The 144179-nt window shown below is 42.4% G+C and overlaps 4 protein-coding genes across 6 annotated transcripts; 2 read left to right on the plus strand and 2 right to left on the minus strand.

The window, feature by feature from the left end:
• The first annotated feature begins 2415 nt into the window (after positions 1–2415).
• MLF1 (myeloid leukemia factor 1) lies at positions 2416–35405 on the plus strand. 3 transcript variants are annotated; one of them, XM_045851370.1, is made up of 8 exons: positions 2416–2587; positions 19881–20031; positions 26017–26058; positions 27733–27816; positions 28854–28982; positions 31646–31805; positions 33392–33530; positions 35099–35405. In XM_045851370.1, the coding sequence occupies exons 1-8, from the start codon at positions 2541–2543 to the stop codon at positions 35202–35204; spliced, it is 858 nt and encodes a 285-aa protein (XP_045707326.1). In that variant the 5' UTR covers positions 2416–2540; the 3' UTR covers positions 35205–35405. The 3 variants fall into 3 exon arrangements, with proteins under 3 accessions (XP_045707326.1, XP_045707327.1, XP_045707328.1); XM_045851371.1 differs by lacking the exon at positions 26017–26058; XM_045851372.1 differs by lacking the exon at positions 26017–26058 and having other exon boundaries at positions 35103–35187.
• Positions 35406–40704: 5299 nt separating this feature from the next.
• On the plus strand, positions 40705–78971 carry GFM1 (G elongation factor mitochondrial 1). The gene is made up of 18 exons (XM_045851462.1): positions 40705–40894; positions 42142–42294; positions 43563–43695; positions 44152–44356; positions 46120–46236; positions 48167–48317; positions 49383–49540; positions 50808–50892; positions 53322–53459; positions 54964–55065; positions 57152–57208; positions 60121–60258; positions 61126–61208; positions 70683–70845; positions 72454–72598; positions 76625–76785; positions 77545–77598; positions 77753–78971. Exons 1-18 carry the CDS (start codon positions 40805–40807, stop codon positions 77882–77884), a joined length of 2265 nt encoding a protein of 754 aa, XP_045707418.1. The 5' UTR covers positions 40705–40804; the 3' UTR covers positions 77885–78971.
• LXN (latexin) lies at positions 61244–67235 on the minus strand. Its single transcript, XM_045851463.1, has 6 exons — positions 66795–67235; positions 65479–65541; positions 64231–64408; positions 63995–64131; positions 61818–61880; positions 61244–61553 (listed from the first exon to the last, which is right to left on the minus strand). Exons 1-6 carry the CDS (start codon positions 66921–66923, stop codon positions 61455–61457), a joined length of 669 nt encoding a protein of 222 aa, XP_045707419.1. The 5' UTR covers positions 66924–67235; the 3' UTR covers positions 61244–61454.
• A 3530-nt stretch (positions 78972–82501) lies between the features above and the next one.
• On the minus strand, positions 82502–113862 carry RARRES1 (retinoic acid receptor responder 1). Its single transcript, XM_045852088.1, has 6 exons — positions 113356–113862; positions 95041–95103; positions 91726–91912; positions 88917–89053; positions 83013–83072; positions 82502–82933 (listed from the first exon to the last, which is right to left on the minus strand). The coding sequence occupies exons 1-6, from the start codon at positions 113806–113808 to the stop codon at positions 82793–82795; spliced, it is 1041 nt and encodes a 346-aa protein (XP_045708044.1). The 5' UTR covers positions 113809–113862; the 3' UTR covers positions 82502–82792.
• Between the last annotated feature and the right edge of the window lie 30317 nt (positions 113863–144179).

Raw genomic sequence — 144179 nt, forward strand, 5'->3', positions numbered from 1 at the left:
GACAAGTCCAGCGCCCTCCCCTTTGGTCTGGCTCTGCTTCTCCGTTCTCCCCTGCTTTGTACTCCTCCTCTCCCGACTGGCCCGTTCTGTTAGCTCCCTCCTCCTAACCATCACATCTGAAATGGGTGAGGTCTCTTCAGCTTCCACTCCATTTCCTCCACTAACTTTTTTTAAAGCGTTTGCCGTTAGGCCCAAACTGCTTCTAAAAGCTCCAGGTAACTCCCTGATTAACATGTGCCACTAAAGCTTTCATGTTTTAACCATGTGATTCTAAGATAAATCCTTGTGGGAACAACAGGGGAAATTTTCTCACAAGTTGCTTTACTTGACCTCAATCCAGAACTACAGTCAAACCTCGGTTCTCGACTGTCTTGGTTCTCAGACAATTTGGTTCTCAACTAAGTTGCTCATGGGAAAAATGCCTCTGTTGTTCAACAAAACTTCAGGTGTTGATTCTCTACCTGACAGCCCTTTCATGCTGATACCTGTATGATCACTCACACATCTCTCAGGTGCCAAACAAAGGAGATTTGGTTTTTGAACAAGTCACTTCTCAAACAGTTTTCCAGTAAGAATTAAGTTCAAGGACCAAGGTTCCATTGTATTTTTAATGTTGTCACGATCACCAATAACTTATCCCATCTTGTTTATTTTTTTTTCCATGTGTGGCCTCTTTAACATCTTGGGTTGCAGTATTTTAAAGAGAAAATAATTCAGGTCTTCTAAAACAATTTTTTTTCTTGAAACTAATTTAGAAATTTCATAATGTGTGTGTGCTTCCTGAGCTTCCTTCTGAGGTCAGAGAAGAAAATATCCTCTTCCCTGGAAGGGCTATACTATCTTCCCTTGGACTGTGAAGTTTGCCCTACCTCATGCCACCAGTCTCAGGAAAAAGGAGGCTACCAGAGAACTTGGCAAACGGTGGAGAGGTAAAAAGTCCAAAGGATTAAATTTCCAGGTCCCAAAATAACCCCTAAGTACTGCTGCCACCTCCAAATCAGGCCCTGCACGCTTCTTCACGCTGGCTGAGTGCCTCTCTCTGGCTCCATCCCAGGAAGCCCCGTGGAGCTGTGGATGACCCCTGTCTCCACAGAACAGCACCCTACAGAGGTCGGGGAGTACAATGAATCAGAGGTGGACGTGCAAGGTGCATTTTGTCTCTTACAGTGTTACCATTCTTTCTTTAATGTCCTCTCCTCCCTCTTCTCCTCCACCTGCCTCTAGTTTCCTGGAAGCCCGCAGGACTGTGTTTCATAAACCTCAGTGAGCACCATTGTCATGATCTCTCTGCCCCCATGCTCAAATTCCACCTGCACTGTTTCTTTAAGTTAGCTCACTTTTCACTTAAATTTTTAAAGACTACTTATTAATGTGTGCTTTGAATTTAAAACCAGTTTCACTTGCCATAAAAAGAAGACTCACATATAATTAAAACAAAAAGTGTATAGTGGTGGAATTTGAGTTGGATAGGGTAGCTTGCTGCAAGCCTTGTGCCTGAGTCCTGCTCTGCTAGGTTAAAGGATGGTGAAGAAGTGTTGAGGACATGCCAGCATCAGTGAGACCTGCTCCTTAAAATAGACTGGTAGGGGTGTCCAACGTGTGACCCCCTGGGGCCACATGCAGCCCAGGATGGCTGTGAATGCAGCCCAATACTTGAAACATTATGAGGGTTTTTGTGATTATGTGTCGCAATGTATTTGATGTGTGGCCCAAAACAATTCTTCTTCCAGGGTGGCCCAGAGACACCAAAAGGTTGGACACCCCTGAATAATAGAGTCTGGAAAGGGGACCAACAAGAAAGCAGTTTTCTCATCTTATTGTTAAATACCGTGTGTGCATATAACTTAAGCATTTCCCACTTTGGATATGCTGCTCTGAGTTTTAGACTTAATAAGTTTGTGGAACTCCGACAGACGCCATCCAGCCATTTCCTTCAAGTACTCAGTACTCTATTCACTAACTATGCTCAAAGACTTTTTGCACACTTTTCCTCATTATTTGCGCACAGCTTTGACCAACTACCACAGACAATATTCGGGATATAAGACTCTCTCCAGTGGGTTACAAAACTTGGGGAGTGAATGGGTGTTTGGATACCACCAAGCCCAAATGTAGACCCTCTCCACTTTCCTGAAAAGAGACTTGGGGTTCCCAGGCGGAGGGCGATTCGCCCAAGGTCACAAGGTGGGAGGTCTAATTTTCGCGTTCCTGCAGGCGGGAGCACACGTTATCTAACCCCCTAGGAAGCAGAGAAAAGGACGCCTAGCTGACGCCGGACCCAAGTCCCACCTGCTTGTTGATTGCAGTTGTCATGGCAGCGGCTCTTGTCCCCGCCTCGCCGTTGTGACGTAAGGAAACCAGCGTTCAATGGGAAAGCAGATCTGCGTCACGCTCCGCCTTTCCCGGCGGGCAACGCCTTCGGCGTCCTGAGAGCAGCGAGAACGGTGCGGGGCGAGCGGGCAGGAGCTCCAGCCTCGGCTGCGGCGAGTTACACCGTTTCCAATCTGTCCGCGTCCGCCGCCGCCGGAGCCGGAGCCAGGATGTTCAGGATGCTGAGCAGCGGTTTTGAGGATGACCCCTTCTTCTCGTGAGTGTCAGGGGCCCGTAGCCCGCGTTCGCGCGGGAATTTAGGGATTTTCGAGGGGAGCTATTTTAAGGGGAAAGCGAGTTTTAGAGGGGGAGAGTTTTTTTCGGAGGGTTCCAGGAGGCAACTTGAGGAAGAGGAGGGCTTGGGGAATGAGAAGAGGAGAAGACTAGGGGTGTATGAGAAGGGAGAGGAGGAATTGGGGGCGCAGTGAAGCAAGAGGGTTTGGGGCCGTGGGGTGAAATGAGAAGGATTTGGGGGCGCGGGATGGGAAAGAACTTGGGGACATGGCAGAGGGGGCGAGAGGGATCGGGGGCGCGTGAGGAGAGGTCCGAGCAGCCCTCCCCTGCCCATTCCCCCCACCCGAGCAGCTCTTCCCTGTCCCCCCAAGCTGCTCTCAAGTTGGCCAGACCTCACGCACCCCACTTTGCTTTCCACCTTCGGAGTGACGCCTTCGCAGCTGCAAGGACTTTGCAGGTGACGGTAACTGCCACCTCGGTGAAACTTCTGGTGAGAATTTTGCATGCGCGCAGGATCCTTTCCACACCTGTTTTAGTTGCCAATGAGGGGTGAGGAATGTCCTTTAGGATTACAGTTCTTTGTAAAGGGAAAAGTTTTTAAAACAGCATTTTGAGTAATATAAGTCTGTATGCCAGCACAATAGAGTTGGAGAACTGTGCTGTCTCTCGCCTCCAAGGGCTTGGAAGTTGCCATGTGCAATGTTTGTTTTCTTTCTTTGCTCTGTTACAAAGCTAGCCTTGTTTGGGAAGGGACTCTGCTTTCTGTCAGAAGTACAAATAGGTCAGCGAAGCAGAGAGAGGGTGCATTTAAGACCGCAGGTAACAAGTGCCAACCCTGTGAACGGTTCCAAATGAAAGAAATAATGGGATGCCTTAGGAAGATAATACTCAGAAGTTAATTACTTGTTTCGTTATGATCTAGATTTCTGGTTTATTTTTAATTCTTGCTTTGGCGATTATATAAAAATAATGGTATAATGACATCTCTTAGGACAGGAATATTTGTGATACTTTTGCCCAAATGTTTTGCCAGTTTGAATTTTGACTAGGTGTCCTAATTTAATTTGATTGCTTAAATTCTCTCTCTAGGCAACTTAGGGATTTTTTTAAGGTTAAAATGTTAACAACTTACTACATAAATTTTTTTAAAGGAAAATACTGGTTTAAATTGTGTCAGTACTATTTTAAAACTAAATAACATCAAGGTAATAATTGAAAGAATAATTAAAAGTAGAATAGATAAAATTGTTAATAAGAAAATTATTAATATTTTATTCTAAAGGTTATTCATTATAATTAAGGTGTATATGGACTCAGGCCAAGTAGTTATGCTGTTTTAGTTCACTTGATTACAGTCTGTTGGGACATTTACAATCAGTGTGTCATTTTAACAGATTTCAAATTTTGTGTTATGATTTGATCTTTTAAAAGCTTCTGAGAGTAAGGACTAAATATATCCATAGATTAGTTGAGCTGTAGGCGTGGTTCTTATGTAATTGTGACAGCAGTACTATGCGTTAAGAAGATTATGATAGACAACTTTTCTGTTTTATGTCCTTGATTATATCAAAAAGAACAATGGCCTTAACTGAACTGTGAATGTATAATTAGTACCTTCTTTAAAATGTCTAGCAAAAGTGTAATTTAAACTCTTGGGCGACTCTTTTTGAGCTAAGGCAATGAACCCAAGAGTCAGGGTCAGAAATAGTAACAGACCACAAATAGTAGGCACGCATCAAAGAACACTCTTCCCCTGGGCTCAGCTTGGGCAGGACCATCAGTTAATAGGCTGTAGGTCTTTCAGTCGTCACTCTCTTTGGCCTTCTTCAAGTGTAGGGAGCTATCTCATAAAAATTTAGGCTACAATTATGTACTTAACTTTATAAAACTGATTCATGGTGAACTAATTTCATTGTTCCACAATTAATGATATAGAGAGTAAACATATTTTGGGGAGGTTAGAGAGAAAAAGAAGGTGAGTTTATAGTTATTTCAAGTGATATCATTTGATGTACCCCTTGTCCCCCAACCTCAAACAAAATGATTTTACATTACTTAAGTCCAGCATAAGGAATTCACCCCATCTCTTATACAAACATTATCTCTATTGCTGACGTTGTGTGTCTGGTCATTGGGCTCCTTAGTGGGTAGTTTAATGTCTGACATGTAGAAAGTATTCAATAAATATTGTGTAATAACAACCTGGTGTCGTTTACTTTCTGTCATCTAGTTAATCTGCTATTTATTGCTGAAAGTGATTATTTGCATTCAACAGATGCCACTGTGGATGTTGGCACTTTGTAATTTGAACACAACCATTTTCTAAATAACCCATCAGTTGAGAATCAAGGATATCAATATAAGTAATACCATATTACTTTACTAATCATTCAAAAGTGAGATGAAAACTATATATACTTCTTAGATGTAACATTAGAATTATTAAATAATTTGAGACTGGTGAAATACTGTGGTCAAATTGTCAAATGCTTAAAATATCTGAGTGAAAAAACAAACTGTGGTTTTGAATTCAAGTATATCCATTTTAATGTTTACCTTCACATAATAACATGTATTAAATGTTTCATCAGAAAATTAAAGAGAAACTTTAAAAGTGATATTTTAAAGTTCATTTTATTATATATTTGGGGCTTTTTATATTGGCATCTTTTTATGTTTCTGAGCTGAAGTTATTTCAGTGAAAATTGACTCACAGCACACCTTTATATATACCTTGTAAATAAATAATACTTGTAATTTGGTTAAAAAATACACAGGCTAAAAAAAAAAGCCCTGGTACTTCCTGGCATGCAATTTTTACTCAAGAATACTACTTTCCCCTCCCGTTAGAAGTAAAAGTACTTATGTATGGGCAGGAAAATTAATTTGAGGTTAAAGTGATTTTGGTATCTATGGTAAACCCTAAAAAAGTTGATTATTTACTGTAAAAGTTTACATATATCTAGTACAATCTATAAATTTCTACTTTGTACAGGAACATGAGTCTCCTGAGCTGCAGACATAGAATTCTGATTGTACACGTCTACAAAGAATACCTACGTTACCACTCACACGCTATTAGACGTTAAAGGCTCAGAAGCAGGTTTACATATCAATCAGCCTTATTTTTAATCATAAATCATTATGTATCTTGGTCAAAGAACTGCATATATTCATAGGAGGTTGCTTTTTCCATCTCCTTGGTCTCCACAGAAGCTAAAACTTGTTTCTCTAATCTCTATTTAATTTTTTAAAATTTTTACTTACTTTGCACTTTGGAGGTAATTGAGGACACTTCTTTGGTGTAGTCATTGACTGAGTTGAAAGTAACTGTATTCCATGTACAGGGAAGGTATTGACTGATATTTTCTTGATTGAGAATATTGTCATAGCAGGAAATAAGACAAAATTACTCTATTAGATAAGTTTTTGTGAATAATGTTTGAGGTTACTTACATGTTTGTTTTCAGACATACACATAGTTTGAGGTAGAATCTCCATAAAGATGATTTAGTTTGGTGCTAATTAGTATTCTAATTATAATCACTTAATAAAGGTAGCTTGAGAGTACTCAGCTAAGATTTAAAGTTTTGATTTTCAGGATCCCTTTTATGCTAAGACTCCTAACAGCTACTGTGAGTTTTAGCACTTAAAAATTTGTTCTCCGAAATATTTTTATATAGATATTTCTTATAAATGAACTTTGCCTATTTCAGAATGTCACATATGATAGAATGAAGCACTATAAACCTTGAACTGAAAGAATTTCTAAGGTAGATTTGATTTGGGGCAGTTTTTGGGTAATTAAGGAGCCCAATATACTGATGACATAGTTGCTGGGCCAAGGAATGCCATTGGATAGGATCTGATCATATCATAATGCTTGGTTATATCCATAACCGTTGTAAATATCCATACAAAGGTAGGGGATACTTGCAGGATGGGAGGGGGGCCATAGTTGTTGCTGCAGCTCACTTAGTATCAAAGGTTTATGCTGGACCACCATTTCAAACTGCGTTTCTAATCACTGGGAGACTAGAATTGCCTATAGCAATGTAATTCATTCTTCGAGTTTTCCTTAGGTTTCTACCATATGCTCAGCCCTCTGGATTCTAACATATATTTGTAGGAGTTATGGCCCGTGCCCTCAAGTTTTCTTAGGAATCTTATATGTGTTATTTCTAGCTTCAAAACTTGGATCACCAGAGGCATTTCCTTTATGGACCCATACACCTCACTGAAACTAGAGAGCATTTCATTAGGATCCAGAGAACCTTAATCTGCTGCCTAAGCTTTTGCTACACTAGGGATAGTGAGTGGAAGGAAGGGGTTTTCCCTGGTGAATGGGACTGCCATGTCAATCTGAGACCCTTATGTAATAAGTAACATGATGGCTTTTACTTAGGAGCATAAACATCTATATTCTTGTACAGGCCAAGTGAAATTGTAAGCTGCCCCCACCAAATATATCTGTGCATGTGGATACATACATATGTATATATATGTATTTGAGTCTTAAAAATGGGACTTATTCTGAAGTGAAACTATACCAGCCCTTAAAAAATTTTTATGTTGAAATTCGTAAGAGACCCAGAATCAATTTAGGAGCTAAAATTTTTTGTGGGGGGAGGGAACAATAATTAATTTTTCCTAGCTTGTCATGGGTTAATAATATGGAGTAGAAAAACTATTTTTAGTATCAAATGTCATTATGTTTGGCTATGGTTTGTGTCAGTGGTCTTGCAAAAAGTAGTGTGGCCATCATAATAGAATAAGTAAATTTTTCTTGAAAGAATGAAACACTAATTTACAAAAGAGAACAATATGAATAGATAGAAACATAAAATGATTAACTTCTCACCTGATAAACTCTGTATTAGGTTAAATTAAAAACATATTAAAACAACTGTTTACTACCACAAGAGATTTTTGGCTTTGATAAAAAAGAATTCAGGCTAGAATAAGAGGAATTGTCAAGTCTTTTCTCTAAGCCATTGCTGTTCTAGGTAGACAGAAGTTGAAGTTACTTAAGGGTCCATCCAGCCAGATTTCTTCCTGAATGGCTCAGACAGGTGCAAAAGCCAGGCTGTAAGCTCACTTTTATATTAATGCTTTTTCCAACAGGCAGCCTTTTGTTCATGTCACTCAAAAAATAAAGAATTTTTTTTAGCATTTGCCCTACGTTTAAATACACCTACTCCTGTTCAAATAAAGAGAAACCTGGGCAACATTTTAAATTAGCCACGTTTAGTTGTAGGATTTCTGGCCCAACTGTAATGCAATTGGAAAAATAAATCTCACTAAATTTTATGTTTCTATAGGAAAATAATAGCTATCTATACTCATTTATTCATAGTACAAAACCTAGTATTCCCTGAAGTATCTTTCTTCATTGCAGTTGAATCTCATCCATATATCTATAGGGAAAAGTAACTGCATATTAATAAGAATGAACATTTCAATATTTTAATCTCCATCCTTGTATCCATGCTCTAAGCTCTAAATATCCAGTGATTATAGAGCTTTAAGCAAAAGGACTTTCTTTTGAATGGTTCATTTTAAAATATCAGATGGGGCCCTGGCCCCATCGCTGAGCTGGTTAGCATGTCCTGCCAGCACACCAAGGTTGCAGGTTTGCTCCCCAGTCAGGGCACATACAAGAAGCAATGACTGCATCAAGAAATGGAACAACAAATAGATGTTTCTCTCCGCCCCCCCCATCTCTCTCTCTCTTTCTCCCTCCTTCCCTTCCTCTTTTTTTGCTCTAAGATCAGTAAATAAAAACTTAAAATATCTCAGGTGGTTATGATTTCCTTTAATTCTCCATAGTTCTATTTCTTGTTTATTCTTTAAAGATATCTCTATGATAAAAATTTTAAAGATATACTACAAAAGTATAACTATATCAATACTATGTATTAAATATCCAGAATTTCAAAATCTACACCTGCTGATCCATCTCTATAACTGCTATCTCCAAAGTATTTTAAAAGCAAATTCCAGACTTTTTTTCATCTCACCCATATGTCCCTGTGTATTTCCAAATACATCTATCTGTGAAAAATATGGTCATCTTCTTACATAACCACAACACTAAATCACATCAAACAAAATTAACAAGAATCCAATTGCATGGTATCATCTGACATTATCATTGAGATATGAAATACTTTGGAATAATCTAGTTTTAGAGGTAAGAATTAGAAACTGTTTCTTAGACAACTCAGTTAGGGTCTTAGAACTACTTGAAACTTTTTTTTAATGTAAAAGGTAGGGAGATACACCAAATTCTGATTCCTTAATTTTAAAGTAACTTTTGATCTTCAGAACGTGACTTAGAAAAACACAAAACAACTTCCTGTTTTCTAGAAGTGCCCTAAAATGTAAGCTGCTCGTTATGCACCACTGATCCATTTAATTTTTAAAGTGTATCATTTTCCCATAATGCAAGTTACCTGTGATTCAGCTGCAAGAGTGATTCTTACATTTTTTAACAGGTAGAAGATCTAGGAATGGTAGTCTGTTAAATTTTTGGTGCCCGACACTCCTATCAATAATACAAAAATCCAAAACCAAAAATCCCACAAGAATTCATGGAAAATGAACCTATTTATATTTTTATGCATTGCATGTATAATATCTATACTTGTTTCTTCCTTAATATGTTAGAGTATGTTTCTCATTGAAAAGGATATAAAATATAATGTCTAAATAAACCAAATGCTCTTGTGTCTTTATTTCCTAACTGAATTTAATACAACTATGTTTCTCCAGTTAATACCCAACATTCAACTGAAGAGTCCCTTCATTCTGACCCAGTTACTAATTCAGTTAAGAATGATTTAATTTCTGCACTCCTGTTGAAATTTGTCTGTCCCCTTGCACAGAGAGCACCCTTAATCTGCAGTCACTGGCGAACTCTTTCGTTCGATGGCTCTGCCTAAAATCTTCCAGTGAGCAGGAAGGAGGCTGGAGAGTGTCAGAGCAGTGTCCCCACATGGGTCACTATAAAAGAGACAAAAGGGCTGTGGCAGGAGCACAAATGGAGGAGCGAGAGTCCTGACGTGTTAAAAAATTTTAAATGTGGACTATCAACCACATAGTGGTCCTAAGGCAGAGGTGATTGGACATTGTCATCCCGTCAAGCATGCAAAGCTCCTGCTAGTTATTTCAATGTTTCATAACTACGTTTCTTTTTCTACTTAACAGTTTCCTTTAAAACAGCTGGTGTAGCACAAGAATAAAGAGATCTGTAGAACAAGAGAGTCAGGAGACACTCATACAACTTCCTTATTAGAGTTATTTAGAGAATGCTCATCTTTTTATTTATTGTTTTGTCTTAATACTTTGTAATATCTTCAGATGTACCTAGGAAATGACACAGCTTTCAGAGTAAAAGCCTAGATTATGATTGCTGAACTGTTAACTCCTTGTTCTTTATTTTTAGTAAAACTTCGCTGCCGAGATACTACGTTTCTGAACTGCAAAGCAGCAATCTAATTTAGTTGACCTCAGTAGTTTTGAAAAAATCTTTTACATAACTTCACACGATTTATGATAAAATCAACTTAATCATTTAAAGCATTCTACAAAACAAATTTCTCCATTCAATTTTCAGTAATTATGTTAAAGTTTACTTAAGGCAATAAGGCCTCAGAACAACTTAGTGTTTTTAGAGTACAGTATCTACCTTAGCATATTTTAACTAATGCCTAATTAGTAACAGCTGGGAAATACGAAATTTATCAAAACAAAACTTAGTAGCATCTTATCGTGAACACTGAAATTTGACAAGCCAACATATGTTACAGTTTTCACTGAATGAGATAAATAGGCATAATTTTTAATAGCATTTTAGTGAGAGTTGCCACAAAATAATCTTTGTTACTATTATAAAAGAAAAACTTTTTACAGGCTGGACTGAACATATACATTTGATTTGGAATTACAGGAGTTTTTTTCCATTTTAACTTTCCATATTTATACATGCACTATTAAGACTTTAAAAAATGAGATGCAGACTTCTGACCAAGATGGAGGCGTACATAGACATGCTTTGCCTCCTCACACAGCCATAAGAAGGATCACAACCAACTTCAAAACATAAAACAACCAGAACTGCCAGAGAATCAAACTGTATGGAAATCCAACAACCAAGAATTTAAAGAAGAAATATTTATCCAGATGGGTAGGAGGAGCAGAGATGGGGGGCTGGGGAAAGGACCTGGTGTGGTGGTGGCCAGGCAGCAGTGTCCAGTGGAATGGGCAGTCTTAAATTCACGTGTGGCAGATAAAAACCGGGAGGGACACCTGGGGAGTGAGCAATCCCAGCCCCAGGCCAGACTGCACAGCCCAGGATTCCAGCACCAGGAAATGAAGCCTCATAACTTCTGGCTATAAAAAAAAAAAACCAGTAGGTGTTGGGCTAGGGGAAGAAACCTCCAGTCTCTCAGGAGAGTTCATTCAAAGGGCTCCCACCGTCCTGGAACCTATGCAAACCCACCCACTCCGGGAACCACCACCAGGCAAGCAGCAAGTGGGGCACCAACCACATACAGGGAGTGGGTAAAGTGACTGGAAACAGGACAAGTTCCAATAAGAAGCATTGTTCCCTCTCCAGCCCCTGCTGCACATATAGCACCATGAAGTGGCAAAGCCATACCCTGGCTGATACCTAAGGTTCCACTTCTTACAAAGTAATAGGTGTGCCAAGACAAGAAGTCCAAGCAGTTCTACCTAGTACACAGAAACAAACAGGGAGGCTGCCAAATTGAGGAGACAGAAATATGGCCCAATTAAAAGAACAGATCAAAACGCCAGAAAAAGAACTAAGTGAAATGGAGATAGCCAACCTGTCAGATGCAAGAGTTCAAAACATCAGTGATAATGATGCTCAGAGAACTCATTGAGTACAGCAAATGAATAAGGGAAGAAATGAAGGCTACAATATGTGAAATAAGAAAAATCCACAGGGAACCAACAGTGAAGGGAAGGAAGCCAGGGTTCAAACCAATGATTTGTAGCATAAGAAATAAACAGTCAACCAATATAGAATGAAGAAATAAGGATTCAAAAAATGAGAAAAAAGAAGACTTTGGGACATCTCAAAAAGTGTCAACATCCAAATTATAGGGATACCAGAAGGAGAAGAGGAAGAGCAAGAAGTTGAGAACTTATTTGAAAAAAATAATGAAAGAAAACTTCCCTAATTGGGTGAAGGAAATAGACATACAAGTCCAGGAAGCACAGAGAGTCCCAAGCAAGTTGGACCCAAAGAGGACCACACCAAGACACATCATAATTAAAATGCCAGAGGTAAAGGAGAAAGAGAAAATCTTAAAAGCAGCAAGAGAAAAGCAGAGCATTACCTACAAAGGAGTTCCCATTAGACTATCAGCTAATTTCTCAAAAGAAACTTTGCAGGCAAGAAGGGACTGGCATGAAGTATTCAAAGTGATGAAAAGCAAGGACCTACATCCAAGATTACTCTATCCAGCAAAGCTATCATTTAGAATAGAAGGGCAGATAAAGTGCTTCCCAAAGTAAAACTAAAAGAGTTCATCATCACCAAGCCCTTATTATATGAAATGTTACAGACTTATTTAAGAAAAAGAAGATCAAAACTATGAACGGTAAAATGACAACAAATTTACAACTATCAACAACTGAATCTAAAAAAAACAAAAATTAAGCGAACAACTAGAACAGGAACAGAATCATAGATATGGAGATCACATGGATGGTTATCAGCGGGGAGGAGGAAGGGGGAGAATTGGGGGGAAAAGGTACAGGAATTAAGAAGCATAATTGGTGGGTACAAAATAGATGGGGATGCTAAGAATAATGTAGGAAACAGAGAAGCCAGCAAACTTATATGCACGACCCATGAACATGAGTTAAGGGCTGGTGTTGCCAGAAGGAAGTGGAGTACTGGGCAGAAGGGGCAAAGGGGAAAAATATGGGACAACTGTAATAGCATAATCAATAAAATATATTTTAAAAATGAAAAAAGTTATTTAAAATTCAGTACCATCCAAAATCTGGCAATTAATACCTTATTTTATGAAGTACCAAGGTGCTTTACATTTTCAAAAGTGTATCTTTGGAATATGTAATAAAAAAACTCAAAAGGTACAGAAGACTACATGGTTAAGAGACTCCCTCCTCACACTAATGTAAATATATACGTAATACCACCAAACTGTACATTTAAAAATGTTTAAGTTGGGGGAAAAGCTCTTTGAGCTGTACACATTATCTGTGCACTTCTCTGTATGTGCTATACTTGAACAAAATAAGGTTAAAAAAAAGGGACTTCCACCTTTGGCCCTCAACTACCTATAACTCTCCCAGAATACAGCCACTCTGATCAGATTGCTGCATAGCCTCCTGGGATTTTTTTTCTGTACATTTATAAGCATTTATACATTAATTTTTGTTCATTTGTTTGCAACTGTATATTACAAACCTTCTTTAAAAATGTTATTTATTGAATTTATTAGTTAATAAAGTTACATAAATTTCTGGTGTACAATTCCATAACACGTCATTAGTATATTGTATCGTGTGTTTACTACCCCAAGTCAAATGTCCTTCCATTACCATTTATCCCCTGCCTTTCCCTTCCTCTCCCTCCCCCATCCCCCTTTCCCTCTATGAGCTTTTTGTGTCTATGAGTTTTTTTCCCCTTAATCCCTTCACCTTTTCCACCTAGCAGTCCTTGTGATGGAGATGGAGATACAAAGAGGAAAAGCTGTCTAGGGAAAAAGGCAGTGTTAGAAATGTTAGGTTTAAAGACTTATTCGGATAGAAATAGGCAAATGTTCAATAATCAGTCTATTGTTATTTGTATGTATACTCTGAATACTTTAGCAAGTATTACGACTTTCTGGCCAAAAGGAAGCTGAAAATCGGTGGCCCTCCAAAAGTCAGGGCTCCGTTTCCACTGCCTGGCACAGTGTCCTTTACATCGCTATTCAGTGAGTATTTGTTAAATAAATGGATACCGTTGGCATCAGAACAAGCAGAAATTGAAGCAAAGGTTCCAGATAAAATGGTTGAGGAGAGTAGATTAGTGTTTATTCATTAGTGTTTACTCTTGAAACGTCTGCATTAGGTTTACTTAAAATGCTTATTAAAATCCTGACTACGGGTTTATGCTCCAAATAGGCTGAACCAAAAATCCCCGGGTGTCTGCTGCAGGAATCTGCATTTTATTAAGTACCTCTAGTGATTGTTAAGCATGTTCAAATTAAAGGAAATAGTCCACAGAGAAAGTATGTTTTTGGTGGGCAGTGCTTTTCAACATTCTAAGGTCATTCACAATTAAAAAACATTTGTAAAGCACATTGGAGTACCAGAAGGGGTGACTGAGAGAGGCGGGAAATGACCGTGGGCCCCTGCAGGCAGGTCCAGGCTTGCTCGTCCGCCCAAGGCTAAGGGTACCCAGATTTTGATTTTGAAACAGCGGTAATGTGTCTGTGGCACCAGGAAGCGGTGCCGAGGACAAGAAGGAAACTGAACTATCCAAGGAGATTTTAGAGGAGACATGTATAAAACAAGGCTCAGAATAGTATATTGTTCCTCAGATTAGAAATGCTGCAGAGAATTCAAGGATTAGGAATGAAACTTTGGGTTTCAGTAATTGGAAAGTTAGGGTGATTTGGGGAGTTTTAATTCAGAGGTGAGAGGAAGGAAAAAGGACTTGTAAAGAAATAAAGTGAATGAAAGGACACAAGTATAAATGACAGACTATTCTCAGTGATAAAGGAGAGGAGATGGTATCAGGAAAGGGATGTATACTAGAAGCTTCTTTGCTACATTAGGAACAGAAAATTATTTTTTTTTGTTATGGAGTTCATAAATTCTTATTTTTAACTTTGCAATCATTTACTGGCTTCATAATACCTCAAAAGCTCCCTTGAATTGTAACAGGAAATAACAGTTACAAATCAGGCCATTAGTGCAGAGAGTATGCTGCCATTGGGGTGGATACTTCTTCAGGAACTGATGCTTCCAAAATCCCTGTTGGCTTATCCTAACTCAGGTTTATGTTCTTTATCACTGTCTTAATCATCCTCCATAGAAATCTCATTCAGCGTACTAGTGCCAGGTTAATCACAGGCTGTATTGCATAGCATTTCAATCTTCCAAGACTATTTTATGTAGACAGGCAGGAACCGTTGGAATTCTCTTACATAATGTGATTTTAGGAATATATCCATCATAGGCAGACTAATGGACCCTCTAAAGATGTCCATGTCCTAATCCTTAGAACCATTTAATACATTATTTTACGTGGCAAGGGGGAATTAAAGTTACAGATGGAATTGAGGTTGTTAATCAGCTAACCTTAATACAGGATAGTAACCTGGATTATTTAGGTGGGCTCCATTTACAAGGAAGGTCCTTTAAATATTAAAGACTCAGAGATTTGAAGACGCTATGCTGCTGGCTTTGAAAGTGGAGAAAGGGACTGCAAGCCGAGGAACACAGGCATTTTCTAGGAACTGTGAAGGGCAAGGACACAGTCTGTCCCCTGCTACAAGGAACAGGGCCCTGCCAGCACCTTGACTCTAGCCCAGAAATACCCATTCTGGGCTTCTGACCTCCAGAGCTGTAAGAAAATAATTTGTGTTGTTTTAGGTTACTAAATTTGTGGTAATTTTTCACAGAAGCAGTAGTAAACTACAATGTCCAAGTTTTTTAACCTTAATTTTAAAACGTAAGTCTCACTTCTCTGTCAGACTCTAAATTCCTCCAGACCTGTAATCAGCCTCTGTGCTTAACACACAGTATGCATTAAAATGTCTATTTAATTTTCCTGTATATCAGGTCGTCTCTCCATCATTTGGGGGAGAGCCCTTTACCATTCTTAAATAGAGTTTCCACTCAGCTGCATACATGCTACAAGAGAGAAGCACCTCCATCGAGAACAGTGCCTGCACTTCTGAGCTTCTTCCTTAGGGACTCTTGATCAGGAGGGTGGATGTGCTCCTTTACACCAGGGCTGGTTCTTCTCTGGCCCAGGTGTTTTAACACACGAAACCCGTGTGTCCCGGTCCACAGTTCCATGGGCTTCTCGTACCTCACTTCCAGCTGCTCTAGAGTGAGACTCAGTCTGTCTGACAGCCCCACCCTCAAATAAGGTTTGTTTTATGCCTTAGAATCTTATATTTTAATTCATTTGATCCCAAATATAGCCTAAAATTTTGTGAAAAATCTGTAGAACATTTTCTTAAGATGCAGAAACAGACCTACTGGTAAACTACTTATTTTTATAGATTTGTGTTTATTTCTCTTCCAGTCTAAGTGTTCTCAAAATAGAACACTTAGAATGAAGGGAGTTTTAAATGTGCTATGCACTGCTCTTTGGGATATAACATGTGTTAGTGATCTATTGCTGCTTAACCTAGCTTAAAACAAATACTTATGTCATAATTCCTGTCAGTTAGGAATTCAGAAGCAGCTTACCTGGGTGGTTCTGACTTACAGTTACTTAGGAAGCTGCAAACAAAGCGTGAGTCAAGCCTGTGACATCTCAAGGCTTGACTGATGTAGAATGCATGTCCAAGTTCTTTCACATGGCTGCTGGCTGGTCTCAACTCTCTGCTTCTAAGCTCATTTGTGTGGGCCTCTCCACAGGGCTGCCCCACAAGAGACAGCTGCTTCTCCAAGAGTAAGCCATCCCACTAAGAGAACACCCAAGCAGAAGCCACAGTCTTTTTAAAAACCTAACTTTGGAAGCACACCCCATCACTTCTGTTGTATTCTGTTAGAAGGAAGCCAATAAGTCCAGCCCGTGCTTGAGGGAAGGAGACGATGTGAGGGCATGAACACTAGTGAGGGGAGAGCATCAGGGGTCATTTTAGAAGCTGTCTACCACACATATATATGGTAGGTTCATTAGTCTGGCAGACTAAATAATCAAGTTTATAATATTCCTAACTGAAATTAAGTTGAATTATATCAGAACATTTTATAAAAGTAAATACTGCAGTCCCATATTAGAAGATATAAAATAAAAATGGAAACTTTTTAACTTTTCAGATGGGAAATCCAAGAAGGTACAATAGAATAATCAACATAAATTACTCTTTTATCTTACTCCCCTTAGATTGTCTACTTTTACCTTCCTCTTACAATTCTTTCCTTTTTAAGCTCTACTTATTCTTCATATTCTAAAAATAATCAAATACAACTTATAAAGATATGTAAAATGTTATGAGAACTGGAATTAGTTCCCCACCTGGCACTGTACATAGATTTTACAATATTATTGATGATATTCCTAATGCTGTACTTTACATCACTGTCACTGTTTGTAACCACCAATTTGTACTTCTTAATTCCTTCCCATTTTCCACCCAACCTCCAAATCCCCTATTAATGGTCAGTCTGTTCTATCTATGAATCTGTTTCTCTTTTGTTTCAAATCTCAGGGGGAAGTATGTGACTGTGTAACCACTATACTGTACACCTGAAACTAAAACAAAATAATATTGAATGGGAACTTTAATTGAAAAAATATAAAAAAGGATTTGGGATTAGAGAAACAAAGGTGAAAGAAAAGACATATAGAAAACTAAGTTAGGGATAACTACTGCACAAGGTCATAGTCTGGTGAACACAAAAAAAACGAACAAAAATTCATGGCTATATGGCTGAATAAGTTGATGTTAAGAAACCAATCCAGTTAAAAAATGGGCAAAGGACCTGAACAGACACTTCTCCCATGAAGACATACAGAGGGCCCAGAGACACATGAAAGGATGCTCAACACAATGAGATACCACTTCACACCAGTCAGAATGGCCATCATAACCAAATCAACAAAGAACAAGTGCTGGCGAGATGGTGGAGAAAACGGAACCCTAGTGCACTGTTGGTAGGAATGCAGACTGGTGCAGTCACTGTAGAAAACACTATGGAATTTCCTCAGAAAACTAAAAGTGGAACTGCCCTTTGACCGAGCAACTCCACTGCTGCAATTATACCCTAAGAATCCGGGAACACCAATCCAAAAGAACCTATGCACCCTACTGTTCATAGCAGCACAATTTACAATAGCCAAGTGCTGGAAGCAACCTGAGTGCCCATCAGTAAGTGACTGGATCAAAAAACTATGGTACATTTACACAGTGGAATACTATGCAGCAGAAAGAAAGAAGGAGCTCCTACCCTTCATGACAACATGGATGGAACTGGAGAGCGTTATGCTAAGTGAAAGAAGCCAGGTGGTGGAAAACAAATACCTTATGATCTCACTTTTAAGTAGAACCTAATCAACAAAACAAGCAAGCAAGCAAAGTAGAACCAGACACATGGAAATAAAGAACAAACTGACAGGGACCAGAGGGGCACAGGGAGGGGGATAACAGGTGAAAGAAGAGGAAGGTCATCAAAGAACATGTATAAAGGACCCATGGACAAGGCAGAGGGGTCGGGGGAAGGATTAAATGTGGGACGTGGGAGTAGGTAGGGCAGGGGAGAGTAATGGGGAGAAAATGAGGACAACTGTAATTGAACAACAATTTTTAAAAAATTGAAAAGAAAGTTCAAGACTGGGAAAAATACAAATATATATCTGATAAAAGTCTTATCAGATATCAGATATCAGATATCAAAAGTCTAGAATACAAATCCTTAATAAGACAACCTGTTTTTTTAATCAAACAGTCATTTTTATCAAAGAAGATATATGAATGACAAATAATACAAAATAAAGCCCAATAAGATATTATTACAACACCTCTGAAATAGCTAAAATTAAAAAGACTGACCATACCAAGTGTCAGCATGAATGTAGCATACCTGGAACTCTCAGTTCCCTGTTTTATAAAATTAAACACACTTTTACCATACAATCCAGCAATCCTACTCCTAAGTATTTTACTCAAGAGAACTGAAACTGTGTACACACAAAGATCAGTCCATGAATGTTTATAGAAGCTTTATTCATAATAGCATAAACCTAGGCACAGTTTTGTTACTTTATTGTGATATAATCATATACACATTATACAATGGACCTAGCAATAAAAATGAATGAACTCCTGATAAGGTCCCCAGTAGAGAGTATGCAAAAGGCAACCACACATTGATGTTTCTTCCTTCCTCCTTTCCCCTGTCTCTAAAAATAAATTTTAAAAAATCTTTTTAAAAAATTAAGAATTTAGTTACCATATGACCTAGCAACCCCTCTTCTGGTATCTCCCCTAACAATTTGAAAGCTTTAATTCATAAAGGTATGTGTACCTCTATGTTTACTGCAGCATTACTTACAGTGGCCAAGGTGTGGAAATAGCTAAAGTGTCCTTCAGTAGACGGTTGTGTGAAGAAGATGCGGTGCATGTATGCAATGGAATACTGCTGAGCCATAGGGAAACATGAAGTACTTTCATCTGTGACAACATGGATAGATCTCGAGAGCACCATGCCGAGCAAATAAGTCAGACAGAGGCAGGAGAAAGCAACAGGGGGTTGGGGGTGGGGAGGAATTGGGACAACTGTAATCAAACAATAAAAAAAGTAAGTCAGATGGAAAACGTCAAAAACCATATGATTTCACTCATATATTTGGGACATATTGAAAGCAGCAAATGAACAAACAAGACAGACAAAAACTCATAGAGACAACGGTGTGGTGGTTACTGGAGGGAAAGGAGGGTGGGGGGCTATAGTAAAGGGTAAAAGGGAGATCTGACTTTGGGTAATAAACACACAATGCAATATAGAGAGGATTTATTGTAGAATTGTACACTTGAAACCTATGTAACTTTATTATCTAATGTCTCCCCAATACATTTAACTTAAAAAATAAGTAATAAGCCAGCATTCTTTATCAGTGCTGACTAGAATTTATATTGTTGACTGCCCGTGGTGGTCTCTACCTGGTAGCAGAATTTTCCAGTCTTTGTGCCATTGCCCTCAGTGCAGGCGTGTGCTAACAGATGTGTGTTCCTTTGTGTTTATCATTTATATTTTATAAGAGGCATGTAAAGGTGTCTTTTTATTATTATACATAAGTGAATTACAGGGAATAAGAAATAGAACAGTTTTGTGTTTATGAATAGTAGGTTTTTACAAGCTAATTCCATTGTCTATAATTGTATTCGTGACTAGCAAGTTTTTATGAGGTAGTTCTACTCTCCTCAATTGTCCCTTTTGTCTCTTTTAACAAACATATTACTTCAAAATACCTCTTTGTAGTATTTGCCTACTTATCGCTCAAATTCCAACATTTATTCTTACATGATTATATGTATTTTCAACAGTGATTCTTTTAATGCTCACCGAGAAAGTATGCGACAGATGATGAGAAGTTTTTCTGAACCTTTTGGAAGAGACTTGCTTAGCATCTCCGATGGCAGAAGAAGAGCTCGCAGTCGTACAGGACACGATGATGATGGGGAAAATCACTTGACTGTAAGTTCTTTCTTTTAATGTTAGTGAGAAGGTCCTGTCAGAATTTGAAGAACAGTATTATAGAAGAATATATCAAGCCCTGGCTGGCATAGCTCAGTGGATTGAGCGCAGGCTGCGAACCAAAGCATCGCAAGTTTGATTCCCAGTCAGGGCACATGCCTGCGTTGCAGACCATGGCCCCCAGCAACTGCACATTGATGTTCCTCTCTCTCTCTTTCTCCCTCCCTTCCCTCTCTAAAAATAAGTAAATAACATCTTTAAAAAAGTCTTCAAAATTATAAAAAAAAGAAGAATATATCTATCAGGCTAGGATATGGCTAGTGCATATGTTATAGAAATAACTCTTCTATAAAGTGAGGGACCTGTTGGAAAGCTGAACCCTTTCACAATGAAATGTAGCTGTGTAGCATTTCACAGTGCTACCAAAACTTTTTGGATCACAGCGTTATATATTATAAGCCAAACTTAAAGCATTATTTTTCACATGTATATATGTGATTTGTCCTCACCTTAGAATTGTTCGCCTGTCTTAAATTAGAACAGGCAAAGAAATATCCTTTCTGTCCCTTACAACACTTTCTTTTTTCCACTTTAAAATAGAAGCCAAAGCTATAGCATAATGCTTTATCTTTATTGGACAAGGAAAATCCAATCATCTTCATAGTCAATTGACTTCTTCAAAGTCAGTCTAAGTTTCAGACCTTTAAAACTTAGATTAACTTTTAACTATATCAAGTCTTGCTTAACCTCAGTGTATTTTCATGAGTCTTGTCTGAGAGCAAAGCTAGAAGATTACAAACATACTCAACACAAAAACAAACCTCAAGATAGTTATATATCTTAACTATTTTCTGTTTATTTTATTTCTATTGGTTTTTGAGCCTCAGTAATGGTAGTTCTAGAATACCAAATCCATAGGAGTTTCTATGAAGATGAATCTGCAGGTGAAATGTAGATATTTGGAACTTAGTAAACATTAAATCAGTCAATTAGAAAAGCTCCAGAATCTTTCATAAAAAAACATTTTTATATTTTCTGTTGGCAATCATCTTAAATAGAGCAAAACATTTTAAATACTACTAAGAAGTTTGATGGATAGAATTACATTTGCCATTTAAATAAAAGTATCTTCACATTCTTTTTTATATACATATTCTAATATATTGTTCACATTCTAATTAGTTTTCTATAATTAGTGAATAGTGGTGTTCATATATATATAGAGAGAGAGAGAGAGACTGACTTTTATCAGTTTCCATTAGTGTCTAAAATTAAGATTCAGGGAAAAATTATCAAAGAGGGCAGAAGAATCAAATGTGACATTATGAAATTTTATTTTTCACATGAGCATTGAAATACCTTGTATATCTGCTTATAACCAAAAGAAGGAAAGAGTAGGGCTATATACAGGGTTTTGTATTTATGTGCATAAATGAGCTATTCATAGCTTTGTGAAAGAAGCAAGAAGTGACCGTTTTATCCCCTTGTAAGTATGGGAGGGAGATCTGTGTTTAATTCAGCTGTAAAGTTCTTATAAAGGCTGCCTGTCCACATCAGCTGTAATCATGCTGGTCACCATCCACTGGAGATAGTATTAATCTAACTTTCCTGGATACTTGTGCTTAAAACAAAAATTAGAAATTGACTACAGAAGATGGAAGACAGTGCCACTAAGTTTGAAAAGAGCACAGCCAAGTAAACAAGAGGCTTTTTGAACATGCTAACTCTCCTGATCTATTTGACCTATTTTTTAGGATTTTAGTTATTTGAATTTTAGAGAAAGAGGAAGGGAAGGAGAAAGAGAGGGATAGAAACATCTAGTGAGAGAGAAACATCAATTGGTTGCCTCTTATACACACCCCCACCAGGACTGAACCACAACCCAGACATGTGCCCTGACCGGGAATCGAACCAATAGCCTTTTGCTTTGTAGAATGATGCCCAATCAGTTTAGCCACACAGGTCAGGATGGTCTATTTGAAATTTAATAAAAATTTATACAAAGCTTTTCTCTCTTTTCATGAAGTTATGTTTTAAAATGAGAGTGTTTTGATGGAGCGATAAGAAATTATGCTGATGCTTTTAAGCATAGTAGATGAGAATATATATTTAAAATAGACATTTGATCCTTTAAAAAAATATTTTTGGCCCACTTTCTGACACTTGTCATCTTCATCAGCCATATTATGAGGGAAAACAGACTCCACAGGAGTAGGAGAAGCATCAGCTATGTGATATTCTTGTGTTTGTCTTAAGAGCATTTTTTTTTCATTTCATGATTTCTTTATGGGACTAGTTTTAAAGCAGTTCTCCATTTTGGGTGGGTTAATGTGTAAAACTAAATAATTTAATCTTTAATTTTATTTATTTATTAATTATAATTAATTAATTATGCTATCACAGTTGTCCCAATTTTTTCCCTTTTACTCCCCTTCACTCCCCTTCACCCAGCACCCTCCACTGGCTCAAGCATCCCTACACCATTGTTCATGTCCATGTGTCATGAATATAATTTCTTTGGCTGCTCCATTTCCTATTCAGTACTTTACATCCCCATCATTATTCTGTAAATACCTATTTGTCCTACTCAGTCCTCTCACCTCTTCACCCCTATATCCCCTCCCATCTGGCAACCATCAAAACGCTCTCCATATTCATGATTCTGTCTATGTTCTTCTCATTTGCTTAGTTTGTTTTTTAGATTCAGTTGTTGATAGATATGTATTTATTGCCATATTATTGTTCATAGTTTTGATCTTCCTAAATAAGTCCCTTTAACATTTCATATTAATAATGGTTTGGTGGTGATGAACTCCTTTAGTTTTTTCTCATCTGGGAAGCTCTTTATCTGCCCTTCAATTCTAAATGATAGCTTTGCAGGGTAGAGCAATCTTGGCGGTAGGTCCCTGCTTTTCATGACTTTGAATATGTCTTGGCAGTCCCTTCTAACCTGCAAAGTTTCTTTTGAGAAATCAGTGACAGTCTTATGAGAACTCTCCTGTAGGTAACTGGTGTTCTTTTGCTGCAATTAAACTATCTCTTTATCTTCCACCTTTGGCATTTTAGTTATGATGTGTCTTGGAGTGGGCCTCTTTGTATCCATCTTGTTCAGGACTCTCTGTGTTTCCTGGACTTAAATGTCTATTTCCTTCACCATATTAGGGAAGTTTTCTTTCATTAGCTTTTCAATTTCTTGCTATTTCTCTTCTCCTTTTGGCACCCCCATGGTGCAAATGTTAGAACACTGGAAGTTGTCCCAGAGGCTGCTTACACTATCCTCATTTTTTTGGATTCTTTTTCCCTCTTGTTATTCCGATTGTTTGTGTGGTTTTTTTTTGTTTCTTATTTTTTGTTTTTGTTTTTTGCTTCCTTATGTTCCTAATCATTGATTGGATTCCTGGCTTTATTCATTTTACTGTTGTTTCCCTGTAAATTATTCTTTATTTCAATTAGTGTATCCTTAATTTCTAACTAGGTCTTTTTTATACTGCTGAGGTCCTCACTAAGTTTCTTCAGCATCCTTATAACCAGTGTTTTGAACTCTGCATCTGATAGATTGCTTATCTCCACTTTCTTCAGCTCTTTTTCTGGAGTTTTGATGTGCTCTTTCATTTGGGCATGTTTCTTTGTCTCCTCAATATGGCAGCCTTCCTGTGTGTGTTTCAATGTATTGGGTAGAGCTGCTATGACTCCTTGCCTTGGTATTGTGGCCTAATGTAGTAGGTGTCCTCTAGGGTCCAGTCACACAGGTTCCCTTATCACCCAATCGTGGTACTCAATATGTGCCTTTTGTGTGGGCTAAGTATACCCTTCTCTTGTAGGTGAGACTTGGTTGATGTTGGCAGATCAATGGGAGAGATTTACCCAGGCCAGTCAGTTACAAAGATTAGCTATGACCACTGACCACAAACCTCCACCTTCTGTGGAGGATCAGCTGTGTAGGGGCAGGGTCTTGGTACTTTAGTGTGGTCTGTAACTGTCCACTAGGTGCACAGGGCCTGGATTTTCCCAGGTGGTGCAGGCCAAGGTCAGCCCCCACCTATGTTTTTCCAGGGCCACCCTGCCTCAGCTATGGAGCAATCTGAGATGGCTGCTACTTATGCTGGGCTTGGAGATTCCCAGGCAAAGCCAAGCTGTGAATCTAGGCTGGCTCTGCTAGTGCCCTGCGTAGGGCCACTTAGCAAGAGGTATGGGGGCTGAGGTATCTCTGGGGCCTCACTGAGGCCGGCTGTTATATGTTTGAAAGGGTATAAGAAGTTGTGAAGCTTGAGCCCAGACCAGCCACTCTTATGGAAAAAGCTACTTTTAACAGCTATAAGTTGGGTGGGATGGAGCCTGAGATTTCCAGGGTGAGGCAAACAGTGTTAGCCAGGTTGATGGGGTCTCAGGTGGCTGGCTCTGTGTATCTGCCCTCCTTTCTGTCTGGGAGAAAGCTGTCCCCCAGCTCTTGCCTTGATGCCAGCCACTTCCCTTCCACTCTGTATGCCTTTCAAGCTGCTACCCCAGTGCTGAAGCTCAGAGCGAGGGAGTCTGCGTAAGTTTTTTGTGGGTACTTTAAGAAGTATGCTTGCGACTCCAGAAGTTTCTTCCACCAATGCACTCCCTGCTGGTTTTTGCAGCCAGAAGTTATGGGAACTTATCTTCTTGACACTGGAAAACCCTGGGCTGGGGGGCCTGGTGTGGGGCTGGGCCTCCTCACTCCCGAGATATCCCTCCCAAATTTTTATCTATCACACGTGGATGTGGGACCAGCCTGTTCTACATCTCCACCTCTCCGACCAGTCTGGATGGAGGTGGTTTAATTCCATAGTTGTCCGACTTCTATTCAACTCTATTTCTGTCAATTCTGAGTGATATTGTTCTATAATATACTTGTAATTTTAATGTGGTTGTGTGAAGAGGTGAGCCATGTTTACCTATGCCACCATTTTGATTGGAAGTTTTTAAAATTTATTTAATTAGGCAATTTATAATTGAAGATATGACTTGTGAACATCTAACATTTAGATTGAGTGATGGTGCCAGAGTCATTGAAAAAGAAATAAAAAGAGAAATGTTATTGGTGTGTTCAAGACAGTTTGGAATTTACTATTGTAGATACACAATCTAAGTATAAATAATTTGATATATAATTTTTAATTTAAACAGATTTCTCTATTTTCCAACATTGTTACACAAGAAGAAAGTTATCTATCACTGACTATATATAGCTTTTACCCAGAAATCCAAAATTTATTTTCAACATTTGAAACTCTCAAGTAATGAAAGTTTTTAATTTATAGACATATATTTACAATTTTATTTTTATTCATCTGTACCTATTGAGGAGTATAATTTTTGAACTATTACATTTGATTATTCCATCTTAACATTCTTATACTTTACATTCTTTTCCCTACAAAGACCATAAACACTTTTAAATCTGTTTGTGAGATTCTTTCTGAAGTCTGTATTGTTTACTGAACAAATTAGTTCTTAGGAGGTATTTATTAAATTTTTTGTCAAATACCTCTACTAATTTTTTGAAGTGTTATTAATGTAGATAAATTTTTATTTTTAATCAGTTGCAGGCAAGATTAATTGACCTTTTAAAAATGTGAAATAGCTAAGCAAAGGAAAGATGATACAATCTTAATTATTGTACATTATGTCTTAATTAATATTGATGTGAATTTGCTTTTCCTTTGAGAAATCTATGTCTTAATCTATAGCAAATACTTTTTCAACTGCCTTTAATAAATACTGGAGTGGTCATACTTAAAAGTGATATATGGCCTCCCCTGTTTGGCCACCAGGCTCCTGTGAGGCTGTTCAATGAATAATGAACAGAGAATTGAAAAAATATATGTTGAGTTCTGTTTGATTAAGAGGTTCTGTAATTTTATTAGCACTGAACTATGTGAGCATATAGTACATTTCTTTCTTTTTTCAAGGATTATTATGTAATAAATATCATAACCAAAATTAATTGGATTTTTTTTCTAGGCAAGGAGTTCTCTTCTGCCTTTTGGCAGTTTTGGTGCTATGGTTCGTATCATCAGACATAAAAAATTATAGCAATATTTTCTAACATTTATTCTTGATTAACTCAGGCAAATTTAATTGGCATGCAATTTCACTTTTATAGTGGCTTTTTAGTATTTGTACTGAAAACCCGTTTCATGTATTAAATTTATTTTAGAGCATTTCGGCATGTGTTTTCTGAAGTCCTGTTAACCTGTATAAAATTAGTCTTCAAAAATAAAAAGGACATTTTAGTAGATGAATGAACATTCACTTGATGCACAAAAGGGACTGAAGTTGGAGACGTGCTCACGGTGACTCTCCAAAGGGTGGAAAAGCACCAGGCTGTAGACAGAGGCACATCTGGAAAAGCTCAGATCATCTGCTTCCTGTTGGCGATTTGTTCACGCTGCTTTTTCTTTCCCACGTCCACATATGCCTGCTCTGCAACCCGCCCTTCTCCCACCTGTTTCTTTGGGCTTGGGTCCTGATTTCTGTGACCCTAGTTTCTAATACACTTAAAGGCCATCCGAGGAGTAGCAGAGAGCAGCATGATTTTGGAACATTTCCTATGGATGGATCTGTACTCTCATGAAAAAAAATTTTTTTAAATTCTCTTGTGCCAGACTTCCACTATTTGTCTCCTTAAAGTTTGACCTATCACATTTGTCCTTTCTGACCTAAGTTTTTAGTGGGACAAATGATGAAGAAAAGAAGCAGTTATAGCACAGAGTCATCAGTGAAACGACAGGAAGTTCAGCAGGCTGTGGGAGCACAGACAGAAAAAAGGCTGTAACCCTTTGGTCGTAAGGGGTAAGATGTTTAGCAGTATCCCTGGCCTCTCTGCACTACACGCCAGTCGTACACCCTCCTCACCTGTGACAAACAAACTGAGTATTTCCCTGGATAATGCCCCTGGAGTCACAATCTCTCTTGATTGAGAAACCACTGTTCTGGAGGATTCTTAGCTTTCCTCCTACAAGAGTATATACGTTGTGCTTCAAAGGCAGGCCCTACTGAGCCGTCGATGGTATGCAGCAAATTCAAGGCCTGTTAGTAGAGTGAGTTAACTCCTATTACTCGGACACTACAATGATGGAAAGGAGGGCTGACTCTGCTTCTGTCAGCCATGTGGTACTGGAGGAGGTGACACTGGTGTCTATGCCCAAGTTTTATTTATTTGTGTGGTGGGGTGTTAGGAGAGGGAAGAAGGAAAGATTTTAAGACTAGTCTATGGCTAGAGCTATTCCAGTCCAGAATACATCACTCTGTGTTTAAATATTAACTAAATTATGTTTTGAGCAAGTTGACAAATGATATGTGTATGTATATTTATATGCTCTTGCATGTATAGGATGGGGCAAAAGTAGGTTTGCAGTTCTTATGGAAAATAATACAATAGTTAATACATAATAATACAAGAGTAAACTGTTTTGATACAATTGTATGTGTGTGTATGTATGCTTGTATTTATAGTATTATGGCCTCCTAATCATTTATAAGTTGGCTGTTTGGCATTTTGTGTATCCTTTAATTCTTTCTTTAACAAATCATTTTCACCATACAGTCTTTAAATTATCTTTGTTTGGACAATTACTGCATGAGATCCTGCTGCATAAATTGAGAAACAAAATTTTGGAAAGGTTGGTTTGTTTCTTTTGCGTTATAGTTAATAACATCCTTCTTAATACCCTGTAGCGTACAGATGTCAACCCTTTTCAGGCCATGGACCGAATGATGTTAAATATGCGAAACAGTATGCAGGAATTACAAAGAAACTTTGTAAGTACTAAAGAAATTGATGGGAACATTGTTTTCAGTTATTGGTACCTGATTTTAAAGTGGCTTTCAAACTCTCTTTAACCACAGTACACAGTAGTTGAAAAATATATCTTATATCATGATCCTGAATATACCTGAAAAATATTTTATAAGTAAATGATCATACTATTTACAGTATGTGCTGATATTTTCTATTTTATTTCATATTTTCAAAATCTTGGTCACAACCCACAATATTGATTTTACAACCTACAAGTTTGAAAAAACAGCATTAATTTTCAAAATGAAAAAAATGCAACCTCTAAAGAATTTGTTCTGCTGAAGGCCACTACTGTAAAGGAACATTTTATATGAATTGAGATTTTTTAAATTATTTTATAACATGTCTACTTAAAAGGAATTATGTCATCTAAGAATTTAAGTTTGGGTGTTTAAGAAAAAATCTGATAATAGAAATTTCAGGAATGGTGTTCAGACATTGGAATGGATTCATATAGTCCAAATACTTATTAAAAACTAGTACTAACTCTCTTACTTTTCTGCTCATAATATTAATGTCAAAATGGTTACTTGAGTTGATATGAAAAAGACCCATATTATTTTAGTCATCTACTTTGAAATCTAAGGATCATTTCAGAGCAATTTTAGTAATGCAGCAAACTGGTACCCACAGGAGGTATAAACTCTTGGTATACAGCTGATTGGCTCAACGTGGGCAAATTGGCACATGAGCATCAACCACTGACTCAAAGTATCATGGCGTCTACAATGTATTTAAATCTAAGCTGAAAGTCTTAGGTCCCAAAGACTTAAGGATCTTCGAGTGAATCGCATATTATTCCTCACGAGGACAGCAGGAACTGGTGGCTAAAATGGAGGGAAGTTAGGCCCCTCCTGGGGGTGCCATTGGATATGCCGTACTGATGGTGCAGTGTCCTTAGCAGAACTGCCAGTCAGTGTTGTTACTTGCTTCAGTTCTCTGACACCAACTCTTCATATTTGACTAAACTCTCTGGATTTACAATTTATATTTCTAGGATCACCTTTCAATGGATCCAAATGGACATTCGTTTACTTCTTCCTCAGTTATGACTTATTCCAAAGTAGGAGACGAACCACCAAAGGTTTTCCAGGCCTCAACTCAGACCCGTCGGGCTCCAGGGGGAGTGAGTATTTTCTAAGCATTCTTCGAGCTTTATAAAGTTGTGGAATGGTAGAGCGCCTGTGCCAAATGCTAATTATTAAAATCCGACCTGGTACTGCAGACATTTGGAGGGGAGAAGACCCATGTTACTGTGGAGAACAATGAGGCATTTCTTGTCTCCACGATCTCACATTTTTTTCATGTAAATATCTATTGATGTTTATTACCATTACATGTTGACAGTTGCATAGACACCAAAAGAAGTCTCTGTTTCATGAAATAAATGTCTACTTTTAATATATTTGAAGCAAATACACTTTTTAACTCATGAAGTATTACAATTAGACAGAAAGGATATAAAGAATAGTATAAATACCCATATTCCTTTCACCCAGTTTAGTCAAATCACATTTTTTCTTCTTTTCTTTCTGGGTTTTTTATTGTTGTTCAAGTACAGTTGTCTCCATTATCCCCATCAACACTTTCCCCTGCCCCACCCACACCCACCTCCCACCCTCAATCCTCCCTGCCTTTGGCTTTGTCCACAGGTCCTTTATACATGTTCCTTGATTTTCCCCGTTATCCCCCCCTACCCTCCAGTTACTGTCAGTTTGTTCTTTATTTCAATGTCTCTTGTTCTGTTTTGCTCACTTGTTTGTTTGTCAATTGGGTTCCACTTATCGGTGAGATCATATGGTATTATTCTTTCACTGTCTGGCTTATTTCACTTAGCATAATATTCTCCAGATCCATTCATTCTGTCATGAAGAGTAGGAGCTCCTTCTTTCTTTCTGCTGCATAGTATACCATTATGTAAATGTACCACGGTTTTTTGACCCACTCATTTACTGATAGGCAGTTAGGTTGCTTCCAGCACTTGGCTATTGTAAATTGTGCTGCTGTGAACATCAGGGTGCATAGGTTCTTTTGGATTGGTGTTTCAGGATTCTTAGGGTGTAATCCCAGCAGTGGGATCACTGGGTCAAAAGGCAGTTCCATTTTCAGTTTTCTGAGGAAATTCTATACTGCTTTCCACAGTGACTGCACCAGTCTACATTCCCACCAACCAGTGCACTAGGGTTCCCTTTCCTCCATAGCCTCGTCAGCACTTACTGTTTGTGGTTTGTTTATGATGGCCATTCTGACCTGTGTGCAGTGGTTCTCTATTTGCTTTGAATGGTCTCTTTTTATTTTCTTTTGAAGCAAAAACTTTGCAGATGCAGTTAAAGCTTCCAGTGTACTCCTCCCTCCTGGTCCCTTTTCCTTTTCTCCCCCTCAAACAGAACTGTTATCCTGCATCTGGAATTTATTGTTCTTATGCATGTTTTTACAATTTTATTACTTACATATGCTTTATAAACAATATAAGGAATCATTTTCAGGTTTCTAAACTTTATATAAATGGCTTCACATTGCATGTCCTCTACTACTTGACTTTGCTCGGTGATATGCTTCTGAGATTTATTCAAGTAGATATGTGTATATCTGGTTTCTTTGCCTTCTTAACAGTATCCAAAATATGAATATACCACAGTTTTAAAATCTATTTTTCTACTGATAAGCAATTAGGCATTTCTAATTTTTTATTTATTCATATTTAAACATGTCTCTTTGTGCAAAGGGTCTAGGAATGGTGTTGTTAGTTTGTAGGAGATTTGCACCATTTTCATTAGAAATTACTAAATTACTGTCACACAGGGATTGAAACAGTCAGCTTCCACAAAATGGTATGAGAGTTCCCATTTCTCCATATCTTCGTTAGTACTTATATTAAAAAAAATAGATTTGCCTTTCCAATGATGTGAGTGGTTCATTTTTCAGTTCTTACATATAAGGCATACCTGTTAATCATGCTTTTGCAATGGTGCAGCTAATTCATCTCAGATGTCGTAATTTCACCTTGCTGTAAGTGACATGCTTCAGAATATAAATGAGATGTCCCACAGCAGACCATGTTAGCAGTTCTGGGCTATTCTAATAACCCATAGAGTTCATAGGTGGGAATCATGAGATTCAGCCCCACCGACCTGACTGTTGAGTCATTACTTGCTCTCACTTGTAGGCACGCTGCTAGATGCATTCCCATCTGGTCCAGCACATGCGTAACGGCAGTGTTGAAGGCACTATGTTTTATATCATTGCTTTTCTTTGTTCTCATATTTGATTGCACTTTTGAAAAAGGTTAAATTGTATTGGTTCTATTTGTCCTAGACATTTTAATTTCAAGCAGTTCAGGAAATATCAGAACTATTACCATAATTTTACTGCAGGTTGGTAGTGGAACTGAGTGCCCATTATTTTTAGACCAGTAGAGTTACTGTTTATTTTTACTAGAGGGTCTTATCCTTACAGTAAACAGTCCCTGAGGAGTTTAGAATTATATCCATTCTATATATATTTAAATAGTAGTTAAATTTTTGCCCTGGTTGGTGTGGCTCAGGGGATTGAGTGCTGCTGTGTGAACCAAAGGGTCACCAGTTCAATTCCAGGTTAGGGCACGTGCCTGAGTTGCGGGCTGGGTCCCCAGTTGGGGACATGTGAGAGGCAACCAATCAGTGTATCTCTAACACACCGATGTTTCATCCCTGCTCTTCCTCCATCCCTTCCCATCTCTCTAAAAATAAATAAAATGTAAAAGAAAGATAATAATAAATAATAGCTAATTTTTATTTTTTACTTTTACAGATAAAGGAAACTAGGAAGGCATTGAGAGACTCTGACAGTGGACTAGAAAAAATGGCTATTGGCCATCATCTCCATGACCGAGCTCATGTCATTAAAAAATCAAAGAACAACAAGACTGGAGATGAAGAGGTCAACCAGGAGTTCATCAATATGAATGAAAGTAAGTTATCACAGAAGATGGCATTCCTGCTCTTAAAGTCAAAGTAGCATCTGTACTGGTGGACCTTAAACGTGTTTCATAGAAATGTTTCATAAGATGTCATTTTGAGGTAGTTTATGAAAGTGTACGAAATACTTTATCAAAGTAATATAATTGTGATTTCATAATTCACAACAGACCTGTTTTTATAGTAAGCTTTGGTAATGCTTGGTATCATTTATTTTTTGTTTTCTATTTGGGAAATGGAATATTTTGAATTGTTATTTAGTAAGATTCAGAAAGCAAAATGAGTGTAAAATATTTCTGATTTTCAAAGAAGTACATTTGAAAAATATAAAAAAGCATAAAGAAGAAAATTAAAATTATTTGTAATCTCAATCCAAAATATTGAGTATATTTCTTCTTAATAACTTCATGTATAAATACCTACTTTTTCAAAGTTAATATTTTACTATCTTTATAATTTATATTGTGCTTATTTGAATTCTCCATTATGATTATGAACAGTCATCTATATTTTTCAAAGCATTCTAAATGGTTACCTCTAAAAGTTTATCATGAGTAGGCCATAATTTATTTAAAAGGTTCCATATTGTTGGATACTTAAACTTTTATATAGATAAGATTTTAATATCTGGTGTTGTTAGAAATATGTACTATAAATATACAATATATTATGTGTATATCAAGAAAATCTTCTCTGTCTAGATTTTATATTCATTCTTGAATGAGCTTGTCTTTCCTGTATCATAACTCTTATCATTGTTGTTTTTAAGTTATATTCATCTCCTGTATTCAGAAAACATCCTGAATAAATATATTTTATCATAGTAAAGCATTTGAATTATTATATAATTTTAGAAAAAGAATTTCTCTGAGGGTTGGAGTTTGATAAACTTATTCTTGTGTAATGAGATGAAAGCCACAATGTCTTACCTTTCTGTAATTTTAATCTCTATAATTGTGTCATGTTGAAATATATACAGAATACTTCACCGTAATTAACATGTTGAAGAAAAATTTAGTGAAGGGTACATTATGATAAAGGTAATCTGAAAGAATGCAAATTGTCATTTACCTATTGCTGCTGTTATGGAAGATAGATTACCTATCTCATAATAACATAAGTTGACAGTCGAGGTGGGTGACCTGCCTTCGGACACTGAAACAGAAGTTTGTGAGGCTAAGTGACGTAGGAAAATGGTGAGGTTAATAGGAAGTGCTGGCCACAGGCGGAGTGTTTACCTGCAGAGAAAAAGGTGATCACTATGGGAAACCCAGTTGGAAAGACTATAAGTTAGTGAATTGGGTCAAGTGGTCCACTAGGTAGAATAATATGATATCCAGGCAAGTACGTGAAAAACCAGATCATCAAAAACAAAATTGTCAATAGGAACAGGAGAGGAACAAACAGAAAAGGCAATATTACCCTGACTCAGAACCTTTATAGTTGAAGCAGTTTCCTGCCTCTACCTTGAGGTTAGGCGGATGGAAACATCAGGGTAGAGTGAAGTGGGTAAGAAGCAAGGCATTCACTGACAATTGACACCTTAATACTTATCCCTTTGTTTCCATATTGAATGTAGGTGATGCTCATGCTTTTGATGACGAGTGGCAAAATGAGGTCTTAAAATACAAACCAGGGGGACAGTGGCGCAATCTAGAAAACAGCAGGATGCGTGGTGTTGGGCATGAGAATTCAGGATCCCGAGAACTTAAAAGAAGGTAAACATTATTTCTAAAATAAATTGTGTTATTTGAAGAAGACTTAGGAAAAAAGGTTATGTAATTTTACCTCTGTCATCAAGAAGTTCTCATCAACATCCCTAGTGGCTTGTTGTCAACAGTATCTTTTGTGAAATATGTAATTTTACATTATATCTGGGTATACCACACAAATTTAACTTTATACCTAAAATCCAATAATATTTCAGGATTACATGATTAGTAACTCACTTCAAACTACCCTTCAGAAGATAAGGGCTTAATTCTCTAAGGAACAGTGACGTGCTATAATGTAGTTATTCTTGTGAAACAGATTTTAATGTGGATATGTAGTGGGTGGAAGTCACGTTTCATGTCAGGTAAAGACACTGGTATCTAGAGAGGTGGTAAGGGATAAGGGACTGTATTTGAAAGGCTTCACCAAAATTTCCTAATAAGTCAAAAAGCAGTATTTAATAGCCAGTGCATTTTTAGACACTTGTTTAATCATCCTTTGGAATTACATTTGGAATAGCTGTGAAGTATAACTCTTTAGTGTATAAATGTTTAGCATTTAGTGTATTTTCTAGAGGTGTAATTTAATTTGGGTCTCTGGGGCAGGGGAATGGAGAACATAATACCTAATTCCTATTGAAATTACATGTGTGCACGAGAGAGACCTCAACAGGCCTTGAAACAGAACTCTGTCCGAGGTATAGGGGGGCCTGGTGCAGAGGGCAGAGGGCTTCACAGAGCCAGTGGGGGACCAGCGGGTATTAAGTAAATCAGAACATTTGTGCAGAATTTTATGAGCTAGCATCTTTCATTTTAAAATACGTGTTTAGGAGTTTAGAACCCTAATATTTGCTATAGAAAATCTGCTGCCATATTAATTTTGGATAATATTTGTCCCACTTTGAAAAGTTCCTTGATCAAAACCTACCAGTGGTAAGACTGACTATGAAATCCAGGTGCCAGTGAAAGAAAGCGCGTTCTTTATGGATGATCTCTAAATCTATGGTCCTACGAGGGGCACTTTCTGTAAGCTAGTACCATGTGATAGAACTTTCTGAAGTGATTTTCCATAACCATGAAAATGTTCTATATCTGTCCTGCCCCAAAATGTAGCCTCATGTAGCTACTGAATCACATTTAAAATGTGGCCGGCGCACTGAGAAACTGCATTTTAAATTTTTATTTTAATTAATTTAAGCATAAATGATAAGGCTACCATGTTGGGCAGCGTGGTCAAACCATACACGGTGAACGCTGCCTCGGGAAGGCAGCTGCCGCTTCCTTAAATGTTAAGCAAAATAGTCTGCCATGTGTTTTTCTATTTTTTTCTTTTTTTTAATTTTTTTTTGTATTTTAATCATTGTTCAAGTACAGTTTTCTCCCTTTTACTCCCATTCCAGCCCACCCTCCCAACCCTCCCCACTTCCCTCCCACCGTGTGTTTTTCAAAGCCGTTAAGGAACTGTTAAGATAAATCTTTGCTTAACTCACAGTGGTTTTAAACATGTTTGTACTGATTTGTAAACCACTGACCACTTAAAAAATGGTATTAATGTTCATATGTACATTTCTCAGGGAGAGACCTCATCAAAGTCCCGCCATTGAACACGGAAGAAGAGCAAATGCTTTTGTGGACAAACTCAACATCAAAGGCTCACCTGTGAAAATCAACAAAAAATAAATAGCCTTGCATTTGAAGTGTTTAGTTTGGGTTGTTTTAACAGAGAAAATAATGGTGCTGGGTAATACACATAAGACCAATCTCTTGTTGTTAAATCAATACTGTACTTTGCAACTTTCTTCTGATATCTCGATGTAATGGAAGTGCTAGCTTTATAATTGTCCTACTGGAAGAATAAAACTTTGATTTTCAATGACACAGCCAATTTGTCAAACATTCTGTCAAACTCTTTAAAATATCCTGGTTCTTAAAGTCCACAGGCTTGGTTTTGCTTTCCCAATTATTTTCCGATTGGCTAGGTATTCTTTTATACAAGACTGAATGTGGAACTAGTTTTATATAATTAGTTACAAGAAAGTTAAATTGTTAAAAGGTGGTCTTGATTTTCACTAACACTACACTAGAGTCATGTTAATAAAGGTTAAAATTATTTAGCTCAAAATTTATGTGTTGTAAAGCCAGTCAGCTTAAAGAGTTATTTAAAAGGTAAAGCAAAACTATACTAGTACTGTCTTATGAGAAATTAGTTATTATTTTGATAAAGAAAAGGAACAATCAAATAGTTTGTTTTTAAAGAAATATTTTCAATTGCTAATTTTCATGAATTTCCTTCTTGTAGTTTTTTATATAGTATTTTGTGTTCTATATTCTTAACATGTATTAGACTTTACATTGACCTTTCTGTGTAACTTCTTAAGGTAGCACATTTCTACTCTTCTTTCTTACAAACAGCTTAATCTGTCTCTGCTGTTAACACCCTAACGTTAGTGTCCTTGAAGAGACTGCTCAGCCTTCCTGTGACATTTAGAAAAATGCATTTGGTATTCTGCAAACCTAAATGATTGATTGTCTCAAAATTTCTTAGACAGGTGATGTGTGTGTGTTTGAGGTAGGTATTTAATAATTCAATTGTTCCCTTTTTAATTATACCATTTAAAAATTCAGCTCTAGCATTTTTATTCTAGAATTCGAACATTAATTTGCTTTTTATAAAAGTTAGGTTTGAACTTTATTAGAATCTAAAACTTTATCCCTTATGTCTTTGTTATGTCAAGGGGAAAAATAAAACAGAAAATCCACTATCACTCTACAATCCGAATACCGTCCTTTTTTTGCTTGGAAAGTAGAATCATGTGATTGTGCTCATACTCTTCTCGTGTTCTGCATCATCTGTTAATTTTACTAGTCATTGTTTCACGCCTTTAGTTGCTAAGATAAGGTGCATATGTATCAATTAATTTTTATAACAAAAAGTGCACAAGAATTAAAGATGTTTAATTTTTTTCTTTTCTACACACTTTAGTGTTCATAACATACTATCACAATTGGGTGGTTGTCATAAGGCATAAATTTTAAAGAACACTTTTGTAGAAATTCATTTGATAGAGCAAAACCTCAAGAGTAGACAGTGTAATTATACTCCTTTGCCTAAATCATTATACTCATGATAACTGGAATCATTATATCCAAATATGAAAACACTTCAGTAAATAACAGTAGCAAACTGTATAACTTCTGTGCATCATGTAGAAGTTTGAGAATTCATGGACACTTTTTTCTTCATAGTTTGTTTACCATTAAAATTAAATAAAAATTGAACTAAATATATATATTTCTTATCCCACAGTGCTTCCTAAGGGGCCACCAGACATATAGAGATTAAATGTCAAATCTTTTATGTTCACATCATGCTGACATTGTCTTTTTTTCAGAATTTATTTTTACCATAGTATGGAAATCAACCAGCATCAAAAAGAAGGCTCTCTGTAGCTTGCAGTTCACATATTGTATTCTTTTTCCTTAATGGGCAACATTGATCTTTCTGGAACTCTAGGTCTTCTGGGAATGCAAGGATATTAACAAATTGGTGGCTGTGGCCTTAATAATAAGGCCAAGTTGCATACTTAGGCTCCTTGCCACTTAAAAGGTTTTCCTGGTGCTGGCCAGTCCCAGTGATAAGTTTTCGTGACCTTCATGACTCCATTGTCCTGTACTGTCATGGGGCATTGCTGGGAGCACATTGGGGTCTGTTGGTGTCATGCACATGGCAGTGTGACGGGATTTAGAGGTGAGGCCTTGAGGTGATTAGGTCACAAGGGTGGAGCCCTCACCGATAGAATTAGTGACTTCCTGAAGTAGACTTGGAGAGCTCCCTTGCTCTTTCTCCCAAGTGAGCAAAGAGTGAAGTTACCACCTTTGAGCCAGCAAGTATTTCCTCACACAATGTCAGATCTCCCAGCCTTGCTCTTGAACTTCCCAGCCCCCAGAACTATGTGAAATCTCTATAAGCCACCCAGTCTATGGTACTTTTGTTACAGCAGCCCGAAGGAACTGAGACAGTGGTCCCAGGCTGATCAGGCTAGGACAGTTGGGAGATTCTACTGAGGCTGGACCTAGACTGCAAAGAATAGGACCTTCATTGTGGTGAAAATGTACATATCTGATACTTCTTAAGGTCCCTTTTACATAGCTTTGCAGTGATCTGCATTCTAATGATCTCTTTGGCCCCAGTGTCATGCTGAGGTTTGGGAGTTCTAATAGATTTGGTGTCCTCTGGTGAATTTTGCTTTATACACCATCTGCTACCTTCTGTCTGCTTTCCCACCGTCTTATATTATTTGTCCATGAAAACTTACTTTGGGCTTGTATAAGAAGTTTGCTTTGGGAGAATCCTTCTGCCCATGCATGTTGCCTTCTAACCACATGTTTCTCAGGTCAGTAGTCAGCCTGAGACGGGCATAGCAATGCCTTACTTTTGCTAGAACATCAGACAGCTCTTCATGGGTTTGTTGGCTAATAGATTTGTATTACCTTGGGTAATAGATTTGTTATACCTTGCATAACTTCAGCAAGGCTTTGCAGTGATCACTTGGGGAACTGTGACATGTTGAAGACTTTCCCTTGAGAGGCACGTTAGAAGACAACACCAAAAAATATAGGCAAAGCCTCCGTGTCATTTATCTGAAAATGAACACTTTGTTTCTGTTGAATCTTCTATTTTCATGCTTCAGGGCTTTTTAACTATACAGCTTATATTTAAGCTCTCTTCTTGAGGAGGGAAGGTCATTAGACTTTTACATGGATGCTCTCATATTTGTATTATTAAATTAATGAAACAAGGAGGCCATTAGGTTGAAGTGGCTTTCATGTCTCAGTAGCCCCTGTGAGCAAAGTAAAACCTAAGCCTGTAATGGCTCAAGGTGAAGAATTGAAACCTAAAGACACCCAAGCACAAACAGCCAAATAGGCTTTTGTAAGTAAGGCAACCGCTTAAGCTACAGCCAGTCAAAGACTTTCATTGCTTTGCTTCTGCCTCCTTGTCTTTCCCCAGCTGCTGCCCTTGGTGGAGAGCTGCTAGTCACTTGTGGATTGATGCTGCCCATTGGAATCGATTTTGCTCAAACAAAAATATGCCCGTTTATCTTTTAGCAGTGCAAAGCTGGCTCTAGCTATGTTTTAGCTTAATTTAGTTTTTCAGACCCTCAGTTGACTTCAAAACCTTAGAAATGTTAACTTAATTCTTAGATACTTGGACAATTTCTAAGTATACAAATCTTTGGTTACTAAAAATAGTTTCAATTTATCTTTATTTTTATACTTTATGACTATGAATTAACACAATGTGCAAATAGGTGGGTGATATTTTATATTTTACCCCTTTACAACTTAAAAGAGGTAATCTATAATGTGTACTCACAAAAACTGAGCTAAACAGTGCTTTATTTTCTGTCTTTCAGTTTTTTATGTAGAGAAAGCAAAAATTGACTACTTTGGCTAAAATGGTATTAAAAATAATTCAGAATATACTTGGTATAATTACAGAAAAACAGATAATGAGTATGAAATTTTACTGAAGGAAATTTTGTTAAAGTGGTAATTTCCATTTAATTGGTACACTTTAACATAATTATCTTAAGGTAAAAACCTTAATTTTATTACTATTTACATAATTATGTATTTAATTTATATTTTTAGACAAATACATATAAAGACTATTTAAAAGTGTATAAATGAAAAAGTTTAGTTATAGTCAATGTTAATGGATTTATCAAAGCAGCTTATAAACCCTTTATTGCAAATTAATACATGGATGATATGCAAAGAGTAAATTCAAAGTTCATCATTGAGACTTTGCTTTTCTTCTTGTCCCTTGTAATTTGCTCTGATTTCTATTCACTTGGTCTCATTCATTCATTCATTTAACAAATACTTATTGAGCACCCTGCACATGCAAGAGGATACAGCAGTTAACAAAACCAAATCATGTCCTTACGGAACTGACATTCTCCCTGCTAGTCAGACAATCAGCAGATATCTAACTGTCTTGATATGTGTAAGAAATGCTCTGCAGGGAATCGAAGTAACGTGAGAAGACAGAGGAACTTACTGTTTTAGAAGAGTTGGTCAGGGAACATCTCACCTAGAGGCTGTTTGAACAGAGAGCAGAAAGTAAGTGAAAGAAGCATGCTGGTATCTGGGGAAGAGCAAGCTCTCTCTCTGGTCATGTGAGGCTAAGCAAAGAGGCCAACCTGGCTGGAGCAAAAGGGCAAGGGAAGTAGAGCTGCGCTGTCAGCTGCTCCAGCACAGCCCTGCAGCTAGGTGCTTACTCTGACTGGGAGGGGAAGTCGTTACAGATTTTTTTTAATCAGTTATGAAAAATGTCAAACCTACACAAAAGTAGAGAGAATGGCAACAATGAATTCACTGGATGGAGTGTTGACATGCAATGACATGATCTGGCTTAAAGGGGTCCTTTAGTTACTGTGTTGACAATCGAAAGAACAGCAGCAAGGACTATTGCAGCAATTCTGTCCAGGTGTCAAAGCTTGAGAGGTGAGGAGAAGGCGCAGGTTCTGGATCTGTTTTTGAAGGTAGTGCCTATATCATACGCTGACTGATTAGGAGTGTCAAAGAGTGCCGTCAAAGTGACTAACATGTTTGGTATGGGCAATCGACGTTCGCGTTTATACAATGAAGACTGCAGAAGTGTTTGGGAGGAAGATCAGAAGATCTCTATTTGGGACATACTAGGTTTGAGATGCCTCTAAGAGACTCAAGTGGAATCATTAAGAATACTGTCTTCCTTGGACTGGGCATATAACGTTTAACATCAAACAATGACAGAACATACTGTAATGAGAAAATACACAGATAATTGATGGTTCATTATTTTCCCACCTTCTCTTCAGGTCAGTTTCTACAATAATTTTTCTTATATTTCTAATAGCATAGATAACAATTTTGCATTTTTTTCACTTAAAATTCTGTTACAAACATATCTCCACATTGCTATATCAGCAAAACATTGACGTTTAAAAGTTGCATCATTCTGGAAGTATGCAAAAGCCCAATTAGTGCCGCAAAGCGACGACACTTTCTCTTCCAAGCCGGCAGATGGCGCCCGGGCAGCGAATGGCGGTGCTCTGCTTGGAGATCCGGAAGCTCCTCCCTCTTTCTCTTTTTTTCCACCCCTGTGTCCTTCACCCCGGAAGTGCTCGTCCGGCACTGATCGCAGGCGTGACTTTGAACGGTCTGGCTGCGGTGCCTGTTGCTGAGCACACCCGGAGTAGCTGAACCTCCGCACCTGTTCTGCGTTTGTCATGAGGCTGCTGGGCGCAGCCGCTGTCACGGCTCTGGGACGCGGGCCGCTCCCGCGGATCCCGGCAGTCCCGGGCAGGCTGGGGAAGCAGGTATTTATCAGTGCCCGGCGAGACTAGACCGAACTAGGGGCTGTCCCCGGGACCTTGCGTCCCTCCGGGGTCAGGGAGGTAATAACACCCCCTCCCTTCCTGGCAACTGGTTACTGACAGCTCTGAATACAAGCGTCGTGTCTCTGTGCTGAAAAGCCCATCGTGCCTTCACAATTACTTGTCTTTCTTGAACAGCGTCTCGGTGCCCTGGGAGGTTTGAGTGCCCCCGATTTATGGTTAAGCCTCTTCTTTTTTGTAAAGCACCTTAAAGAGAAGTGACTGGAGTGAAGGTCAAGACAGCTGAAAAATTAGTATGTTCAGGGCTCGGACCCAGCGCTAGACTCATTATCAAGTGCTCTCTTCATTGCAGAGCGTCATTGGTCTGGCTGCCCTCTCTTTCGTACGACCCTGGGTTATTTGATTTGGCGCTCAAACGTCCCGGTACTTTTCCGTGGTCTTGTTTCTGCCTTGTGCGGGGGGCGCAGAATGAAGAAGTGTGGTTAGGTAGGAGTTGAGTCTTTCCTATCATGCAAACTTCATTTGCTTCGTTTGCTGGTGTCTCTGGCATTGACTCAACTAAGCTCCTATCACCCAGATTCCATTTAATTTTTTACCCATATTTTGCAAGGTGTTTTGCTTTTCTTTTCCCAGAGTGGCTGCAGAGGTTTATATAGTGTCTTGTTTCCATAAAATGCAAGATTTTTCCCCTCCCCACGATTAAAATAAAATTTTTAAAAATGTCATTGTTTTTGTGTAGAAGGAATCAGAAACCTTTTGTAGGCTGCCTGGGAGCTATTTCACCACTGCATAGGGCATACAAGCCCTGGAATAGCCTTGCTTGGGGTGAACTACAATAAAGGGGAAGGGGGAAAACCTAAGTAAATTTTAAACCAAGAACTGTTTCCTGTTAAAGTAGTTGTTGGGAGCTGTCCTTCTGGTTTTATCAGCCCTAGTGTATAGTTTCAAACCTGTAACCTTCAGTAAAAGTATCTGCCCTGTTTATTTAATTGTTTGAATATTTATTTATTTATTTATTTATTTTTAAGAATATATCTTTTTCTGTCCTTTCTTGCAGTCTCTCCTTTGATTCCAAGAGTTGCAGGTTGAGACACATTCTTTTGCCTTTCCAGGCTGTCTGGGATGAGGCTTTGTGTCCATGGAGAATCCTTGGAGGAGAGATGTGCGCCAAGCCCATTCTAATTTCTTGCTGTGCAATGAATTGAAATTTCTTTCTTTTTTTTTTTCAGGTTAATTGGAAGGTCTGCCGATGGTGTTCTTCAGGGGTGATTCCTAACGAAAGGATAAGAAATATTGGAATCTCAGCTCACATTGATTCTGGGAAAACTACTTTGACAGAACGAGTGCTTTACTACACTGGCCGAATTGCAAAGATGCATGAGGTAGTGGTTCATACTGATTCCAGATTACTTAGAGCTCTTTCGTGGTTTCATAGTTACGATTTAATAAGCTTCACAAAACCTGAAAGGGTCAAAGAAGGGTTACAGCGGATCTTTAATCAAATTCCTATCACAAAGCGGATAGTTCAAATAGGCTTGAAATGTTGCCCTAAGGAATCTCTCTAGAGACCATCTTGGTGAATTGAGTACCAGTAGATTGTCTTTTGAGAGTGTTAAGTCCATATGATGTACCCTTAGGCAACCATCCAAATAGTACTTACATAACTTTTATTATATTTTTAATCCTCACCTAAGGATATGTTTATTGATTTGAGAGAGAGGAACATCGATGTGAGAGAGAAATACCAATCTGTTGCCGCTGCCACCCCCACCAACCCCCCCACTGCTTTCCCATACCTGCCTGGACCCAAGAATCGAAGCCACAACTTTTTGGTATATGGAACTATGCTCCAACCAACTGAGCCACCCAGCCAGGGTTCATTTACATAATTTTGAATGTTATGGAGAGATGATTATCGTGTTAAGTGGAAGGATTTAAAATGATACATAGTATGGGCTTAATAGTTAAAAGTACATATATCATCCCTGGCTGGTATGGCTCATTTGTTTGGGCATCGTCCTGTAAACCCAAAGGTTTTAGGTTTGATTCCTGGTCAGGGCAACTGCCTGTGTTGCAGGTTTGGTCCCCAGTTGGGGCACGTGCAAGAGGCAACTGGTCAATGTTTCTCTCCCTCGCTCCCTCTCCAACTTTCTAAGAAAAAAAAATCTCGAAACTTTCCTGAAGAAATTCCATTATCATTGAGTAACTTAACTCTCCATTTAAAAATATTTTTTCAGATGAAGATCATCTTCTTAAATCACATGTTTTAAAAGCTGAGTCCTTCCCACCTGGGCCTCAAAATCCATATGCAGCACAGAGCAGGGAAAATTCTGTTCTCTGAACATCTGCTCACAGACTAACACGGGGCTGGAGGACAGGGCCCGTGCGGAAGGGGCAGGGATGGCTCTGAGACGGGGTGATTGCTCTGGCTGTAGTCACTGAGAACGCCAATGAAAGCAGGGTTGGGCAAGTAATGGAGGGTGAAACCTATAGTGTTTTCTGTTTCATGAGGTGGCATGGTTTGACAAATGAGGCTTCTCTGCAAATCACATCAGTTAACTACCTGTGTTCTGGCTACATCTCAGTAAAGATTTCTTTGCTTCTTGGAATGCAGGGATGGGGCAATCTGAATTGCTGTGTTTGTGTTTAGGTGAAAGGGAAAGATGGAGTTGGTGCTGTCATGGACTCCATGGAACTGGAGAGACAAAGAGGAATCACCATTCAGTCAGCGGCCACCTACACCGTGTGGAAAGATACCAATATCAACATTATAGACACTCCTGGTGGGTTCAGTTCTTGGTTTTATAGCAAATTGTTTGGGCAAAACCACCTTTAGCTATTCTGATGCAGCTCCTTTTTGAGTATCAAATAATACTCAAAAGTGTGACTGAGTCCCTGTTAGAGAACTTTGACTTGGGAACTTTGAGAACTTTGACTAGAGCACCTCGTCCTTCTGTGGTTTCCCTGAAAAATCGTGCTAGTAAATTGTGACTAGGAAGGCTGTACCTTTCACAGGTTGTAGCTGATTCCAGAGGTTCCCATGCCCTTGTATCGCTTTTGAAGTAATCTTGTGGGGCGCCTGGGCCTTATGGTGATGAACGGTATTGGTGATTTAAAAAATTCACATTCTAATTAGAAGACTTATGTGATGAGCAGAGATACGAAGACTTGTAATTATGCATGTTATAAAAATTCACACTGCTTTTTAAGACCACCACATGCTTCTTTGTCTCCTCTAGGGCACGTGGACTTCACAATAGAAGTCGAACGGGCCCTGAGAGTGTTAGATGGCGCCATCCTGGTGCTGTGTGCGGTCGGAGGGGTGCAGTGCCAGACCATGACTGTGAATCGGCAGATGAAGCGCTACAACGTTCCATTTCTAACTTTCATTAACAAACTGGACCGGATGGGCTCCAACCCCGCCAGGGCGCTGCAGCAAATGAGGTACTGAACTTTACAAAGGACAGAGGGGGTGTGACGGTCTGATAACAAACTTTGTATTCAGGACAATTCATTCAATATCATTAACCTTTATTCTTACATTTCCCCTCCTTTAAAAAATGTATTTATGTGAGTGACTTATTTCAGTAAATGGAGCACTGAAGTCGGTAGTTTGGTGGGTGGTGTGATCTCATCAACTGCCTTCTCCATAAAATGGGGAGAACAGGACCTAAATTGTAAGGATGCTGAGTTCAGAAAACAGTCTGGCAATTTCTGTTTTGCTGCAATTAAAGAAGTTAGAACCTCGAGTAGATTCTAAAAGTGCTTTGCATTTATTTAGACAAATGTTGAGGATCTTCTTTAGTTTCACCTTAGCCCGAGGGATACAGCTGAGTGCTCTCAGTGGTGAAACGCCTGCTGAGAGCAGTAGCCCTTCCTGTCTGCACCAGACAGAGCCCGGTGGTTTTCAGAGTTTGTTACATTGTGCGCAGCTCTGCGTATTTCAGATAGTCTTTGGAAAGAGTCAGAGTTCCACTTCTTACCTCCTGCAGACGTGTGAATGGAGCTGTGGAGTTTCGGCCCAGCTCACACAAGGCAGAGCTGATGGTCGTAGGCAGCAAAGGTGACGAGAGCGGAAAGGCTGGGAGTGGTGACAAAAGAGAGGGTGCTGAGGAACTCTGAGTGACCGTGCCACTCTGAGCACTTTGATGAACGTGATGTATATGAGAATACGAGAGTGAAATTTTTCTTTACTAGATACTTATAATATTTTCTTGGTAAAATGAAACATTCTCACTTTTTTTACCTTTATTACTCATATTTCAGTTGTGCTCGGCAATGCAGGGACTCTTCCTGCCAAGCCTTTTTCTGAATTTCAGGAACATTCTTTTCTAGCATCTGTTTGACCACTGGTTTGTATCACTCCCTTTTTACCTGTTTTCTCATTTATGTAATCCCCACTGGACAGTATTCAGAACTTCTAGATCTGGTCTCTGTGTTTTAACTTTTCTTCCATACTTTCTTCTGCTTTCTGTCTCTGTTTGGAAACGAGCAGTGAGTGAATTATCGAGGTCAGTTTTCCAGTTCACTCATCGCCTGTTCATCTGCAGCCCTGCAGTGATCTAGCCTGTGTTTTTCTTTTTAATTTCAGCAGTTATATATAGTTAATTTACATAAACTTTCTCTTTTATTGCAATGTCCTTATTAATAGAGGTAATTACTTCTCAGAGCTTTATATTTTATTTCTTCTAGTAAATCTCTCCTTGGAGGTTAGTACTATTTCTTGAACTCCTGTGTCTCTTTTAAGCTATTGGTTTCCTTCAAATATTTGGGTACATCGTGTTTTCTGTCCATAATTATAGATGGGCACCTGGAGTCCGTAGCAAACAGTGGGAGCTAGAGCATGGTTCTTGTCAGCGAGAGTCCCAGCCTGTGAGTGTAGTTCCCTGTCAGCGGTTGTGCCTGGTGGCGGCTACAGGCTGGTGATCAGTGTCTGACTTCAACACCTGCGCTGAGAGTGCTCCTGTCAGAACCTGTCCAGAAAGCTGGAGTCGGGTGCTGGAGTCGGCTGACTCGATGTGGGCAGGGTTATCCCACCATCCTTTTAGAGTGCTTTTTGTTGCCGAATGGGGTTGTGGCTTCCTGGGCATGACGAGTTTGGCCGCCCGTCTCTTCCCAGCTGCTTTCTGTCCTCTGTTCTGACCTGCTGACGACACCCTCCCAGGTCTACGACATCTACCGTTGATTCATTTTTATCTCTGTTTTAGGTCTAAACTAAGTCATAATGCAGCATTTATGCAGATACCCATTGGTTTGGAGGGTGATTTTAAAGGTATTATAGATCTTATTGAAGAACGAGCCATCTATTTTGATGGGGACTTTGGGTAAGTATTAAAAATATACCATTAAATTCTTACATTTCAGAAAGTACTAAAGAGAAGGAAAGGATGCGTTCTTGAAACATAAACACTTTTTTGAAATGTTGCTGGAAGAATATCCTCTAAGATGATTTTGTTTTAATGCCTTTAATCATAGTTACTTCCCATTTTGCTTAGTATTCATTCAGAGGGAGAGTATGGTACTTGTTGGGTAATATATTTATATACCATTATGACATGTATGGTGTGATAGAAGGCCTTCAACTTGGGTCAGTAATGTAGTGCCCATTCATTCATCAACTCATTCATTCTGTGGACTTTTAGGGAGCAGCTACGTCCTGGGTATTGTGATAAAAACTGGTAGGAAACTAGGAATCATAAATATTTCCTCTACCTACTTCACGGCATTACAAAGATAAAAAGATTAATGTATAAAAGGCACTTAGAATTTGTACAGATGTTTTGGCATACAAGAAGCAAATTGGTAACTGTTTGACATAGTATTTGGTTTGTCAGTCAACTTTTGGGTGACTTTAGCATACAAAGCACTGTAATTGCTCGGTGGTCATCAAACCACGGCATTCGGAAAGTCGCCTGGAGAGCTTGTTAAGACACATACTCTTGTGTCCCCCTCCAGAGATCAAGTCAGTAGATCTCAGGGTTTGGCCTGGAATTTGCATTCTGGAAAGCTCCCAATGATGCTGCTGTCCCAGGCTGCAGAGCACGCTTTGAGTGGCACTGATCTGGACAGAGTGAGGGTCATACATGACCCTTGCTCTGAGGAGTGGCCCCAGCAGCCGGGCAGTTTCCTACCTCTGCTGTGAGCTGGGGTCCCTGCCCTGGCAGATGGATAAAGGGTGTTGTGGTCATTGAACGGAGAATTATCTGCAGCAGCTGGCCTGTAGAGCTGTCCCACAGCCGGAGTGTTTCTCACGCTTCTTGTGCGACAGCTAAGTGATGACAACAGGGTTGGCCTGTTATTCCTTCAAGTGAGTGTAAGGCCCAGGAGCAGGGGTTTTTATCAGGTTTGCCCGCTGCTATTTCACCAGCCAGAGGGCTGTCTGATACATAGTGGGGACTGAACAAATATTTGTAAATCAATCAGTCCACTTCCCCAGGACTACATCAGAACCACAGATGGAACTTCTTAATAAACCTGCCCCCTTTCCCAGCCCTAGACCACTGGGTTCATGTATTTTGATGATCCTGATGTAAAAGTCAAGGAACCAGAGAGCTTGCTAGAAAGGAAGAAATTAAGCTCTAAAGATTATGAAGAACATTCTTTAGAACTATTTGCAATTAGCTGTTTTTATTTAGTTATGTTTTTTTTCTGAAAAGATTATTATTCTTTTGGTATTAGTTTCATTTTTAAAATACTTTGAGAACTTTCATCTAATTATTTCTAAATATCAAGTGTATTTGCTTATTCACTATATGTATTTTATTTGTGACTCCCACCTCTTTGGCCTCTAGAGGAATGGAGAGCTGCTGCCAAGGTGGACGAGTCTGTTGTGTTTGGTGACCCTCGTTACTAGAAAATGGGGTAGTCTGTGTTAAAGATTACGTGATTGGGTTTGTTACGAATGGAAAGGAATAGTCAGGTCTCTGATCCTGCTTGTTAAGAGACTGCAGTGTTTTGATTAATTTTGTTAATAAAATATTTAGGTGTTCACATAGCTTTGAAGTTAGGTTGGCTTTGAATCTTGGCTCTTCCATTTACTAGTAGTACAGTCTGGAGCAATTTGCTTTGCCTGTTTTGCCTGCTGTCTGAATTTTAAAGATATATATTGGTACTATTTACCATATTAATACAAATATATGAGAGCCTTTTCTCATCTAAAAAGACTGTTAGCTATTAGTTTAACTTTTTCACTGGTGCTTTATATGTTTGATGGCATATCCTTAAAGTACCCAAATAAACCATTTCTGTTTTTAGCCAGATCATTCGATATGAGGAGATTCCAGCAGAATTCAGGGCAGCGGCAGCTGACCACCGGCAGGAGCTGATTGAATGTGTTGCCAATTCAGATGAGCAGCTTGGCGAGATGTTCCTGGAAGAAAAAATCCCCTCAGTTTCTGATTTAAAGGCAAGTGCTCTCAGAAGAAGTCTTATATTAAGCAAAAATAGAGAGGAAGTTTTGTTTTGTTTCTCAGGGAGTGAACATGATGCCTTGTTTAAAAAAGTTATTTCTTAGTGCATTTACACAATGGAGTACTGCTTGGCTGTAAAAAATTAAAAAAGAAAAAAAAAGGGATCTTACCTTTTGTGACAGCGTGGATGGACCTGAATATGATGCTTTTATGCATGGGTTTTACTAATGAAATTGGAGTAAATTTATTTAACATAATTGGTTTCTTCAAAATATACTTGACATGCATATTACTGTCATGTAAGAGTTCTATATAACTCAGGTGTTACATAATATATATTGTGTTGTATAACTGAGTTATGTAATCTCTTAAAATGGAAAGGGAGTCATAGTTTGTTCTAGGAAAAAAAGACAAACAGCCAACCTTTTGAGTACATTTTTATTAAGAAAGAAGATAAATATAGAAATGTTATAGCAATAAGTATGTGTGTTCTTTAAAAAAAGAAAATAAATCAGTTAATTATTTATTAGATGACACTAAATATTTTTATTAGATGAAACAATTTTTAAATGTTTATGGTTTAAACATTTAAAAATATACAAAAGTACACGGCTGCTTAGTTTTCTGCCCCCTCCCTTGAATAGGTAACCAGTTAATAAGTTGCCAGTGTATCTTTCAAGAGATTTATATATATATATTCTTTCTCCTTTATATTACTCAATTAGCATAGTGTTTTACATAGCATGCTGTTTACACTGTTCTATGTGTGTGTCTTCTAAGTGTGTATATATGTGTGCATGTGCATATAATTTTGTCAAATTAAAAATTAGTGACATTTCAAAAGTGTTGAAAGCAGCTTTTTAGCCCTGAAAAGCTATTTGTTTTTTTCTCTTTTTGTTTTGTATTTTGACCTTAAGTTATAGAGAACCTGATTCTAATGCCCAATAGAGCCAATACTCCAAGGAGTATTAATACATTCTTTCATTTTTTAGTTTGTAATTGGTCTGAAACACAAAGTGTAATTTTTAGGATTGACTAATCATTAATTTTTTTTTTGGCAGCTTGCAATCCGAAGAGCTACTTTAACTAGGTCATTTTCTCCTGTCTTTGTGGGAAGTGCCTTGAAGAACAAAGGAGTTCAGCCTCTTTTAGATGCTGTCTTAGAATACCTCCCAAATCCATCTGAAGTCCAGAATTATGCCATTCTCAATAAGGAGGAGTAAGTCTTGGAAACTGATTAAGTCTTAGTTTATGCAGAAATACTTTAACCTTTATACACTATGAAAGAATGTAAGAAGTGTTCTTGTAGTTGTGTTTGTGTTATTTTTCATAATTTACAAAAACAATTACCATTTCTATTTGGGTAACAATTTTGGCACATGCAAAAATATTTATTATTCCAGTTTCCATATTACATTGTATTTGTGAGTTAGAAGTATTATTTGTGTTATTATCCATCAAGGTTTACATCACTAGAAAAATTTAGGACCAGCTGTTCTCAGTCATAATTTTTTTTAAAAAAGGCTACATGAAACCAAAACATTTTTTTGAATGCTCATTGATTACAAGGTCTGTCCAGAAGAAGTCCAGGCATTGTTAATATAATGAGAATGGTTTGCACAATATCAGTGTAAACCTGGACGCCAAGGAGAGTAGACTGGAATGCCCATGAATGAACAATGACAATTTCACTGTGCTAGTCAGTGGGGTGGTAGATGCTGTTGAGTGAGGATGTGACTGTGTGGCCATCACATTCAAGATGACTGAGCGAGTAGAGCAATGATTCTGCATCATATTTTGCATTAGGCCTGAACATTTCCCCCACAGAAACTATTCAGATGATTCAGAAGGCCGCAACCATAGGAAACTGGTGATTGGCAGCTTTATCACGACAACGTGCCTGCTCATATATCATGTCTTATACAGAGATTTTTAGTGAAACATCAAATCACCCACATGACTAAGCCCCTCTATAGCACCCTGCTACTTCTGGCTTTTCCCAAAACTAAAACCACCTTTGAAAGGGAAGAGATTTTAGACTATCGATGAGATTCAGGAAAATATGACCAGGCAGCTGATGGTGAGTGGGAGAACTGTGTGAAGTCCCAAGGTGCCTACTTTGAAGGGAACTGAGGCATCATTGTCCTGTGTACAATGTTTCTTATATCTTGTATCTTCTTCAGTGAATGTTTATTTTAACATTACATGGCTGGATACCTTCTGGACAGACCTTGTATTTTGCTTTTCTTTCTCTATCAGACCATTTTTATGGTTTTTTTAGTTTCCTCTGGGCCTGTCCCAATGTAATGACTAAGGCCCAAGAAGTTATTCTTACAGATTTTTTTCAGGGAAACTTCACTAATGTGTGAAGTCAGAGTGTTTGGCACATGCACTTTTTCTCAGATAATACTCTTTGATGAAACAAATTGATATAAAAGAAATATCAAATATTGTATCTCACAGAGTTGTATTTGTTTTACTTTAAGTGACTCAAAGGAGAAAACCAAAATCTTAATGAACTCCAAGAGAGACAATTCCCACCCATTTGTAGGCCTGGCTTTTAAATTGGAGGTACGTTGCTTTCTAATGTATTTAACTGTTATATGTAGAAATTTTCCTTTAGGCTTTTATTCCTATTATAAAAGAACTCTTATGACCTATTTGGTTATAGGTTTCTCCACTGCCACTCTTTCTCTCCCTTTCCATACTGACTCTGTAGAAGGAGGGGACTGTGCACAGACCACACTTACGGAGTGGAGATTACTCCCCACCTCCTTGAGGGAGCAACATCTACTTAAGTTATTCGGGATTCTTCTGTATGGGAGAGTTGTCCTTTCTCCCCGTTTATGTATGTATTCAGTCGTTTGTTTATGTCAGTATGGACTTAAGGGCATGTACTGCATTTTGCCACGCGTGCCGTGCTGCTGCGTATGATGCGCACCTGCGTTCTGTGCGCACTGCACACGGGGTTATCGTACTCATCATTATCCCCACGGCGTGCAGTCATTATACCCACGTGTAATGCGCACCCTTGTTTTCCCCTAAAAAATGTGGGCAAAAAAGGGCGCATTATACACAGCAAAATACAATACTTGGTACTTTGAATTACAGTTCAGTAGTATGTTACTTGTTTTGTGGCCTAGGCTGACCAGGTTTGGCCCTGGTAGCTCTTTCACTTGGCTCCTTGGACGTGCCCCAGTGTCTGCTTTTCTGGCTGCTTCCTTCCCTTCCTGGCAGTGCAGGGTATTCCAGGCTTGTCTTGGATATTCCCTGCCCTGGCCCTAGGATCGGCCTCTTCTTCGGGAGTCCTGTTCCTTTTAATAAAGAGAATGGTATCAGAAACCAAGATTTGGCCACTGGGTATGCTTTTTTGTTGGGATATCTTTGCTCTGTTCATATTTTATGTGGGGAAAGAAAGGTGTATACGTTGGAAGTGGTATGGACAGAATTCTATTTTGAGGGCTTTTTCCAAATTTTAAAATTTTTATAATGTAATTTTTATCATCAGTAAAATGAGAAAAATGGTAATTTTAAATTATAAAATAGAAATAACATAGCAGTGACAATTTTTATACATGAAGCTTCTAAAAATACATGTTTGGGAATACTTTCTTAGGATCCCCAGAATAATGATTATAGAATTAAAGGTACAGAATATATTAGTATTCAATGGTTTGTATTGCCAAATTGCTTTCATACTCAGAATTAATGTATTAGATTATTTTGATGAATCTTTATCAGCAGGATATTACTATTAAAATCATTGCTGACTTCATAAATGAAAGATGTTATTTTAGTATTTTGCCTTGCCTTAATTACTAATGATAGAGAATATTTTTCCATATACTGTATTATGCAGTTGTGTTTTTTCTTTTGTAATTGCCTTTTTTTAAAAAAATAGGGTCAAAGATTTTTACTTGTATGAGCTTTCTCTAATAAAGTTAATTTTTTAAAAACAGTCAGTACTTTAAAATTTATATAGTCAAGTCTGTGAATCTTTATCTTTAGTCATTCTTTCAGTTTTAACCTTAGAAACTCTCTTGTTTGAATATATTTAATAAACACTTCTTTTATTTTTTACTTTTTTTGGTGGGATTTTTTTTTTTTACTGTTAACCCAACTGGAACTTGCTGTGCTGTGCACGGCGAGGCAGGGCCCGGTGCACCGCCTCTCCCTCCGACAGCTGTCCAGCCACGGCTCTGAACGATGCTGCTGCGCTGTTCCGTTGGATGCCGAGTCTCCCGCGTCACGTGTTGATAAAGGAATTAACTGTTTTAGATGTTTACACCGTACTCTGTGGAGTGTTTGGTCTGATTTGCGCTAGTTCTATACTTTTCAAGTTTTGGAGGATTTGAAATGTTTTTATATTAGTCTTAGTTTCTTCTCATTAACATACATTTTCAAAAGTTTTTATTTCTTACCTATTCCTCTACATGACTTTTAAGATCATTAAATAAATGTTTAAAAATTCTTCTTGGGATTTTGATTGCAATTTTGGTAAACCTGTAAGTTAATATGGGAAGAACTGTCAAGTTTTAAATATGTGTCTTATTGTTATTATTATTCAAGAGAAATTGATCCTTAATTATTCATTTTATATTCAGTCACTTTACAAAACTCTCACTTGTAAGATTTCTGGGTGACTATCAATTTTTTTTAGATGTCTTATTATTTCTAATGATATTTTTGTTGTCTTTCCAATAATTATACCTTATTTTTATGTCCTATTATTTAAACTGAAATTATAAAATAATACAGAAGACAAAAGTATAATTCCTTAAATGATTTAAAGTTTTTTTTAATAACTTTTATTTCAGAGAGAGCAGAAGTATTATCTTGGATTATGATACCAAAAAGAATACCACAACCATTTAATTACCGATATTCAAAACTACTAAAATTGGTGAAGGAAGATTTGGAGATAGTTGTGAAGTTTTCCTCCTGATTTTGATTCTTATGTGTTCTTTTTCTTTCTGCCCTTACCCAATCTCGACTTCTAGGCAGGTCGCTTTGGACAGTTAACTTACGTTCGCAATTATCAAGGACAGCTGAAGAAGGGTGACACCATCTACAACGCGAGAACAAGAAAGAAAGTGCGGGTGCAGCGCCTGGTGCGCATGCACGCTGACATGATGGAGGCAAGTGCCTGGTCACCGTGCAGTCAGAGATTCCTCCACTGCAGTCGGAATAGGTCTACTTTCTTGGTATCCCAAGCCCACAAGAAAATCACTTGCCATTGAATGTGTTTTCCTAACTTCTTCCTTTCTACTTAGGTGTGGCACAATTCTGATGTAGCACTTTAGTCTGGGCTACATTAGCAGATGTTAAGAACACACAGTTTATACCATTGTTTGTGAGTTAGCTGGATTTCCTCAGTGACCAAGGTGAAGGAGAGGGGACAATTAGTTCCCCAAAACTCAGAACACAAACTCAGCACTATCCTCAAGAGCTGTCATTACAAAGAATACAGTAGGTTTTTAGGACAGTGGAACTGTGGTTCTGAAAGGTGAGAATAGCAGATTCACACATTTTCCCATTTTGTTCAGTAAAAAATTCTGAAATATGGCCAGTCTGGAAGCTCTGTGTAATGCTAGAGCTTTATATTCGTATAGCCCACCCCGAGAATGGCCCTAATGGTGTTAGAATCCATCTGCAGGTTTCAGACCTCTAAAGTCTGGTCCGGGAGATACATTTTGGCTTGAATTCATGAATTGGTTCTGAATCTGTCCTAGCCATCTGTGATCCATACATAGGGTTAGGCCTTGGTAGGAATACCAAGTGTGTGAGGTTGTCTCCTTCTCTCACCTTTTCCCAGTTCAGTTCTGTATTCCTGGAGAGATTTACTAGTCTACGCAAAATCTTCAGATGTTCAGCAATTTTTGGTGCTTGTAACTTTTATATCTCCTGGAAGATGCATAGGCAGTCTTTCAAAATTGGACAGAATTGCTGTTTTGAGATATAGGCAGCAGGGGGCAGGCTAGAGGGATTAATGATTGTCACAGCTGTTTTGTGGGCCAGAAACCAGGAGAATTTTACGGCTGTGTTACCATTAAAGTAAGACACACACACTTGGTCATTCACAGCCACAGCTGGTATGAATGAACTATATTTAAAAGGACAAAAACAAGGAAGTTTAGAGGCACCAGTGCTTTGTTCTTAGACTTCCTGTTTTCTCAACTGCATCTATCTGTGAGAAATTAGATTATTTTAAGTAAAAGGACTCTACTCTCCTGCCTTTGTTTTCAGAACTTCCTTTGTAGGCTTTTCTTGTACACCTTTGTCATATGCATCTTGTTGTTGGACTGTGGCAACACACCTAGTCCACGCTTTTAATCCACGGGAGGCACTGGAGAACTGTGAGTGTCTGCCTTCCGTCAGCACTGCGGACACTCCCAGTAATGCTGCTGGGGCTCTGAGTTCCCATTAGAGTAAAATCTTGTCTGTTGAAATGTGGTTTAAATACCTTAAGCGCCCAGCTTAAGGTATGTCTCGCCATGGGTGGCGGTGCGTTTGTTCTAGCTAATTCTTTATAAAATTCGTGGGGAGATTCTGCCGTGTTTGTTTATGCTCAGTGGGTTTAGTGTGCAAGTACTGTCCAGCTGCCCTGTTCTGATTTGTATTACTTGTTATTTCTTTATTTAGGATGTTGAGGAAGCATTTGCTGGAGACATCTGTGCATTGTTTGGCATTGACTGTGCTAGTGGAGACACATTTACAAACAAAGATAATAGTGGACTTTCTATGGTAAGTCATTTAATTTCAAAACTGTTTACCACTTGAGTTTCAAAAGTCTACATTTGTATGCAGTACATTTAGTACTTCAGAAAAACAACCACAAATGTTTTCATTGCACAGTGCAATGTATAGACTCAAGTATAGATTGGTTGTGGTTCTTTAAATACGAGTTGGACAAGTGTGCTGTGTAAGCTAATTTATCTGGCTTTTCTTAGTAAAGTCATTTCATGATCCTTCAGGGTTTTTAGTGTAGGGAGAAAACACACCTGGTCCGTGTCGCTCCGATTCCTGAGCTCTGCCTCCCCATTGTGGGTCGGTCTCCAGTTGCTGTCACGGTCCTCAGGCTGGTCCCCATGGAGTGCTCCTCCCTTAGTAACTCAGCAACCAGAGTAGACCCTTCCCTCAGGAACTGTAAGGGCAGACTAACATTTAGACTAGACTTGGCTGTCACATAACGGAAGGGAACCAGGATGTAACTAGACAGTCAGACAGCCTGCTCTGTGGCACACATAGGTCCCTTTTTATCTCTGAGGCACCCTGAAGGGAAGCACATGCTGTTAGTACAGGTAGACCCTGGGCAAAGCCCTGAGGCTGAACAGGTAGATACCTCTGTACATGGAGGGCAGGGAAAGACAGGAAAAGAGGCAGGCCACTCCAGTCTGGCATCTAACAGTGTTTTTCAAGGGAAGCTTACAGAGGAGGCACATCTTGGGCAGTCTCTACCCTTCCAACAGGTGCCAGACAATTATTCTATGGGGTAAAAAGAGGGGAGCAGTCACAGGGACTAGTATAGGAATGCTACCTGATATGGAAATTACATAACGTGTGTGACCAGGTCAGGACATCAGCCTGTTCCAGGATCCAGCTCATAGCAGGAGGCATGAGAGGGGTGCTTTCTTTATGTCGGAGTGAACGTCAGTTAGAGTCCGAGTCTCTAAGAGGGTTTGGCAGTAAGCCGCCTCTGTCCTGGCCCAGGTCAGCTTGCGGTCCACACAGCGGTCGTGCCGTGGGGCAGTCTCTCCTCCACACCTGCTTCGGCAGTTCCTGCCCTTGAATTCCCTTCACTCCCCAGTTTCATCCCTTTAAGAGGACAGACTGTTCCATGTACAGTAAGACTCTTTACTGAATTTAGTAAAGAAAGAATATGACTACATACAGGATAGGTAATTAGTGGGAAACAAATTGACAGTGGATCATGATGTAAGAACTGGTCCAACCCTGACAGATGAGCACTGTAGTAGTCCCAGATTGTATGACAGACTCATAATTTTATAGTACAGTGTTTCGTGTAAAATATCGTCTCATATCTGGTTTTAATGTTGATGTAAGACAGTACAAAAATTAAATAAATCTGTGCAGGCTTTTGGGGGCTCTGGATAAGAGGACTGCCATGTGAGCATGATTAATAAGGCTTTCTCCACGTGCTTGTCATTAGCAATAGGAAGCGACCGGGGGTGTGGGAAGTGCTCAGGCTTGAGCAAGTAGACCTGGGTGAGAGTCTGCCCTGTGTTTCCCACCAGCCTTTGGCCACAGTATTTTCTCTTCTTTCCTTGCCCTTCAGATTTTATTTGTAAAATGGGGTTAATAATATCTGCCTCTCAGAGTCGTGGTTGATTAAATGAAGTATCATGTATAAAGAATCTAGTGCCCTTTCTCTGTTTCTCGTATCAGTGACCTTAATTTGATTAAATAAGTAACCTGTCAGAAGATAGCAACAGTAAATGTAGCCACCAGTCAATAAGAATTCTACATCTCAGCATTTGGATTGGATTCATTATAATGATTGTGTTAAATTGAAAGTATCGATAGACTTAAGGGTCATAAACAGTTAAGTAAATAAATAGATACTTTATTGTTGTTTTGGGAGGGAGGAGATCATATAAATGGATGCCTTTATTTATGAGTATATTAATATTTTTATTTATTTAATGCATATAGTTAATGCATTTTAACTCCAGGATATATGTTGTCTGGCTTAAAGATGTTTAGTGCTTTGTTCTGTTGTAAAACAGACCATTAAAATTAATCCATCCCCGACTCTGATTCATTCAGTACTATATTAGAATTCTTCTCTGTTTTTTAAAAAATATTTTAGGAGTCAATTCATGTTCCTGACCCTGTCATTTCAGTAGCAATGAAGCCATCTAACAAGGTAGGAATTTACTTTAATACTCACTATCACAATAAAGACTTGAACTTTTTTAAATAAAATCTTTTATTTATTTGTTTATTAACACAGGGAAAGGGAGGGAGAAAGAGAGGGAGAGAAACATCAGTGTGTGGTTGCCTCTCATGCGACCCCTACCGGGGACCTGGCCCACAACCCAGGCATGTACCCTAGAGTGGGAATCGAACCCATGGCCCTTTGATTCACAGGCTGGTGCTCAATCCACTGAGCCTCCTTAGCCAGGGCTAAGCTCTTTATCATCTGTCTGCACAGTACACATGGTATCTTGTGATAACCAGCAATCTTATTGTTTCTATTTCCTCTTTTGGTGTTGAGATCACTTTTTAAAATTTACCAGTCAGTTAGCAGTAATTACTCCTCAGTGTATTTAAAGAAGTTGATGGTATTTACGAGACTGCTTCATAACTTTACTAAGTAAAGCTGTAACTTTCTCCAGACTGGTAAATGTAACTTCCTAGGTTCAGATCATAAGAGGATGGACAAGGGGAAACGGGCATTTGTCATAAGTTGTAGGAAAACCTCACTGTAAAGTACATTAGAATATTGCATAGCTTAATTGCCTCATGGATCATAATACATCTCCAGATTTGTTGTAGTTATAAAGTAAATGTACAGTCGTAACATGGAAAGTCTGTAAACAAGACTGTTTTTCTCACTTTCAAATATAACAAATTTATGATTGGATATCATTTAGCTTTTTACAAAGCCAAGATTACTTAAGTTTGCATTCACTTTAGCTTGCCATTGGAATTGAATCATAATTGTTTAGTACTTAAATTTCTTTGATGTTCGTACCAATCACATTAATATGGTATTGAAATGAATCATTCATGCACTGAGCGAATAGTTACGACCTCTTGTCATCTGGGAACTGTCATTTACAGAATGTATTCTGGTTGGTGTTGTGGATGTATGAACAGCTACTACTTCATCTATTTTGAGGAACTTGAGATTTTTACAGACCCATCTCATTATAGAAAAAAGAATGTTGAGGTGGCAAGAAATGTTAAAATACTCCCATCTCAGAAATTTGAAGAAAAGCAAATCTTACATCTTACTACAGTAAGATGTCACAGTTTATTTCGAGGACTTTGCTTAATTGTTTGCTTTTCCCTTCAGAATATGCAGGACTAGATTAAAGATAGATATAAAGCTCTTCATTCCTAACTTCAGAGTTTATGTAAGACTTTTGTCCTGATCGTTCAAAGTAATGGAGGGAAATCAAATGCATCAATATCCAAAGGGTGTTTTGGTGTCTCAGGATTCTTTGCTTGCTGGAGTGAATTAAATTAAATAATGAAATCACTGCATAAAGCTGTGCATTTCAGGAGCGGAGGCAGGGATGATCTAGTAAGCTGAGAGTACCTGGCAAGTACAGGGAAAAGGGAAAAGATTGTGGAGACAGACTAACCCCGGATCATTCTCAGCATGGCCATGCACCATCTGTGCAGTCTTGAGCAAGTCACGTCACTTCTCTGCCCAGCGTCCTCACTTGTAAAATGTGGATAATTCTATTTTGCAGCATTGCAGTAAGAATTTGAGATAACATCTACAGAACATAGAACACACAGTTCCAGGCACATGTAATAACTGTTAATACTGGTGATTCAGGGTGTATTAGTTTTCTGTTGCTGCCATAAGAAATTGCCACAAACTTAGTGTCTTAAAACATCATAGATGTGTCATTTTTTAGTTGTGTAGGTGAGATATCTGACACAGTTCTTAATGGACTAGAATCAAGGTCTTGGCGGGACTGTGTTCCTTTCTGGAGGCTCCAGGGGACAGTTTATTTCCTTGCTACACAGATTGTTGGAAGAATTCAGCTCCTTGTGGTTGCAGAACTGGGGTCCCCATTCCTTGCTGTCACCTGAGGGCTGTACCTAGCGTCTAGAGACTGACCCCCTTCCTCCCGCCTCCAATGCCTGCAGCAGCGAAATGAGCCCTCTAGTGCTTTCAGGGGTGTCCAACCCACAGGCCACATGTGGCCCAGGATGGCTAAGAATGTGGCCCAACACAAAATTGTACATTTACTTAAAACCTGTTTTTTGCTTATCAGTTTTTATTACTGCTCGTGTATTTAATATGTGGCCTAAGACTACTCCTCTTCCAATGTGGCCCAGAGACACCAGAAGATTGGACAACCCTACATATTTCTTGCCTCTTCCCTCTTCACATCTCTCCGACTTACCCTTCTGCATTCCTCTTCCGTTTTTTAAAAGCCCATGTGGTTACGTTGGGCCCAACAGTTATTTCTGTCTGTTCCCTGAATCACACTGCAGATTGCCCTTTACCATGTAAAGCAGCATTCACAGGTTTGGGGGTTGATGAGTGCACACCCTTAGACGGCTGTTCCTCTGCTTCCCACATAAGGAAATTACATCCAAGGAGGATAAAGAAGCATGAAGTCACCTCCAAACAGACTGTTTTGAAAGTCTTGGTGCAGCACTTGCCTTACTGTTGGTCTTAACTGTTCTCTGAATCTGCAGTTGAGTCTTGGTAAACATGCTTAATCCTTTGATTATATATATGATTTCTGAAATCTAACACAGTAACACAGATTTTACTTTCCGCTTCATGGGCAGATTTCCACAATTGGACAGATTTTGTCAGTGTAATAGGAGAGGGCACAGAGTTAAGTCTTGGGCTGTCGTATCTTGGTATGGAAAGAAAATTCCGTCAGCTAGCCGTTTCCAGCTCCATTGGCTGGGTGGTATCCAGGCTCACATATTTAAAGGGTATTTTCTAGGAATTAGATAGTAGATCATTTTCATTTCTTAACTGCGTATGTATTTAATTTTATGCAGTGAAGTTCTTTCAGCAGTCCCACTGCTTATCATGATTAGTAAAATCTGTCATGACTTTCTTTTTTTTTAAAGAATGATCTGGAAAAATTTTCAAAAGGTATTGGCAGGTTTACAAGAGAAGATCCCACATTTAAAGTCCACTTTGACACCGAGAGCAAAGAGACAATTGTCTCTGGAATGGGAGAATTACACCTGGAAATCTATGCTCAGGTAATGAATACCAGGGAGATTCAGTTCAATTGATTTTATTTATGTTTGTGTTTTGTTAAGAGTAAAACTCTGTAATTTTCAGTATAATGTCCATAGACTACTAGTGGCTTTTCAGTCACCCTGGTATCCAGTTGTGGTACACTGCTTCCTCTTCTATGTATTACAAATTATTTTTGCTCTGTAAATCCTTTTATTTGTAAAGCATTGCGGACTTCTAGAATCAAGGTGCAGGGGATTTGTAATAAGGCCATCCGTTCAGGTCATGGTTGGTTAGGTTCAGTGTATCTTGGTCCCAGCTTAGGGAGACCACCTGCCGGGAGAAGCCTGCTGAGAAGGTCGGCCCACCAGTGCCCACTCTTCCGGCCATTTCTTGCTTGTTTTATTCTCAAGTCCGTACTTGGAGATCATTGTAATATAGATAAAAGAATGGGTAGATAGGATATGTGCTTTCCTAGGAAACATCCTGTGTACATCCAAATGAAAACAAGATGTGTGACTTAAGATTAAAAATTCTAATTGTGATCATATCTTTGCAGTTGAGACAGTACAAAATTCTGACAACAGGTCTATATACTATTCAAGTGAATATGTAATAAGATGGAACAAAGATGACGTTTTAGTGGATATATCAAATGGATATAAGTGTAAATTAGTCTAAATTAGAATGCACTTATACAGAACATATAAAAGCAGTTTATTGTTTAATATTATGTAGCTAATTCTTGTAAGACACTTAAATGGTTTAAGATTGATTATTTGTTTATTATATTTAAATAACTGCTTCCAATAATTAAGATTCTTAGGATTTTTCTTTTTATTTTTTTTAAATTTCAATATACCAAAAAATTATTTCCCTGCTCTTTCTAGAGGCTGGAAAGAGAATATGACTGTCCTTGTATCACAGGAAAGCCAAAAGTTGCTTTCAAAGAGACCATTGCTGCCCCTGTCCCGTGAGTATGCTACACAATTGAACATCCTGTGAGGCTGTAATTGAAGCTCTTTATTATGGGATATGCACAGCACTGTTATTGTTAGTAAGACACTTTTACATCGTGAAACTCTTTATTATGGAAGCTGTACAGTTCTGTGCTGTAATCCAGACATTTGTACAGACTGACACTGGGATTTGCTTGGCCCTTTAGCTAGATGTCGGTGAGGAGTGACGAGCACATCAGCAGTGAGCCCGGGGTCTTCGCTCATTCCAGCTGTGCTTCCTTCGGCAGACGGCTGTTATGTTTTACTTTAGTGCCATATTGTGGGTGCCAGAGAACTTGCATTTGCCAAGGAATAATCTCCTGCAAGTAAAGGAAAGTAATGCTCTGATAAAATTCAGAAAACAGCTTAAGAAAACAGAGTTGGATTTATATTTTGTTAGAAACAAAATAGTCCTCATAAAGAATAGCACAACACAAATTCATTTGCTACAAGTATAATATACCTGGTGCCTATTTGAAGTTACATGAATTCTGATTTAGAGTCAGAATTAATAAGGCATAGTAGCTATGAAACAAGTATCGATTTTCAAAGTGGCATCACGTGAAGGTTAAATGATCCTTTACCTGAGATGCAATGTCATGAAGTAGAATGGTGTAGTCTAACTCAATGAAGTCATCATTTCTTTGCTGTAATAAATAAAAATCTGGTATGTAAAACAATATCATTGGCAAAAACAGTACTTTAATTTTAAAAATCAGCTTTCATTAAATGATTATAATACTTCCACTTAAGTAAAAATAAAAATTGAATGTCATAATCGATTTAGCTTGACAGAAAAACTTTGTCTTATAAGTTTTTTTTCAAACTACAACTTAAAGTTGTGATTTTTCATTTGTTACTCTACAAATCATTTCCCTTTCTGTTTTTAGTTTTTGAGTTGTGCTAGCTGCTTAAGAGCAGTACAGTCTGCAGTTGGCTGTTTAAAGTTCCGTAAGGTTCGCAGTGTTCAGAAAAGCATAACTTAAGGGATAAGGTACTGAAATGAGTGTTTACATTAAAGGAAACCAATTTTATGATAGACATTCTCTTTAAAAAACCGAAAATAGTAAAATTTAGTGAATGTAGTTACCTGATTTGGTAATTAAAGCTTCGATCTGTGCTGCCTATTGCTTTGTGCATGTGAAGTATTTATACGGTTAGCTACACAGAACCACTGCATCCACATGGTTTAAAACCATGATCAGCAGACACAGGGCCCTTCAAGGCTTGGAATCAACATACTGAAATAAGCCCTAGACCTCACGGGGCAGCACAGGCTCCTGTGGCTCCTTTGGTTGATGGTGATTATAAGTGTGACCCCAGGGTCAAATGAAAATATACTAGTCTCTCCTTATGGTATCGTGAAGTAATCCTTTCTTTGACTATATCAGTGAAAAATGATAAGGTAAAAATCAGTAGTAAGCTTTCTTACATGTTGGATCTTACTCAGTAAAGATAGGTAATAATACAGGGTCTGAAAGAAGTAATGCCTACTTGTGGTTGGTGAGGTAATAAATAATATGGGTGTAATAATTTACAGTTTTAATTTGAATGTTTCATCTAAAATGTCATATGGTGTGCTTGAGTGTGATATTGTCATGTTACAGAATTACATGCTTATGATTTTGTAACAAAAGGACATTATTTGTGCTGGACCCTGTATATAGCCGGAAGCAGTGGTTAAACCCTTCTGCTGAGACTTTTATTAGTGCTTTAAAATTACTGTTTGGTGAAGGGTTAGAGAAGTTTTCTTTTCTAAAACTCCTAGCCCTATCTTTTTGCATATCTTACTATTAAAACATGGTTTGAAAAATCATGAGTATGGTTATATAGCTTCTGCAACCTGGACCAGTCAGCTTCTCAGTTATTGGAGGCCGTAGTACCCATATAGGAGTGGTGTAATCAGGATCAATGTCTACAAAAATGCATTAGAAAAAGGGACTATTTCTTAAAATGTTGTTGTAATGTTTGCACTAGGTATTTGACACCACACTCTGAGTATTGTAACTGGGCACCCTGCCTTCCAGTGCCCGTAGGTATCTAGTAACTTGTTGCCAAAGCCTTTGGAGTAAAGGTGTTCCAGGTGCTGCCTTACAGTCACCCACAAGCTGCAACAAGTCACCGGAAAGTCTGTCTTTTATGGAGCTGACTAAAACTGTTGTGGCCTCTTTGCACACTGTCTTCCTTCTTTTTCATTAGATACTACTAGTTGACACACTTTCTTTAAGGTCTAAAAAGAAGCAGTTCGTATTAGTCATATCAGACTTAAGGAAAGCAAGAGGTAAAGTATGAGGTTATAAATTACAACTCAGTGGGTTATGAAAGAAAATCATATACAGAAAGTTTCATAAAGCCTGAGATGCTAATATTTTTGTCCTGGCTGACCACTGTGGGGGAATTGGCAGCCATGTTTCTGAGTAACTCTGGCACTATGATTTCAGGAGAGGAAAAAAGCAGAGGTAGTTTCAATATTGCATGACTATAGTAATGTGAACACTAAACTTAGGCTGCCAAAGGAAATAATCTGTATTAAGCTGAGCACAAAAACTGACTGCCAAATTATAACTTAAGACTTTGCTTCTCTTGAAACTGCAGCTTCATTTTCTCTGGCCTTGATTGGAATCAGCTTCTCTTTCAAAATCCTGGGAACACTATTTTAAATACAAAATTACTAATGGGGCACTATTTATATAATAATGATTCAAAATACTTCCAATAAATATTAACCCTATTAATAGCATATTTTATAGGCATTACTTACCACTTGCTTGACAGTTTGAATTTTTACCATTTTATACCATGTGTTTTCAGTAGAATTCTGCCATACTATATAACCACAGGCAACCCAGGCCAAATGTCGAACTGGCTTCATTTCTGGAGATACGTTTCCAAAACTGTCTGGTGAGGGAAACATGATAAATGTAATTACTTTACATATACAGAATTAACCTTTTACAAAATCTAAATTGTATGTTTTCCCATGTCACATTTATATACCTGGAATGTTTTGTGCTTCCAGTGGTTCCTTCATGGATTTGAGTTTTTGATAAAATGTGTTATCTTCTTCATCTGGGTTCTTTCCAATTTCCCCTTCAAACGTGAAGTTGACTTCAGGTGCAGTATCTTGTCCCACTGGCGGGTAAAGGACTTCAGCTGTGCAGTTCACTGTCACTTGCTGTTTGAGACATTTTGCAAAATATCTTTACATGTAGGCAGCCATCCATTACTAACTATTGCCCTTTGAGATACAGTATTTAAAGTATTGGCCCCTAATGGTGTTCTTTCAGACTCGCCTTCAGTGTGCCTACTCCAGAGGTAATCTGGTTGGGGGTGGCCTGGTCATTTTCTTAGATGTTTCTAAAATAGACAGCTGCTTTATAACTTGTTTGGTCTCATCTTTTAAATTCATGTTAAAACTTGGAATATATTTCAGTATTAATGGGGTGTCCATTTTCAAGGCCAGATTTTAGTTTCACTTTATATACCAACTCCAGACTCTGGTTACTTTTTAATTCTTTCTGTTACTCTTACTCTGCTCCAGAAACAACACATTTTTTCAAACTAAGACACAACTATCTGTATCTAGATGTAAAATTAAAGATTGTAACATTGGTTCTGCTTCATAAAGATGATTGTCTAGCGGCTCAGATGCCTTTTAATGCATCTCCTTACATTAGCCTGTATCTCTTCCAAACTATGCTTAACAAAAGGGCAAGCTTTTTAAATTTCAAGATGGTTACAGTATATATTGCAGTTCCTTCCTTTTGAGTTTGCCCCATTACTAACATGACAAGTATATGAAAATTTCCCTCCCCTATTACTGAACCATTCCTATCTGAACATGGTGATATCAGTTGGCCACTCTATGGCTCATACGTTTTTAAAAACACTTAATTTCTTTAAATAAAAGAAATCAAAGGCAGAATGAGAAAAAGGCAGACAAAGTGATGATGATTGGAGAGTAATTTATTTCACGTGGTAATAGAGTTCAGACTGCCCTATGAGTATAACATTTGAAGTGAAGTCTGTAGAGTCTGTCTTTTTCCTAGATCAACAGAAATATGTCATGTATCTCAGAATACCCAAAAGGAGTAAAAGCTGGCTCTTGAATGGTCATTATTTTTTCAAGGCAGGGTTTTACAGCAACTTATAAAAATACAAATTAATCCTGTGATTTTTTCAGCAAAGGTAATCTGGAATATTTAGAGTCAAATTTTATTTAATAATAAAGGACATTTCACTTACTTTTTGGATAATTTCTTCCACAGAAAACTTAAGGCGATACTTATGTCCTTGTCCTGGAATATCCTAAAATTAAGGAAATGTGATGAGTTACTATGACAATAACTCAGTTCTCTGCATTGTTAGAAGAACCCATTCCCATTTCATTGGGGGAGGGGGTGGCTGACTGGTGGGGGTAAATAAAGCCTCAGACCTTAAAAGCATATCACCATGTATGTGACATCCAGCGTCACAGGATATCCTTCGGGCTTATTTTGGATGAGAGCACAGGTTGGGATAAAAGCACATGTAAGCAACGCGGTTCCAATTCACTTTCAGTGAAAGGACTTCAGCCTCTGGGTATGTGATCCTGATTCTCTATATAAGAAATTTTGAAACAGCTTTTAATTCTGAAGATGACAAATGGGCTACATCACTGAAAAAATTTTTCATAGAGCCCTGTGTACCCTCCAAATAGTGTTCATTGAAGGTGAATTCCATTCTGAGACAGATTACTGCAAAGTGACTAGATATAGTAAGTACTGTTTTTACTTGTATATTAGTAGACCTGAAAATTGATACTTTAACAGATTTTATAACAGTAAGAGAAACATTTAGGTATTTCACTTTTGAATCAAGGTACAATTGAGCATTTATACCTAATTACATGATTTGGTTCAGTTAACCTCTATTCCCTGTCAGCTCTTAAAGACTGTTAACAGTTAAACTAATGTCAGATAAGTAATGAACAATCACAAACCCATTAGATTTTAGTAAAATGGAAACAGGCTTAGTGATTGCTGAGGTCTTAAGCATTTAACTTAAACCCCAAACCACGTAATTTATGGCAGTCGGTTGCCGCAGTGTTTGGGGCTTCAGAGCGCACTGGTACAGGCTGTCAGTTTCTCCTGCTCTTTGTCGCCCTTTCATTTTGGTCAAAGGGTCTGACGAGGACTGATCTTAAAATGAAGAATCATTTGCAAGACAGGAGCTCTCCTTGATCCAGATTGTGGAGTAGTAGATGAGAAATGTCATAGCAGTGTTAAGATTCGTGTGAATGGTTCCTACAGGTTTCACTCGGAGAAAGGGGAAAATGCTGCCTCCCGTCGTAAACATTTTCCCCTTTCCTTGTACTAGCGCCCATAAAAAACTGTCCTGTCTGTGCCGTCCCTAGACCACAAACAGACCCGGACTGTCCCTGGAGACTGCATTGTCGCCTCTTCCCCGGAAACATCAGCCCCTCTAGTCTGGCAAGGGCAGCAGTCAATCCCAAAACGCGGGACGGGCGGCTGCTGCAGACCCTCGGGCGCGGAGAGCCGGTGCCCCGCTGCTGGACTCACCTCCATGCTGGCTTGTTGGACTGTCTGCACCAGAAACACCTTGTGGGGGGTCCCCTGCTGGTAGTTAATGCAGTTCTCCACCACCGAGGCCGCCCTGGAGGCGGGGTAGTGGGTCGGTGGGATTTCCATTCTTGGTGAGGGGCAGCTCGAGTCTGCTCCAGCCTAACCGGACGCCACGAGTGCGTGTCCCGCCCGTCCGCTGTCTGCCGCCAGCCGCGGGGTGGCAGTGCTGGGTGGGGCGTGGGCGGGTCCGCGACTCCTTCCCCGCCTCTCCTCCCTTCCCTCCCTCTTTCCCTTTCAGGAAGCTGCCCCTGGGCGCTGGCTGACGCCGTCGCCCCACCTTGCTCCGTGCACTTTTACTCTCAGGTTCCCGCCAGGCCGGAGAGCACCTGGATCAGGCTGGGTTGGCTAGCACTTCACCCTTCCGTTTCGTAGCCCTTACAGAAGTAAGTGTGGGAGGGGCTTTTTGGCCTTTGCCTTTCTGGAGCCTCTCCTCTGGAGCCTCCAGTTTCCTCTCCTTGGAAAGCAGTCTGGTCGCTTCCGTTGCGGAGTGAAGCACAGCTTCCTCGTACACCACCCACAGTATCACCCTGGACAAAGTGCAGAGGAGATCCCGTCAGTGACCAGATTCCTGTTCCTTCTTAACCCCTCCCACTGTGAGAGTCCAGGAACAGGATTGCTGTCCCCCACTTTTTTGTGGGGTTGGGCCAGTTCTGCCCAAATCAGGGTGTGAGAGACTGCAAACTATAGCATCAATTTGGAGGATTTTGTGATTCGATTCAGGAGAAACTTGAAAATGCGCTTGCACGTCTCCCTTCGCTTAGAAGGATGAGATTTTGACACACAGTGTGCTTCCAACTTGCTCAGTCGCTTTGAAAATTTTACTGTAAGGATTAAACACACTTACAGACTGAACTTATACGGAGCCACTACATTGAATTAGAAAAGCAGGGATTTTTAAAGCCACTTGATTTATTTAAGCAAGCCCAAACTCTTATCGGGCAGTGCATTTTCCGCCTAGGTTTCTTAATCACCTTCTTGGGTCACCTTTGAAGGAGCTCTGGTTTAGGCCCTTCAGATTTTCTCCAGGTCTAGAAGCTAAGGTTTCTTTTCATCAGATGTATTGTCAGAACTTCACTTTAACTTGTTGGCTTGGAAATAAAGATTCTTTCCCCTTTTCCTCAGAATGGGTTTTTGAAGATTTTTTTTTCCTAGACATATGTCGTAGTGGTACTTTAAAAAGCTTAAAAATGTATACTAGTAAGAACTAAGGCATTTTTCATGATTTCTAGTTATATTAGCCAACAACTGTGAAGTAACTAGAGAGTGAAGGGGTTAGTTTCTCCTCAAGGGTTTTTCTAAAAAAAATTGAACGTTTTTCTTTTGAGGAGAAGGGGTGTGAGTCTTTCGAACAAGCTTTGTGCTGATAATGAATTGTAGTTTCACAAATAGCTGGTGTCCTTACAGGAGTGGTTAGAAGCACACGTGTGCTTCCTAGAGAAGGTCACCCTCTGGGAGCTTTAGGAATACAATTGCTATCTCTGTAGTTCAAAGCTAGTAAGTATAGGTTAGGAATTAACAGCATTTATTAAAAGTACACATACCAATTTAGGTTCTTTTGAAAATATAAATACATTAAAAAGTTTAACTGCCAATTCAAATAAACTGCATTAAGAGAATCTCATTCATATATTTGAGACCTTAAAATCTTACTAAAACTTCATGAATGGTTAGTCAAGAGATCATTATCCTCAAATGATGTATGGGTTATCTTGAAAGTAACAAAATTATTATTGGCCTCTGAGATCAGATAAATTATAATTTTATATAACTATAAACATAGAACTAGGAAAAAACACGTATGGCTTGCAACTTTGGTATGGCTGTAAAGTCAAAGTGAATCCACAGCATAGAGAGAGTAAAACCAACACAGGTCTAATTAACATTAATTTTAATGTGAGCAGTGACGTTTTGCCAAAACGAGATGGCCCTTCACAGCATTTCAGTGATCTCGCCACAGGGGCATGGGTTCTCTTGGTTTCGGCATGCCTGCACCCTTCACCACTTCTCTGTTCGAACTGTTGTACAATCTGTTTGTGCAGCGCCCTGTAGCAGCTTTGGAAGTGAATGCTTCATTCGCAGAGTAAGTCAGTTTCTATTCTTACTAGCTTTCTAGAAAAACGTTTGATTATGAGCACTGGTTTCAGTGCAAATCCTGGCTGAGCCACATGACCACTGTTACCATGTGTGACAAGTTACCTTCTGTAACCCTCAGGCTTCTCTTCTGTGCAGTGGTGGTAAAAAAGTCCCTACCTCATCAGTTTGTGGTGCAGTACCAGTATGACAATCTGTAAAAAGTGCTGGGTACAAAAATCTTGCACAGAAGTGTTGTTATTCAGCATCCACTTGGTTATAAACTCGTACCTGGTCCCTGGACCTTCGTGGGTGACCGCCTGGTCTGTCCGGCAGAACCTGCAGTGGTGGCGGATGCGCTCTGTCTGTGCCGGCCTGTACAGCAGCTGTCCTCCACGTCTGGCTGCTGGCCGCTTGAAGTGGGACCAGTGCATCTGAGGAACTGCACTGTAAATTTTATTTAACTTCAGTTAATTTAAATTGAAGTAAATATCAGTGCTTACTAATGACCACATAGACAGCACAGATCTAGACTATGGTGCATGGATGTTATATTTCTGTCAAATTGAAGACAACTGAAAATGTCTCAGAAGCTCAGGCATACCTGACAGTATGTCGATGAACCAGTTTTGGAATCCCTTCACTAATTCTGTGGTGACTTGGCACTTGTTTCTCTTCTGCTTTCCTTCTCTTTGTTCTGCTGACTGGTTCATCCCTCCCAGGAAAATGAACCTTTCAGCATTTTGTTCTTCCCAGCCCATCCTGAAGCTCTTGACTACTGGAGGATTACTTAAAGGATTTCAGCAGGCACATTCACACTTAGGCTCTTTATGAAACAGCCTAAATGGCAAAATGATAGTGACTGAATATGTCATTCAAATAGACACATATACAGACACAGTTCGGTGTTTACTTCAGATCACTAATGGCAACATAAACAGAACAGATGAAGCATTTTACATACATATTAAGCATATGTAAACATAGGCTACTATTTCATTGAAAGAACATTTCATGAATATCTGCTGTTTGCAAGACATTTCTTCCTTTAAAATGAAACTTCCTTGAGACCATAACGTGGAAGAGACCAGCTCCTTTCAAAGTTGTCTGTGAGTGACTGCAGATAAGTGGACATGGACGAGTGTGTGTTCCCACATCCATATCCAGGGTGGTTTGGAAGAAGTAGATATCAGTTTTGGTAGGAGATGCTACTCAGGTCTCTTCCTGAAACTCCCTTTTTTTGTATTGCATCAGTCCATAATGTCCAAGTTGTAAAATCACATAGCAACCATCTGAATAAATTGATTGCAGATCTCCCATTTTCAAATAACTGCCCTTGGTTGTAGAGATTTAAGGAGCGAGCACTCTCCCGGGAAAGGGAGGCACTCCAAAAGAAATGGGTAAGCTCTTTGGAATGTAGGCTACTGGAACGAGAATCTTAGACTGTCTTTTTTTTTTTTTTTAATTAATAATTACTTCTACTTTTCTACTTGGGGAATAAATTCAGAATTGGCAGGACTGAGACCATGGATTATTTTGGTGGTGTAACCCACCCTCACCTTTTAGTATGAACAGAAAGGAGAGAATTCCTTTTAAAATAAATTCTGCAATAAAATGTTATAGCAAGGCCATCATAGTCAAAGAAAACATAAAAATGATGAACTGTGGTTTTTCATTTAAATCAGTAGGACTGATCTCATTTTGCTAACTACATAATGCTATATTGATTTTTTTTTCCTCCTAAATTACTTTCAGGTTTGAGTTTACACATAAGAAACAGTCGGGCGGTGCAGGCCAGTTTGGAAAAGTGATGGGTGTCCTGGAGCCTCTGGACCCGGAGAACTACACTAAGTTGGAGTTTTCAGATGAAACATTCGGGTCAAATATTCCAAAGCAATTTGTGCCTGCTGTAGAAAAGGTAAAAAATATATACTTACTGCATTTTACAAAATCAAAAAGTTTTTTAGGTGGTATCAAATCATATTTCTATCACATTGTCTTCCATGGTTCATTTTAATTACCGTGCTGCTTCTTCATATAATTGTTAAGCTTTCCATCTGATTATGAATCTTCAGTTCGGTAAGTTCAAGAGCTATAAATGTATGGTGTGACACTGAGGGGAGATCCATTCTGTTTCTTAATCACGATTATTTCTCTTGGTAAGTTGATAAAAGTTACATTTTTCTCTTAATAAATTGAAACTGCTCCATTGCTTGTGATTAGCAATTGAAATTTGTTGTAGTCCTGAGGGTTTGTGAAGGTTTTAGGTGACTGCTGTGGAGGGGTGATCGTTAATTCAGAATCCCCACAGCTGGGCGCTGCCATCAAGTCTGCTCCCGGCCTCTGTGCGCTGCGGTCACTCCCAGTGCTCCGAGCCAGCTCTTTGTCTGTGAAGTGACAGTGAAGGACTCAGACTGGAGCGCCTCACAAAACCGAGGGTCACAGAAGACTGACTTTTCTTTGGGAGTTGTGACGTGCTTTGCACATGGAAGTGGTTAGTGTATTGTTTGCTTTCTAGGTCACCGGCTTTAAGACTACTGTAGACTTTTAATAACTGTTTTTATAGGCTGAGAAACTTCTATTCAGTTTTTTTAAACTTTTAACTTACAAATCTTTATAACAAGTAATAATTTTGACTTAATTGGTGATAGCATTTTTTGCGATTGGTATATTTTATTAATTATACTTTATTTTGAGGCAACATTTTGTCAGTATCTTCTGTTCTCCAAGGTGAGTGTAGCTGAGTGAGGGCACAGGTGTTTTGCAGGAGACAGTGTCTGCAGTTTCGAAATACCAGGACTACACTGTGCTGCGTGTGCAGTCATGTGGCGGTTTTGCCAAGAAAAATTGAATTGTACGAGCTCTACAAGTACATGTTAATGACTGAATGAAAAAGAGCTGCAAGCTTACCAAATTGTACTCTTTAAAGATGTAAAGAGTTTATTGTATATCACTTACACCTCAGTGAAGCTATTTTTCCAAAGAAGAATCGATCGCATTTGGAAAAACGACCTCTTCATTTTAGTTTTCTGACGCTGCAGCTGTCCTGTCGTGATCTGCTGGTGGGGACAGCAGTGGCGGGTGTGTAGTAGGAGCTCAAGACACAGCCATTGAATAAACGCCTGTTCTGCTGGGGGTGTTCTTTTTGGGAGTTCTTTAGATTTGCCTTTAAAATTGCCTTTAGATTTCCCTGTAAAATTAAGGTCACACTGTCTCTCTTGTGGGTTGAGAACGTTATGTAATTCCTGCAGGTGAGGTTTTGAGAAGGTGATCGTTACCACTCTCGGCATCACTTTCAAACCAGCTCACGCCTTTAGCCAGTATGCTTTTCCTAAGGGGAATACTCATCTAGATGCCACGATAATTAAATGGTAGGCTGTTCAACTTGTAAAACATTTTTTGAGGAGTGAAATATAGCAAGCACAAAAATGTTAAACTTCTGAATACTGAAATGTTTGGGGATCCTGGGTAATGCATGTACAAGTCAAAGCCACTCACCCCAGAAGTGGTGTTCACTCATTAACAGGGGTTTCTGGATGCCTGCGAGAAGGGCCCTCTGTCTGGTCACAAGCTCTCTGGGCTCCGGTTTGTCCTGCAAGATGGAGCGCATCACATGGTGGATTCCAATGAAATCTCTTTCATCCGCGCGGGAGAAGGTGCTCTTAAACAAGGTATGCTGGGTCCTCGCGCTCCCGATCCCTGAGCTGACCATTTTCCCTGTGCCGTTCTGCCCTCCCTTCCAGAGCACTGGGCTGCGCACAGGGAACGAGGCTGGTCCTGGGCCAGTGTTCACAGCATCCAGTGGGGAGAGAGGACTCTGTTCTCTTTCTTCTGAAATCAAAAGCCTACCCTGTTCTTCTAAATTATGTGTTAATTTTTATATATTTAAAATCATAAATAAACTCTTAAGTTTTTTAGTAGAAAAGATGGAAATGCCCAGAATTTTATAAAATATTTTAAACATTAACTACAGTCATCCTGGGTTTTGTGATTTGTTCACATGTCAGGAAATCCATAAATTTATAAATAATTTTTTTTCATTTAGGACATTGCTTTTAGGCAATTTGAGAATGGCAAAATATTTTTGAAAGGATTTAGTAACACATATTCACAGTGTAAACTTCTTGCTAAACTGCTAAAATTGTCAACCTTTCTCACACAGAATAATATGTACATTAAAAACCCTTATGAAACAGAGCCCTAAGCAACTGCAAATATATCGGATGCACTGCTTTTAAGAAAGGAAGCAAGTGACAGGGCAGCAGTTTGACATCAGGGCTATGTGACAGAAGAACTTCAAAGTTGTGTCCTGGAGCCAGAAAACTCATTCTCTCTGTCACCTCTTCCATATCTGCCCTGTGGCCATTTGTATCTGTAGTGATGTCTGTGAGCATCTTCAGGAAAGTTATATCATGATGCACAAAACATTTCAGAAATGTTTTCAACATTTCATTTCAAAATGGACAATAGAAAACTAGATTAATGGACACATTTTCTAAGCATTCTGTAAATCACGATTTTATTGATTCTGTATGAATTTTGGACTTTCTGTTGTTTTTGGTCTGTTTGCATCTGTGATCAGGTGGGGCAATGGTTGGAAAAGGTTGTTCATAGCCAGTTTGCTAATTCCTTATTTTACTGAAACTAATGGGAGACATTAGTAATTTCTGCTTTTGTTTTGTGGCTGTGAAAGGGAAAGAGAGTCCTCCATTTTCTTTACGCCAGCTGTGTATTAAAAGTGCAGTTGAGCCCTGGCCAGGTGGCTCAGTTGGTTGGAGCGTGTCCCGTACACCAGAGGGCTGCAGGTTCAGTCCCCAGTTGGGGTGCATACTGGAGGTGGCCAATCGATGTTTCTCTCTCACACTGATGTTTCTCTCTCTCTCTCTCCCCCTTTGATCTTTAAAATCAATAAACATATTTAAAAATGCAGTTGAAATCTATGATCTAGAAATCCTGAGACAACCTGAAGATTATGTTAATAGGAAAAGGGGGAAATAAAGTCACGAAGAAAGTAAGACTTCATTAGGCATGATTGAGGTTACAACACCTGCCCCCTTTCCTCTAAGTCTTTCCACTGTAGTCTTAAACTGACACATTAGTTGCAATCACTTTATGTTCTTTTCAGCTTTATTGGAATGCAATTGACAAAACTGTAAGATATTTAAAGTTTACAATGTGATGATTTGGTAAATGTATACATAGTGATACTTTTTAAAAGTACAGTTAAATTAGAAATCACCAGTAGTTCAATGCTAGTTCTCAAGTGGAAATTGGTAGCTTTCCTGGAGGTTGAGGTTACAGGTTACATACAGCAAGGAAATCGGTATGGTTATCAAATAATGAAGAGCCTCAATGTTTTTCATTGTTCCTATATGAAATATAAATAAATATAGATGTATCTGCTTATAATATACACATATGCATCCATGAGAAAAGCCTGTATATCAGTGAGTATTAACTGAACAGTTCAATATGTACCATTTAATTTTTAATTAAGTCTGTAAATATTATTAAATATGATCAATTGCCTGTTGGGTGTGCAAAGGAAAAGCACTAGATGATAATTGAATTGAGAAATATGGGGGATTTTTTTGTGAGATAAACAAGTGCAAATAAGCAGAGTGCTAGCATGGAAAATGAATTATTTTGCTATTTCTTCATCTAATTCTTATTTTTCTGTGAACAAAAGACAGAAATATGAAGGGTAAAGAAAGTTTTTGCCAAGCTCAGTAAGAAAATCACCCTTAAACACACATCTCCATTGAATGTCATTGGAGAATTTTAGGGTGAAAATATTGATAAATGAGCTTAGTGTTAAAATAGCTTATACTTATCATTCTCTGATACCAAAATTGCAAGAAAAATAGTTTATGTTCCTGTGTATTTTTTCTTTTTTGCTTGTTTAATCCTCACCTGAGGATATGTTTATTGATTTTAGAGAGAGGGGAAGGGGAAGAGAGAGAGGGTGTTAGAGAAGAACATCGATCAGTTGCCTTTAGTATGTGCCCCAAGCAGGCATCGAACCCTCAACCTTTTTGGTAAATAGGACGATGCTTTGACCAATTGGGCCACATGGCCAGGACCCCAGTTTTTCATTCAAAAAAATGAAAACAGAAACTTTTCAGTGACTATTTAAACTCTGACCTTAGATCCGTCAGTGATGTAACTGAAATGTGGAGTTGAATGTTAAGGGCATGTTTCACCTTATGGATGTGACCTTGCCCTCATTTCCTATGACCAAATTTTAGAAAGAGCACTATGCTTGGTCTCTCAGAAACATTGAACTTGTAGCCAACTGGAGTCATGGTAAGCTCATTTAACTCAACAGGACTGCCTTTTAAATCTCCTGCCCAATTACTTGCCAGGCTTTGAGTTTAAATCCTGGCTCCGCTGCCTCATACTTCCTACATGGAAATAGGCAAGTCACTGGGACCTTTTTTTTTTTAAGATTTTATTTATTTATTTTAGAGAGGGAAGGGAGGGAGAGAGAGAGAGAGAGAGAAACATCAATGTGCAGTTGCTGGGGGCCATGGCCTGCAACCCAGGCATGTGCCCTGACTGGGAATCAATCCTGTGACACTTTGGTTCACAGCCTGCGCTCAATCCACTGAGCTATGCCAGCCAGGGTGGGACCTTTTTTTTTAAAAGATTTTGTTTTCATTTTTAGAGAAAGGGGGAGGGGAGGAGAAAGAAAGGGAGAGAAACATCAATTTGTGGTTGCCTTTCACTGAGTAGTGGTTGTCCCCTACTGGGGACCTGGCCCGCAACCCAGGCATGTGCCCGACATTGGGAATTAAACTGGCAACCCCTTGATTCACAGGCCTGATATCTTTTTTTAAAGATTTTATTATTTGTTTATTTATTTATAGAAGACGGGAGGGGGAAAGGGGAGGGGGGAAATATTGATGTGAGAGAAACATTGATTGTTTGCTTCTTACATGCCCCAACCAAGCACCAAACTTGCAGCCCAGGCATGTGCCCTGACTGGGAATCGAACCAGTGACTTTGCTTTGCAGGACAACGCCCAACCAACTGAGCCACACCGGATAGGGCCAATGTCTGTAATTTTTAAGTGAGGAAACTTAAGACATGGACAGATTGTGTTTTCTAAAAGGCATATCACTTACTAAAGGCAGAGTAGAAACTAGAAACTTGGTATTCCTAATTCTCAAGCAGATGTTGAAATTGTTCAGCCTAGAAAGGGAAAGATGGATCTCAGATGTGACTTGATTACTGTCTCCAAGTCTGTGAAGGGTACCCTCCTCCCCACTCGTGCCTGTGATAGAAGTTGTTTTTGTACAGTTAAAAATAGTTGTCTGCCAGGGACCAACAAGAAAGAATTTTCAGAGAGAAAGAATAAGTAACTCTCAACTGCGTAATTTAAATGGTAAAGGACTTGACTGAATGTGATGTTAAGACCCCTTTTATATTATCCTCTGCAGATTAGTGATTCTTAAGGATAAAATGACAGTAATGGAAATACTAAGTTTTGTCTTTTTGAAATTTCCATTTAGGGGAGTGACTGTTACTGCTACAGAAAAAGGAGTCCAGATTAGATATTTTAACCTTATCATTTGTGTGTGTGTCTTTAGGAGAATACCTTCTCTCTCCCTTTTGTATATCTGGATAAAAAAGTGTTTTAGTTTGTTTAGAGATTAATAAACTAATATATATATATATATATATTTTTAATCCAGCCTTGGCAAATGCAACATTATGCATTCTTGAACCCATTATGTCTGTGGAAGTTACGGCCCCAAATGAATTTCAAGGAGCAGTGATTGCAGGGATTAACCGGCGCCACGGGGTGGTCACGGGGCAGGATGGGATCGAGGACTATTTCACACTGTACGCGGAGGTAAGTGCTGTCGGCCATGGGCAGTCTCACGTTCACTGACCGCAGCTAGAAATCAGAGTCAGCTTTTGTTTTGGGAGCTTGTGAAGCAAACTGACACATTTCCATGGCTATTTGGGTGTTGAACTTGTGTCTTATAGACATGTGGCAATTTCTGTAATTTACTGGTAGAGCAACTCTTAAGTGCAAAAGCTAAAAATAAGATTCATTTTATGTAGGTCTTTTGTGAATATATCATTTTCTTGGATATTTGGTTATTTTTCTCATTACAGCTTTATTATATCATCTCTAATTTATTGGGATAATATTTCATTTTCTTACCTGTACCTTACTTGACTTAAATCTTATGGGAGAAAGTATGTTACCACATTCTGTAAGGCTCCCTAGAAGACACTGCTATCAGCAAATCATTAAGGTGTCCAAGGAAAGTTGTGTTAACATTCCCACAGAAGAAACACTCCTGAATGCTGAGCGGGCCGGAGACAGGAGTGGGGGTGAGCAGAGCAGTCATCAGCCAGGTCTGCTCTGGGAAACGGAAACATTTGGTTTCTCGTTGGGACTGTCAGGTGAAGTTATTCTCACATAGGATCTCTACTTGCAGTAGAACACAAGTATGTTTCTCTTTGGCTTCTAGTTCTTTTAAACCAAGAGTTGTTAGTAGAAACCTGACTCTAAAGGAATTAAATGGGTAAAGCTTCTCTGTATTTTTCCCAGACATTTTTCAATGAGCAGTGCTAAAATGTCTCCTGTGTTTGTTTCCAGGTCCCTCTAAATGATATGTTTGGCTATTCCACTGAGCTTAGGTCATGCACAGAGGTAAGCCAGTGCTTAAGTTTTACTTCAGTTTCCTCAAGGAGGTTATACTACAAAATGATCACATTTGTGAAATCTTGTTTTGCATGATTTTACTTGATAGTTATAAATTTTTATAAATCTCTGCTTTTTTCTTTCTTTCTTTTTAAATTCCCAGGGGAAGGGAGAATACACGATGGAGTACTGCAGATACCAGCCGTGTTTGCCGTCCACACAAGAGGACCTCATCAATAAGTACTTGGAAGCTACAGGCCAGCTTCCTGTGAAAAAAGGAAAAGCCAAGAACTGACTCTCCTCACTTACATGGACTAACTTGAACTGAATCTGCAGGGGTTAGATTTTTAATGGCTTCCACTGGAATGAATTCAGGCAGAAACAAGAAATTTTGGAAGTCCTTTCTATTTTATTCAGAAGCTGCTATCATGTCAAAGTTAATTCTGTGTATATCTCAACTCTGTTGACTGCTTTTATAGTTCACCTAAAAGCCTCAAATAAAATATGATTATTACTGAAATATATGCAATATTTATTTTAAGGGGGAAGAAATATATTAGTACACTTCTAAGCTTAGAGTGTGTATAACCTTCCTTTCCAAATTTTTATCACAAGAATTTTTAACATAGAAGAGCTGAAGAACAGCACGAAGAGCAGCCATGTAGTTTCCATCGAGTGTCAACAGCGAACAGTTTTGTTAACGGTTTGTTTTGTAATATTTGTTTTATCTGCTTGTCTGTTGTCTGTATGTCTCATACTTTTATACTTTTAATTTTTAAGAAATGATTGTTTTGCTAAACACTTGAAAGTGAATTGTACACATCAAGACCCTTCTTGGAGTATCATCTTTTCATAGGCAGGCTTTTTTCTGTTGACAAGTAGATTCCGTAGGATCTAAGTAGAGAGCATTTTTCAGATTCTTCATTGGGATATTCAAATGCCAGCTGAATTTCTAGCTGATTTACATAGAGCTGATGGCTTCGGTTTGTGGGCTCTGCAAATTTGTAGCTGCCTTCTCTTAGGAGTACAAATGTTACCTCCTGATGGACCATGAGGTAAATACACCCTTACAGGCAGTTGTTTATGTTCACCTGAAGGTTTCTGCAGCTCTAAATGATAAACTGTAATTTTCAGAGTCCCTGGTAGCCAGTTTCATTCACCTACCAAATGCTAGTGGAATCTGCGTCTGCTGGACCTTCTCATATTGTATTCACAGAGACTGGGACAGAGCAAGTGTCGAACTCTTGTTTTTGGAATACGCTGGACTTCCTGGCAGCTCCACCACATTGTTCCGGATTTTCTCCTCCAAAACTCTGATGTGACAGACATACCCAAATCCTTTCCTTTAGTGCATGATAGAAATAAAATAACTTTTAAATTCCTTTGTTTTTCTTGATTTATAGATTTGGCTTTATAACTTAAGGTTTCTAGAAAAAAGAGTTTTTAAACGTATTGAGCACATGCTTTCAAGGCATTTGCTAAATACTTTCAGTGCATTATCTAATTTAGTTTTCACTCCCCTATGAAAGTAGGTACTATTGTATCTATTTTGAAATGGAGGGAGTGAAAGCACAGAACAGGTAAGCACTTGTCCGAGACCATGTGGCTTGCTTTGTTTTCAGTTGATAATTTAAATTGACTATTCATTATCTCAAGTGCGTTTTCCACGTGAATATGTCAGTGGCTGCAATACTGTCAAGCCTGGGAAGCATTGCTGCATTTCATTGGCATCTTTTGCTATTCAAAGCCTCTTAGAATATTGTTCCTGATGCGGAACCACTTTCCAAGAACTCAGCACAGTTCTCTAGCTGTTGCCATTCAGAACTAAGATGGGTAAGTGTTGATGTTTTTAGCTGGTTAAACATTCTAGTTATAGAGACACAGTGTCAGAAAAGCATCTAATCCAACACCAACATTTCCTAGACAGCACGGCCCAGCTGGCAGGAGCAACTAGAATAGGGTCCCATAGGGCAGATCCAGGGTCAGAACCCACACTTCCTGCTAACTCATTGGTTTGGTTATAGTACAGGACACCTAGCAGCCAAGGTCTGTAGCAAGAAAGAAGTCAAAGAGAATACCTAAATGAGGATCTTTTTACTACTGCTGCCGTGGAAGCGAACCATTGACTGAGTCATTTAAGGAAAGGCAGTGCTACCTGTGTTGGAGAGCAGCAGCCGGCAGCACACTCAGAATCGCCCTGACCCCGCTCCTGGCTGGACTTTGAAAACTGCCCGAGGACCTTGGGAAGAAACACCCAGGCCAACCCCAAGGCAGTCTGACTCTCTGGGTCAAGATCAGAAGTTTCCCAAGTGGTGATAACATACAGGTAAGATGAAAGACCACTGCAGTATTGCTTGCACCTTCAAGACCTGAGATGGATTCTTTGGTGTGGCGGTAGCGTTTGGGCTACTGGTTCTTAGTTTGATATCTTTACCTTGAGAGAAATACAATCAGTTTTCTGTTGTTACTTTCTTCTTGCTCATGCTCAGATTGTTCAGTGGTAAAATCACTGAAATGTAATCCATTCTAAAGTTTTATTATAATAGTTTTGAAATATGAGTGAATCTTAAAACTGATGCCAATACAATTAGAGGGCCACCAGGAAGTCATAAATTGTGACATGAAGGAATACATCTGTTTGTAGAAGCCAGCTGTTTGCATTGCTAAAACTACAAATTGTTGAATTAGAGCTTTTACTGCTGCTTAAGTTGTCTTCAAATACATAACACTAGAATGCATCACTGAAGTAGTTCATTGTGTTTGAGACTATTGTGAGCACTGAAATAAGTGTCAGGCAGCAGGTCAGGCGCTGTAGCCCTTGGAAAGCCAGGAAAGGTCACAGACCAGGATCTAAGCCGAGAAAAATGGGTGTAATGAACTCATGTCATGAAGGACTGTCATTCAAGGGCAAATATAGAAACTTCCAACTGACTTGCAAAAGGACTTCTAACAACTCATAATTCAGATAGGAAAAAAAATGAAACTATGAGTAGAATCAAATGGAATGTAGACAAAATCCCAGTACTGCTGGGTTTGTCTTCAAGTTCGGAAAGAGGCCAGGAAAGTGATGGGGTGCTGGATACAACTGTCATCGGCTCGGATTGCCTTAGGAGAATTTAGACCTAATGAAAAGAGGGCTTAGGGAATTTAGAGTTTTTCATATTATGTCAAAACAGATGGAAGTAATTTTCCTCTGCTGTAAGCTAGCAAAATAAGGATTAGTAAAATCAAATCAGCAATTTTAGAATTTGTGTGTGAAAGATGTTCTAACAGTGATGCTGAGAAATTTTTAGTAGGTTTAACTCTTGTGGGTTTTGTAAATGTATCAGTTAGGTAACTATATGTATGTCATCTGTATGTGTGGAATTCCCCTTCATTATCTATTAAACTGAAGTAAATCTGTTACAGGGTCAATACAGGGTCCTGAGCTGATTGAGTGCTGGTAACGTGTGAGTCTGATCTCACTAATGAAAAACGCCTTCAGGAGGATGAGGTGAGGTTCTGGGAACCCGAGGGCCCGCCCCAGCCCTTCACGTGTGCCACTGCAGAGGGCCTGGAGGGCAGAGGGGGTCGGATGTGCCGTTACAATGTTCCTGGTGCCTTCTCCGGAGACTTTTTTGGAAATCTCAGTTAGAGGAGTTCGTCCTTTCGTTTGGCATAATTTAGTCATTATAGGTTGTTTTTTTAGAAAAAGTGTTTTCTCTGCATTATGATGCAGGTGGAGAGATCTGATGTTTTCTTTAAATGGTCGTTTCCAGTGCTTCACATTGGGGTTATAAATAGAAAAATAGATAAGCTACACCTAAAAAGCAACGGTGGCATCCATCTTTTATTTTTGTAAGAATCCACATCTTTAAATGTTTTTTCTTCTGTGTAAAGTTTTCCAGTTTTCTAATAGTGCAAACTTAAAAGTGATATTTTGGTATTTTTTAAGGCTTATGCTTCCTAACCAATTACTAGCCAAGGAATCTGGCTAAAGGTTTTTACACACCAGTGTGAGTATTCCATTAAATGATACTCATTTTGAGAGACAAATGATGGCCCCGTTTCCTGGATCACTTCTGCCTGCCCCGGGGAGGTGACACACTGAATCAGATTATGGTGCATATTGTGTCTGCTTTTGTCAAGTACTTAGGCCAACACTGGGCCCCAGTTGTCCTTAAAAATGAAAATTGTAAATACTTGATATATGGGTTGGCCAAAAGATCCGTGTAGTTTTTTCCATAAAATAAAAGACACTTTTTATTTTCACCAATTATTGGTTTGGATATTTTGAGTATGTTGGCAATCACCCGCCTGGTATAACATAGACTGTTCTTGATTATTGTCTCAGTTTGATCCCTATCAACTTCCGCTGGTCTGCTCGACCATGGAGCATCGTCCAGCGAGAAATCTCCAGCATGAAATTTCACAAACCACTTTTGACACATTCGATCAGTCACAGCACCTTCTCCATGCAGTGCACAAATCTTTTTTTGTGTTTTAGTTGCACTTTTACCTTTCTTGAAATAATAAAGCATAATATGCCAAAAATGTCACTTATTTTCTTCCATCTTCAATATTAAAATGGCTACACAAAAATTCACCAATTTTGATTTTTTTTAAATGCATGCTGATATGACGGCTGTCACAATCCAGTCTAACAAAATTGTTTTCAATGAAGTTAAAGACAACTAGGCACTACTAGAGCCATCTTACAGAACAAACCAAACAGACGTTTTGGCCAACCCAATGCTTTCGGTTACATCCCAGTTCTGTTTAATACCTGTTGTCAGCAGAGTCTCTGCTTTGCATGCAAGACACTATGTTTGTAAAACACAAATTAAACAATGCTAAGAGTTCATTTAATTCCATCTTAGCACAAAATTTTCCTACATAGACAAATCTCTACAAACACATTTAACACAGTTTATTTAGAGATGTAAACATTTATTTTAAAGTAGCTATTGAGTTATAAAAGAATACTTCGCTTGAAATCATAATAGTAAAATTCCTTTTAAACAGATAACATTTTTCTTACAGTTCACTTTCATTGAAATACATTTATTAGCTTTTAAAAACCTCAACATCTTTTCATTTTTGAGTATCACAATCTCCCCCGAATTATTGGAATGCCTTATACCTTAGCTATTTTACTAAAATAATGATTTAGGCTACAGTCATTTTGTTTAGAATTTGGGATAAGCAGGGGTTTTTTTCCTCATTAATTAATAAGCTCCGTCAGTACCACACCAGATCCTTCCTCAATTTCAGAGCCTTGGCCCGGTGTGTCCTGGCAGTGGTACTTCACCTTGAGCGGTTTGCCAGGGTACCAGACCAGGTGAATACGGCAGGGGATGATTTCCTAGGAAAGAAGAGTTATGAAATATTATGATCTGTAAAACCTTCTGATAAAAACAATTCTATATTTAATTTTGTTTTACCTGTGTTGAGAATTCGTGGAGCTGAACAGTATAATCAAAGTCAATTTCACCATCTGTTTTCTAGAAGAAGGAAGAAAAGAAGGTAATAAATAGGCAGGTTTATATTAGCTCAGAATCTGCAAGGTTTATCTTATAAACTGCATGAATGCCTTGAATCTCCTTCTACCTCTTGGAGTTGAGCCTCAGTTCCCTTCATCAAGGATCCTACATCAAGATATGGAAGTCACAGATTACTGTTTGGTCACTTACAGGAAAATCGAGTTGAATGTCTTTCTATCATCACTTTTTCTCTACTAACCGTTTTGGATGGAGGATAACCGTGGGGATAGGGAGAATCTTTTGACAACCTTAGGAATCTTGGTACTGTGCATGTGCTTTAAGCTGATATGTTAGTCTTGATATGCCAGGCAGTAAGACCTGGGCAGGACAACCAGTTCTCCCAGGGTGCCCCTGGGCCGAGTTCTGTGCTGGGCACTTTATTCCTGTTTCCACGTCATTCTGACAGCCTTACAAGAGTGTGTGTTACAAGCCTGGCTTTACAGGGGAGGTAACTTGAGGTTACAGCTAGAAAGTGACACATGGGGGACTCCAGCCCAGACCTGCTGACCCCTCCGCCCACATGCTTCGTGCTTTACCACATTGCCTTGAAGCCCAGGGCACTGCGTTATGGTCCATCTGTAGGGCAGCGGGCAGTCCTCACCGCTCGGTTCACTGACTTCTGTAAGTTTCACTAGTGACTAAACCAATTTCCTTTTTTTTTTTTTTTGACATTTCCTGGGTTGTTTTCTTTGTGGGTGGGGGGGTGGGGAGGAGGCTAGGGTGTTTATCTCTTTCTCTTTCTAATAAAAATGGAAGAGAAAAAATTTAAAAAAATTAATTCAACTTGGATTATAATTTTAATCTATCTGGCTTTTGTTGAGACTATTACAGAATATCAAAATGCAAAGGCAAACAACAGGGCTTGATAATAGGTTTTGCTTAAAATGATGGAGATGTTTACAAGCCATGGCATTTCCAGCAGGGGAGGAGGATGTTGGAGGGAGAAGATGCAAGAGGGCCCTGGACCGATCAGAAACTGACTGCTTTTCCGCGGGGCCTTTGCATCAGTAGGCAGGCTTCCCTGCCTCCTGCCCGGCAGTGCATATGTGAACACTCAAAGCCAGTGTCTGAGGCACAAGCTGCAAGGTCAGAGACCTCGTGAGAAAAGTGGGTGACTCTCTGATAAAGAAACCGTTTCTGGAGGCCCCAGGGGTCGATCGGGCATCGCTGGGTTCGAGAGTGTATGGAGACTGGCCTGACTCCCACTTGGCAGCTGTCTGGCCTTGGAAGGAACCGTTATCTAAGGCGGCCCCCTCGAGCAGGCTGCTGAGTCACGTGATTTTTGCCTCAGGCTTTTGTTCTGCCTTCACTGTTTCTCAAGACCTAGGAACCATGTATTTTTCTGTAATAAAAAACTGGTTTTACTTATAAACTTAAAGGGTTTTTCAGAGCAACGCCTTCTTCTGTTTCTGAAAGTAGCACTTCTGAAAGAAGTCATGGCTGTCTCCAGATTTGTAGCAAAAAAAAAAAGGCAGCGCTGGACACAAAGGATGGGATTCCAACCGCATTTGACAAACTGCTCTGCTGAATACACAGTGTTACTCATTTTTGATGCAAAAACTTGGGTTATCGTGATGCTTAGAAACCCTGGGCCACCTAATGAAGACCTTCCTCAGCAAGGTCACGGAGACCCTCGCACGTCTGTATTTGCAGATTCTTCCGCCTGCGGGAGGAAGCCCCTTCAACCAGACCGAAAAGCAGGGCTCGCTGAAGACTGCAGAGCGGACCCTGCAGAGGGGACACTGCGCATCCCAGCCTGGCGAGGTGTTCCAGGGCTGGACTGCCCCCACAAAACCGAGCTCTGCCAAGAAGTCATTATTTTTAATACTATTCAGAAATAATCTCCCTGGCTTCTCTTCAAACCGTCACAAATGCCAAATCACTGTAGTCCAAACCGAGGGTGATTTACTGTGACAATTCCTGGTAGCTCGGCACTTTAATCTTCCTAGAGAGACAGACGGGAAGTGCTTTGTTTGTTCCCTTTCACTACCACCCACCCCACCACCCACCCCTACCTGCCCACAATCCCCCCAAAAAGAGAGAGAATGATCCCTTGCAGAATCAGTGTGGTTTGAGTAGAGCGTAAGGAAGCTTAGGCTATTAGTAGATGCTATCAAAAATAGACGTCTTAGCTGAATAAGTAAGATGGTCTCTGAAACATCCCCTTGGCCAGTGGGGCCTCCAGTTTCGGGGGGACTTGGACGGACGGACTGCGATGTGCTGCAGGGTGGACCATCTGGGGTGCTGACAGTACCCGGTATTGACAAGAGTTGGAACAATATTCAGTTCTGCTTTTCTCAGTCGTATTAAAGGCTCGGAGTGTAAGGAAAGTCTTTACCCATTTTTTTCCCTCTAGCCAGCAGCTATCTCCCCTGACCTTGTCATTGTCTGTGGGATACTGGGAGTGACATCTGTGCTCGGTTCTAAAGCAGTAACTGGGCCAGTTAAGATGGGTCTTACGTTATATCTGTACTCAGCCCTCTCTTCCGTAGCCCGCACTCCCCTCAAGCTTAGTTCATTTGAGGCTGTGGGTTTATAAGCCTGCAGTCCCTTACACACTTGCATTAAAAGATGAGTTTAACCCTGAGTGTCAAGGTAGTAATTTCCACCCGGAAACCTTCTGGAAAAACTGCAATCCCTGTACTTTCCTGAGCGACCTAGGGTCACAGGGCACCTCCGGGGACCCCCAGTGTGTGTGCTGGGTAGTCCCAGCTTTGTTGGCTCTGCCATCCGCCTTCTAGTCCCCCAGGACAGCAGTACCTAGATTTCCTGATTTGGGTGACTTTCTAAAAAACCGTTGCTTATTTTGCGTGTTGCTGAAAGATCACGGGAATCTTAAGTAGCCACTGAATGGCAGAATTTGAAAATCTGGAAATATGTACATACTTTTAAGAGAACTCTAAGCCGAAATGCATATTAACTTTGAAACCAAATTACCCAATTCCATCAGTGATTTAGATCTATGTTAGTTGCAGTGACTTCAGTGAATTTGTTAATCCTCATTTAATAGGCCCTAAGAGATGCAGTTTGCCTTGGGTGACCCAGCCAGTCGGCTGCATATTCATTTATTATTCATCTAAAACCCAAACCCCACAATGTAAAAAAATCAGCATTTTTGTTGTCCACACTGACAATGTTCCCGCTTTCCCTCCTGCCGGTGGGTTGAGGGGTATTAATGGACAGATGGAGGGCTGGCTAGAGCCTGGGAGAGAGGGGCTGCTGTCTCTGAACTGCGCTGTGTTCTGGTGGTTAGTGTGGCCAGCGCATGTAAAACTGCAAGGTAACACTGGCCTTGAAAGATCCTTATTTTCTCTGTTATCTGTGTTGATCTGCTCTCTCTCTCTCTCCCTCTCTCTCCCTCCCTCTCTCTCTCTCTCTCTCTCTCTCTCTCTCTCTCTCTCTCTCTCTCTCTCATTCATTATCTTGACACGATCTTCAACTGTACACAAAAGAGTTCCCCCAGTTTCTCAATTCAGGGAAAAGCCTGTTGTTAAGGAAATGCTCATCTTGGTGGATGAGACAGAGAGAGGGAGCAAGTTTTGCCTCACTATGAAGCAAATGTAATCAATCAGTCAAATGTAATTTCTATGAAAAAGCACCCTTTAAAGGGAAAGAGATGTGTTCACGGTGATGAGTACGTGTGTAGTTGTCTGATTTACAAGCGGCCTTTGGAAGGCGCCCGGAAGGACTGCGGGCATTGCTGACGCTGACACGCGGCTGGGCAAGTCCTCGCCCTCGTGGACGTTCACCGCCCATCCTGCCGTGGGTCAGTGCCCTGCTCCACACATCCATAAAGAAGGTGAGTTTTAGACATGTATCCGTGTGGTTGGCTCAGCGTGCCTCTCTCAGAGCCGTCGCTCTTGTTTACTCTGGACACGCCCATGTCTCTGTGCTTCACGCACGCCAGTGTGGCTGAACCCACCACCCCGCTGACGGTGCCTGGCGCGCCGCTAAATTAACTCCCGCAGACGTTCGATGCGCGAGTCCTTGCACTCCCGAACCTCCTGGCTCTCAGCTGATGGCTTTGCCTGGTTTTTCACTGAGACGACAGAAGCCATTTGAAACAGAGCTTCTACGGGCTACCACCGGATATCCACCCTCCTACTGGCATCGCCGCCCCTCGTCTCTGCCTTCCCTGCAGGTGAGCCTCCGTGTTCCTGTCTGAGCTCATCTCCTGGGCTGATCTCCTCCTCTCCGGCCTACTCAGAGATCTTAACTCCAACAATTCTTCCTTCTCGTTCCTACGAGTCCAACTTCGGCCCCTCTACTGGGTTTTTCTCATCAACCTATAAATATGCTGTGAAATCTCCCAACCTAAAAATACAACCAAGAACAAACCGTCTTTCAACCCTGTGCTTGCCCATCCTCCAGCTACAGCCCCTCCCTTCCTTTTACTCCCCTGGACAGCCAGAATTTTGGAAAGAGATGGGGCGTCCACCTCCTCTGCTCCTGCGCTCTCCTGAACCTATGCGGTCAGGCCTTCGCCCCACTGTGCCGGTGAGATGGTGCCGGTGAGATGGCCCCGGTGACGTCCAGCTGCCTTAACCACGTGGGTGATTCTCAGTCTTCGGCTCCTCGACTCTCCATCGGCTTTGGGTACAGTGAGTTGACCCTCACCTTTGAAACACTTTCTTTTCCCAGCCTCCCCCCTCTGCAGTTGACGTGTTTCAGAGCTCAGTCCTCACACAGCTCGTCTTTCTCTACGGCACTCATTCTCTGTTGTCTCACCAGGTCCTGGGGCTTTAAAAACCACCCGCAAGGTGACGATTTGAGCCCAGACCTCTCTCCCCTGTACTCAGACCCTTATGTACAGGTGACTATACATTACACCCTTACTTGGGTATAGAATTTAGCATGCCCCAAATCAAGCTGATTTCTCCCCAAATTTGTTTTTCTGAAGTTGTCTCCAATCAGTGAATGAAATCTCCCTTTCCAGTTACTCAGGCGAAAATTCTATAAACCATCCTTGAGTTTTCTCATCCTCTACTATCCATATGCTATCCACCAGCAGACACTCTCAGTCTGTCTTCAAAATATAGCCTGAATCCAAACACGCCTCCCCACCTCCACCGCTGCCACCCCTGGTCCGAGCTCCCACCAGGCCTCGTCTGCATTATCGCCACACCTGACTGGTCTTCCCACCTCACCTGTGCCTCTACAGTCAGTTCTGAGGAGAGCAGCCAGACGGATCCTGCTGCAAGTCAGATCAGGCCCCTCTTCTGCGGAGCCCCTAGTGGGCAGGAGAGGCTCTTCTAATGGCCTCCAGCGTGCCATGAACTGGTCCCTCCTGGCGCTCTGGCCGCTGTTCCAGCCACACGGGCCTGCACTGATGTTTCTCCCTCCCATCAGCCACCCCGCTGCTTCGGCTCCCTCTGCCTGGAGCTCTCTGCTGCCGCTCGCTTCCCTTGGACCTCTGCTCCAGTGTCACTTCTGCTCAAATTGGAGGGGGCTTACTTTAGACCATCTTAGCAGCAATTCTGTCAACACCCCACATTCCCTTTTCCCTACTTAATTTTTCTCCATAGCATGGATCACCATTTGAGACATATTTACTTATGCATTAGCTCACTGTCTTTCTTATCTTCCCTCTCTGGAATTAATCTTGATGATGGCAACCACACTGCATTTTCTGTTCACGGCTCTGTCCGTCCCTAACACGACACCTGGCCCATTGCAAATATGTATTGAATGAATGAAGTGCAGTCAAAGCTCCTGCCGTGAAGTTACACATTGGCAGTAATTTAGTCTAAGCACACAGCACTGGTGCAGCTCTTGTGGCACAAGTGAATTTTCAGTTTTCCTTACCCATTGCTTCACACTGGTGAGCTGTACCAGGGAGTATCGTAAAACACTCGTTGTCTTGTCCCACATCACGTAAGAACTGCCAAGGGCGGCCAGATCCCACAAGGGTCTCAGAGAGGGATCGATGTATCCGTGACGGTCTGAGAGCACAAAAACAAAAAAACAAAACCATTTGTATTAAGCATTTGGGGCACAAAAATTTCAGTAATTAAATAAGGGCTTGGTCACTGCAGGCATCTCTCTCACAGCAAGCGCTGCAGCAATAGGCGTGTCTGTGTCTCCATCACGCTGAGATGTACACGCTTCAAGTAGAGCTGCTATACAACAATTCCAAGGCTATTTGCTGTGTTATAAAAAATGGCACTCAAAGACAATTTAAAATCTTGTTAGTTGAGGAGCATTTTATAATTAGATCAAAACGCCCCCCAGCCCACATCTCCTCCTAGTTTGGGGTCTCCAGTCCCTGCGAGGGGCTTTGCCAACCTGCCGGCTCTCCATCCTTCTCTGACGCGCGTACTGGCAGCATCACTATCACTGGTTTTGAACACATGAAGAAACAAGTGGGTTTTTCCTGTGGCATTTTTTTTTGGACCTGAAATCTTTTAAATTTAGCAAACATTTGCAAAAAGCCCAAAATCCTACTTAGTATCAGATACTGCTAGAGGTAGGGATACAATGATTAATAAATGACCTCTTGTGACTTTTAAGAGCTCAAATTTTAGCAAGTAATTTATGAGATAATTGTTCATGGACTTGCAAGATGAAAACCCATTAGCAGAGGAGAGAAATTGGTCGCACTAAAGGTGGTGAATAACGAGGGCGTTTGAAAGTGTGGACACCCCTGGTGCTGCCCCAGAGTCGGCAGAGGGCTGCAGCTGGGCGCCCCCACCCTCTGCTTTGCATGCAGTGGGCCCTAGGAAGCCTACAAGTTCATTAGAAAAAGGGAAACTGACTCATAATGAAACCCAGACAACTGCTTCTTCAGAGGAGAAACAGTGCGGAGCAAGGATGTCCCGAGACCCGTCAGCTCATCCTACTGGTCAGTCCTCAGGAAACAGGGCCCCAGGCCAGTGCTGCAGGCCAGTTACTCACTGACCGGCATCTGCTAAGATCCGAACTGGCTACTGCAAAGATCGCTCCATGGTTTTTATTCACTTTCTCTGGAACCAAACATTTTCCATTTTCAATGGACAATTTTATGTACATACATAGGCTATAAATAGGGCACCATTAAATATCTCTGCTGAATTTAAAGTGACAAGAGAACTTGTAAGTTTTGTTGATGAAAAGGTACCCTCTATTACTAAAAATTTTTTGAAGCTTTGTTGTAGCCACATTAAGTTAGATTGTAGTAGAATGATCCTTGAGGGCATATAGGATTTATTAACTGAACATGAAGCAGTTAACCTGCACTTTTAAAAAGTGTCTGAAACTTGCCCTGGCTGGTGTGGCTCAGTGGACTGAGTGCTGGCCTGTGAACCAAATGGTCGCCGGTTCAATTCCCAGTCAGGGTACATGCCTGGGTTGCAGGCCAGGTCCCTGGTGGGGGGCACACGAGAGGCAACCACACATTGATATTTCTCTCCTTCTTTCTCCCTCCCTTCCCCTCTCTCTAAAAATAAAAATAAATAAAAATCTTTTTGAAAAAAAAAAAGTGTCCAAAATGTAGGGATTTTGTGGCAAATCTGCAAAGAAAAGGTCCTAAAAGTTTCTAAAAGTTGTGTTTTAAAGAGGACATTTTTCCCCAACTAATGCTAAAGAGAGAAAAAAACCCTAAATAACTATATATTTTAAGTATTTGCCATTAGCCCACTTATTTCAGGCAGTGCTAAATAGAAACAAATTCTGTAACATAGGACCTGAGTTGTTGCTCACAACCATTTGGAACAGGATTCAATCTGAGTGGTCAGAGAACTAGAGCAAGAGTCACCCAAGCTTCTGAACTTCAGAAACGCAGGGGTCAGTGGTGCAGCTCCGGGCCTGGAGAACACCGAGTCTCAGTACATCGATGGGGCCGGACGCTCACCCCGCCAGGACGGAGTGCTCAGAGTGGCGACCACAGACCTCCCACACTGACGTGGGTCTGTCACAGTCTCTGGGCAAGTGAGGGAACAGCAGCAGTCAGATGTCAAGCTTAATACCCAAGTGGGAGTCCAGAGATGACTTTTGTGGTTTTGAAAATTGAATTTGCCGGTAAGGGCCGAGTCTCCGTGGCTGCCCGCACACGGCTGAGTGCCTGGACGGGCGAGCTCTGCTTCGCGTCAGCTGCGGACGGGGCTCACTCCTGATTAGAGATGGCACTGCTGCCCATTAGCTGTTGCCCTAAAATAAGATAAACTTGACTCCACTGCAGACTCCCAGCGAGGCCTGGAGACGGTCGGCTGGCTCGCTCAGGCCTGGCACGGACGGCCTGATGGGCACAGTGGAGGCCCTGGCTGGTGTCTGTCACCTCAAGCTTCTGCAGCCACCACCAGAAACCTCTAGAAATGTCATCTCAGGCTCTGGACTCCACCTGGGAGAGTGCACCCCTACGTGCATGTCTTGTTGCAAGGACCCCTACCAATTCCTTGGAGAGTTACCTCTTGCCTTTCCCTTGTCAGAGGAGAGAAAAATAGCACAGACCCTACATTGTACTGGAGGTGAAGAACAGGAAAATGAGATTTCTGAGTTTTGTTCAAATAGTGAGGGGCACCACATTTTATAGTTGGATTAGAATGCCACTGGGGGGATAAAAACTTAAATGATGATTCTTTTTAAGGTTCTGTAATCACATACACTCCTGAATATAGAAATTCCAGACATTGGTTCATACCAGGTATGCGGACTACACCCAAGAGGGGCTTAAGCTGCTTCAGGTGTTTGTAAAGCAGGTAATCCTCTTGCTGTCTTTTGTTCTTCTCTGTGAGCCCTTCACAGTAGATGTTGACAGCCGGTCTGGGCTTCCCCTTCCTGAAAATCACCCGAGCAGCGCACTCACCCAAAGGCTTCTCCTTATCATCCTGAAATGAAGATTTTAGAATTAAATAGATGGGTTCCTTCTCACTCCCCACCCAAATACACACACACACACACACACACACACACACACACACACACACACACGAGTAATTCCTTGTACCTGGCAGGTATAAGCAGTATCAACAGAGTTGGGGGCCTTTGCTTCGTAGAGAGTGATTTTTGTGCTCACAGCTGAACACAAACAACAGTCCTTCACTCTTTGCTGTCATGTAAACCGCTTGCTGATGGTGCCCTCATAAAATAATGCTGGGCCTGTTCCACAGACACACCACTGATGTCTCGTGAGTACGGCTTGGATCCAACCTCCGGGACAGTGGGCACCCGACTGTCTGCTGTGGACCAGTGTAATGCTTCGTTACAACAGGCCTCCAGCTTGCTAACTTGAACCAGAAGGTGAGACTGGTTCCTATTAACAAAAACAGCAACATCTTCATGCTGCCTTATGAACTTGGTCTTCTTATTCTAATTTTACGGATTAAGATGCTGAAGTTTAAAGAGGAAGCCACTCCACGTCTCACACTAGGGAGCGGGAAACCAGGACTTGAGCTCCTGTTTGTCTGATGCCAGAGCTCTGGCTCTGCACGAACTCCGTGACTCACCTCCGAAATCTGATCCGGACGCGGTGGAGGCTGAGAGCGCCCAGATGGGACTGATCCCACTCCCTGCGTGACCGGGAGTACATCTGTTTGCACTCACTCTAAGTGTGCATGCACTGAGCATTCTGGGGTCCCCTTCCGCATGTCCCATCCAGGGAAATCTGGAGCTGGGTACTGATGCATCAAGTGGACAGCAAATGTATGACTCATTTTCAGGACAGCGTTTCTCCACCCTTTCAAAAAGGTCACATCTTCCCAGAACAAAATGTGCATATGGGCATCCCATCGACACTGGGTCTGGAAGCTGAGGAAGTTCGTGGGCCCCTAGTCATGGCCCCACTCAGACCCATCCGTGGGCCCCGAGTTACGAACTCCTGTGATAATGTGGTTGGTTGAGCTGTTGAGTTCTTTTCACTTTTTCAGTTGTTTCAGTTGGGTGGAGTCTCAGTTGAAACAACAACAACAACAACAACAACAACAACAACAACAAACAACATAAAGAAAAGCCCCCAAGGAAACAACAAGTCTTTAAAACTGGATCTGCTTATTGGCTTTCCAATGGGCAACTTTTCCTCCTGTGAGTGCTTATTTTGAGAGAGAGGACATTTCCCTGGTACATTAAAATCCTAATAAATAGTGCAATGTAGAAAAACAGGTGAAGGGCATCAGGAAGAGGCTTATCAAAGGCAGAAGATGGGCTGGTACATCCTTTGATGCCAAAGCTGTTTTTAGAGAAGAAGGAAAATAACAGGTGTCGCCCCTTGTTTTGTTTTCCGTTCCTTTCTTTCCCCCAAAATGGCTCTGCAGAATCAAAGCAGTTGTCTGAAGATGAAAGGACTCTTCACTCCATGAAATGGAACATTTCAATTAGTTGGATGTGCTTTTCAGAGAAACATTGTTCGTCAAAATAAGCTAGTAATTATTTTCCCTTTATCTTTAAGATAACACTTTCAGTTTGCAATTAAAGGCATCTTCCTTATGCTTTAAGAAAAATTTTAGTCCTGGCTGGTGTGATTTAGTGCATTGAGTGCTGGCCTGTGAACCAAAGGGTCGCCAGTAGGGTCGCCAGTTCGATTCCCAGTCAGGGCACATGCCTGGGTTGCAGGCCAGGTCCCCAGTTGGGGGCACTCAAGAGTAACCACACACTGATGTTTCTGTCCCTCTCTTTCTCCCTCCTTTGCCCTCTGTCTAAATAAATAAATAAATAAATAAAAATCTTAAAAAAAGAAAGAACAATTTTAATTCTTAGATAAATTAGCAAAGTCTGAGTATAGTATTGTCTTGCTAGGACTTGTTTCTGAACACAGGTAAGCGCTTCCCCCAAAGCACCAGGCTGAGGGCCATGGCCTCCCCTCCAAACCTCTGCCTCCTAAGACACCTTGGTGCCGGCTGCTGAGGGCTCACCTCTCTGGCTGCTGGGACTCCACAGCACACAGGGAGAATCTGGGCTGGTCTCCCTCCGCCCTGCTGCTGCCTCCCAGCTGAGCCCAGCACATGGAAGTTCATCTGGCTCCAATGTCTGTGTTTTCTGTTTACTCTCTTTTTGAGGACAGGGGAAAGGAAGCTGGCAAACCACGGCCTGCCTGGTCAGAATCACAGAGAGGCCCTGGCTGTGTGTCTTGCTTGGGTGGAGCATCATCTTAGGTTGCCTAGGTGGCGGGTTTGGGTCCCAGCTGGGACACATAAGAGGTGACCAATCAGTTTGTCTCTCACATCATTGTTTCTCTCCCCCTCTCTTTCTCCCTCCCCCCGCCCGTCTCTAAAATCAATAAAGCATGTCTTCAGGTGAGGATTTAAAAAAAAAAGAATTACAGGGAAGCTGATGATGCCTGTGGCATGCCCGGCCCTGCTCTGTGCTTTACAGAATGCCTCTGTGGAAGGTAGCTTCTGGAATCGGCCTCATGCTATGTGGGTCTGCTAACAAGAAATGTCACCAGCTGACAGGAAGGGGAATAGGTTGGCATTTGAGAGCGAATCGTTCTGAGGACTCTGGGGTGTCGGGAGGGCTACCAGAGGGAGCTGCGAAAGTCCCTCCCGGAGTCAAGGAAGGAGGAGTGAGGGCTGTGTGGACGGTTTTAAAGGCAGCTCTGCAGAAGCAATAAACTCTCGAGTTCCCACCTAGCTTCGTTTCTCAGTTCTTGAAAACAAATAGAAAATAAAGGCGAGAAGAAAACCCACAAATTTTCAGGCCACTATATATTAATATTCTCACTCTTTAAAGGTATTATTTATTTATTTTTAGAGAGAGGGGAGGGAAGGGAGAGAAGGAGAGAGAAACATTGATGTGTGAAAGATACATCATTCAGTTGCCTCTCGCACACCTCCAACTGGGGGCCTGGCCTGCAACCTAGATATGTGTCCTGACTGGGAATTGAACCAGCCACCTTTTGGTTCACAGGCTGGCTGTCACTCAAACCACTGAGCTGCACCAGCCAGGGGCAATATTCTCACTTTTTAAAAAATACATCCATCTGAGTTGTTAATGAGATACTTCATGAATTAGGGCAGCTTACCTCTGGTTTAAAGCGCTCTGTTGTGAACGCCACATCAACGTGATGTTCCTTCTCCGGAGTCTCCTGAAATAGAGAAACTGAGTCTTAGTGAGTGGAAGCTCTGCTAGCATCTTCATTGCCGTGAATCACATCCTGGGGGAATGTGGCACCGGAATGTTGGCAGCAGCCGTGGTACCTGGACACCGTCTGTGCTTCTTCAGGGGGAGATCTCCCATTTTGGTCTCATCATGCCATTTCACCGCTGGCTGACACCTACTCGCAAAGAGAAGGCTGAGAAAGGGAAGCAGTCGCACCGAGGCTGGAGGCTGGCTTGGTGAGAGCAGCTACATAAGGGCAGACGGGTATCTGCCGGACTGTGGGGCGGGCTCCTTCACGGACCCCTGTTCAGTGCCTGTCCACGCCCGTCTGGGGCCCTGGGCTGCATCCTTGGGGGACACAGGCCAGCCCCTCCCTCCGGTTGAACAGGGGGTCTGGCAACAAAGGTGTACCCAGTAGTAAAAAGTGGGTGTTCAGATGGTGACAGTGAAGGAAGGGAGAGGTGGGGCAGAAGTGACTGTTTTCACCACGACGGTGTGGAGGAGGGACTGTTCCATGATGCGACCACGGCCAGACCAGAGAGCTAGGTCAGGGGCAGAACAGAGACTGCTTCTCGAATGCCTCTCAGAGAGGGTCTGCTCGACCCTCTCCCCAGACCCCACAGCATGCTGGTTCCTGGCCTCCCTTATCTGATACCGGTGGCCAGCCCCGCCCCCCATCCATCCTGCCCTGTTCTATATAATTTTTCAGCACCTGCCAAGTGCCACAGAGGATAGCCACTCCATCCTTCCACGGCCCAAGACTTGCCATGTGTGTAAATGTCCCTTAACCAACTCTGTTGGGTGCCAGGCTGGAGTGGCCCGCATCTTCCCAGTCCTTTCCCAGTCCTCCCTCACAGAGGCAGATTTTAGGTCTCGGGGCTTTTCCCCGCATGCGTGTGGGCCAGCAGCTGGTGAGAGAAGTGCCTGGGAGGAGGGCAGGCCAGCTGAGGTCTGGGGGACTGCGGGAAGCCAGCCCCTCCCGCACTCGGGGCGTGGCAGAGGGAGCTGCCAGGGAGGCTGCAGCCGAGATTGGCCCGTAGTCTCCGGGCTAATTACCGACCCTGGTTAGAGACCCTCAGCTGTTAAGGCCTCTCCTTCCCTTCAGCTTCCACGAGCAGACATCTGTAAACTTTCCAATGCATATTTTTAGAGTAGACATACCCACATCATTAAAGACATTTAAACTGTTTAGAAGACCTTTATACCATGTGCCATCATCTTTTTAAAATTTTTGTATATATTTTTCAAGCAAAACGACCATTCGGCACAAGGGAATGTTTTCTGAGAAGACAGAACTTTGTGCTGCAGGGAGCTGAAGCTATTTCATACAATCTTGACGAAGTTAAACTCTGGAAACACCGATTTCCGCTGCCTCTGAGCCCAGGAACACAGTAACTGAACAGGATTATCTTATCTGAAACAGACCGCGTTTCGTCCGCTGCTGCTACAGATTCTTAAAAAAGTTCTGGGAAACTGAAGAGCCGGGGGATAGGATCCTGGGGCCGTTATTCACCTAAAGGATATTTAAACAGGCGAATGCATGGACGTTGCTGGGGGCAGGGGAGCACCCGGCTCCCAGGAGCAGTTTGCTTAGTTAGGGCTCATCTTCAACCTGGAGTCAAGTCCTGGTGTAAACTGGAACACTGATCTCGATTTACAAAATTCGCACCCACCAGTCTGTCTCCTGACGCATTCCCCGTTTGCCCCCTACTATGCCAGGGACCCGGGACCTACGAAGAAACACAGCATCCAGTCGGGCCTTACTTCAGAAACCCGCTTCTGGCGCAGACACCGGCAAGTCAGCAGCGGCGCAGAGCAGCTCGTCAGCGTGGCTGGTGCTGTCTGCGCGGAGGGTGCCAGGTTGGGGAGGCTTTCTCGAGCCGGTGGGGGCTGACCTAGTTCTCCGAGGAGCAGGTGTCGGCCAGGCAAAGGCACGGGACAGGACTTGTGGGTGAAAAAGGGGGTTTCTGCGGAAAGCAGCCTCAAAGGGGATCTAATCGTAAATTCCTAACCGACCAGATCACGGTGGGTGGTCATGTGCCAGGCCTGTAACTTCTTTACTGAAAGGTTTCAAGTCATTTTCTTGTGCATCTAAGTTAACACACCTTTGAAATGCCAGATGTAATACCCCTCAAAGGGAGCTCTTAACTATCCTGTAATCCAATCCCCACCTGGCTTCTCCCACCTCCATGCCATCTTCACGACAGTCCCTCCAGATCATTGGAGATCTTGCTCCCTGTCATATGCGGTCAGTTTGGCTCAAATGAAGCCTCGAAAAAATTCCCTGTAGGTCTGGACATTTCTGACATTGACCGTATAGGGACTGGTCCTCCAGGGAGGCAGAGAGGCTAGGAAAAGCCTGGTGTGTGTGGCCCGGGGTCAGGAAGGACTCACTTTTATGAAGAGGACTTAGAACTTGATACCAAAGTCTCTGAGAGCCCAGTAAAGTAGACCTAACTGCAGTACTTAGGGTGTTGTGGTGGTAGGCGGTTAGGCAGGCATGAGCAGAGCAGAAAGATGGGCCCAGTGCAGTGTGTCACTCGGGAAGGGGCCCCGGGTGCTGAGCAAGGGGCCAAACTACAAACCCCGGCACGACCACTCCCTTAAGCATTAACTCCTGGAGGTGACACCTAGGCCTCAGCTGTGGTTCAGTTCCAGGCCCAGAGAAGCAGCAAAGACAGGCAGAGGATGCTGAGGCTGATGACTAATGACCTTGGGTGCCAGCCAATCAGTGGAGATCACAACTCTGAGGAGACACACCCAGAAAGCTGATGAATATTCTATGGAGAGCCTCCCCTGAGACCTCTGATAAAAGCCCCCAGGATGGAGAACCCAGAGAGGCTCTCTGTACGGAGCATACCAGTGCCTGTCCCCTCCCCCTTCTTTCCACAGGGGCTCTCTCTCTCTGTCTCTCCCCGTTGCCCCCACAAACACACACATACATCAACAGCTGCCCCCCAGGACACCTGAGCCTCTCCTCCCTCCTTCACGTCTCCCCCCTCAAAGCCCGTATCTCTCTCCCCGACTCCTAACCTCCAAGGCCCCTTCTTTGGCTGTAACTTGTTTCCTGAGCCCATTTCCTCTACGGCTCCCTCCTTCTCCCTCTGTGGCTTTCTAAGAAAACTTTCTCTTGTATTGTGAGTCTTGGCCTGAAGTCTCCTCTTGTCCGGAACTCCAGAACTGCGGTTGCTGAACCGAGGTTAACACCTGGTACCGTTTTTCTGCCACTAACATTAGGAAGAGTCCAGACACAGCTTTAAGGCAGCCTGGGTCGGGGTAAAAGTTCAAGGTCTGTTCACTATTTTTATCGTTACTAAAATCTATGGACACGAGGGAGAGAAGGCACTGTGTTAGAAACCAATGTCCAGTCCCAGTTCGAGGCTGGGGGAAAATGGAAACATGGATTCCTGTCTAAAGCCTGGGTTTCCTCCTGAGGCTCCCAGTGAGCGGCTGGAGGGTACAAAGTGCGACCTGCAAGACAGTGGCTGGAGGAGGCTGTCCCTGGGCTTCTGTCTCTGTCCCCAGGCTTCTGTCTCTGTCCCCTGAAGTTCGGTGTCTTCACTGCCCCCACCCGAGGGAGAGGAACACACGGGACTGTGGGCCTGCTGCCTGTGCCACCCTCAGCCACACTGGGCCCCTCAAACAACTAAACTCACAGAGGGCAGCCCTTCCACTTGCCAGCAGGGTCTGTGCCTTGCTTTGCCAGCTGCACCAGCCCGGGCGGCCTCCTGCCTACTGCATGTAGGACCTAGGAGTCTGCCCTTCACATCCTTGTGGGGCCCTGAGTGCAGCCCTCTTACACAGGAGTAAGGGACGCCCCTCAGTCTGCCTGGTGGAGAGTGACAGGGTCAGTGGTAAGGCCATTCATGAGAAGAGGAGGAGGAAGCAGAGTTGGCGGGTACAATCTCTGGTGCTGGGAGACTTCAGAGCTGTCTGGAAGAAAGCTGAATGGATAGAAGCTGATTCAGTAGAAGTGATAGGCAAACTCGAACTCGGGAGTTAAAGATTTCGGCTTTAGTTGATAGGCTTAAGTGATTAATGCAAGTGGAAAGCAGTTATCTGGAAACTGGAATGCTTGGCTCCAGGAGGGCGACTAGCAATTTGACCTTTGTGTGCCAGGGGGTCTGCAAAGCCACGGAGACGGTATCTGAGCCACGGCATCCCAGGGAGGGTACCTCTGTGATGCAGGTAAAGAATTGTTGATCAATGATAAAGAAGTACTAGAAAAATTGCTGCCTGACTGCAACTCATCCAATTAGCCCTTTTTTTCTAAACCCTTTATCTATCCTTCTATCTAATTAACGTTTTCCCAAACCCCTTACCCACCCTTTCTTCTCCTTATAAAAAGGTTGGCTTGGGAGGATATGTTAAGACGGTTTTACGGGTGAATATAGCTCCCGTAAAGATTCGATCCTTGTCTCCACTTATTGGTTCTGGTAGTGACAAGCTACACAAACACTGACCGGAACACCGACTTTTCTGGTCTCAGATGTGGTGGAAGCCATTGAATTTGATGCTGTCCCCAGGGAAGGTGTGTACACCAAGAACTCTGAGGACCACCAACCGACACATCAACATTAAATTCCATGTGCTTGTTCACTGTACGTGGGGACGGACGACGTGGATGGAGAAAGATCAGATCATAAATTCCCTCTGGGCAAGTCACAGTGGGTAGTCACGCCCCAGGCATAGAAGTTTTTAGTAAAACATTTGCCTTTGCCTTAAGCAAGTCCAGCCACTGGTTTTGTGCATCTACATTAACACACCTTTGAAATGACCCCCCTCCAGAGAGCACGTGGTCTCATTAACTATCCTTTAATCTGATCCCCGCTTTGTTTTTTCTCACCCCCGGGCAACCCTCCTCACTTCCCTTCTTAATTCCAAAGAAAAGAAGCGGCTCTTCTCCGGAGCAGGTGGGGTCGTGCTCAGGCGTGTGTCATCCGCTTGGCTCAGGTTCAGGTCAGCTCTTACTTACACAGATTCTCTACGTGTCTGGATGTTGCTCGGGTCAACCACAAAAAGAGTCTTTTTTATTGGTGATATCATCATGCTTGTTTTAAATAGAGTGCTTAAGACACCACTGGTCTGCACAGTGTTTTGGAAACGCGTGGAAGTCAGCGAGGGGCCGCTCCCCGCTGGGACAGCGCTGGGGGCAGAGCCTGTGAGCCGGGTCGGCGTGCAGCCCGGCCTTCTGAAGTGTTGTTTTCCTCGCAGATTTGGTTTCCTTACTTTGTTTTAATTAGGCACTCTTAAAAGCATCTACCTTTTGTTTTGTTTTAATTAGGCACTCTTAAAAGCATCTACATTTTGTTCCGTTTTAATTAGGCACTCTTAAAAGCGTCTACATTTTGTTCAAAATGGATTTTTGTATTTTTAGTTGTACTTTATCATTGATCCAGATTCCGCCCTTTTATCTCTCACTGAGTCAGGAGTTCCCCTGAGGCGGCTCCGCTGGGCCTCCCGAGATAGGTGCAGCCACGCCCCTCGGGCCTCTGTCTGGGACTGAGCCTCTTGATCCTGCTGATCCTGCTGCGGGTGGAAATTATCCCGAGATAATGAGCTGCTGCCTATTGGGAACGCTGTGCTGGGTGCCAACAGAAACAGGCCTGCCCTCTGGGCAGGCAGGTGGGGAGAAGGGCTTCCCATAGGTCACTGTGGAACTGATTATTTGGTCACGCGTGGCTGAAGAGCTTTGGAAGCATAACTAGAGAACTGATCCAGCCTAGAGATGGGGAAGTTAAGCTGCACCTTTATGAGCTGACCCTTGAAGATGTAAACGGAATTGATTTGGGGGATTTAGGGGTGGGCAGCTGGGAAATCACTCCACACGGAAGGAACAAGGGGGCTGAAGCCCCAAGGGGCCAGAAAGAGGGGAGCGGGGGACAGGAAGAGGTGGATAGGTGGGCAAAGGTGGCCCCTGCAGGCTGCAGTGAGAGCTTTCTCCTGAGAGAAACAGGAAGCCCTGGGCAGGGAGAGAGGATCTGGAGAAGGCCAGGGCGAGGAGAACTGGAGCTGGAGTGAGGAGGTGGCTGGAGTCAGTGGAGCGACCGCAGGAGGCCAGGTGGTGGGCGGATGAGTGAGGGGGGGACTGGAAATGCAGGGGAGCATGTGGTGGATGGACAGGAGTCCGACTAGAAGGTGAATGCCAGCAGTTTTGTAATTCAGGATCAGAAATGATTGCTAGAATTCAAGTTTTGTATTAAGACAATACTATTAAGTCAATGCTTGTACCTGCAGAACCACAGCCAGCCAGCCAGTCTGCAGGGCCTGTGCGGGGACCGCTCTGAGGCTGCTCACAGGTCTTCACGCTAACAGATCTCCGAAGGCCCACTCACACTTGTGGGTCACTAGAGAAATGCAAATAAATCCAGGAAGCAGCGAGGTGTCCCTGCACAATGATTGGACTGGCAGTAAGTCAGAAAGTAGGTAGGGCTGGGTGTTAGCTGGAGCGGGGAAGACCGCTCCCGCGGTCTGGGGGGGGGTCTGCCCCACCAGCTCTAGGATCCAGCAACCCCACTTGTGGGTAAGTCTCCAGAGAAATGCATGCAGGGGCTCACAAGGGACTCACAGGAGGATGCTCCTCGAGGCAATCCGGGGTCCCAGGAACTGCGGGCGCCTGCCACAGAGTGCTGTGCCCACTGGCCGCACGCATACAGCAATACAGACGGACCCTAACTGCTGTGAGTGACAACAGAAACAGCCAAATTCATGGCATCAGTAGTGTTTACAAGAATTTTCAAAATTAAAGTTCACACACAAACCAACTATCTTTTACGAGAACGCTTGCCGGCAGAACAATGCACATAAGACCTTTCCAAGTGGCTGCCCCTGGGAGGCTGGGGTGATGGAAAAGGGGATGAAATAGAATAAATCTATAAACAGCAGAGAGGAGCCTCCAGGGACCCGGACCAAAAAGTCTCCCCCCAGCACTGCACCTGGACCAGCACGTGCACCAACAGGCTTCTAAAAAGAGAGAAAGTCACAAACATATTAAGTGCCAAGTAACTCAGTATGGATGCCCCTACCCCATATCTTAAAGTCGAGTCTTTGTTTTGTACATTGTCAGTTTGATTAGATTTGAGGAGTGCGGTAAACTGCTCACTCTGTGTGGCTTTGGATCTGGAAGCTCAAGGTCAGGTGGTCCTCCCTCGGCCTTGGACACAGGTTGCTGCAGCCATGTGGTGCAAGGCTCTTATTAAAAAAACAAGAAGCTAAGCACACATTTCTGCGAGAGCCAGCCTGGTGCCGGGGAGCGGGGCGGCCGCTCTCCTCCCTGAGGTGAGGGCTCTTCCTGCACCTGCAGGCCACAGCCCGACTTCCTTCCATCCCCAGCTGCCAAAACTGCGCATCTGCCACCCAGATTAGGAAGTTGCACATTCCTGTCTTAAAACACAGCCAGAGGCATACCACATTGTTCTAATATCTTCCAGAAAAGGGCTCTTTATATAAAGAGCAAGTCTGCAAACAAAGCAAATGACCTTGTGAGTACATAACACAAAGGAATGAATTAGTAGCTGTTTGCTACAGATTTCTTTTTAATTACAGCATCCGCCCTTATCTGAGGGGGTATGTTTCAAGACCCCCAGTGGATACCTGGAACCCTCCATACGTTGTGTTATTTCTATACATGCATACCTATGATGAGGTTTAATTTACAAATTAGGCACGGTAAGAGATTAGCAACAGTAACTGATAATAAAATGGGACAGAGATAACAACACACTGTACCAAAAGTTATGTGACTGTGGCCTCTTCGTCCTCCTCTCTTAAAATGTCTGATAACCGTGAGGGCTACTAAGTGATGATCGGCGGGTGGTGTCTACAGCTGCAAGGGAACGGTTCACGTCCCGGGCAGAGATTTCATCACGTGACTGAGAACAGCACTCAGGTTAAAGCTTATGAATTGTTTATGTCTGGAATTTTCCATTTAATATTTTCGGACCACCGTTGACCGCAGGTAACTGAACCCGGGGAAAGCAGCATCGGGGATCAGGCAGTTCTATGGTCTACAGAAGAGAGGATGTAGGTACTACCGCCTGGATTCTAGAACTGAATGCTTGACGATCGGAGACCTCTAATGATGTGGGTTAGGCTCTAACCTGTTTTTTTTGTGTGTGTTTATTTTTTAAGTGTCTTGTGTTTTGCTGCCACTGGCCATGAACACGGGCAGAATCCAGCCCCTCGCCCACCCTCGCCCACCCTCCCCGGGCACACCGTCTGCACACCACGCCTCATAGCAGACTCCTTAGGAGAATGGTCAGCACTTTGGTTTGGGGCTTTGCTTGCAGTCAGCTGGGAGCTGGGGAGGAGACAGGCCACTACTAACGTCCTGTCTGAGAACAGTGCATAAGGGAATGCCCTCAAAGGACTGAACTCATCACTACACTGTGTGTGTGTACTTTCTTTGGTGAAAAAACGCTCCTCAAATCCTTAAATCAATAGGAAGCATTTCTCTACTGCTTGCGTATAAAGCATCCTGCTAGCTCTCTCACGTGCCTTGCATGGCTCTCACACAGTGCCTGTGGATCACTCCTTGCATCGCTCACTAAAGCCCTTGGAGGTAAATGCTGCTGCTATGCCCATATTAAGGATGAAGAAACTGAGGCACTGTACAAAGTGAAAGGACTGCCCAGAGTCACAGGATCTGGTGAAGTAAGGAAGCCTCCCCAGGGCTGCCGCTCCTGCTTACACAGCAGCAGCCTCTCTGTAAGAGGGCGTATGTGTGCGCGCGTGTGTGCACCGGGTAGGTGGGGACTGTGCTTACCACCATGGGGCCTGTAGACAAGGCCACGCCAAACCGCTGAGAGGGAGACAGCTGGGCAGGGCATGTGTGTTGTGTACGAGTCTCCTAGGGCAGCTGTAACAAAGTACTGTAAACCAGGTGCCTTAATACAACAGAATTGGATCCTCTCTCAGTTTTGGGGACTCCTAAGTTCAAAATCAAGGTGTCGTCAGGGCTCTGCACCTTCTGAGACTGGGTGGAATCCTTCCTTGCCTCTTCCTCGCTCCTGGTGCTGCTGTCAGTCCTGGGCCTGCACCGGCCTTGCTCCGATCTCAACCTCTGACTTTAAACGGTGTACTCTCTCTGTCTTCACATGACCTTCTCATGAGGACCCAAGTCATGGAGCTCTCTCTGGTCCTCGGGCCCTGGTCATACCTGCCAGGACTCTACTTCCCAGCAAGGTCTTCCTCACAGGCGTGGGGGCAGGGCTTCGATGTATCTTTTTGGAGGGCACGACCCACAACAGCACAGGAATGAAAGTGACCTGAGACTTTGGGAGGGGCCCTGGATGCTGTCTTTCAGGCGAGGTATAAACGCGAACACGAGCCAGTGCAGGTGGGGAAATCTCGGAGCACATGAGGACAGAGAGGAACAGAGAGAGAGGGAGGAGGCGTTCAGCACACGGAGGTGAGCAGCCGGGTGGGGGATCAGCAAGTTAGTGGAGGGGCAGACAAGGAGCAGAGGTCACCATGGCGGGTGGGGGCCGGTTAGAGGAGGTCCCGCCGCAGGGACTTGGTTCCAGGGCGGTGGGTCTCAGACTCGAACCGCAACAGAACCTCCTGGGGGCCGGAACAGGGCGCCAGGTCCCTGCTCAGTAAACCTTTGATCCAGTAAATCTGAGGCAGAGCCTGGGAATGGGCATTTTGACCAGTTCCGGGGGATGCTGATGCCGCTGGTGCAAGGACCACACTGGGAAGAATTCTCTCTGGATGCGGAGTGAAGTCACTGAAGTTCCGAGGGTGGGCCAGGAGGGGACACGTGACTTCAGTGACGTCACTAGAACGCAGCTGAATCTGGACAGTCAGTTCTCTCTGAACGCCTGAGGGTATCACGAGGCCTGAGTTAAGGGGAGGAACTTTATCTCCAAGCTTGGTGACCCGGGGTCTCTGGTAAATCAGGTCATGGTGCCTTAGAAATTTAGGAGGCAGGACTGCTCTCTGCTTCTGGGGGTGCAGTCGAGAAACTTCGAGGTGACGTCGGATGTGCTCTTTTCAAGCAGAAACGTCTGGGGAAGGCAGTCTGGGCTAAACCAGTGTGTGAAGACAGTCATTCCTCACTTCCCGTCACATGGTAGCTCCCTTGCCTTACAAAGATGCCCCCACATGCACCAGAACATTAGAACTGTACATTCCAGTAGCAGCTCTGCAGGGTCACGTCTTATTCTCAGCACAAAGCTGTTGACTGTCAAACATAAAGCTTTGTTTTCGTGGATCAAAGATTTTTCCTCCAGCACCTGTCTGGACTACCGTTATAGTAGATACAATACAATATTTGTTTGTTTGTTTAAGTAAAGTCATTGAACTATTGGAAATAAACCTGAGGAACTTGATGAGGGATGGAGGACAGGTGTTCCTTATTCCAGGAGCACCTTTTGGGAACCTAACACCCCTTTTAAACTCAGGGGTGGTGCCCTGGAGAAACTTTGCTGCTGCAGCAACGCCGTGACTCCAGGGGTCCCCAGAGATACCCTTCTGCTAACCGCTATCTACAGAAAGAAAATGCTGTGCTGGGGGGGAAACACTGCCCCCTGTCCTTCTGCCCTGGGTTGCTGGGCCTGGTCCCACCATGTTGCCTTAGAGCTGGGGGTAACGACTTCAAACCTCAGGGTCTCAGCGTGGGGGCTGGGAGGTGGGCGCAACTCCAGCTGTCAGGAGCTCCCGGGTGACTCTGATTTTTTCCCCTCGGGCACTGGGCTTCACTGGCCTGGCAGACTCAGCTTCTAAATGTCCCCGCCAGCCTCCACAGTTGGTAAGAAAACATAAATGCCATGCCATTCCAGTAAAAGTGAACTTCATTTTATAAGGTTAGTTTTATGAGTCATGCTTGGTTGGAGACAAGTAAACAGCTCATTTGTGGATAAAAAAGGCTGTGCTGTTCTTAGGTGCCAGGCAGAGAGAGCATCAGCGTATTACATTATATGCCAGAATTATCTGGTTGCATTTTCCTCCTCGCGGGCAGCGCCAGATGGAGCAAAGAGAGTTTATGCAACACGAGTCCATGACTTTCAGATCATGCCCCGTCCTGTGGGGTCCGAGGAAGTCTCTGCACATGGACACTTTGCTTTCACCGGTTACATAGTATAGCAGAGAGAGAGAAGGGAGTACACAGCGTGCTAATCTCTGTTTGGCCAGCTGATGGCGGGCATCCATCCTTGACCCCTTGAGAGGAGCCAGAGTGGAGATGGCCCGAGGCAGTGTTCCCTTCAGCTGGCCTCTAGCTCAGGGTGGGGCTAATTAGAAAAGGCTGGTTGTCAGAGGGATTCGAGGAGTTGTCCCCTGCCCGCCTCTAGAAGGGCTGGGCATGGTCAGGGCCTGGCCTGGTCTCCCGTTCCAGGTGCCCAGCGGTCCCAGCACCCTTCCAGCTACCTTTGTTTTCATTTAAAAATATTTAGTATTTGTCTCTTGCAGGACCCGAGGCTAGTGCAGTGCTGGAAGAGATGCACAGATAATGAGATGTACAGCCTTCCGCACTGGAGAAACAAGCATGTGCACACGCACGCGTGCACACACACACACACACAGAGCGGAAATCAATTGGCTGTGAGGACCAAGGAGAAAGCAGCGCCCAACAGGGTGTGGAGAGCAGGCACTTGCAGAGGTAAGGAGATCACCCAGCTGTAGAGATCAGCCAGGCGAGAGGAGGGATAAGAGCTGCCCATCCCTGGGTGCAGTCGCTTGTCCAGCATGATTTTGCTTGAGCTCACAGCCACCGAGAGCTGGGTGCGGTGGGCTGAGTGACCACCCTCAAAGGTGCTCTTGTCCTGGTCCCTGGGACCTGTGAATGTCACTTTACATGGCACAGGGGAGGGACTTGGCCAGTGAGATTAAGTTAAGGATCTCGAGATGGGCAGAGTGTCCTGGATTATCTGCAGTGCATGCACAAGGGTCTTTGCAGGAAGGAAACAGAAGTGTTACATTTGAGGGAGGCTTCGAGCTGGCTTATTGACCGGGGACGGAGCAGGAGCGAGGTGTGCCAGGGGCCTTTAGGAGCTGGAAAAGGCAAGACTGCACTGAAATCTCCAGAAGGAATGCTTTCCTTCCAGGACCTTGACTTAGCACAGGGAGACCCTCCTCAGAATTCTGACCAGAATTATAAAAGAAGAAATACGTAGGGTTTCTTTTTTTTTTTTACCTACCAAGTTTGTGGTAATTTGTTACAGCAGTGCAACTAACACAGATTCAAAATTACTTGTGATTCTAAAGGTCGAGTTCTGGGTGGGCACATCCCCTGGGGCCACCGTGGGAGCACACGTCTCGCACACAGCAGTGGTACAAGGTCCCCTTTCACCACTCGACTTTACTGACTAGAGACATCCCGAACCACCGTAAGGAAGCCGGAGTGGAGATCTGCTGTGGCTACTGGCCCCAACCCCTGTGGGACCAGCTCCGCAACACCTCGTCAGCCCAGGTACCGTCCAAGGCAAATGAATGCCATGGCTGCGTGAACCTCTAGAGCGAATGGTTGCCAGTGTGTTGAGATCAAGGGTCAGGTTGGATTTGTGTGTATGTGTGTGTGTGTGTGTGTTTGTGTGTGTGTGTGTGTGTATGTAGCATCCCATGTCTTGTTAATAGCAGTCGTTTTAGGGCTGTGTATTTACATTTGCTCTTCAGCAGAACGACTAGGTCCTTCTAGGAAGGCTGTACAGCTGAGCCGCCTCCTCGTGCTGAAACTTACCACCTACCACCAGTGTGGTCTTTATTTGGGGCCACTGCTAATGATCTGTGATCACACACACCCTTGGCTATGACACCATGTGTGGCAAGACAAGTGGGAAACGTTGAAGGCTGGTAACAAATGTTTGTGATTCAAACACAATTTATTACAAGCTGGTTAAAGGTATTCCTATTTGCGAGCTCATCCAGGAGCATTTGGCTTGGGGGACCAGGGCAAAGTGGCTAGAAGGCCAAGCCCCACATTTACCCCCAGGGCCAGGTGGCCTCTTTCCCACCCTGTGCTGGCCCCGGCCTCCGCAATCAGAGCTTGCAGTCCAGGTGGATGCTGTGGCAGGGGCCGTGGGTGCACCTGTGCCACGTCAGCAGGAGCAGGGCCTGGAAGGAAGGAGGGCCAGAGCCTCTCTGTTCTGTGCTTTCAGCATATTTAGGTTTCGCCTCCAGGGCAGTGAGGGCCAGGAAGAGCCCGGATTCACCTTGCCACCCCCACTCCTGTTCTTTCATCGGGTCTGTAAAAGCACTTAGGAGCCTTCCTCGCATGAAAGTACAGATTATTGCACTTTAGCATTTTATTACTGATCTTCCCCCTCCATATTCACTGTGGTCTCTTCCATTCTCCAGTTTTTGCTTAATGTATTGCCTTCCTATTCTTGTGAACAATCATCTCTTGAATTATCGACGTTAATGGAGAGAAGACTTCAAGAAGGGCAGCAATTAGATGAATTATGTGGTATTAGAGTGCTTTATAGATTGAAAGGTGATGAAGGACAGTTCTTCTTAGTAGGGTAGGCGGTCACCTAACTGTCTTGCGGCTCAGAGGACAGGCTCCAGTCTGCCGTCAGCCACACGGGCAGGCGCCCACAGGGATCCAGACGGGAGCCTGGCCCGCCTACACCGGGGAGGCCTGATTCTCGACAAAAGTCATTTGTTTTGCTCCCAGACTTGCTTAAACCAGGTATACTTATTACCTAATTGCATAATTAAATGTTATATAAACTGGTAAAGAGTGAGCAGCAAAAAAGATGTCATGTCCATGAAATCCAAGGGAAATTATGCTGTAGAAGAAACTGATAACATTAAGCCTCTAAAACTCTTTCTGTTGAACTGGGTGTGAGTGAGTCAAGATTGGACGAGAAGAACCTGGCCAGGTAGCTCAGTTGGTTAGCGTGTCGTCCCAATATGCCAGGGTTGTGGCTTTGATCCCTGGTCAGGGCACATGTAAGAAGCAACCAATGAATGCATAAATAAGTGGAATAACAAACTGATGATTCCCTCCACCCCATTCCTCCCTTGCTCTAAAATCAATAATAATAATAAAAAAAGATTGTGCAAGAAAAAAGGAGGAAAAGGAAAAGTAGAGGACTATGCACTGTATTCTAAGTGGGTGCTCCCTCCACTGTAAGTAAACTGAAACACAAATCACAGCCCCTAATGGGTGTGTCTTCTTGCTAAAAAGACTGCAAGGAGTGCCAGTTAAATAGCCTTAGCCCTGTTACCAAAAATACGTGATACGATGACATGTACATTGATTTTAATTTAGATTGAAGCAGTTAGGGAAGCACATCTTTCCACCACACTTTGGTCAGTTGTTTCAATTATGTATCTAACTACTGGTCCAGTCCAGGCCGGGCATCCATTCTCCTTAAGAGAGTACTCCATCCCCAAACACTGGCTGATCCCCGAGTGGGCTGACATAATGAAGTGTGTGCACATGTCAGGAAAGGGTTGGTGTCTCACCAGCTGCTCAGAGCAGGGGCCAGTGGTCCCAGGACTTGCTGAGGGGCCAGAGGAGACCTGTCTAAGTGTGAGAAGCAGCCTTGACTAGTGGAGAGTGGGGCTGACCCAAGATACTCTGGGCAGCATAAGAACTCTCAACACCACTCAAAATCACCCACCATTGATCCTGAGGCTGCGCTATGTGGTATCAGAGAAGTAGCAGCTCCCTTAGGCATGGAAGACCAGGGTATGGCCAGAACGGAAGTGGCATCAGGCAGGGGCAGTGAGGGAACAGAATCCAGGTTTTGTGACTTTGCCCTACAGTTAGTAAACAAAACAAAACAAAATGCTTGCTAGCTCTTCCACTAGTTAGCCCTGATTCCTTCTCTATACTTAATTGCACCACAGCCATTAATTATTACATTTCACCACTAGAGGGCAACAGTGTCTCTATTGTATAATGAATTCTTGTAGAATCAAGAAATCACTTAGAATCAAGGAATTTCCGAGCTAGGAGAGATCTTAAAAATCATTTGGTTCAGTGACTTTCAATTTTGTTTAGCAGAACTACATTCTTCATAATGACCTAGTTCACACATACATATATATGTATTTGAAACACCATGAGGTACTACTTACCCTTACTTCAGCAATGCACCCTGATAGTTTGTATTCCAAACCATCTCCATAAAGACAAAAACCCACAAAACAACTACAACCTACTAACTTTATTTCATACCCTACTAGTGGGCCATTAGTTTGAAAACTCTGCCTTGGTCCCAGCCTCTCATCTCCCAAAGGGATGTGTTGACCCCAAGGGTGGAGAGGGATCCCTCCCAGCTATACTTCTTTCACCCACCCAGCCGCCTGCTCACCCTGGGTTCAGACCTGGATGCACAACAGACATTGTGCAGCAACTGGGCACTCAGTTTGAATATACACTGATTGGATCAAGAATGCAAACCTGCACTTTGAGGATCTGCCATTTTTCCCTTATCAGTGCTACAACTACTCTTGTAATTATTGGGGCAGAAATTCCTAGGTCACTACATTGAAATCTTCATGTGGGTGGTGTCTCTGCTCCTTATTAAAGCAGATGAGGGACAGCTAAGCCGAATGAATCTCAGACGCCTTCCTGATGATCCCACCCCAATCAGAATTAGGGCCACAGTCTCTAGCCCAGTGCCTGGCACGTAGTAAGTGATCAAGAAACAACTAATGGATGAATGGACTGCTCCTCAGTATAATGGTAACTGAAATTTTTATGCTTTACAGTTGATACTTTTATCACCTTAGATGACTCTTAAGAATAACTGGTAGGGTTGGCAGGACATGCATTATTTCTATCCCAAAAGAGAAAATGTCCAGAAAAGACTTATATGAGCTTCTGTGGGTTGTGTGGCTCGCTGGAGGCAAAGTGAGGGACTAGACTATGGACTCCTTACAGCAACCCCTTGCTGGTCCTCTGTATTCTGGGAAGATAGTCCACGGCAGTTCCTGATAAGATTCAGCATGCACTGTCCTCTCCACCACCTCCTCCTCTGCTTATGCCACCCCCGAGGATCCTGGCATGCCCTTGTCACGAGTTTGTCACGAGTCTGCGACACACCCGCCCCAGGCTGCCTTGATCACCCTTGGAGGTGGGTGCTTCTTTAGCGGTGATATTTGGAGGAGGCAGAAAAATGGAAGAAAATAATGTCACTGAATTCCTGGGAGAGACTGAAACCACTTCAGTCTCCAGAGATTCTTGGCCCTGAAGGTCACTAAGCTCTCTTCCTTGTCTCCTTGGTTTTAAAAGGTAACTATTTTTGGAGGAAATGCAAAGATAAACCAGATAACCATGGAAGTTATCCTTTCATAGGGTCAATGCCCGGGATTCTTCTACTTAACTCCTCCTCCCTCTCATGCATACCTGCCTCTAATTCATTTTGAATATTTTTTTAGTAAAAGTGCAAACATATTTAATTCCCTGTGACTTCTAATTTATTGACTGATTTCCTATACCCTGTCCCCTCACTTTGGCCCCCCAAAGAGGATCCCTTTAAAATTCAGAACCATCTACTATTATAGATGAAAAGAAGTAATTACAGAACGTTTACACAATGGAGTACTACTCGACCATGAAAAATGAAGAACATTTCACCCTTTGCAACAGCATGGATGGACTTGGAGAACATTATGCTAAATGAAATAAGTCAGTCAGAGAAACATAAATTCCATATGGTTTCACTCCTATGTGGAATCCAGTGAACAAACTGAGCTAACAAGGAAAATGGGGACAGACTCATAGATGGAGAGCAGGATGACAGCTACTGAGGGGGGTGAGGTTAGAGGGTGGAGGGATTGAGCAAAAAGGAAAAAGGACTCACGGACATGGACAACACTGTGGTGATTGCTGGGGAGCAGGAGGTGAAAGGGGACTAAATGGTAATGGAAAAAATACAATAAAGAGTGAACAGAAAAGAATTGATCAATAATTTAAGAAAAAACAACAACCAGTAACTGAGCTCTTTTTGGAAAGGGATTTTTTTTTTTAACTCAGGTTTGAGAGCAAATTTATTTTCTGAAAGATGCCAAGTTCCCCCCGCCCAGGAGGTGACTAAATGCATGAAAATGCTAAGTATTTTATTTATTTTTTATAGTTTTAGAAGGAAGAAAAAAGTCCTGGAATTTGGAAAGGGGTGTGCCTTAGACATCCAGACTGGGCTTGATGTGGGGAACCCTCCCGCCGACCGCCAGGCAGCAGATCCTCAGGAGCTCCCCCTTGGGCTTCTGGGGAGTGACTGCACCCTCCTACTTGGACAGCTAAGTTCTAAAACTCTGTTTTATTCACTTCTCTGAACTTTTTTCCCCTGAGACAGCAAGAGCCGTTAAAACAGGTGACACGAATAGGTTGCCTTTTCCTAGGAACACTCTGATTTCACCCTTCAGTAAGTTTAGCCACTCTGGCTCCAGGTTTAAGTCTTTGAGGGACCCAGTCCAAGCCTCCAAATGGCCTACCCCATGACTACGCCTGACACCAGGTAGAGAACAACCTTTGACTAAACTCCTACTGGCCCTCTTTCAGACTCTGCCTATTGACACGCTAGATTCAGTTCTAGATTCTTTGAGGCTGAGTCTGCAGGCTCTGTGGAATATTTGGGAATTAGAGGAAAGAGAATGGTTACTTTCGGGGCAGACTTAGTGTAGTTCTGAAACTTCTGTAATCTGTTTGATGAAGAGAGCGATGTAGCTCTACAGACACAACATGAAACCTGCAGTCAGTCCCTTGTCATCAGTAACCAACCAATCAGCCAGCTGGAACGCTCTCCTTCAGTCTGTTCACTTAGAAAATGCCAGGATGACCAAGGTTCCTCTACCCAGGCTGATGTGCCCATTCCGACCACATCCTGAAAGCCCTTGCACAGGACCGCAATTGACAATCCAGTCGGTCCTTGGCCCAGCGTGGGAATTGGCTTAGAATTTGAATTTGTAAATCCCTCCCAGGGCTTCTGCTGGAGTCACTGGCGGTCGTGCCCGCCAATAGCAACCACTTCTGCGTACCCCCAGGCAAGATCAAGCCTTGCCTTTTGGGCCTGTTCCTCAGTTTCCCCATACACCTCTTCCCTAGGTATGGGAGATGCCCTGTGAACAATTTTTGGCGGCGTAAAGAATCAGCCAGTTTTCCGTGAACTCTGAACACCGGCGCGCGCCTGCCACGCCCTGGATACTTCAGGAGCTCCGAGGCGCCACCCCAGTCTGGGTGGCAGACCCGCAGCTGGGTGGACAGGTGAGCGCAAGCAGGCGTCACCGCCCACACGGTACACGGCGGGGTCCCAGCCTGCGCCCGCGATGTCGCTCCCGCACTCACCCACACGCTGGCCCTGTACACCGTGGACAGCATTTGCAGGTCGCTGGGAGAACCCTCGCGGAAGTTGAGGAAATGCACCGCAGCAAGCGCCCCCTGGCGCAGGATCCCGTCCGGCAGCAGGGGTCCGCCCGGGATCTTCAAGTTCGAGAACCAAGAGGGCAACTCGAAATCCAAGGGCAACGCGTAATCGTAATCCTCGTAAGCCCTCTCGTAAACCTTCTCGTAATCCTCGGGCTTTTCGGACTCCCCAGGCCGGGCCGGCGCCGCCCCCGTCCTCTGGAGGGCGAGCAACAGCAGCAATGCGAGCAGCGGGGCCACGGGGCGCGGGCCCCGGGGCCCAGGCTCGGACAGCGGTTGCTGGCGGGGCTGCATTGATGTGGCGGGCTCGCGAGGCGCTGGACTGGCCCAGGCTTGGAGCTGGCGATGCGGACTCTCGAAGAAATAAGGCCGCATCGGGCCCCGCCCCTCCGCCCCCGGGGCAGCCTGCTGCTGGGAGCCCCGTCCCCATCTGCCGCACCCTCGGGAATTCCCACGGACCTTCGGCCCCTGCGCCCCGCCCCAGTCTGCCTGGGCAACCGCTGCCTGGTCTCCACACTGGGACTCGGGGGCGCTGCCGTGGGACAGAGGTGTCAGACCCCTGCCGTGCGTGGGCAGGGGGACACAGCGGGCAGTGGAGACTCCTTCCGCGAGAGGGCGCAGCCCACCCAGCGCCCCGCCGCGCAGCTCCCCCAGCCCAGCTCTTGGACCCAGCTTTTCTGCCCCAAGGGTGCGGCGATTTCAAAACTTCGGGTTTCAGCGTCAGTTCTTGAAGGCTTGGCGCTGTGATTTCCCAGAGGGTGAAATTGCGGCGTTGAGGGAGGTCAGGGTAGCATGATGACCGTGGAAATGGGACAGGTCGCTGGAGAGCTGGGGCTGGAGAGGAGGCTGAAGTTGTCAGTGGGGCAGAGTCAGACAAGGACCAAGAGGCCCCACTGGACTTGGGAACCAGTAGGTCATTAATAACCTTGGTGAGAAGCATATTTAAAGGCTGGCGGTGGAAGCCGGATTCCAGAGGCGTGAGGCGTGGATGGGGCCTTAGGACACTGTAGGCTGAGAGGGAATGCTGACAGCTCTTTTCAGACACGTGGCGGTGAAGGGATGAAATGGCTACTGTTTTTGATCCACGGACAAGAGAGTGCGCCCAGGAGAACAGGGGGTAGGGGGCAGAACTGATACTGCGGGGCGTTCCCAGCATCCATTTTTCGGTATCTCTTCATTTTGTTAAGGGGTCCACTCCTCCCCGGTACCCGCTGACTCCTCCGCCCCACTGTGGAGCTGAAGGAAGTTCCTTCTCTTTGCTGGGGACTCCGTCTGACCCGGCATGCGAGGTTCTGGATGAGATGCTGGGGCTACCGTCTCTGAAAATATCCTTCCTCCCCCACTTCTTCCTATGGATGTTGACCGTCTCCTGTCTGTCTTTCCTTGCTTCTGCAGGTATTTATGGGACACCTACTCTGCTAGGGACAATGAGGGAGACAATCTCAGAGTACACCTTCCAGATGGTGGGGGTGGGGGCTAGACAATGAAACAAGCAGGGAAATGTGCCCTGTGTTGGATTTGGGTGCAGTTATACACAGTGGAGAAAATTCAAGCCCAAAGAGGGGTGGGCAGTTGGGAGGTAGTTATGGTTTTAAATAATGTGGCCAAGGCAGGCTCACTGGGAAAGTGCTGTCCGAGTAGGGACCTGAGGGAGATGGGCAGCAGCGGGGCATGTGTGGAAGAGCCCCATGGGCAGGAGGAACAGCAGGTGCAGACACCCTGGGGCAGGAGTCCCCCGAGCATGGAGCATGTTTGAAGAGGAGCGAGCAAGTGCAGCTGGAGGGAGAGTGCAAGGGAAAGAGTACCAGGATGAGGAGCCACGGGGTCCTGGGGGATGGGGAGGTCATGCAGGACCCCACCACGTGCCTTGTCTTAGCTGGATGTGCCACCTGGAGGAACACTCCTGTCTTGCCAGCAGCCAGAGAATGAAGTCCATCTGAAGAATGGCTGAGCAGAGAGAGGGGAGGAGCCTAGGTTCTGGACAACATTGTTGAGCACCCAAATCAACTGATCCTGGAACAGCCACATTCCATTTTAAAAATGTTTAAATCATAGCATTCATTTTATAAACAGATTTTCTGGGGTATAGGAGAATATTTCCTTTGCTGAGAATTGTCCGTTCATGACCTTTGTCCACTGATCTGTGGGGTGTTTGTACTTCTAATTGATTTGCAGAAGCCCTTCAAATAATAGGGAATTTAGGCCTTGGTCTGTCATGGGTATCATTACTAATTTTTTTCTCAGTTCATATACAGTGTCTGTGTGTACAGACTGTTCCACTTTGCCAAATGCCATGTGCATGGGTGATATTAACTGCACAGCCCTCTGTCCAAAGGGCCCGTCCTCTGGAGTCATATGTACCACCTCCAGCCCTGGTCCCTCCTCCTTGGGGTGGGTGGTTGAAGCCTTCTCCCTGCTGCAGTGAGGAAGGTCCTATCGGGCCGGGCTGACCCCCAGCCTTGTGCAGAGGCAGATGGGTCCCCACCAAATGTGTCCCGTGTGCCATGTTTGCTAGTTCCTTAGTCACTATGCAGGTCGTCATCATTTTTGTACAGAGAACTTGGCTTGTGTTTAAGAAACATAATGATATAAAAAAAGCTATAGTGACTTTTAATCATAGGAAAAGATGTTCAGTATGGAGGGTGAGAGAATAAATTGACACAGCCTTTTTCTTGGGCCATTTGCATGTCCATCAAAATTGGCAATGTACATAGCTTCTGACCCAGCAATGCTACCTCTGGAGTTTATAGTAACAATAAATTCACACATGTACACAAAGTAGTGTGGGTGAGAATGTTCCTCTCTGCATGAGGTTTGCACACCTCCCAAATATCAATATCTCACTTTCTGTTCTTCATTCCTAGAACAGTGCTTGGCACACCACAGGCAACCATACATAATTTGGGGGAACGAATAAAGCATAAAAGCCTGGGAAAAAAAATCTAAGTTCCATGGTCGAACAATTACGATACCTCAGGCACTGTACCAAACCCAGAACCAAGTTGGGTTCTTGTCTCCCGAAATAAAACAATTTAGTTCGGGGACGCCAATCATGAAAATAAGATTTACTTCAGCTCTGCAGAGGGTGGAAACTCTAGGAATCAGAATCATAAAGTCCCACCTGTGTGTGAGTGCTCAGGCTTTTTACTGGGAATAGGCTCTTCCGTTTCAGTGGGAGTTTCTATGGCTACAGGGTACGACACGTGGTCATTGGTCCCCCCCACCCACAGGTGCACCCTGGTCTTGTTTTTCTCCTTCTTTAAGCCCTGTAAATAAGCTCAATAAAAGATAGTTGTTTATCTTGTGTTTCTTAGGGGTCTTAGGCTAGTAGCGAGCTTCTAGGTGCTCCCTTCTCCTCCCTTCCTCAGACACCTGTGGTATCTCACAACTGCAAGGAGAAGTGTCAAAGGAAGTTCCCAGACCAGGGAGGCTTAAGCTCTGTCTGCTCTGGTTAGGGAGGTGTAAACCATTTGCTCTCAAGGTGTCCTTGGTTAGCAGAGATGAGGCATTGCGATTTACCAACTGGCTGTAAGTTGCTCAAACTGTTTGGCCTTGTTTAATTTTCTTGCCTCTGTTTTGCCATTCCATTTGCTCAGCAATTTTTCTAGCTTCTTACTTACTATCCTGTCATGCTTCCAACTAGTGGAGTATTACGCAGCCATTAAGAAGTGGTGAGATCCAGGCTGGCAGACACTGAACCATCTCTGAGATATAAGTTGGTCAGCAAGTGTAGCATAGGGCAAATTGTGTGCTACTGATGATCTGAAAAGAGACAAATAGCATACACGTAAGCATACATATATACCTGTGGAAATACACAAAGATGTCTCTGGAAACATTTGTAAGAAATTAACAACTACTTTTCACCTCATGCTCTTTTGTGGCAGGTATTTTCTTTGTCATGCATGTTACCCATTCTAAATAACTAAAACAAACAAAAAAAATAAAATGCTGTGTATGAATGCACTCCATATCCATTCTTTTCCAGTTAGGAAGATCCATCCCTTCTAAGGGACTTGACAATTGTATCATTTAGCATGGCCAGGGCTAGCCTGTCCTCAGGCTCGATGAGCACATAGTCCAGGCTAGTCTTCCTCCCTCTGAGCCTTACCTTTCCACACTCTTCTCAGGCCCAGTTATGTTTCCCCACATTAAAAGTCCAGGAGAGGTGTTGAGGTGCTGACTCATACTGTGTTGTCCATGACGGCCATGGCTTACCACAGTGCTCTTCTTAAAAGCATTATCATTTTAATAAGGGTAGAGTCATAAGCCTCGAGAACTGAGTTCCGATCGAACAGATTGCAGGCATTCGCAACTGTTCAGTGTGCTAACCAGAGGCATCAGCAGCCTCAGCATCCACACCTGCCCCTTCCTGCCTGTTGAGTAATAAGAGGCCAGAGAGCTGGGAGGGAAGGTTTTGAGGGGTGCTAACTATTCATTTCCCTCCTCCAAGACAGGAGGGACTGGGGTGTGCCTTCCCTGGAGGTGGCTGAACACAGAGGATTGCTGAAGTACCTTTGCCAGAGGCCCAAGGGGACTAGGTATGAGGGGACTGACTGGGTTGTGATGTGCTGACAAAGAAGGGCATGGTGACAGTGCTGTCACGTCTACCTCCAGCTCTCCTGGTTTGTGGTGAGTGTGGGTGAGGACTCCAGAGCAGGTGTGAGGAGCCGCAGGCCCCATGTGCCAGAGTGGCCTGGAACTGTACCACCCACAGGTGAGGTTCCACGGCCATGCCTTTGAAGTTGCCGGTGCCACTCGCAGCCCTCAGGATGAAGCAGAGATGAGGCACGGAGAGACACCAGGTCCTTGCGGATATGACTCACCTGCTGCCTCACGACCTACCCGAAGCTTACTGTAGCTACACTGTTCGATTATGAGAATTGATAGGCCAAGTTTCTGGTTTCAACCAACTTACACATGATTTTGTTACTCCAGTTGAAAAATCCCTAATGGATGGCTGAGGACCCAAAGATACAAGGCTGCCCCATGTGGGGTCTGCCTGTGCCAGTACTGGGGACGCCTCAGCTGCCTCTACTTTGAAAAGACCATATTGACAGATTCCACCAACTTCAGGCTGAACCAGCTAGTGAAAGGCCCCTGTCTCCAAACAACCCCCAGCCATGCTCACCAGAGTGAGCAGAGGTGGGTGACTCACACACACACACACACACACACCACCATACCCACGTGCATACCTTTGGAGTACTTCCTCATACAGTTGTCGGTGAGGTTCAGATGCGCTAATATCTCTGCATCTGTGAAGAACCTCACCAGACACAGGGGCCGTGCCAGCCATGAGTCTCCAATGAGAAGTGACTCCCCTACTCTCTCAGGCTCTTCTCTGAAGAGAGCAGAGTCAAGGGGAGTAGAAGGGAAAACCACCCCTGTGGCAGGAGACGGAATCCCTTAGATCAGGGTGTCAAACTCATTTTCACTGGGGGCCACATCAGCCTCTCAGGAGCTCCGTGCTGCCACCGGGTAGAAATAAGGTGGAGGGCTGGATTTGGCCCGTGGGCCTTGTGTTTGCCACCTGTGCTTTAGATGGAAACTGGAGCCTGGGCCATGGCTCAGAGGAGGATCCTGGGGAGATGACAACATCCCCAGGATTCTCTTGCAAAGGCCTGAGTGCTTAACATTTTCCCCTCGCTATACCCCTGCCCCTAACCTCACCCCCATGAGGGCTTGGAAAGTGGTCATCTCTGGGAGGGGCTCACTCTGACAGAAAGTTTGTGGTTCTTTTGTTTTATCATTCATGGGTAGCACAGTGGACCAAAGCATGGACTTAGAGGCAGACTGCCCAGCTTGAAGCGCAGCTCCACCAGAGTGAGCAGAGGTGGGTGACTCTCTCTCTCTCTCTCTCACACATACCCCACGCACACCATACCCACGTGCACACCTTTGGAGTACTTCCTCATACAGTTGTTGGTGAGGTTCAGGTGCACTAATATCTGCATCTGTGAAGTACTTCGGGCAGTGCCTGGCCCGTGGCAATGGCTAGGTGTATGTGACCGTGACTATTAGTATTGCTATTAACTTCAGAAAATTAGGTGTAATCTTGAAAAAAAATGTAATCCGCTGTGGATTTCTTTTCACAAGTGATGAGAAGGGATGGGAAGGATTAAAAACGGCCGGGCCATTCAGTAAAATCTTAGCTATAACTTTCAGCCTCCTTAACCTAGACTTTTGTTGGCACTATTAGCAGGTCAGAAAGTGTGAGTCTGTAGTCCTTTTTTAATTCTTCTCTCTGGCAGAGGTGAAGTCAGGTGGGATTGAGAGAAGACTGTGAATAATCAGTGCTTGGTTATTGAAAGCTGATTAACCCAGCTCGGGTGTGGCCAAGACTATTGTTATCTTCCAGCCTTGGAATCAGGAACACCGGTAGAGAAAATGCAGCTCACCTGGTTCTTTGGCCCTGCATCTTGCGTGCTCTGCTTTTGTTTCGGTTAAGCAAGCCCTGTAAACCTACATATTTTCCATGCTGTGTCCCAGGCCTGTGATGTTTGTCCTGAAACCCCTGGGGGAAAGAACAGAGGCCCCGCTGGGTGGAGTGCGCTGCTTTCCTAGAACATCCGGCTGCCTAATCTCTCCCTTTAGGAGCTTGGGGCTCTTTGGGGATTGGCAGCATCCTAAACCCTGGGCCCATGTTACCCAAGACTCATGCTGGCTGCAGCGAGTCACCACAGATGGTGTTTGCTTTGGGAATAAGACCCAGGGCTTGGAGCTCTCAGCGTCATGCCTACCCCCCACCAGCCTCAACTGCAAGCGGTTCCCAGAGCCCTAGAACGCAGGTCTGGGCAGTTCTCTGGATCTGTGAGACTGTGCAGAGAGCATTTCTAGCCGGACTTCTTTGCAATGTGGAGGTGGAGGCAAGGGTCTTTCTAAAAGGGGTGTGATAGGAAACAGTGGTTGCATTTATCCTGTCACCAAGGAAAGCTTTCACACGACATAGTTTAGGTGGGGACTGACAGGGACGTTTTTGGAAGCCTCGAAGTCCCAGTGAAGGAGGCGACCAGCACTATCCGACAGGACTTTCCAAAGTGAACGTTCTCGGTCTGCACAGTCCAATGTGGTAGCCACTAGCCACGTGTGGCTACCCAGTGAGTGCTTAAAATGTGGCCAATGCAGTTGAAGAACAGAATTTTTCATTTCACTTAATTAATTTAAATATATATAGCCCCTTGGAGCTGGCGATTCCCACGTTAGACAGCACGATACAGACAATGGACTTTTCATTCCACCAATGATTTCAGGAAAGAAAGAAAGAAAAAGTAGTGTTTGGGGGTGCTGTGTTTCAGACAGGATGCCAGATGCTTTCTGTAACAGATTTGTCTTGTTTACTTGCCACGGTTTGAAGGAGTAAACTGGGGGCCAGAGGGAGGTTAAGTGACTGGCCCAAGGTTGCACCACTAGCGAGGGAGAGGGAAGGAAACCACACTCAGGTCTGGCCACCCTTCCCCCAAGCACTGTCTTCGTGCTCTACAACCAGACACTCCAGATGGACCAGAGGGGTTAAATCTCAGCAGCGAAGCTAAGTAAGGGCTTGAAAATCCAATTTTGTGGTTAGGGGAGTTGGGATTATTTTGTTTCAAGAGAAGAATATGGAAGGAGCCACTCAATCTTTAGTAGTAAATTAGAAGATTACCTTTTCAGAGAAGGGTGGCAGGCTTTCTCTGTGACCACTAGCTAAATCGTCATTTTATTCCGGTCAGTGTGGGGGACATGGGAGAATGCAATAAAGCCTTGGTTCTAATGTGGGGACCTCACTCTCCCCACAACCCAAGGATCCTGGCTGGACCTCAGGCCACATGAGGCCGACTCTGGACCAGAAGGAACTCAGCCACCTGGGACCCTGTTGGGACCCTGTACCAGTAGCATTTGGACTCGTCAGAAACTGGTGGTTTCTAAAGAAAAAAGCCAAATTGGAATTATTTGGTGATCTCAGCACTGGTTGTTAGCAAAAGCAGGCAGTGTGAACAGCCTATTTGCTGGCCTACTCGTGATGCAGGGCTGCTGCTCAGTTGGAGCAGGAGGCTAGAACTGCCCCACAATCCTCTGTCCCACTTACTTACGAGCATGAAACAAGTCGTGTAAAACCCGCCATGTGTTCACATTTAAAACTAAAAGTCACTCAGATTGTGTGGCTTTGAGAAAAATGCCTTCTCTTGCAGAGATTTGGCAGGCCCATTTCGACACATAATTGCTAACAGATGCTTTTTTTTTTAAAGATGCGATGAAATGAACATGACCAGTATTACTTGTATTGGATTCTGCAGTTTCCCTAGTGAGCTCTCATTGTCGACATGTCCTGCTGGTTAAGAACACAACATCTTTATGGGTCAATTACCCATTTTCTGGTGAATTTGGTTTGGCATTTTGTTTTTCCATCATTCGCTCACTCAAGAGAGTATTTTTGCTATCCCAAGAATGAATTAATGTTCTACTTGGTGATCTATAAACTGAGATGTAAAATACACTACAAATTGGGATTGTTATAATTTTCCAAGCAAAGGACATTTAATTCAAGTTTGAAATTGTATGTTTTTTTTCCTGTCCTGTTTGAGAAGATGCTATGTCCACTACAGAGTGAAATAAAGGATTTTAAAGGTTTGTTGTTTTTTTTCTGGTGATAATACTTTGAATTTTATGTTCTCAAAGAAAAGTCCCTACAGTTGTTAATATTTGTGTGCCATGAATTTCCTGGAGTGGTTGATGGATTACAGACGGTCAATGACACTAGTGTTGACCAATCAAATGCACAGAGAGTGTCATTAGGGCAAACCCAAACCAGTCCCACACTCCACAGAGGAAGGCATCTGCCCGCATACAGCGGCCTAGGTAATAGGACTGGGCATTAGAAAACTACATTGTATTTTCTTCCCACCTCACCATTCTTTCCACAGGGTACACGATGTGACGTGTCTAATAGTGAGAACAAAGTACTGATAAACAAATCACTTGACTAATAAACAGACGGCACAATCACCTAGACAATCTGTATGCACCCTGAGGTTGGCTGGGTTCCTTGGAACGTAACGTGGATCTTGGCGTTGGGATGCTGTTCAAAACAAAGCTGTCACTGTGGTGGGTTTAGAAGAGCTGGCAAGTTGTGAGAACAGCAAGGGCAGCCTGTTCCAGGCCAGAGGGGTGGCCTGAATAAATTACAGGGAGGACTAAACACGGGGCACTGGGGAGGCTGGCTGAAAGGGTGCCAGTGGCTACCTGGAGTGAAGCAAAAAGCTGGAAGGCCCCGAAGCCCAGAAATGGGCATGTGTTCTTCGAGGGCCCTGGGAAGTCACTGCGTACTGGGGGGGTTCACGGTGCACGGGTGACTTGGACTCCATGAGCATTATTTTTTGGAAACATGTGCCAGTGCAAAACTGGTTTTCACTGGCACAGGACAGAACATGACCAGGCTTGAGGATAAGCAGGTACTGTAGTCGGCTAAATTGAAATTCTATCTTTTAAAAAAAGATTCTATTTATTTATTTTTAGAGAGAGGCAAAGGGAAGGAGAAAGAGAGAGAGAGAGAGAAACATCATGTGAGGTTGTCTCTTGTGCACCCCCTACTGGGAACCTGGCCCACCACCCAGGTGTGTGCCCTGACTGGGAATTGAACCAGTGACCCTTTGGTTTGCAGGCTGGCACTCAATCCATTAAGCCACGCTAGGCAGGGAAAATTCTACCTTCTTAAAAGATTAGTAAGTACAGTATAGTGCAAAGGGCTCTGCTCTGATAAGCAGGAGGATGAAGTCTATCTTTGCCCTAACTGGCTTCAGTCTCTTCTGTGTAAAATTTTGGGTGTGGGACAAATGAGAAGATATCCAGAGGGAATGGCTAGCTGGGGGCACTGTGGATATTTTCTCCTTCAGCTGTGCCTACCCAGTGCAGAGCAACTTGCTACACTGTCTTTTTGTTGCTTGTTGTGGTTTTTAGACTAGCCTCAGTGAGATTTCCCCACCTTCCGAAGGAAGCCTGGTGCCCTGACACCAGCACACAGGTATCCTATCACATGTGGCCTTATTACCGGGTATTTTAGGTTTTAAAAAAACCCAAACCAAAAAAAGGCCAGTAGTTTAATTGATAGGCCTATTATTTGATCAATCAGATGCCTCATATCTTAAATGGTAAGTAAATGGATGAAGCCATCAGGATAGGCTAGGAAATGCTGCAATAATGAATAATGCCTAAATCCGAGGGATTAAAACAACCATTTTTCACGCATCGGGGTTGTCTGGGGACTCCTTGTCCTGAGCCTTTTGTATATTGTGTTCATCGGCTAGGGCTGCCGAGACAGCGCTGCATACCGGGCAGCTCGAACAGCAAACATTCATTGTCTCACAGTTCTGGAGACTGGAAATCCGGGGTTAGGGTATCAGTAGGGTGGTTTCTTCTGGGGCCTCTCTCCCTGGCTTGCAGGTGGCCACCTTTCCTGTGTCTTCACGTCTTCACACAGTCCTCCCTCTGCCTGGTCTGTGTCCTTGTCACCTCTTCTTACAAGGGCCCCAGGCACAGTGGGCAACAGCCCACCCTAATGACTTCATTTGATCTCATCACCTCTTTTTTCAAAAAAAGATTTATTTACTTTTAAAGAGATGGGAGGGGAGGGAGAAAGAGAAACATCGATGTGTGAGATACATTGATCAGTTTTCCGCAAGCCAGGCATGTGCCTTGAATGGGAATTGAATGGGTGACCTTTCAGTTTGCAGGCTGGCGCTCAGTCCACTGAGCCACACCAGCCAGGGATCATCATTTCTTCAAAAACATATTATTTTTTTATTGAGAGAGAGAGATTTGTTGTTCCACTTATTTATGCATTTATTGGTTGATTCTTATATGTGCCCTGATTGGGGATTGAACCTACAACCTTGGCATATCGGGGCGACATTCTAATAAACTGAGATACCAGGCTAGGGCCCTACCTTATCACCTCTTTAAAGGCCTTACCTCCAAATACAGTCAGAAGTACTAGGAGTTAGGATTTGAACATGTGAATTTGGGGGGGCACAATTCAGCCCGTAGCAGACAGGTTAACACTGGGGCCTAGCTTACTAATTGGGGCTGTAACAAGGGTGGGAATATGCAGCACTTTCTGATACAGAGCATCCTTATGCTTGGTGCCAGAACTCTGAGATTAATTTTTGCAAATTGTTTCTTGCTATAGCCTTCAAGACAAATATAAAGAGATGCTGTGTTTAGAATAAAAAAAAATATTTAAGGAATTTAAATTTAGTCGCAGGTCCGTAATTCATCTCGTACCCTAAACTCTCTCTGAATGTGCTAGATAGTACAGAGTCCATCGCGTCTCGGCCTTTTGGCTAAGATCAAGCGTAGACAGTACAGATTCCAGAAGACTGTACTTTTTACTGGTCTTAATGATTTTCTTGAGATACATATTAGAAAACCATAGATCGGTTACTTTTATTGACGGTTTCCCTGCTATTAGACCGTTGACCCAGGCTGGTGGTTCTCAGACTTCTCGTTTCTCAGGACCCGGTGGGTCTGGGATGGGCCTGAGGGTTTGCACTTCATACAAGTTTCCAGGTGACACTGGTGCTGCTGGTCCTTGTCCAGGGACCAGACTTCAGGTGACATCGGTTTAGGATGTTGCAGTTGGGGTGATGGAAAGTCACCTTCATGTACTTCCTCATCCGAGTGCCGGCGTGTGGGGTGCTGGAAGGCACCCCTACTGGCACCTTAGAGGCAGAGGCAGAGCACAAGCAAGAGAATCAGAACTGTGAATCTCTTACCATGGCTAGCTTGCATTTGTTCATTGCTACATAAACCACAGAACATTAACCACTCTGTACAAGACCGGCCTTCTCTTGGTTCACTTTTCAATCATTTTGTTTTTATTTTTAGCACAGAGGGAACTAGCAGAATGTTCTTTTGAATAATTATGCCAAAAAACATGGTAGAAAACTAAAAGAAAAATTATGCCAGTTCCTCCAAATTCTTGAGAAGAAAAGACCCAATCCTTTTCCATTTCCATTTAATAAACAAAAATTACCCAGGTCCCATAGGTACTGTGACCACTTCTGCTTTGGGAGTCATGGAGCTCCTTGCCCAGACACAGCAGCGGCAGCCCACAGGTGCTCTCTCCTTGAAGTCCTGCCCTCACGTTTGGAGCTGCACACTCAGGCCCTGCCACTGGGACTGGTGGTTTTTCAGTTCCCTAAGAGCTGTGACCCCTGGGGAGGTGACAAGGTGTATGCCCCCAGGGAGCTGCTGAGGCAGACACCGGTCTCTACCTACCCAATACCTGCTCTCCTTTCCTTCCTCTCTAGCCAGCCCCCAGTGCTGTTCACGGTGGCGACGTGTCCTCGAAATGCTGCGCCACTGCCCTGGCAGCTGGGTGTGGCTGTGTGACCTGGTGCTGGCCAATGACATCCAAAGAGGTTCTGGGAGTGGCCTTTGAAAGGGGACTGGCTCCACTGGGGTGCTCTTACTTCCCTTTGCCTTCTACCCTTCACTTTTTTCCATCCTGGAATTCAGGTGCTAGGCGTGGAGGCGCAGCAGCCACTTTGTTGCAACAAAAGCTACGCACAGAAGAAGCTGGAACAGGAAGAAAGAAGGAGGCTGCCTCTTTACTGATGCCCTGAGCAGCTGCTGAACTCCAGACTCCCTTTTCAGTGAGGAAAAAAATGCTTACTCTGCAAGGCCTCCAGCAGGTTTTCAGTTATTCCTGTGGGCTCTGCCCCAGGCAGCATGGAGTCTGAGGGGGAAGGGAAGTGGTGGGGGAGGACTTGACACTGCTCCCTGCCACTGAGGATGGTGACAAGAGCAAGCACGCACCCAAATTTTCTGAGAACTTGCTCTAGGTCAGCACGACACCAAGCCCCGGACAGGTCATATTAGAGACGAGGAATCTCTAAAGTGGTGAAGCTGGCATTCTAGCCGGGGTCTCTGTGGCATCCCCACCACTCACCATGACTCTTGACCCCTCCAACTCTGGTCCCAAGGCCTCTGTCTTTGGTGTCTGGAGTCAGGTCTCTGAGTTTGTGGCCCTGGCTCCCAAGGCTTATATTCCTCTGTTAGGGACTGAATGTTTGTGTCCCTCCCAAATTCATATGTTGAAACCCTAACATAGAATGGTATGATGGAATGTGTAGGTGGTACTTCTGGGAGGAGATTGGGTTTGGATTGGATCATGAGGGTGGGGACCCCACTATGGACTAAGGTCCTTGTAAGAACAAGAAGAGAACAGGGTGCATCCTCTCTCTCTCCACCATATGAGGACATGGTGAGAAGGTGGCTGTCTGAAAGCCAGGAAGAGAATCCTCACCAGGAACAGATCCTGCTGACACCTTGATCTTGGCCTTCAAGCCTCCAGAACTGTGAGAAATAAATGACTGTTGTTTAAGCCACCCAGTCCATGGTATTCTGCTCTAGCAGCTTGAGCGAAGACACCCTGCATCCTGAGACCAGGTGTTGGACCTGCCAGTCTCCCCAGCCCTTCTCTGGCAGATGCAGCCACTTCTCCAGGGCTCGGCTGGAAGTGGTCCCACCCTGCAAGCCCCTTCTCTGTTCTCGCCTGCCGTCCTCCCTTCCCTGGGTTCCTGTGGAGCAACACTTACGCCTGCCGAGGATGGGGCTCAGGAGCCCTCTTCTCCATGTTCTCTTCCTTTGCCTTCCTCATCAGAATGAGAATAGGCACAGAACCTTCTGTTCTTGCAGGGGTGCCCAACCAGTGGCCCAGGACGGCTATGAATATGGCCTAACACAAAATTGTAAACTTACTTAAAACTTTTTTTTTGCTCATTAGTTTTCATCAGTGTTTGTATATTTAGTGTGTGGTCCAAGACAACTCATCTTCCAGTGTGGCCCAGAGATGCCAAAAGGTTGGACACCCCTGACAGAGTTTCATTTTTCAGAGTTGCAAACACATCTGCTCTTTATACTCTATTCTCCTCATTGTCTCTTTGTAAATCCTCACCTGAGGACATTTTTTTCATTGCTTTTAGAGAGGGAGAGAAGGGGAGAGAGAGAGAAGAACAGAGGGAAAGAAAGAGAGAGGAAGAGAGAGAGAGAGAGAGAGAGAGAGAGAGAGAGAAATCAGGAGGGAAACATTGATATAATACAGAAACATCAATCGGTTGCCTTCCTTACTTGCTCTAACCAGGAATTGAACCTGCAGCCTCTTGGTTTATGGGACAAAACTCCAACCAACTGCGCACACTGGCCAGGGCCTCCTCATTGTGTTTGCTGTCAGTTTCTAGAACACCTAAGTTACTACAGAAATGTAAGAGGGAAACAATATCAAGTTACATATAAATTATAAGGAAAATATGTACAATATTTATAAATTATAAAACCTTGGATTTGAAAAGAATCTTGAGCATCACCCTTCCTCATGAGGACGACAAACTTGGAAAGTGGGTTGGGGTGGGGAGGGGTCGGAGCACGTTGCAAGAGCACTGGGAGCTGAACATTCTCTATAGAAAAATAAATCACATGTCTCCCCCTTTCCAAGTGTATCAGGACCCTGTTGTGATTAATGCAGGGCAGGGCAAAAGTAAGTTTACTGTTGTGAGTATGTGAAATACCAAGTTTATTTTTATATTATTATTTATTAATTTTTACATTATTTTCTATATGAGCAACTGTAAACCTACTTTTGCCCCACCCTGTACAATAGGGATTCCTTTAAAGGTATTATTGAACTTGGAGGTTCTGACTGTGCTGAATTATCTGGTGCACGTGCGTGTGTGTGTGTGTGTGTGTGTGTGTGTGAGTGTGTGTTCAGACCTGCCATGTGCTGCTCATTCTTCTGTGAAAGCTCCTCAGGAACCTCAGTGCTTCCTTACCTGAGTTTAGTGCTTCCTTTGGGTAACTTCTGCCATGGCCCTGGTCTACTTTAGTGCAACTGAGAATAAGCCCCTCCACCATTTGGAAATCAGCAGTCATGTGTCCTGGCACCTCTTACTCCACTGTCATCTCAACCTAAGGTGACAGTTGGTCCTACTTTGTCTGAGACTGTCTTAGTGTTCACACTGAAAGCTCTTTGTCTGGAAATGTGCTCAGTCCTGGGCACACTAGGAAGGTTGGTCACCTAATCTCTGTCTACTCCTTGAGGCTAAACAATGAGTTCCCTAAAGTGTTTGCAGTAGAGCTAGGTGCCTACTACCCTACCATCCTGGTCCTCCTCTCCGGCATACACCCAGTTTGTCAATGTCACTCCTAAAATGAAGCAGCTGGAACCATAAGAGAAAGTCTGTGTTGAGTTTAGTAGACATCCCTGTCAGTGCACTGTTTTTAACTAACTGTACTACAGACCATTGGCTCATAATTGCATGTGTGACCAATTAGAACCACAGGGCTTTTTTGTTTGTTTGTTTGTTTGTTTGTTAAGTCAGCTTTCCCCACTCCCACCCTGGATTTGGCAATTGGCCTTCTGACCTAATGGCAGTTTGATTTTTTGTTTATTCTACTTTAAATTTTGAGTTGGGGCCCAATCATTATTCCTGCTCAGATGATGTAATTGTGTGTCTGGGGCCCATCTTCCCTGTGTTCTCAATCCTGTGTGTGACTCCTGAACATTTGGTAGATGTCTTCACCGTCACCCAAACTGTGTGATTACAGTGTTGAGAAAGAGCCCTGGGGCACACCACTTGAGATGCCCATTTAGATGAATATCAGGCTGCCAATCAATAATCTCTAGATTCCTGGTTCATCCGTCTAGAAGTAGATCTAACTGTGTTCTGGCCCTCGGGGGCCACCCCAGAGGCTGTAGCACATGCTGGTGAAACTCCAGATCCCTCAGGGGTAAAGCCTTTTCCAGAAAGTCTAGGGTGTCATTGAGTTAACTCCATTTTGAATGAGCACAGATAGTTGAAGCTGACCTTGTAATCAAGTGGGTGGTTTACTCCCAGCCAAGGCCTAATCTTTGAATGACTCACTTTTGCCACTTGCAGATCTGTGAGTCAGCTTCTCTCATCAGGAATTACTTAGCAAAGTCCTGGGGTGTTTGGTCAATTTGCTTAGTGTTTCAAGATTTTATTTTGTCACATAAAGTAATGGGTACAGTTACCTAGAAGTTGTTTTTAAACCTTTTTTTTTATTCCTCTGCATGTTTCTGTAACTGCAATCAAAATTGAGTTAACACCTACAGACATGCCAGGTCCTCAGCGTACAGCTCCATGAGTTCTGACAAATGTATGGATTTGTGTCCCCAGCGCCCCAGTCACAGTGTGGATCATGTCCATCACCCCAAGAAGGGTCCACATACTTTCCCTTCACGTGGTCTAAGGTCCTAACACTCTGACAGGTCTTTGACACCATTCACATATAACTGGGGTGGAGCAAATATTTTATAAAATAAAGTACAACAGACATACATGATTTGACAATACCTAAAAGTTTAAGATTTTCCATCTCTTTCCAAATGACAGGTGACCAAGTGTTTACTACTGATACATTGTTTTCCCACAATTCCCATTGCCTACTTTTCTTTAAACACTTCAGTATGTCATACCAATTAAAGATGTAAGTTCTAGTATTTTTAAAATATGTGTGTAAAATTGAACTTAAGTGGGCACAATCTACATGGACATGAGTGCCATCAGGTACACAAGGACCAACTTCACAGTCATTGGCTGGCAGAATTCACCCTTGAGGGTTGCATGCAGCAGAGGTGCACACAGGTGCAGGAGTGGGTGGTGGCCAGCCTCCACTGCCTGTTTGTGTTGGCTGCTGCATATAGATTCCTGCATTTGCAAGCCTATCACTAACTTTTGTGGCAGATATACCTGCAGGTATCTGTGGAATGTGAGTGATTGGTGTGGCCTGGACCTAAAAATAATGAATGCTTCTCTTGTTGCAGGAGATATACTGGACTGAACAGAAGACCACTCTACGTATTATAATTCTCCTTAGTAAAGGGTATTCAATATTTATTATAATGGTGATCTTAAGAAAACTCTGGGAGTTCCTTAAGTCTGATAGCAAATTATGTTTTAGTTATCTTGTCTTAGGTTTTGCTTTGGCATTTTTTCCCCAGCTGGTTGGGTGTTTCTCAGATCGCTGGAGAGCAGTGGAGGTCTGTTAGCAGTAACAACAATAATAACACCCTCATCACAATAACAATAGCACCACTTACTGACAGCTCACTATGCTGGGTGCTGTGCTGAGGCACTTACGAAGATCATCGTAATCAATCCTCATGGCAGCACCACTTAGAGATGAAGTAATTGAGTCCAACAGGTTAAGTACCTGCCTAATAGATCGATACCATGTTAAAAGCAGAATTTGTACCAGGCGTACCAGTCAGGGTCCCAGGAGAGAGTAGATGGCACACCTGAATTGGGCAGTTGGAGGTGGGTGTAATAAAGTGTGGGCAGTGCTTAAGGAAACCATAAGAACTACTAATAGTGGGACCATTGTGTCCTTAGGCTAATAGGACAGAGGAGCAACCCAGCAACAATGAGGCTAAGTGGAGAGGGATTCTTTCAAGAGCTCTGGTCTTTGGGTGATAGTCACAGACAGAATGGGGGCCTCTGCAGCTGCGGGGAGAATAGGAGCCCCGACTCCTTCCCTACACTTACCTGTCTCCAATCTATTGGAACGTCCATCAACAAACCCAGGGCAGGCAAGAGGTGGAGTTCTGTGGCTGTAGTCAATGATATGTACTGCAAATTTCTCTTCTCAGTCCATGACTTGTTTTTTTTCCACTTAATATGTACTGACTTTTTTCTATATATATTTCAGTTTAATGTAATCAAATTGATCTTTTCTTTCATGGTTTGTGTTTTTATACCTTATTTAGGAAATTCTTTTCTTACTCCAATGTCCTAAAAATACCCTTTTATTTTCTTCTAAATGTGTTAAGATGTTTTCCACATTGGGTCTTTATCATCCATAATTTTGTATATGTGTGTGAAAAGTGAATTTTCTCCCCAACTCAATATCCAGTTCTCCCAGCATCATTTATTGGTCTATGTTGTAGTGTCACCTTTGCCATAAATGGAGTTTTCATACGTGTGAGAAGCTGCATGTAAATGTATTCCTTGGTCTGTTTGCCCACCTGGGCTCACTATTTAATGAATACCTGGCACTGGTTATTTTAGTGTCTCTGGCTTCATAGTCAGTCACGTTTCCCAGTGGGTTTGGCTTTCCCAATGGGACACTGAGTGGTACTACTGGCCTTTTCTTTTGGCCTGGGATTTGGCCTCGGATCTTTGTACTGTACTTGGAAGGTATTCACATAGCTAGTACTGCATTTCGTATAGCCTTGATAAAGCATAAGGCATGCAGGAATAATTAGAAAGTGAATTGAGTTGCTATTTGAGAATAGTTTTAAGGGTTTTGTACTCATTATGTTTGTGTTTGAAGTATTCAAAAATTAGTTATGCTAAAATTTTAAATATAGCTTGAATGATTTAAGGTCCTTTAGTATATGATTATTGCTTGAATGGGTAAGAAAATTTGATGTTCAAAGTTTTGGTTATTAAACTTGTAGGTTTAATAAATTGAGCATTCAACAATATATAAATAACAATGACTGTTCTGTCTCTGAGGAGCTCCTTAAATATAAAGAATATAACCACCTTTTAATGTGCATGGACTAGAGGTATTCATGAGTATTAAATGAGTTATGGTATAGAAAGCAGAATATAAACTTTCTTTGTAAATGGATGCTTAACTTTTATTGTCTTCCTCTTTTTGGATGGTAAAGAGCTGTTTGACCTATTCTGCGTGTGAGGGCAACTTTCTCCAGGACAGAGAGGCAACATCTCTCTTCTGTCCTTGGAGTGAAGATTTGTCTATTGGGTTTGATGAACAGTGAGCACTACTTGACCTTGAGGACTGACATGGTGATATCAATGGCGAACAACTGGGTCTCACCACTGAGGTGATTGAGAACTCTCCCAACATGCCAGTAACAGATACTGTGAGGAGAGAGAAGAGACCAAGGCTTTGGCTCAGCAGATAAAAGGAGTAATGGCTGGAAGACAAGAGAAGCCAGGAAATCCAGGAAAAACCAGGCATCCTGGAGCTGGGACAATGATCCTTAAGTGGGAGCCTTGGCCTAGAATCAGCCTCAGGTGGGTGAGGTACCTCCCAGGAGCCGTGATGGACTTTAGCCCTGAGCAGGCTCTGTCCCGGATTTGCATTGTGGGGATCTCACATTCTTCCCAGTTACTCTGCCCCAAGGACCACGGCTGTGGAAATGGGAGTCTCGGCACTAGTCGCCTCATTCCCCACAGCCGTAAAGTGTGTTCAATATTCGGCAGAGCCAGCATATCCTTACTCTCCTTTTCAAACAAACTTGTCTTTTTCATGAAAGCTCAGAAGCTGAGAAGATAAACCACCTCAAATAAAGAAAGTAAGCAAGAGATGGCAGTAGTTTATTTCCAGGGAAGGGGGCCAACTATGCATCTGCCGTGAAGAGAGCTCTGTGAAGAATGAGGACTGTCGTGCAACCACATGTGGTTGATCTTCAGGTCCCAGGCAACCAGCCAGTGGGAGAGTCCACGAAGAGCAAGGAGAAATTTTCTCTGCCTGTAAGGGAAAATACAGATTTAAGTGGCATTTGACTGGGCTTCTTGGTCAGGGAGGAGATCTCTAACAGAAGAAAAATTTAGGAAGCTCAGTTATCTTAACTAGACTGTTTAACAGTTACCTGATGTTTAAACTGTTCAATCAACATAAATGCATCCCCTTTAGCACTATGAGTCTTTGATGATTTTCTTTCTTTCTATCCTTTTTAAAAAATATTTTATTTATTCATTTTTTTAGAGAGAGGGGAAGGGGGGGAGAAAGAGAGGGAGACAAACGTGGGTGTGAGAGAGAAACATTGGTCTTTGCCTCTTATGCTCCCCAACAATTGGACAAAACCTGCAACCCAGGCATGTGCCCTGACTGAGAATCAAACTGGTGACTTTCACTTTGTGGTACGACACCCATCTGACTGAGCCACACCAATCAGGGCTGATTTTCATTCTCTCTTTTTCTTTATTTTTATTGTTGGCACTATTGCAGATGTCCCCATTTTCCCCCTTCTGCCCACCTCCACCCAGCCCCTGTCCCCCCTCCTTCGGGCCATCACCACACTGTCCTGTGTGTCTGAGTTATGCATATATGTTCTTTGTGATGACTTTCATTCTTTTGGGTGGGTTGAGATGCATCAATTGAAGTAATCAAAATACTATTAAATTCTAGAGAATAAGATATGAGTAAATCTTTACTGTATTTGAGATAGAGAGTTGCATGCTGATTATACCCTGTGCTGGAGAGGTGGGAGTGAACCCAAATATTACACTTATAAAGGACAGGACAGCATGTTACCATTTATTCATACATCAAGCATCAATGAGAGCCTCTGAGGTGCCTGTGCCAGGCATTATTAGGAAATAACACGCTGAGCAAAACCAATGTGGGCTGTGCCTTTTGGAGATTGCAGCTTAAGTGGAGGAGGAGGACATTAATCACAAATACTTGTGCATATGACTGTGTAGTTACATATCGTGATAATTCTTGAGGGGAAAGGTACTTGGTGCTGGGAGAGGTAAACTAGTGTGGGGCAGAAAGTTCACTGAGGCACAGATCTTTAAGCTGAGATCTGTTGTGTGACTGAGACAGGCAAAGGGGTGGAGAGGAGAAAGAGTTCCTGGCAGAGGGAACAGTCTGTACTGAGAGTTCCTGGCAGAAGAGTGGCCTGTATCCATGGTGGCAAAGCACCCGTGTGGAATGCTTGTGGAGCTTGTGGCTGCCCAGTGTGCAGGAATAGGAAGTAGAAGACGATGGTGGTGAATTGGGCAGGAGTTGATACCAAGTCCTGAAGACCCTGTTATGATTTGGTCTTTGTTCTAAGATTGATGTGAGGCCTGAATGTTTAAGCAGAGGCATGACGTAACTAGTCCCGTGACTGTGTCTGGACAGGGACACTCTGGCTGCCCTGCTGTGAATATATGGGAACAGGTATGTGTGGACGCTGGGAGCTCAGTGAGGAGGGTGTGACCATAACACTTGGCACTCGGTGTTGGTTTTTTCCTCCCTCCATGCTGTCCATCAGCATGGAAGACATCAGGTTACGTGATATTTGTAGCAATGACCTTTCTCAGCAACTCAGTGCCCTGGACCTATGGTAGGGCTTTGAGGGACTTCCAAAGTTTCAAAAGCACCTCAGGAGTACTAAATATTGTTATTATTATTGACTCAAGGGATGTGAGGCCTCTGAAATCATAGCTACCATGTCCTGCTCTCCCTTGTGTGCTTTTGGGTGGTGTTTTGTTTGAGTTCCCTCCAATGCTAACTCCACTTTGCCTGGGAACACGATCCCACAAAGCTCAAGGGGGTATGGCTTTGGGCCATACCTTGAGTAATCTTAGTATTTTATGAAGTTCATTTCTATTTTCTTCTTTATTGACCTGCAGAACTCTTACTTATACCATTTGGGGATTAATTATAAATTTTGAGACAATGTCCATGCAAACTGATATGCCCTCCTGGCAGAAAGGAAAGGCTGGTGACATTTCATCACCAGAAAGCACTGATTTCTTTGCCTTACAGGAAAAGCACTAAGGTAAACACAAGGATGCTTGTAGGAGGCCAACAGATTTGCTCTTTGTTGACTTTTGTCAATAAGAGTGTCACATGGCATGACACTCTTCCCATTTTCCCATCTCCTTGTGAACAAAATACTTGGAAAAGACTCTAGGGACTTTTCAGCCAGTGTGGGGAAAGTCATACCTCCCTGCACCAGCCTCTCATTAAGGTTATGGGTTCAAGTCCACAGTAGCTTTTCCCTTTGCACCCATCCTCCACTGTGGTCATGAGTTTAACTTCTCCTTTATTCGTGCTTTGCCTTCGCAAACACATTTGTAGTTCTTTGAAGATTGGAGTGTCCTGTGCATATGGGAGATCCCCACTTCCTACAGAGCAGAAAGCATACCGGGCCATGAAATCTCTAAGTGAATCAGAAAGAAGCACTAAAGGAAACCGTGTGGGTCCTAACATTTGTTAAGCATTCACGATGTGTGAAAACTAATGGGTTTTTTGCTGTTCATATGCTGATTCTGTCATTCATTCAAACAGGTACTGAGTGCCTGTATGTTGGGTGACTTGTCTTCAAGCCACCCACAGTTCTATATGTTGGTAAACACGGAAATGCAGGCGGCTCAGGGAACAGACCCTCTGTGCTAAACCCCACATACCCGTGTGGGCTCTGGCTCCTTCCCTATTTGTTATGACACTTTTGGCTTAGAAACAAAGAACAAAACAAGGTTCAAGTGAAGTTCATTGTGTGTTATTTGTTTGTTTCCTTAGAGCTTACATTTGGCAATTCTCAAGGGAGAACTTTGGCTGAACCCACCAAAGTAGGGGAAAAGAAACACAAAAGTCTGGGGTGTTTGGACCAGAATTCCCTGTGGTCTGACATTTCCATTTCCCGCACAGTCCTTCTCGTCAGAGAAGCGAGTCTCACTTTCAGTTGACATGGCAGCAGCTCCTGGATATCTTCTCCATGTGTCTCAATAACAGCCTCTGTACTGATTTTTCTGATTTAGATATAAACTCGACTTCCTCCCATGAAAGATGAGAATTTAGATCTCTTGTTCTCCTCATTCTTCCAACATAATCGTATCATATTTTTTGGTTAAATCAAAAGTTCACACTGTTGTGATTATTGTGAATATTTTTCCCATCTAAGGCACACAGTGTACACAGGTAACCTTTCCTTTGTTACACAGCTTCCCCGCCACCCTATGGAGTTCAAAATTATCTAATGTTTGATTTATACCCATCCTTAGTGCTCCTCCAACTCTTTACCAGAATGGTTAATCTCTCCTAATAGTTCAAATGTGTCAGGTAATCATTGATTTCTTTACCTGTCACACATCCCTCTGGAGCCCACTGGCCTCCTGCTCTGGTGATTGCTGTTTCTCCATCTCCTGATTTGCTCCCTCCGTTTGGCAGAGTACAACCTCCAGCAGCTTCCTAATAGAGTATGCTTGAATTCTCTCGACACTTCCCCCTATTTTTTAAAAACTGAGAACTCACTTGTGTCCTATGACTAGTTTGTTCATTTTTCATTGATGCCATTACCTTCTATTACCTCTCTGAAGAGATTAATTATGGTTTTCCTGAAAGTTTATTCTGCTGTGTGTGCTGACTTGGTCTCCTCTGAATTTCTGTGTTTAAATAGGATTCCCAAAAAGCACTGTCTGTAAGTCTTTTCTTTGAGGATCTCAGTTTCCCTAGAGAAGAGAAGGCCAGCTTGCTGTCTCAGGTGTCCAAGATGGGCCACCAGGATTCCCAGCTGCCGCAGTGAAAAGTTGCTGGTGGATCTCAGGATTCGTCCAGCATGCCAACTTGCCTTAACACCCTTCTCTAGTATGTTTCCTGCTATATGACGGACGTGTCTGGCTGGTGTGGTGGAGAAGCAATCTAGGGATCCCCTGCATTTAGTACAGCCTTTTAACTAATACTCCCTGCCTTCTGAGAGATTCCTGGGCTGTCCAATCCTATGGCTTTCAGGAGCTCTAGGGGGCAATCTGTTAGCTTCCCACTGCCTCTCTGCAACACATGCCTGGTCTCTAAATCACTCATCATGCTCCATCTGCTTCCCAGTTTCCAGCATTTTGTTCATCTCTCACTCTCCATTCTTACTGCATTTTCTTTTATCTTTGTCCTTGAGGATTTTGTTGCCTTTAACAAAATCTTTACATTATAATAACATGCTGAGAGGGAAATGGAATCAAAAGAAGGTGTTCAATCCACCCTGTTTACTTAGATGGTTACTCCCATCCTTTTTCAGTTGACAAAGGAAGTACTTGAAATAGATTCTGTGGCAATTTCCCCTGTTGGAGAGTGTTGCTGAATCCTCATGGCTCCAGGTCCAGTTCACCAGCCTCATTGGGCTGGTGTCTACCAGCTAAAAGGTTAGCAATTACTGTTTGCAGGACATGTGAATGAGTTAATGAATCACTGGTTCACTGGTAGTGCTGTTGACTTCTCTGGAAGCTAAAGGATTCTGGAAACTCAGAACAGCAGGTGGCACAGCAGGTTCAGTGAACTCCAGGACAGTAGCTGCCACCTGTGCTTACAAATTAGGATCACCTGGGAGGTTTTTGGAATTATAGAACCACCCCTCACCCCAGTTCATTCCACAACTCACTGAATCCTATCCTCAGGAGCTAGGTCCTGGGGTATCTGCATGTTTACAAAGCAACTGCCCACCTCTATTCTTCTTGTTACATGAGAAAAAGAAACCTCTGCCCTTTAAGGCACTGCTAATCATATTTTTTGTGGGTTGTAGCTGAATGTATTCCTAACATTTGGGGCTCAGAGAGTCCTCAAACACTGAAGTGGGGATCCATTTGGGGGAGTATGAATAGAGCTTGGCAAATATCTCGGAGATGTTTGCTTCTTGGGGGTGGGTGGTGATAGGGAATGCTCTCAGGTGTTCCTTCCCTCCTCTAGCCAAGCAGGGAAGACCTACTCTGGTCTCCCTGGGAGTCTGTGGGGTGCAGACACCTGGTAATTTCTGTAGCCCACCTGCTTGTTCCATGTTTCTTCATGTGTTCATGCCCCGAGCCTCACTTTTCGATTCTCTAAGGCTGTTTGGGAGTCACAGAGCTCAACACTATTTTTGGCCCTTTTTCAATCCTTTGTGATCAACTTTACTCTTCAGTGAGACCCCTTGGTTACTGTGCAGGGAAGGAGGGAAAGAAAGCCCCACAGGTTAACATCTCAAGACAATATCTTACCGTGTTCACTAATAACAACCTGCCCATTATCGCATCCACCCCTAGCCCTCTGCTTAGGAGAAGAGGTTGGGTTTATTCCCTGAACTGCTGGAGGTAGATTATGAAGGATTCTGCAGAGAAGGCAGAAATACAGAGCACTCTGGGGAAAGGACAGTAGCTGGAACCCAAGAGAATTCCCCAGGGACTAAAGAAGAGCAAGGGAGTAGTTCCTGGGAGAAGGGGTAGAGATAAATTCCAGGGTCAAAGCCCTACATCAGAAGGGCAATGGGAGAGGGAACAGCCCAAAAGGATGGCGCACATGGATAGGGGTAGGTGAGGAGTACAGGTGGGTGGTTCCAAGTAACTTTTTATTGAAGAGATCATAAAGGCCAACCCAATTTGGAGGGAAGGGACATAGCTTCCACCTCTTAATAAAAGAACAGCAAGGTTCTGGATGAGCATATATGATCAGAAACATTTTTCAGCTATTTTTTGAAAATACATCTACCATAGCAAACATCCTTTTAAAGGCTGGTGTCATGGGAACAGTAAGACCATGACACTTTCACATGGTATAAATCAGTTTCAATTCTAATAGATAGCTAAGGGGCAGGAGGGTGATTACTTAATAAGGTTTATAGATGTTGAATTGAGGTAACATTGGGGGTAGGACAGGCCAGAGTGGAGGCACCCCAGTTTAAGACTTAGGGTCTGGGATGCAGGAAAGTTTAAAGAGAAAGAGACAGGTGTAGACCTGATATGAAGACTGCTCATCCCTCACAATCAGCATCTCCTTCTGTCCATTTCTGGATGGTGAATCTCACACCCTCTTGCAAAATCTCTGCTTTGAGACTCATGTTCTCTCTGCATGTCCATCTCTGTCATCTGCTGCTTCCCATTCAGTCTCACCCCCCTATATTCTGCAAAGGTGCTCCCTTCTGGGCCCCTACCATGTCCTTATGCAGCTCTCTCACTGTGTTGATCATTCTGTACTGTAATCTGGTTCTTGGACCATCTCTAGAATGGGGCTGTCAGTAGAACCTATAGTTTTGATCTGTATATCTTAAGTATCTAAGAAAGTGAGAGACTTCAATAGTTTGTTTTTTTTTAACAGCCTGGTACTGGCATAAAAACAGACAGATAGACCAATGGAACAGAACAGAGAGCCCAGAAATAAACCCAATTCTCTACAGTCAATTAATATTCAACAAAATGGGAAGCAACATAAAATGGAGTAAAAATAGCCTCTTCAACAAATGGTGCTGGGAGAGCTGGACAGTAACGTGCAAAAAAATGAACCTTGAGCACCAACTTACACCATATAAAAAAATTAATTCAAAGTGGTTAAAATATTTAAATATAAGTTGTGACATCATTAAAGTCCTAGAGGAGAACATAGGCAGGAAAATCTCAGATATTTCACTCAGCAATATTTTCACTGATATGTCCCCTAGAACAAGGGACATAAAGGAAAGAATAAACAAATGGGATCTCATCAAAATAAAAAGCTTCTACATGGATAAAGAAAACAGTATTAAAATAAAAAGAGAACCAACCATATGGGAAAACATATTTGCCAATGATACCTCAGACAAGGGTTTAATCTCCAAAATATATAAAGAACTCACACGACTCCATTCTAAGAAGACAAGCAACCCAATTAAAAAATGGGTAAATGACTTGAACAGACACTTCTACAAGGAGGACATACAGAGGGTCCAGAGACACATGAAAAGATGCTCAATATCTCTAGCTATTAGAGAGATGCAAATAAAAACCACAATGAGATACCACTTCACACCAGTGAGAATGGCCATCATAAACAAAGCAACAAACAGCAAGTGTTGGGGAGGTTGTGGAGAAAAGGGAACCCTAGTGCACTGTTGGTCGGATTGCAGACTGGTACAACCACTATGGAAAAAAGTATGGAATTTTCTCAGAAAACTAAAAATGGATTCCCCCTTTTACCCAGCAATTCCACTGCTAGGATTATATCCTAAGAACACTAAAAACACCAATCCAAAAGAACCTGTGCACCCCAATGTTCATAGCAGCTCAATTTACAATAGCCAAGTGCTGGAAGCAACCTAGGTGCCCATCAGTAAATGAATGGATCAAAAAACTATGGTACATTTACACAATGGAATTCTATGCAGCAGAAAGAAAGAAGGAGCTCCTACCCTTTGCAACAGTGTGGATGGAACTGGAAAGCATTATGCTAAGCAAAATAAGCCAGGCGATGAAAGACAAATACCATATGATCTCACCTTTAACAGGAACCTAATCAACAAAACAAACAAACAAGCAAAATATAACCAAGACACTGAAATTGAGGACAGGCTGACAGTAACCAGAGGGGAGAGGGAAGGGAATTTTGGGGGAAAGGGGAAGGGTTTGCAGGAACAAGTATAAAGAACACATGGACAAAAACAAGGCAGGGGGTAGAAATGAGAGGGTGATGGAGAGGGCTGGGGGGCGGGCTGTGATGTGAGTAAAAGGCAGAAAACTGTACTTGAACAACAATTAAAATAAAAAAACCCAAAATGTAAAAAAAAAATAGTGTTTTTTTTTGAATAATGAATGAATGGCCCAGCACTCATTAGGGAGACAATGTCCACCACAAAGGCTAACAGTGGCCATGCTGGCCTCGCCATCAGTCAGCTTCCAGGAACATCAATTACAATTCATGTAGAAAAATGCAGATAGAACATAAGTCTCATTTATAGGTGTAATATATACATAGTGTTTTTTAAAATTTTTATTTATTTATTTTTAGAGAGAGGGGAAGGGAGGGAGATAGAAAGAGAGGGAAACATCAATCAGTTGCTTCTTGAACACACCCCCAACTGGGGATTGAACCTGCAACCCAGGCATATGCCCTGAATGGGGTTTGAATCAGTGACTTTTTGCTTTGTGGCATGATGCCCAATGAACTGAACCACATTGTCAGCTACATATAGTGCTTTAATTGATGTGCCTAAAGATGTTTTATAAAGGCCTTGATGAGTAAGAGATCTGGTGGGATGGATGCAGCTCACTGTTCAGTTGCTGCCCCTTCCTTACTCTTCCCGAAGCAATTTCAAGTCCAGTCAGTGCTTAGGCAAGTCAGATGCTTTGTGATAATGAGTTCAGAATTAGTAGTAACTTACTCTTCAGATCAGTTTTGAACTTGATCAATGGCTTCTTTCAGTGGGTTTTATATCTGTCAATTTTTTACCTTTGTATTCTGAAGTCAAGTTATTGGATATATATGGATTTGAAGGGGTGCTATTTTTTTGTTGGATTGACTCCCTGATCAGTGATGTGTCTCTCTCACAATTTACATTGTCCGATGTTAGAACAGCTACACTAGCTCCTTGTGGTGAATGCTTGCATGGTGAGCATTCTTGAGAGTAGAACCTGTAATTTTCCTCACAGTTTCAATCTTTCTGTGTTCCTTATATTTAAAATGTATCTATTCTTGTCCAGTATTACAATGTTAGCCTTTTACTTGGATTATTTAGTTAATTTATATTAATCATTGATACAGTTGAATTTATAGCAACCATCTTACTCTTTGTTTTCTAATTAACTCACCCGCTTTATGTTCCACTTAAAATTTTTTCTTTCCTTCTTCTGGATTAATAATTTTCTTAATTCTTTAATTTTACCCCTTCATTAACTTGTCATAGACTTCTTTGCTAACTGTTTCTGTTCCTTCTGTCTGATCCCTGGCTACATACTAAGGCATTATCTTCAGTTCTTAGTTCCAGAGGTTGAAGAACAAAAGTAGCAGACTTTCTGAATGCTGAGGTGAGCAATGGATGTTTTAAGTTTAGGAACTAATGGCTGGATGGGTAAAAAATAAATGGACAGCTGAATCAGGTAATTCTTTGAAGTGATCAATGAGGTACACAGTTTTATAACAGAAGGTACTACATTTGCAATAACAGAAAACAGTGGTGTTTACACAGCTGACCCCTTTTAATTTGTTCTCTGGTCTTGATATGTATAACCAGCTGCTATTGGAAATTTCCACAGGATGACCCAGCCAGGAGTATCTCAGATTCAATGTGTCCTCACTGCCCCAGCTTCCTTCTGCGTATTCTATCTCAGGCAATATCAACACCAGCTGTTAGTACACATGGACCCTGGGGAAAATCCCTAAAGACTGAAAATCTACCTCCATAAACAGAGGGCAGGGAAAGAACAAAGAAAGAGGAAGGTCAAACCAGTCTGACAACTAATACAGTTTGTTAAGGGACACTTTCATAAGAGATGCATCTTGGGTAACTGAAAGACAAAGTGAATTTTTTCTGTTAGCTTGACAGGTGCCAAAGAATTATATAGAACAATGCAGGATGTATATGGGTACTGGTACACAATCAGTCGCAGGCATGGCAAAATGTCTTACATGCTTGACCAAGTCAAGATAATAGCCTGTTTCAGGAATCAGGATGTTGTGGGACACAGGGGAGAGATAGTGGTTTATGTAGAAGGAAAGTATCAATTATGACCACAGAATATCTAAGGGTGCTTATGGTAAGCCATCTCTTTCTGGCTTGGGTCTAGGTCATGGCAGCAGTCACACCACAGAGCAATCTCTTCTCACACCACCCACCCAGTTGCCAAGCTAAGAACTGGGATGTTATGTTTGACTTCTTCTTTTCCTCATACCCTTTCATCACCAGGTCTGATTGATTCTATATCCTAAAGTTCTCAATATATCAGTCCACATTTCTTTCTCCTCACTGTCTCTGCCCTGTCTTGTCCATTACTGAACAACTGAGCAGTGCTTAAAATGGAACAGTAATTCAACTTGCTGAATGAATGAATGTCCACTACTCAGGGTAACAAACATTTTAGGATAAACAATGACTACCATATAAATCCCTCCCAATGGTCTGCAAACAGCAATCAAGGCTCAATTACATGAGGAGGGTATACTTAGCCCATATGAAGGGAGTACTTTTGAGAACCCAGCTAGGGTGACAGGGGAGGCTATGCCACTGGACCTCACAGGACACCTACTACTACATTAGGCCATGATACCAACACAGGGAGTCATAGCTGCTCTAACTAATGCATAGAAACAAACACAGGGAGGCTGCAAAAATGAGGAGACAAAGAAGCATGGCCCAAATGAGAGTACAGATCAAAATTCCAGAAAAAGAAGTAAACAAAATGGAGATAAGCAACCTATCAAATGCAGAGTTCAAAACACTGGTTATAAGGATGCTCAAGGAACTTAGTGAGGACCTCAATAGCATAAAAAAGATCCAGTCAGAAATCAAGGATACACTAATTGAAATAAAGAACAACATTCTGGGAAACAACAGTAGAGTGGATGAAGCTGAGAATCAAATTAATGTTTTGCAACATAAGGAAGCAAAAACTAATCAGAACAGCAAGAAAGAAAAAGTTCAAAAAATGAGGATAGTATAAGTAGCCTCTGGGACAACTTCAAGAAGTCCAACATTCGCATCATAGGGGTTCCAGATGGAGAAGAGAAAGATCAAGAAACTGGAAATCTATTTGAAAAAATAATGAAAGAAAACTTCCCTAATGTGGTGAAGGAAATAAACATGCAAGTCCAGGAAACACAGAGAGTCCCAAACAAGATGGATGCAAAGAGGCCCACTCCAAGACACATCATAACTAAAATGCCAAAGGTTAAAAATAAAGAGAGAGTCTTAAAAGCAGCAAAAGAAAAGAATTTGGTTATGTACAGGGAGTTCCCATAAGATTGTCAGCCGATTTCTGAAAAGAAACTTTGCAGACTAGAAGGGATTGGTAACAAATATTCAAAGTCATGAAAAGCAGGGACCTACAGCCAAGATTGCTCTATCCAGCAAAGCTATCATTTAAAATCAAAAGGCAGATAAAGGACTTCCACCCTGGCTGCTGTGGCTCAGTGGATTGAATGCTGGATTGCAAACCAAAGGGTTGCTGGTTTGATTCCCAGTCAGGGGCCTGGGTTGCAGGCCAGATCCCCAATAGGGGGTGCTCAAGAGGCAACCACACATTGATGTTTCTTTCTCTCTCTTTCTCCCTCCCTTCCCCTCTCTAAAATTAAATAAA

Source organism: Phyllostomus hastatus, unplaced genomic scaffold (genome assembly GCF_019186645.2).
Source record: "Phyllostomus hastatus isolate PE091 unplaced genomic scaffold, TTU_PhHast_1.1 phas_contig_86, whole genome shotgun sequence".
In the NCBI taxonomy this organism is placed as follows: domain Eukaryota; kingdom Metazoa; phylum Chordata; class Mammalia; order Chiroptera; family Phyllostomidae; genus Phyllostomus; species Phyllostomus hastatus.

Coding starts and splice junctions, on each gene's coding strand:
- MLF1 (XM_045851370.1), top strand. CDS start 2,541: ATGTTCAGGATGCTGAGCAGCGGTTTTGAGGATGACCCCTTCTTCTC. Junction 26,059..27,732: donor TTGGCAGTTTTGGTGCTATG/GTTCGTATCATC, acceptor AATACCCTGTAG/CGTACAGATGTCAACCCTTT. Junction 27,817..28,853: donor AGGAATTACAAAGAAACTTT/GTAAGTACTAAA, acceptor TTATATTTCTAG/GATCACCTTTCAATGGATCC.
- GFM1 (XM_045851462.1), top strand. CDS start 40,805: ATGAGGCTGCTGGGCGCAGCCGCTGTCACGGCTCTGGGACGCGGGCCG. Junction 49,541..50,807: donor GCCATTCTCAATAAGGAGGA/GTAAGTCTTGGA, acceptor TTTTACTTTAAG/TGACTCAAAGGAGAAAACCA. Junction 70,846..72,453: donor TTGTGCCTGCTGTAGAAAAG/GTAAAAAATATA, acceptor ACTCATTAACAG/GGGTTTCTGGATGCCTGCGA.
- LXN (XM_045851463.1), bottom strand. CDS start 66,923: ATGGAAATCCCACCGACCCACTACCCCGCCTCCAGGGCGGCCTCGGTG. Junction 64,409..65,478: donor TGGAAGAAATTATCCAAAAA/GTAAGTGAAATG, acceptor TGTCTCAAACAG/CAAGTGACAGTGAACTGCAC. Junction 61,554..61,817: donor TTCATGACATTGCATCTCAG/GTAAAGGATCAT, acceptor CTTTACTTGCAG/GAGATTATTCCTTGGCAAAT.
- RARRES1 (XM_045852088.1), bottom strand. CDS start 113,808: ATGCGGCCTTATTTCTTCGAGAGTCCGCATCGCCAGCTCCAAGCCTGG. Junction 83,073..88,916: donor TCACCAGTGTGAAGCAATGG/GTAAGGAAAACT, acceptor TCCTTCTTCTAG/AAAACAGATGGTGAAATTGA. Junction 82,934..83,012: donor TCCACGAATTCTCAACACAG/GTAAAACAAAAT, acceptor CTTCTTTCCTAG/GAAATCATCCCCTGCCGTAT.